General features: G+C 44.0%; 1 protein-coding gene, 1 long non-coding RNA gene and 1 pseudogene across 3 annotated transcripts; 1 reads left to right on the top strand and 2 right to left on the bottom strand.

Moving 5' to 3' along the window:
- Positions 1-768: 768 nt before the first annotated feature.
- On the bottom strand, positions 769-842 carry LOC114210386 (U4 spliceosomal RNA; annotated as a pseudogene).
- Positions 843-28,704: 27,862 nt separating this feature from the next.
- LOC114210227 (uncharacterized) lies at positions 28,705-39,627 on the top strand. Of its 2 annotated transcripts, XR_003609492.2 has the most exons (5): positions 28,705-29,182; positions 30,745-30,920; positions 31,763-31,915; positions 36,385-36,521; positions 37,569-39,627. It is a non-coding gene; the product is annotated as an uncharacterized LOC114210227 (long non-coding RNA). The 2 variants fall into 2 exon arrangements; XR_003609491.2 differs by lacking the exon at positions 28,705-29,182 and having other exon boundaries at positions 30,429-30,920.
- An 18,943-nt stretch (positions 39,628-58,570) lies between these two features.
- Positions 58,571-59,472, bottom strand: LOC114201632 (homeobox protein NANOG-like). Its single transcript, XM_088019964.1, has one exon. It carries the CDS (start codon positions 59,470-59,472, stop codon positions 58,615-58,617), a length of 858 nt encoding a protein of 285 aa, XP_087876090.1. The 3' UTR covers positions 58,571-58,614.
- Between the last annotated feature and the right edge of the window lie 84,707 nt (positions 59,473-144,179).

Here is a 144,179-nt window from a genome sequence, read left to right on the forward strand (position 1 = left end):
TGAGTAGCACATTTTAAAATATATTTTTTCAGGTGCAGAGTATTTCTAGAATACAGATCAGAATACCTGTGAACTTGAAGAATCATACTGGCATAATCCACTTATTTGAGGGCAGAAGGCTCATTTTTCAATGTTGGAATGTTGAATTTAAAGACAATTAGACTGGTTTTCCCCTTAGAGTCTCAAGAGAGAGAAGTTCCAAATGAAAAGAAGGCATATTTCTGAAGAAAAAAAATATATCATTTGCAAGCAGTTCATAAGACCTGAGCTCTGGCTCAGCCACTAAAAAACCATGTGACTTTGGCAAGTCATTAAAACATCTGGGTTTCAGATGGTTCAGTTATGTATGAGTGGGTTAAATCCTCACATTTTCCTAAGGATCATATAATTATGGGTTGTGCGCTCACGTTTGGTGGAGTTTTATCTGCTGGAGTCCTGTAGGCTTGACTAAAGGTGTGTCCCTCTAGATAGTTCTTTCTTTCAGGCATACCAGGGGTATTATCAGCCTGAGATGGCTTTTTTTGTGTGAATCTTTCAGTGTAGAAATCCCTACACAAAGGTAGTACAAATGTGAACTGCAAACACAGGAGATAAAAGGTCCATGGATAAAACTCACAGAGTAGTTTTGATTTTAAAGACAATTAGACTCAAAGCACAGGATGAAACCAGAAAGCTGTCTTGTTAAATCACTTTGCTGATGGGTGATATTCTTAATTCACAGTTTTACTGAGGATGGCAGTCTTGAGGGTCCTGACTCTTGTTGAGAACTTCTTTTTTTCAATTAGCAATAATCGCGCCTCGGATAAACCTCATTGGCTACGATACTGCCACTGTGCAAAGCTGAGAACTTCTTTTTTCTATTTAAGATTTTTAAAATTTATTTGAGAGAGAGAGAGAGAGAGAGCATGAGCAGGGGGAGGGGGAGGGAGAGGCAGACTCCCCACTGAGCAGGGACCCTGACGTGGGGCTTGATCTCAGGGCTCCAGGATCATGACCTGAGCTGAAGGCAGATGCTTAACCAACTGAGCCACCCAGGTGCCCCTTGTTAAGAACTTCTGCTCCATTTTCCTACCATGGGTCCAAGGCTATTTTTTTGGTCTTTACATGGCTATTAAAATGATAGCTTCTTGGCCATAGAGGAGCCAAGGATAGGCCTCCCAGCACACCTGGGAACTTTTGGCATATTGATGATATTAAATTAAGAGTTATGTAAGAAACAATGCAAAAAAGGATTCTGAACCCCTTTTTCTCCAGAAAGCAGGAAATAAATCTCCCATGTAAAAAGTACTTTTCCCTCATACCAGAAGGTATGAAGATATCCTTATTACTAGAGATAGGGAATTCAGAGTGGAGATGGCTGTATAAACAACTCTTGTTACTTTACTTTCTACCCCAGCCCTGTTTAAAATGTCTTACTAATTAAATCCCCTGAATGTAAGTTTGTCTTGTCAATTCTTCACAGATTTATTGTCTGTCTAAAAGGTATAAAAACTGTCTGCCTCAGCCATTTCTTTAGGTGTCAGTTTCTTCATTGGGTTGCCATGCACACTTAATTAAACAGGGCTTTTTTCCCCTGTTAATAGGTCTCATGCCAATTTATTTTTTTTAAGATTTTATTTATTTGAGAGAGAGAGCATGAAACGAAGGAGGGTCAGAGGGAGAAGCAGACTCCCCGCTGAGCTGGGAGCCCAATGCCGGCCTTGATCCTGGGACTCTAGGATCACGACCTGAGCTGAAGGCAGTCGCTTAACCAACTGAGCCACCCAGGTGCCCTCTCATGCCAATTTAATCCTTAGACCAGTTGGAACAATTTTGAAGAGTAGAGAAAAAGCTTTCCTCCCCAACAGTTGTTAAGTCCAGCAAAATTCATGAGGGCTATCTGAACTTCTGCTTTTTTTAATTTTGTTTCTGGATTTGCCCTTAGGGATTTCCCTTACTTTCTTGCATGTTTTGTTATGTATTTAAAAAGATGTTTACTATATTTTGTGCGTCATTTCCAGATGGTAAGTTTCTCAGTTATCATGATCTACCATATTGCCAGAAATGGAAGTCAGCTGTCTAAACTCTATGTGGGTATTAACCACTCTCTCCCATTTTGCTAATTTGGATATTTATCTTATTTCATCTTCATGAATTGGGTCTTCTGAATCCATGATATGTTGGAACTGTCCTGACTCAGTTCTCTTGGAAGCATCTTGGTAAGAGATGGCATAAATGAACTAAAAGAGCTGAGAGCGAAGGACTTGAACTTTGGTACCTAAGTGCAGTGGCTGAACCTATCATGAAGAGATGCAGTTGTCTTCCCTCAAACATTTCAGTGTGTGCCATGATATAGGCCGTCAAGGTCACTTTTATTTGCTGTGCTAAGCAAGCAAGTATGCTATATTGTGAAGGAACAAATAGCAGCATTGTGCGTCAGCAAAGTCCAGTCAGTGCTGAACTAAGAGGACTCTAGTTCTCTCTTTGCCTGGCACTGGAGGAGGTCTCACTGCAGTTTGGATTGGATATACCCTTGGTTTTCTTAGATACTGGGAATGGACGCACCTCAAGAATGTAAAAGGTGACCTGCTAGTAGGCCTACAGATTATCAAGCCAGTAATTGGAAAAATAAAAGATAAGTGATTAGGTTTCTACCTAGATTAGGTGGAATAGTTCACACTAGCTAAACTTTATTTTTCTCTTCCACTGATTTTCTCATTTAAAAAAAATGTTAAAACTTTCTATTATGGAAAATTTCAATCTTAAACAAAAGTAGAGTGAACAGTATAATGAACACATTGTCATGACTGCCCAGTGTTACAGGCTGATTTGCGTCCCCTCCAAATTCATATGTTGAAGACCTAACCCTCAGTACCTCAGAATGTGAATGTATTTGGAGAAAGGCCTTTAAAGAGGTAATTAAACGAAAATGAAATCATATATGTGGGCTTTAATCCAGCATGACTGGTGTCCTTGTAAGAAGAGGAGATTAGGATATATATGCTCACAGTGGGGAGACCATGTGAGGGCATGGTGGGAAGGCAGCCATCTGCAAGCCAAGGAGAGAGGCCTCAGAAGAAACAAAACATGCCAATACCTCGATCTCAGACTTCCAGCCTCCAGAACTGTGAAGAAATAAATTTCTGTTGTTTAGTCACTCAGTCTGTGTTATTTCATTATGGCAGCGCTAGCAAACAGTTATGCTCAACTTTAGCAACTGTTAAAACATGGCCGATCGTTCTTCATCTAAATCCCTCTGACTCCCTGTTGTAGCAAATCCCAGACATTATTTCGTCTGTAATTTTTTTAGTATGTACCTCTAAAAGGACTTTTTTCCCCATAAAAACATGACTACAATACCACTTTGACACCTAAATTTTTTTAAAATTTTTTTATTGTTATGTTAATCACCATACATTACATCATTAGTTCTTGATATAGTGTTCCATGATTCATTGTTTGTGCATAATACCCAGTGCTCCACGCAGAACGTGCCCTCCTTAATACCCATCACCAGGCTAACCCATCCCCCCCCCAGAACCCTCAGTTTGTTTTTCAGAGTCCATCGTCTCTCATGGTTCCTCTCCCCGTCCGACGTACTCCCCTTCATTCTTCCCCTCCTGCTATCTTGTTCTTTTTCTTTTTTCTTAACATATGTTGCATTATTTGTTTCAGAAGTACAGATCTTTGATTCAACAGTCTTGCACAATTCACAGCACTCACCATAGCACATACCCTCCCCAATGTCTATCACCCAGCCACCCCATCCCTCCCACCCCCCACCACTCAGCAACACTCAAGTTTGTTTCCTGAGATTAAGAATTCCTCATATCAGTGAGGTCATATGATACATGTCTTTCTCTGATTGACTTGTTTCACTCAGCATAACACCCTCCAGTTCCATCCACGTCGTTGCAAATGGCAAGATCTCATTCCTTTTGATGGCTGCATAATATTCCATTGTGTATATATACCACCTCTTCTTTATCCATTCATCTGTCGATGGACATCTTGGCTCTTTCCACAGTTTGGCTATTGTGGACATTGCTGCTATAAACATTGGGGTGCACGTACCCCTTCGGATCCCTACATTTGTATCTTTGTGGTAAATACCCGGTAGTGCAATTGCTGGATCGTATGGTAGCTCTATTTCCAACTGTTTGAGGAACCTCCATACTGTTTTCCAGAGTGGCTGCACCAGCTTGCATTCCCACCAACAGTGTAGGAGGGTTCCCCTTTCGCCGCATCCCTGCCAACATCTGTCGTCTCCTGACTTGTTAATTTTAGCCATTCTGACGGGTGTGAGGTGGTATCTCATTGAGGTTTTGATTTGGATTTCCCTGATGCTGAGCGATGTGGAGCACTTTTTCATGTGTCTGTTGGCCATTTGGATGTCTTCTTTGGAAAAATGTCTGTTCATGTCTTCTGCCCATTTCTTGAATGGATTATTTGTTCTTTGGGTGTTGAGTTTGATAAGTTCTTTATAGATTTTGGATACTAGCCCTTTATCTGATGTGTCATTTGCAAATATTTTCTCCCATTCTGTCGGTTGTCTTTTGGTTTTGCGGACTGTTTCTTTTGCTGTGCAAAAGCTTTTTATCTTGATGAAATCCCAGTAGTTCATTTTTGCCCTTACTTCCCTTGCCTTTGGCGATGCTTCTAGGAAGAAGTTGCTGCGGCTGAGGTCGAAGAGGGTGCTGCCTGTGTTCTCCTTTAGGATTTTGATGGACTCCTGTCTCACGTTTAGGTCTTTCAACCATTTGGAGTCTATTTTTGTGTGTGGTGTAAGGAAACGGTCCAGTTCCATTCTTCTGCATGTGGCTGTCCAATTTTCCCAACACCATTTGTTGAAGAGACTGTCTTTTTTCCATTGGACATTCTTTCCTGCTTTGTCAAAGATGAGTTGACCATAGAGTGGAGGGTCCATTTCTGGGCTCTCGATTCTGTTCCATTGATCTATGTGTCTGTTTTTGTGCCAGTACCATACTGTCTTGATGATGACAGCTTTGTAATAGAGCTGGAAGTCCGGAATTGTGATGTCGCCAGCTTTGCTTTTCTTTTTCAAGATTCCTCTGGCTATTCGGGGTCTCTTCTGGTTCCATACAAATTTTAGGATTATTTGTTCCATTTCTTTGAAAAAAGTGGATGGTATTTTGATGGGGATGACACCTAAAATTTAACAGTACTTTAATATCTAGTCAGTGTTTACATTTTCCCGATTATGTCTTGCTATTTATTTTCTTATGGTTTGTTTGTTGAATTGGGATGCAGATAAGGCCCGTATATTGCGATTGACTTATGACTCTTAAATCTCTTTAAGTCTATAGGTTCTTCCATTTCTTGTGTGTGTTTATGTGTTTGATTGTAATTTTCTTTGAAGAAAGTAAGTTGTTTGTCTTGTAGATTTTCCTTGGTCTAGATTTGGTCTGGGTCCCCATACTGCTGTTTAATGTGTTCCTCTGTCCCTTATGTTTTGTGTAAATTGGCAGAATTCCTGTGTATTCAAAGTTTTTGTTTGTTGTTTTAGTTTTGCCCAACTACTGCATAGGTGGTGTTGGGAATGTCCATCAGGAGGGATATCATATCTGGAATCTCTTTTTGTGATGTTACCTGCCATTGATGATCATTGCCTGGATCTGTTAATTCATTAGGAGCTGCAAAATGGTAATATTCTTATTCTGCCAGCCCTTCATTTTTTAGCTCAAGTACTTACGTAAATAGAAACTTGTTCTCTTCAATTATTTGGTTACAGTGCAGATAATACAGCAAAAATTGATGCTTGATTCTTTTCCCTATTTATATTCAAAATAATGTTTCCATCCTCCAAAGTTGACCGGTGAGGCTTATTTGATGACACTTTGAGCTAACTCATAGATATTAACATATTTGAGTGTTTACCTCCACTTCATTTATTGTTTTATTTTGATGCTCAAATTTTCCTACCTTTGACTAGTGTGGTATTACTCAGATTCACTCCTGAGTCCCTGTGCTGTTAGTGATCTTTAATAGTGTCCTTGCTCTTGGTGTGATCCAGACTTATCTTTTACATTTCCTTTCCCTTAGAATCAGCCATTTCTGTAAAATTCCTTGTCCTTTTAATGAGAAATAGTATTTCAAAACTACAGTCTTAGCTCAGGGGTGCTGATTACTACTGTGTTGATACATTGGTTCTTGTTTTATTCAGTGGAAAGAGCAGGGAAATGTGATTTTTTAAAAGTTTTTCCATTGAAATACAACTATATACAGAAAAATGCACAAATCACCAGTGAGCAGCTTAGAGAATTTTTACAAATGTCAACCCCAGTGTACCCATCATTCAAATCAAGACACAGTACATTGCCAGCATCTGAGGAGCCTCCCTTTTGTTCCTTCCCAGTTACTATCACTCTCAGATGTAAACAGTCTAAGTTCTATCACCACAGATTGGTTTTTGTACATTATGTAAACAGAATCCTATTATATGGATTCTTGGGTCTTGCATTTTTTACTTAGCATTATATTTCTGAGATTATAGCATGTTGTGTATCATAGTAGTCTTTAATTTTTCATTGATGTATTCTGTTGTTTGAATATACTACAATTTATTTTTTCTACTATTGGTAGACATTTGGGTTTCCAGTTTTTACTGTTACAGTGAAGCATCTGTGAACATCCTTGTGCCTGTCTTTTGGCGTGCATGCACACTCATTTACATTGGGTATATTCCCAAGAGTAGTTATAGGGTGTTTTCAGCTTTAGCAGATGGTTCCAAAAACATTTTTCAAAGTAGTTGTACCAGTTTATACCCCCACTAGTAGTTTATGAGTTCCAGTTACTCCCTTTAGTAGTCATTTTGGGTTATTGAGTATACCCCCTGCCAAGATCTGCATCTTTCTTTGCCCAGGGGCTTTCTCTGAAGGCTGGAGCCTACTCTGCCCATGCAGATGGCATACTGGAAAATACTCTAAGGTTACTGCCTACAGGAGGCGCTCTCAACCAATAATTGACAGGAGTTGGTATATAAACCCTTAGTTCCTCACTCCCAAAGTAGGATAACTCTTAAGGCAAGTGTTCTACAGCATCTCTCAGAGTTCCCGTGGGATTAAGCTTCAATTACCCCCGCTGCTAATTTGCTTGATAAAGCATAATTTATTTTCTGCCTTTCATTCCCTATCTCCCTTCTGCACTTCTCTACTTTGGGATCACATCCCAAATAAATTACCTGCACTTGAAAATTTGTCTCAGCATCAGCCTTTGGGAGAACTCAAACCTTTTTTTTTTTTTTTTTGAGAACTCAAATCTTAATCTTTGTTTTTTTTTTAAGATTTTATTTATTTATTTGACAGAGAGAGAGAGAAAGTGCGAGAGAGGGAACACAAGCGGGGGGGGGGGTGGGAGAGGGAGAAGCAGGCTTCCCGCTGAACAGAGAGCCCGATATGGGGCTCGATCCCAGGACCCTGGGATCATGACCTGAGCCAAAGGCAGATGCTTAATGACTGAGCCACCCAGGTGCCCTGGGGGAACTCAAATCTGATGTCCCACATTCTTGCCACACTTATGCTGCCAGGCTGTTAACATTTTAGCCATTTCGTGTAGGATAATAAGTCACACTGTGACTTCAATTTGCTTTTCCCTTATGACCATTGCTGTTGAGAACCTTTTCGTATTTATTTAATGATTTTCTTTAAGATCATGTCCTCAACACGCATAAGTAAAATTGTTCTTTAGCTTTCTTCTTACAACAGTCTTTATCAGAATGTTGTACCACTGTTATTTTTGCTTCATAAAGCAAATTTGGTTTTTGTTCCATAATTGTCTAATTGGAAATATCTGACCTTTGAAGCCTTGGTGGAAGTCCCCTGAGAAACCACCTAAGTTTGGTTTGTTTGTTTACTTTGTGCATTCGCATGTGTGTGTATGCTAATAACCATTTTATTTTTTCGTGTGGCAAGTAGTCTGTTAAGACTTTCTGTATCTACTGGGATCAGTTTTTTCAAACTGTACCTTAAAAAATTATTCTTTTCATCTAGGTTTTAAAATTATTTGTAGAGAGTTGTGCAAAGCAGTCTCATAGGTTTTTCCTCACCTTTCTCTGTTGGTTATTCCCATTTGTCATAGATATTTCTGTATATTTCTGCTTTATTACTTTTTGTCTTGATTAGGCTGGCTATTGTTTTGCCTCTTTTGTTGAATCAGCTTTTCGATTTTTTTTTCTGTTATTTCTGTTGCATTTCTGTTTTCTGAATCATTACTTTTTTGTTTGTAGATTTCTTCTGTCCTCTGCTTTGCTTTTCTTCCTCTTTTACTTGGGTGTTTAATTCATCTCATTTTAAAATATTTATTGGTGTGACATTTAATGCTCTGATAACTGCCTTAGTTTTATCGCACAGTTTCTGATATATACTGTTCTCATTAGTGTTATTTTTAAAAGAATTTGCAATTTAATTTTGTTTTACCTTTTACCCAAAAGTTAATAGCATTTTTTGCTTGTGACCTAAACTCTGATTAGTGTTCTTGACTATTCCATGAACACTTGAAATGGATGTGTGTCCTTTATTATTAGAGTTCAGAGTTTGATATAGTTCTATAAAATCTATCTTATTGATTGTATTGTTTATGGCTTCTATAGTTTTACTAGTTTTTTGATCCATTTTATTGGTCTTGGACTGATAGAAGTAATTAAATTCTATTACTGTATTTTTGTCATTTTCTACTTGCACCTCCTTTCTGAAAATTGTTGTTAGATATTTTGTGCATTAAACTAATAGTTATTATATCTTACTATTAATCAGTAGTTTTCAAGATAATATGGTACTGTCATAACTATAAACACACAAATCAAAGGAATAGAATTGAGAGTTCAGAAATAAACCCTAACACTTACAGTCAGTTGATTTCCAACAAGGGTGCCGAGACAATTCAGTGGGGGGGAAGAATAGTTTCTTTAAGACCTGATACTGGGACAACTGGATATCCCCAAGCAAAGGAATGAAGTTGAACCCCTACCTCACTCCATATACAAAAATTAAGTCAAGATGTATCAAAAGACTATTTTTTTAAAGACCATGTGAAAGTGTTAGAAGAAAACAGGCATAAATTCTGTTAATGATTTATGTCTAATGGATTAGACAATGGTTACTTAGACATGACATCAAAGAACAAGCACAAAAGAAAAAAAAAAACAAATGAATTCAACAAAAAAAGCATTTACAACTTTTCTGCCTTAAAGGAGGTATCTTTCAAGAGAATGAAAAGACAATTCACAGAATGGGAATTTTTTTTTTTCCAGTCATAGATCTGATAAGTGACTTGCATGTACAATATGGAAAGACAATTACAACTCAGTAATAAAAAAAACCCCAATTTAAAAGTTGGCAAAATATTTGAATAGACAGTTCTCCAAAGAAGATATACAAATGGACAATAAGTACATAAAAAGATGCTCAACATCATTAGCCATCAGAGAAATGCAAATCAAAAGCATAATGAAATGCTACTTCATGGGGCCCCTGGGTGGCTTTGTCGGTTAAGCATCTGACTCTTGATTTTGGCTCAGGTCATGATCTCAGGGTCATGAGATCAAGCCCCATGTCGGGCTCTGAGCTCTGTGAAGTATCTGCTCTGGGATTCTCCCTCTCCCTCGTCCCCCCACCCCCACCCACTCACTCTCGTGCTCGCTCTCTCAAATCTTAAAAAAAAAAAAAAAAAGAAATGCTACTTCATATCTACTGGGATGGCTATGCTCAAAAAGACAGATAAAATGAGACTGAAACTATAAAATTCCTAGAAGAAAGCATGGAAGAAAATCGTGACATTGGTCTTGCTAATGATTTCTTGGAAATGACACCAAAAACGGGCAACAAAAGCAAAACTAGATAAGTGGGACTATATCAAACTAAAAAGCTTCTGCACAGCAAAGGAAACAATCAACAAAATGAAAAGGCAACCTACAGAATGGGAGAAAATATTTGCAAACCATGTATCTGATAAAGGGTTAATTTCCAAAATGTATAAGAAACACCTAAAACTCAATAGCAAAAAAACAACAACAACAACCTTTTTTTAAAAATGGGCAAAGGACTTGAGTAAACATTTCTCCAAGGAAACTGAAGCATGCTATTATAAGCTTTCTGTGTTATTTGTGAAGTGATATACTATCACTTGAAGGTAGACTGTGATAAAATAAGATGTGTACTATAAACCCTAAAATCAACACTAAACACAACAAAGAATTATAGTTAATAAGATAACAGAGGAGATAACATTGAATAATAAAAAACCCTCAGTCAAAAAAAGGCATAAAAAGAGTAAAAAGAACAAAGAGCAGATGGAACATAGAGAAAACAAGAGCTATATGAAGATTTAAATGAAACTGTAACAGTAATCACATTATATGTAAATTGTCTAAATATCCAGTTCTAATGTAGAGATTATCAAATTTGATAAAACAGCAATACCCAACTACATGCTGCCGACAAGAAACCCACTGTAAATGTAAAGAAGTAATTTAGTTAAAAAAAAAAAGACAACTCAGTTAAACAAAACAAAACAAACCTACGCAACCACCATTGTCATGTTTTAAGAATCTCCTCATAATCTTATTTTAAAATCTCGTACTGTATGCCTCTTTACAAATCTTTTCTCAAATGAGGCAAGATATAAATGTTAAAATATTTATGACTGATACTTAGGTTGAAATATATAGCCTTAAACGCTTACTTTAAGGAGGAAGAAAGGGATGCCTGTGTAGCTCAGTCAGTTAGGCAGCTGACTTTTGGTTTCGGCTCGGCTTGTGATCCTCAGGGTCATGAGATTGAGCCCAGTGTCAGGCTCCATGCTTAGCACAGAGTCTGCTTGGGACTCCCTCTCCCTCTGCCCCTCCCCCTTTCCCCTGCACACACACACACTCTCTCTCTCTCAAACAAATAAATCTTTAAATGCTGAAGTTCTTCCTGCCTTAGAAAAAAATAAAAAGAAAGGTTGTCAATATAAAGATATTGAGGAAAATAAAACAATAGAATACATCCAAAGAATGTGGAGAGAGAACATTAAAGATAAGAGCAGAAATCAATAGTAATTTTAAAAAATACCCTAGAAATCATCAATAAAGCCAAACTTTTGTCGTCAAAAGACTCTAATAAAATAGTTTCATCTCTGGTGAGATTAATGGAGTAAAAATAGTAATATTGAGAGTGGCAAAAATGATATAAACACAGATCCAAGCAAAATTCAAAACAAAATAAGGAATATTACAAACAGGTTTATGCTGATAAATTTGGAAGTTTAGACAGACCAGACAAGTTCATAGAAAAATATGACATACTGAATTCACCTTTCAACAGAGACAGAAAGCCGAATGGCCCAATATCTGCAAGGGAAGGAAATCGAAATAGTAGTTTAAAATTTCCACACAAAGAAAACTCCAAAACCAGAGAATTTCTACAGGGAAATTCCAACAAATTTTCAAAGGACAAATAATTCTAATCTTAGAGATACTCTTCTAGAGAATAATAAAACATCAAATACTCCCCAGTTGTTTCTGTGAGCCTAGCTTAGTCTTGATGGCAAAAGCGGACATTCTGTTGAGCAGAAGAACCCAGGCATAGAAGAACACATAGTTTGATGATTCCATTTATATGACATTCAAGAATAAGCTGAAGCAATCTTCGGTGATAGGCTTGAGAGCAGTGGTGTCTGGGGGGGGGCACTGGGATTGACTGGAAGAGGGCACAAGGGCAATTTCTTGGATAATACAAGTGTTCTTTATGTCTTGGTTGGAGCAGTGATTCTTTATATCCTGGTTGGAGTATGGGTTTATCAAACCTCAGTGAATTGTACATCTAAGACATCTGCGTTGCACTTCATGCAAATTTTACCCCAAGGGGCGATAAATTTAACAAATATTGAACTCTACTTAGTAGGCTTGCTTTTTGCAGTGGTCTGGGCTAATAATTCCTTTTCTTTTTAAAGATTTTATGTATTTATTTGAGAGAGAGAAGGGGCAGAAGGAGGGGGAGAAGCAGACTCCCCACTGAGCAGGGAGCCTAACATCAGGCTTGATCCCAGGACTCTGGGGTCATGACCTGAGCAGAAGGCAGACGTTTTACCAACTGAGCCACCCAGGTGCCCTGGGCTAACAATTCTAAAACTACTTCTATTCAGACCAAAGGAAGCCAACAAAATGAAAAGGCAACCAACAGAATGGGAAAAAGTATTTGCAAGCCACCTATTTGATTAAGGGGTAATATCCAAAATATACAAGGAATTCATACACCTCACTAGCAAAAAACCAAATAACCCAATTTTTAAAAATGGGCACCAGATCTGAATAGACAAATTTCCAAAGAAAACATACAGATATTCAAGAGTACATGAAAAACTGGTCAGTAACACTAACCATCAGGGAAATGCAGATCAAAGCCACAGTGAGGTATCGCCTCAGACCTGTTAGGATATCTATTAGCAAAAAGATAAGAGATTGTAAACGGTGAGATTGCTAGGTGAAATAAGCCAGACAGAGAAAGACAGATTCTGCATGGTATCACTTATATGTGGAACCTTAAAAAAAAAAAAGTCAAACTCAGAGAAACACAGATACAAACTCTCAGTTACAACACAAATAAGGTCTGAGGATTTAATCTACAACATGGTGACTATAGTTGATAATAGTGTATTATGTAATTGAAATTTGCTAAGAGAGTAGAACTTAACAGTTCTCACCAAAAAAAAAGCAACTATGTGAGGTGACAGATCTGTTAATTAACACGATTGTGGGACTTTTTTGACAGTGTATATGTCTATCAAATGATCATGTGTGCACTTTTAATGTATCACAGCTTTATTATACCCCAATAAAGCTGAAAGAAAACTACTTTTATTAATAAAAGGCATGTTTCTCCCTGCTGGAGAAAGCAGTCACAAATATGGAAAGGAAAGTCCATTGCCAAAGCCAGCACTCAGGTATCTCTTTTCTAATCTGAATTTTAAAAAATATCCTAGGAGTGCCTGGGTGGCCCAGTTGGTTAAGCATCTGCCTTCTGCCTTCGGCTCAGGTCATGATCCCGGCCCCAGGTCAGGCTTCTTGTTCAGCGGGGAGCCTGCTTCTCCCTGACCCCCTGCTCATGCTCACTCGCTCTCTCTCAAATAAATAAATAAAATCTTAAAAAATAAAAATAAAAAATATCCTAGAATGTAACTTGATAGTTACAAGTTTTTGATATGTATTGATTAGAGTTTAGGATTATTCTAAGACCACATCTCAGATATCTAATAGATTTTGCTTTGCTTTGGAGTTTCCAAAGGAAATTCCTTTTAAAAATGATTTCCTGTAAAAAAAAATTCTTTCTTGCAAAAAGATACAGTGGTTTTTAAAAATGCAATTGACCCTTGAACAACGGGTTTGAACTGCACGGGTCCACTTTAGTACCTAGATTTTTCAATAAATACAGTACAATCCTATAAATGTATTTCCTCTTCCTTATGATTTTCTTAATAACATTTTCTTTTCTCTAGCTCACTTTATGTAAGAATACAGTGTATAGTACATACACAAAATATGTGTTCATTGACTGTGTATGTTAATCAGTAAGGCTTCTGGTCGAGAGTAGGCTATTGATAAAGTTTTTCGGGAGTCACAAGTTCTATGCACAGGCGCAGGAGTCCTGCACCCCTAACCTCTGCATTGTCCAAGGGTTGACTATATATGTGCAGGACACGAGGAATTTCCTCTCAAAAATCAGCATCATTCTTGGTGAAGCCTGAATTGTCTGGTGTTTCTACTTTAAGCCTCTTAGCTGCATTTCTGTTCCTGTAGAGCAAAAGCAGCGTCCAGAAAAGTAATTTATCCTTTTGTAGGAACTTATTTATCTGGCAGAAAATGGTCACTTTTCAAACCTGCATCAGAAGGCTACTTCTCAACTCTCGGTCAATATGATCAACATTAAGTATCCATCAAATGAAGGATTGCGAGCAATAACCTTAAAAAATCTGGCTAGGCAACTAGTTATTGATTCTGTGTTCATCCTGACGAATGAATGTGTGAAGGCAACAGGTGATTGCAGAAAGCACAGATCTGGCTGCCTGCCAACTTCTGGCAGCCCCTCTGGCCAGAAAAGCACCGTTTTTGGCTTTACCAGAAACATGGTGCCCTCATCAAGGTGGATCAGGATTCGATCCTAGCCAGAGGTCTGCTGTTCCTTGCCTTTCCTTGGGATTTGCAGAAAAGCCCAGAGAACGATTTACAATCGAACTTAATTACCTTTTAGCCTGGCTGGTTGCATGATTGAGACTATCTGGGGGATGAAATCTGTGATTTATACCAAGAAGAAAAAAAATTGGTGTGTTACTGGTATGAAGGCACTTGTAGGAAGGGCTTAATTTATTTTGGAGATTAAATTCATTTCAGGAGCTTTAGAAGCATTGATTCATATTAAGGTAATAAATGTGCTAATTACAGTTTAATCGTTTCACCTCATTAAGCCACGACCACAAGACCTCTCATTAGTTACCCCACCCTAGTAGGTAAGAATGATTTTAGGTGATGTCCAAGGACTCCCGGAGTCAGCTGGCATATGGCTGAGCTGCCGTTGAACAGAATCAGAAAATAAATGATCTTTCTGGCAGCATCCTTCTCCCAAAGCCCACTCCTACAGGCGTTCAATGCGCTTAAGTTTTCTGCCTTAACACCTCTGAAAGCTTTCCCTGACCAATTACCTTGAGAAGGATCAATTGTGAAAACTGTGCTTTATTAAGGCACTTGTAACTTGTGCGTGGTACTTGCCATAATTTACTTAGGACTCTCTGCCTACTAGACTGTAACTTCTAGTCAATGCATTTTTATTGAATAAATTGATGTATATTTGATGAAACTTACAAAAAAGACGAATTCTATTTTGCCAACTTGGAAGTAATTAAAACTTAACTAGATGGTCAGCTCCTGGGGGACAAAGAGTAGGTTTTATTTAAGTTGCATCCTGAAGGACCACACAATATCTGGCACAGAATTGTTGCTTAATAAATAATAATGGGAAATAATGGTGATGATGATCTCTTAAACTCAGAGGTGCAAGCGCTAGCGGGAGAATTCTGACCTTGGATGAGAGTCTACTCGGATGGACATCTTTCCAGGTGCCCCTTGGGGTCACATGTCTCCTTCTGGGACCCCCAAAGGGGAAAATACCTGTGGGAACAACTCCCTTTGACTCATACCCACCAGAACCCCAGCAAACATCTGCCTGGCACTGGTGAGTTGGCTGTCACTGGATGTGTTCAGGGAGAATCTGGGATGTGTCAAAGTTGGGGGGCTGGAGTCCCTTCATTGGGAGGATTGCATGATCCCCAAGGTTCTGTGGACCATGAACTTACTCCAGCATTCACAGAGTGACAACAGTGAACTGTCATTACTCTCTAACCAGGGCTCAGCATTACCAAGGAAGCAAAGAGAATGTTTTCCGACACCAGTGTGAAATGCTTGTTGCACCTAGCTGGGATGCTCAAGCACATAAATCAATTCCTGTCTTAATTAGTCAGTGTCTCCTGAACACCTTGAAAAGTGGAAAGAGCCATATAACAGAAGTTATATAACAAACCTCCACCTGTAGCCCATCCCTTGAAAATCCTTGTAGTAACTCTGTTCTGATGATCCATCATCCCTGTCTCAGAAATTGTGAACAAACGGGTTAAGGTGAACAATTAACAAGAGAACATTTCAGAACCTCTCCTCCTGCTAGAGGATGTAATTTGGCTGAGTGTTGTATATTTACTTGAGTTGATTGAAAGAGGGAAAAAGAAAATCATCTGGCATCATGCAGATCAGCCACTGAAGTGTCGAGAGGGTGTGATATTTTTACAAAACAGTCCAGCTGGTTTACACTGTTGGTTTAGGGGGAAAAAAAAAATCCTTTCATCTTCATTCCTAAGTTAAAGGTTTGTTTTGGAAGTGGAAGGAAGCTTCATGACTCGCTCTTGTTTCCGGCTAACGCTGACATGAGTGATAATGGTAAGTCGAGAGACTTGTGTCTTGTGGGTGGGGGAAGGAGAGTTTGATGACGAATAGTCCCACTTCTTTCCCCACGGCCCCCAAGTTCTGTGCTAGTGAAGCATTTTGTGCATATGTTGTAGGATGTAAACCCACAAAATGACTTGGTACCATGAGGAAAAATACAACATCCATCCCAGTTAAAAAATTTAGTCTGATCTGATCATTTCGTTGTGCCCAGCTGCTATTGACTAAAAATGCTCAGTCTCTCAGACGGTTTCTCTCACTTTTCCTCTCTGAGATGGTATATGGAGTGGAGTGAGGCTTCCACATGTCTTGCGTGATGGGGAGTTGTTGGGATGCTTAGCAGGGCTCTGTTCTTTGGAGGTGATGTCTCTTGTCCGTCGGAAGCTACTCACCTTGCTGGGGCTTCAGCTGAAGCCTCTGTCTGCCTAGGGCCCAGACTGCACCCTATCCTTTCTGAAGCTCAGCTGTGACTCCCACTGGGCTGGGCCCCCACGGTAGTCCTTCAGAGCTACCACATCCCTATTCCTGTGACCTCCTCTGGTCAGCTCCCATCCTGCAGACTTGGTCAATCACTGGGGGTCTTGTATATCGAAGGGGAGCAAAACATAAACCCCAAAATATGCCTCTTTGGCATAAGGACTGTCTTGAGTTGTTGGTTATTATTTTTAAGAAACAGCAGACATAGGAAAAATCTCTGAAAAATGGAGTAGAAGTTACTGTTTTGTGAGGGACATTTGTAACATTTATAAGGGAAATCTCCACTTGTAAGGTTGTCTTTCTCTATCGGGAGGAAGAAAAGAACTAAGTCTCTGGACACTCTTACCAATGGAGAAGGTACTTAAATCTGTGTAACAACCATACCCTTGTTCCCCGTGCTTTTCCTGGTCGCCTCCCATAACTGGCCTTCCTCTGCCCTAACACCTTCTTTTGTCTCCAACTGGAGATGGTATTAAGGTGGCGGCTTGGGCCATTTTGGGGAGTTACTCAGGAGTTACTCAGGTATACATGTTATTAAACTTCTGTTTGTTTTTCTCCTGTAATCTGCCTTTTTATTTGGGGAGCTGAGGGAGTGATGATGTCATAGCCTAGACTCTAGAAAGGGTAGAGGGGAAATTCTTTTTCCCTCCCGACAGTATACCACACTTGAACTGAGGAAAGCCCAGTCAAGATGTGACCAAAGCCTGCTCACCTGACTATCCTCTGTGGCCATGTTTACCTTTCCATGGCAGGATCCTGGTTTGGTACAGGGAAGCCTGTTACTGTGGTCTTCTTCCAGACCCCCAAATGGGAGGGGAAGACACACCTTTCCTCTTCTTCCTACAGCCCCTCAGAGTGGACAAGGGGGGTTTTCTTCTCACCTTCCCTTGGTCACTATATTAGTTTGCCTGGGCTGCCATAACAAAGTACCAGAAACTGGTGGCCTAAAGAACAGAAATGTCTTGTCTCTCAGTTTTGGGGGCGGGAGTCTGAAATCAAGGTGTCAGCAGGCTTGGTTCCTTCTGAGGGCAGTGAGGGAAGACTGTCCCAGACCTCTCTTCTTGGGCTGTCAATGGCCATCTTTATGTCCATACGGCATTCTGCCTGTATAGCTCTCTGTGTCCAAGTTTCCCCTTTTTATAAGGATGCCAGTCATGTTGAATTAGGGTCCATCCTAATGACTTCATTTTAACTTAATCACCACTGCAAAGCCCTTATCTTCAAATAAGGTCACATTCTGAGGAACTAGGGGTTTAGGACTTCAGCATATGTATTTGAGAGGGGAGGCAATTCAACTCATACAGTCACATTCTGCTTCTACCGTAGAGGAACTCAGGTCATGGAATTATCTCTACGATGTGGTTGTCATGGGCCAGTGGGTTACCTCTTCTTCATTATATGGATGACTGTATAACGCGCATCATCCAGGCTTGATAGTCAATATGCGAACAGAGGAGAGAAAAATGTTTAATCTTTTATTAAAGCTGCAGCCTTATTGCAAGACTATTATTGCCTTTGTAGTTAATCCTACTTTACATGTCAAAAGCTGAATATTAATTGTATTTATCTTTATACTTTTTCTGTGACATGTTTAATCTTCTGCATAAACATCGCCTCCTCCCAATTTGTGCCTGCCCCTAGGAAAATGGATGCTCTGGACCAACTAGGAAGAAGGTCACGCAATGAGAAAGGTAAAAAATCAAATATTCCTAGGTTTTAAAATATTATCCCCATTACAGTAAATTGATGGATGAAGCCAGTAACCTTTGGAAGGAAGACACCTTCTTGCTCTCTTTTGCCAAGCTGATTTTTAATCAAGTATTTATTGAAACCCATCGATCTTGATTTACCATAATACTGACTGAAGAGAGAATCTGGTGTCAGTTTGGAGAGAAATAGATATGAAATCAGAAAACAAAAAAATGTAATTTGGGAGGAATTGATTCTGGAAGCTAAAGAAGTAAGTTCAACTTAAGACAAAATGTTTAACACAGATTAAAGATGAGGTGGTTGTAAGTCTTGATCCATTTTCTCTTCTGCCTCCCCCTCCTTCTTTGAGTCTCTTCTCCCCGCCCGCCCCTTCTCTCTAATTTTCCTTCTGCAGAGCCTGTCTGTAGGCCCTACGACTGAGGGTGGAACAATTGGTACTTAGATTAACAGCGTGTGAGCTGAAGGGGCTTTTATGCATTGGAGTTAACTAAAATTTGTGTTGTCTTTCCTTTCCATTTTTATTTAAAATATATTATTACAACAAAAGGGGGCGCCTGGCTGGCTCAATCAGAGGAGCTGATCTCAGGGTTGTAATTTCAAGCCCTTTGCTGGGTGTGGAGATCACTTAAAAATAAAATCTGAAAAAAATATTGCACCATCAAAAGAAAACTTTGGCTCCTACTATTACCTCTTTTTATTCTCACTTTACTACAACGAATTTCATTTTTCTCTACCATGCTCTTGGCAGACCCATATACATAAATATTTCTGTGAAATTGTAAGCTCGGGCCACATACCAGATATATCTTCTGAATCATTATGTCACAAATATTTCCCATGTGACAACATAATGGACATCATAATCACTTTTAGTATTTGCATACTGTCAACAACACACTGATTTCTCCTAATTTACTTAACCATTTTTCTTTGTGGTGCAATTTGATAGTATCTAGTTCTGCATTGTAATGACAAGAACAATCCTTGAACATCTTGGCTTTTCCCACCCAGGCTGAATTGGTGGCGTAGGGCACGTTCCTTGCAGTGGGATTCCGGGGTCAGTCGTTCTAAACACTTCCATGGCTTCCGATAATTAATTTAATTGGAAAATGAATGCTGAGCTTTCCTAAGAAACTGTCATACAGATAAAATTGTGCCATGTTGCTGGTTTTGAAATTGAAGACGAGCTATTCTGAATTATACTCGTACTATATAAATCTACGTATGCTTCTGAGTACGCGTATGCCAGATTTGTCAGTCTTCTGATGAATAGTGTGTTCTTAGCTTCGGAGAGCTACAGGATTGTGCCTGAGGGCAGGATTTCTGCGCCATCTCCGCTCCCTCTCGCCCCGGGGACATTCTCAGCCTGCCGGGAACACTGACAGATGCATCTAGCTGGATTCTGCCTGCGTGAGGTGGAGCATGGGAGGAAAGGTGGTGTTGCTAGTGTACTAATGTCTTTTTCCAGAATATTTCTGTAGGCGGAAGGAGTAGGTAGTGTTGTCAAGGCCTGAGAAACAGGACCCAGCTGCTTCTCAGAGCTCTCTGAGGAGACGGGAGGTTTCCTTTAGGCTGCTGCCTTTGCTCTTTCAGACGAAGCCACAGTTTAAATACCTCACTAATGGAGTTCTCTGGAGGAGCAGAGGTTTGGTTTTTCTCGCTACAGCCTGCTGCCAACTCCCAGATACTTTCAGTAGCTGGCAGGGCTGCCAATAGACGTGTCCAGAGATGGATTTGAAAGAGAAGGAAGGTAGAAGTGGCTCTTCCTTGCCTTCCTCCCTCCCTCCCTCCCTTCCTTCCTTCACTTTCTCTTTTATCTTTCTCTTTTTTTTTAAGCATTTGAAAACCCAGAACAGTTTTCTTTACGGGAAGAGTCAACTCTATGCTGCACACTTTAGAGTAAGACATGTTGTTCTGCAAGGGGCAGTGGGAAAGTTCCACCTTCCAGGCCCCTCCCCAGAGCTGGATGCCGGCAGCTCCCCTCTCTCTCCCTGCCTTTACCAGCTAAGATTAACCTGACCTGGAAGCCAGCGTGGAGCCAGCGAATGATGAAGGCAGGACCTTGGACTCACGGTATGATACCTGCTTTCTAATTAGCTGTGGAAGGAGGATGCTGTTGTTCATCTTGAAGTGATAGGTAACGAGGCTGGGCTTGGCTCTGTTAAAGAAGCAACACTCTCTTATTCTGGAAGTGGTTCCAGGTTGGTTGGGGATGGCCATATCCCCTGTGTAGGCTATAAGCCATATTGAAGTAGGCTTAGAACAGTGCACATAGGAAGTGCTTGATAACAATGAGGTGCAATGGGATTCCATTCGACAATAGGAATAACAAACTAGTAAGACATGCTGCCACGTGGAGAAACCTCCAAAACATTATGCTAAGAGAGAAAAAAAAAAAAAAGAAGCCAGACAGGAAAGACCAGATTTCCAAAAAAAGGAAAAAGTAGAGATAAAAAGCCTATCAGTGATGACCTCAGGCTGGGATGGGAAGATTGAATACAAATGGTCACAACAATGCTTTTTCAGGTGATGGAAGTGTTCTAGAACTGGATGGTGGTGATGTTGCACAACTCTGAACATTTATTAAAAATAATGGTAGTAGTATCTGAAAAGATATATGCATCCTGATGTTTACTGCAGCATTATCAACAATAGCCAAGATATGGAAGCAGCCCAAGTGCCCACTGACTGATGAATGGATAAAGAAGATGTGGTATATATGCACAATGGAATATTACTCAGCCATGAAAAAGAATGAAGTCTTGCCATTTGCAATGACATGGATGGATCTAGAGCATGTAATGCTAAGTGAAATAAGCCAGACAGAGAAAGGCAGATGCTGTATGTGGAATCTAAAAGCCAAAACAAATGAACAAGCAAACAGAGCAAAACAGACTCTGGAATACAAAGAACAAATGGGTGGTGGCCAGAGGAGAGGTGGAGAGGGAACTGGGAGAAAACAAACTTCCAGTTATAAAATAATTAAGTAACAGAGGTTAAAAGTACAGCATACAGAAAATAGTCAATAATAGTATAACGTTGTATGGTGACAGATGGTCACTACGCTTACCGTGTTGAGCACTGCATAACGTATAGGCTTGTTGAATCACCGTAGCGTACACCTCAAACTAATACCTAACACTGTATGTCAACTACACTTCAATAATAAATTTTTAAAAAATTTTTTTAAATTGCAGCCTACCATTATGATGAGTGTATTTTTATGGAATCTAAATTATACATCAATAAAGCTATCACAAAAACTTAAAAAAAAAAAGCAAACTTAAATTCTCGAACGAAGGAAGTGTCACATCCATAAAGCTGTGGATCCTGAAGTGAGAACACGTGACTTTGAAGAAAGGCTATTTAGATACCTTGAAAACAGAAGGCACACGTTTGCAAAAGCAACATCTTTTCCTTCGGCAACACTGGAAGTCAGAACACGAGGGAGGAGTATCTACAAAGTGCCCACGGGAAGAATGTGAACCGTAATTCTTTATCTGGCCAAATAATTACCTAAGAGTGGGAGTGAAATAAAGACATTTTAAGTCATCTAAGGTCTTTGGAAGGTTATCACCCATAGATTTTGCCTGGAAAATGACCAGAGGTTGTATTCCAGTTAGCAGCTGTGAGAGTCTGGCAGCAAGAAGTATTATACAAAGTGTAGTAGTGAGGAAAAGTAAGTAAAATGTACTTTTGTTTAAAAAACATCCTTCTGTCGGAAATATCGGCCTCCATCTGCAGATAATATCCACGTAGTGTGTAGAGATGAAGGACGTGTACACGTCTGCGTGAGGGAGATAAAAAGTGTGTTAAGGATCCTGGGAGATCCTTATGCTGGGGGAGCCGGTTGAACCACATGAAATTACCATCTTCTGTAAATAAGAAATGACCTCATATTGGCAATATTCACATAATATTCACATGGTTCAACCAAATCCGTACTTATTTACTCTGTAAAAGTATCCACGAAAAGAGGAGAAATGGAATAGATATTCAAATCACTAGAGGGAGAAAGGGGGTGTGTCACAGATAAGGAAGCAGGGATGTTGAGGCTGCTTTGGGTTGGAGCCCTGGCCTGAGAGATCAGGCGCCTGGTGCCCACCCTAGTGGTCCAGGCAGGATGCTGCAAGTTCCTTCCTTCCCACCAGAAATGTGTGCAGAGTCCGGATTGAGAAGCCGATACACGTTCTAGCCTCTAGAAGTATCTGGGTGCCGTGGCCTGGCCAAGTCCATATATAAAATGAACACTCACCTCATGGCTGGGGCCTGCTCGACTGGGGAGAGAACAGCGGGACACTCCGTAAAATCCTTGTGTTTCCAGGCCTGCAGCCAGTGGGAGGAAGAGATTCCACGCTTCCGAGTCCCGCGGGGGCGGGCCCGGACGTGAATACCCAGGGTACCTGCCTCTGCCCCCCACCCCCTCCCTCCCTGCCTTTTCTGAAATAACACCGTAAATGTCCTCTAACCCTGTCAGCCGTAGGAGGTAGTTTGGTGGTGTGTAAAGTCCGTAGGATTTGGAGGCAGGCAGACCTGGCTTTCAATCCAGTCTCCACTAGTTAGCAATCATTAAATGGCCTTAAGCAACCAAGCCTCTCAAAGAATCAGGTTCTTGAAAGTAAATCGAGAGGGTCTAGTGAGGTGACAGGGGTGGGCCCTGGCACATGATAGCAATCAGCAAATACTGGTTCCTCTACTCATGTGTAAGGCAAGAATAGGGGCACTCTCGGGGCCCAAGGGGAGGGTACATGAACATTATTTGGCTGTTTCAAAGCAAAAGATAACAAGTGGAATTGTTAACTCAGGTGACAAAAAATACTGGTCTTCGGGGATGAATACAGTTTCTTTGGATGCTTTGCAATGGTCTGTGTTTCCATGGGGTGTGTATACGGGACAGCAGAGAGAATGAATGGAGACCACCAGGTTTATATGCGAGCTTTGCCCATAACTGGCAGTGTGGCCCCAGCTAAGCCACTCTTTGGGGGGGACCTCTGTCAAGAGAGGGGGTTGGGCCTCGGTCTTAACTTCCAGGTTGGGACAGGCTGTCTGAGAGAAGGGTGTGCCCATGGTTCGAGGGGGCCTCTCTTTCCCTACGTTACTTCTGCTCACGTGCTATGCTTCAGAGAGACAATCCCCAGACCACAGAGTGATGAGCGTGGACGCTTACATCCATGGGCAGATGAGGTGTAGACTCACGGTTGCATTCTTTCTTCTTCCCTTCCATCTCCATTCTCTCTAGAAAAAAGAAACAAAAAACATTGAACTAGTATTCAGGACATCCGACTTCTAGTTTGTACCCTGCTTTCTAACTGAGTGGCCTTGAGGATGCCACTCAACGTCTTTAGACATTGGTTTCCTTATGTGTGAATGAGAGCAAGGGACTGATTTGAGAACAGCAAATATACTACCCGCATGTGCCCAGTCACCCAACGCATGCGAGGAGCAGGCATCGCTAATGAATGATAGCACTGCTGTAGCTACATGGTGATGAATTGATCAGCTCAGAAAAGGGCATCTATTTGTCGTCCTTGCGTGGGATGATGTGTAAGGTCTGTGAAGGCAGTTGTTTGAAATGTCAAAGTGGAATTGGTTGTCAGTGGGCCAGACCTTCATCTACCTAGATTTAGGAAAGTCCCACTGGAAGGAAGGGGGGTGGCTAAAATGACCTTAAAATTCCCCAACGTATCTATGATCCTGTAGCCACCGAACTCAACTAAGCCAACATCTAATAAACATCTGTTGTGATCAAAACTCTCTGCTAGGTGACAGTGAAATGCAAAGATAAATGACAGTCCCTGGCCTCGAGAGACTAAAAATCGACTAGAGGAAGCAGATAGAATGGAAAGGCAGGACCGTCTGACCAACCAGGTATCCCTTCTAGAAGGTGCAGACCCTTGCCTCTGATCCCAGAGTTGTTGACCTCAAACAACTCATTTCCAGAGCGTTTGGGGAAAGATTCTGTCTGAACACAGTCGAGGCTAAGAAGCAGTGACACGGTGCAGGGATAAAGGCGAAGTGAGAAACGGTCAGAATCTACATCAGGAGCAGAGAAAAACTATGGGCTCAGCAGCCCCAGCCGAGTCACCACGCTGAAGTCTGGGTGCTTGTCATGGGAAACCGCAACCAGGGCCCAGGATCAGGTTCATCACTGGGACTGGCTTCCTCTGAATGCCAGCCTGCCGAGGTGGTCAGATGGGTGTGACATGGACAGGAAGTTCCTGCGCCCTTACTTCCCAGCGCTGTGGTTCTGGCATCATTCAAGCCCTGCAAACCTCAATTTCTTCATCTGTAACACAGGGATATGTTAAGGATCATTCCTCAGAGGTGGCGCAGTTAGCACATAGTTAGTGCTCAGTAAACATGAGCTATGGTCATCTTACTGTTAGACTCATTCGCAAGTCTGTGTCCACTGAGATTGTGTGCTTTAGATCTCAGACAATTTCAGGTAGAATCTTTATCCGTTAGATTTTGGTTTCTTTGCAGTAGCTTCTGGCAGGAATCTTAGAAATCATTTACTCTCACCTCCAGAAAGAATTCAGAGTATATGTGTTTCCATTTGTATTTCTTACACAAAGCGAAAGCCTCCACACTAGGAGTCGGTGCGTGACACATGGAGAAATCAAACAAACAGCAAGTCCCAACCAAGCAGCAGGTGGACGGTTTTCCAAGCGGCTGCTCATGCCCAGGTGGGTGGTTGTGGTAAGCATGGGAGGCTCGGTGGGGCAGCCTTTCCAGTAACATTCAGGCGACTTTTTATTACCAGGGAGATCTAGGGCAGGAGAGGGAGAGAGAGGGTGGGAGCGGGGGAGAGAAGGAGAGATCTTTTGCTCCCCTAGCAGAAACAGGTTTGCAGTACAAACATTGAAGATGAGCCATGCCTTCTTCCATTCTAGGATTTTGACAAAAATGTGCTGCTGTACAGCGGCAGAGCAGAGCATCCATCTAGCCAGAGCTATGGAGATCCTGGTGAGGAAGAGTCTAGATTTAGCTTGAAGACCTTCCCCTGGTAGCGAGGCTCTGTTTGCTGGGCTTTCCCTGCTGCTAGCCGTTCTAATGTAGCTCTCTGAGCAGGTTCGGCTCCTTCGCCCCTGGGAGCCCGAAGGGACAAGGGGAGGGGAGGGCCTCGCTCAGCAGATGCGTCCGGGCCACAGGGAGGGAGAACAGCGGCTTCCCTCCTCCCTCCTTTCCTTCCTTCGTATCTGCTGGAATAGCTGCGGCTGCCGGTTTCCAGCCCATTTCCCAGCTAGGCGGGGATCCAGCCCCTCAGCCCAGCCTGGGGGGATTGGGTCCCTGAACTCCTAGGCCAGGTTTTGCCCGTTGCTTCTCTACAGGGTCTGCGCCCCGCTCCCAGCGGTCCTTGCAGCAGTTTGCACAGAACTTTCTGGCTTCTGACCCTTGTTCTTCCGTGGCACCGAGACTTCCTTGGCCGCTCACCATTCCTCTTCCCGAACCCGTGGTAGGGCAGGTCTGGGTGTCATCAGCGGCCCCCGGGTGTGATTTTAGGTTAGCTACTGCCCTTGGATTCGGTGACGGCAGCTGGCTGCCCCGCTTGACAAAGGGGCCCCCTGTGTTCAGGTTAGTGCCTTTCACTCCATTTTGAAGGATCTTTGGAATAAGTCCTTGTATGTGTCTTGGATTAATCCAGACCTGGCTTTTGCAAAAAATAAAGTGGAGTCATATTGGTTCAATCAGCAGATGTTCTGCTCCTAGATAAGTCTTCTCCCTCAGGTGTGGCGAGGGCTTCAGAGGGGGCCAAGACACAGTTCTGGCCCCAAAGGGAGTCTCAGTTGTGGGAGAGGTTGCAGTGGAAAACTGGGGGGTTAGGAGTGGTTTGGCCCTTTGTTCCTGGGGAAGTCCAGCTCGCACTGGCCAGAGGAAGCTGCATAGTGGCGGAGAGAGTGACGTGCACAGGGTTGACCACAGCAAACTTGGGAAGCCAGAGACATCGTCTTTAGTGCGTCTCAATGGAATCGGGTTTGAGTCTAGGCTCTGTAGGTGACCTTGAGCAATTGACCCATCTTTTCTGAGATTCAGAAATGGAGAATGTATCTCCCTTACACAGTCATCAGGATAAAATGTGGAATGTGAAAGCACTTTGGAACCATATAATCCTACATAAGTAGCAGATATAAGTGGTATAACGACCTTCCTCCTTCCCGTTCCCGAGCTCTTCCTCCCAATCCATCACACCATTCTTCCCATGTGCTCGGCTCCCATAATTCTTCGGGAATTTTCTCCAGACCTTTCCCTTCTTGGGAAGAACCTATTCCTCATTTCTATTCCAAACCTCCACTAATTGACAAAGAGCAGAGGATTGGATAAACTAATTTACATTAAGGTGTGTATGAGTCTGCTAGAGTTGCCATAACAAAATACTGTAGACCGGATAGATTAAACAACAGCACCTTATTTTTTCTCAGTTCTGGAGGCCGGAATTCCAAGATCAAGGTGCTGGCAGGGTTGGTTTCCTCTGAGGCCCCTCCCTCTCCTTGGTGTGCAGATGGCGGCCTTCCCAAAGTCTTTTCTCTGTGCTTACACACCCCTGACATCTCTTTATGTGTCCAAATGTCCTCTTCTCATGAGGATGCCAGTCGGATTGGATTAGGACCCACCATGAGATGTCATTGAACTTTAATTACTTCTTTCTTTCTTTCTTTCTTTCTTTTTTTAAAGATTTTATTTATTTATCAGAGAAAGAGAGACAGAGGCAGGCAGAGGGAGAAGCAGGCTCCTTGCTCAGCAAGGAGCCCGATGTGGGGCTCGATCCCAGGACCCTGGGATCATGACCTGAGCCGAAGGCAGACGCTTAACCGACTGAGCCACCCAGGCGTCCCTTTAATTACTTCTTTAAAGGTCCATTCCCTAAACATGGCCACATTTTGGGCCTCTATGGGTTAGAGCTTCAACGTAAGACTTTCGGAAAACACAATGCAGCCCATAGCAAAGAGTTAAGAATCAACGATCTCCTCCTTCTAAAGTTGCTTGCATTGGTGGCGAGGATGCTGAAGGAGGAATCATAGAGGAAAGGAGGACTGGATACAGGATGGTAGATTCTAGCATCTCATGACCAGTTGGGTGTGGGGGGGGTGGATTTTTGGCTGGGGATTTTCTTGGCACCCTTCACAGACCAACATAGAGGCAGCCACCTGCTCTGCCCATGAAACACGGCTGGCGCTGGGTAGATGGACTGCATTTCATTTTCTTCCCGGATTCCAAAGAAATAAGCCACTCTCACCTCCCTGCCTCTAAGGAACACCAGTATTTTTTAAATAGTTCCTTGGACAGCAGCTGTTTCAGCCCTGCCTGGAGAATTGAGCCGCCAGCCTTGCCAACTGTTGAGTACTACAGGGAGAAGCATTATGTGAGTCTGAGAAAGGAAGAACTCCAAAGTGTTCAGCAGAAGGGCACAGCCCTGAACCGGCCGCCACTTCTCCGAGTCGGGGAGCCAGCCCTGCTCCAGCTGCAGCCAGCAGTGGAGATAAATTACCTGCTGTGGTTTGTGGGGGAAGCAAGAGAGAAAGGGGATTTTTTTTTTTTTTTTTTTTTTTTTTTAGCTTTTTGTAAAAAGAACCTGGCTCTTGCCTTGGGTCACTCAGAGACTCAGTGCTAGAATCTGGCTACGTTGTTGGCAGAAAACAGCCAACTGAGCCCAGCAGCGGCCAGTGTCCTTCAGAGAGGGCGTCAGGACTCCACCTGTCCCCTGGAGAGACGGGGTTCCTCCAAATGATATTTCCGACTCATCCTTCTGTGCCTGGGAGGGACAGAAACTTTCATCATCACTCTGCTTGAAGAAAATTGTGTGTGTGTGTGTGTGTGTGTGTGTCCATCCGCACGCGTGCACACGCATGCACAAACACCTTCACCACTGCAGCCTTTGAATTCAGAGATCTGTCGGAGCTTTTAGAAACAAAATACTCAACAAATGAAAAATAATTTTAGCTTGCGAATCAGGAGGGATTTCCTTATCTCTTGCTAATCTGAGAGGAAGGACCTTTCATATCTAAACACGCACACACACACACTCGCAGCTGATTTTGTGCATTAAAAACAATAGAGGAAATATTTTGCTCCAGCCTCTCTGTCCTTGTTCGCAGGAAATGAGGCTCACCACATCCAGGCCATCATCATAAGCACTGCTTTCTTCTTAGTTTTTATACAGCTCTCGAGCTATAATCCAAAGCCTGTTGTTTACATTTGCAGCCTGCAAACAGCCTGCTAGGGAATGGCCCAGAATCCATAAGGAACTGCAGGCTTTGCCAGTGGGAGTCACCTCCTGAATTCCGCGGTCAGACAAGACCTGGGGAAGCTTCTCCATCTGTCTGCAGCGGGAATCGTTGCTGCCGGGGCAGAATGACGGAAGTTCAGAGAAGACTGCGGGCCTCAGGCCGTCAGAGAGGTGAGGGAGGTAGCTCCTTCCCTAGGACGTGATTTGTAGTCGTTTGCTGAGAAACTTCCCTTGCTGTGTTGAGCTGCAGCTGTCGGGATAAAAGGTGCTTTCTCAGAGATAAAGAAGGCCACCACCTTCAGCCAAGAGAAAGAGGGAAGAAGAATAGATACAGAGAAGCTAAGGGGAAACTAAGATTCTGTTGCCCGAGAGAAAGAAAGGAAGCAAAGGTCTCCCGGTGCCGGGATTGAAATAGGAAGTAGATGGTGAAAAGCAGACCTTGTGCGGGGACACATGGGCGGAGTTACATGCTGGTGACAAAGAGCCCCACTGTTTCCGCAGCTTCAAACAACACAGGTTCATTTCTCAGGCACGTTGATTGTTCTTCGCAGACCAGCCGGAAGCTCTGTCTCTTGTGAACATACAGGAACTGGGCCCGTGGAGGCTCCATCTTGACTTTGAGGCAAGAAGATAAGAACATGCACGAAGTTTTGATTGAGCACCAGGTCTTCAAGCTCCCACACAAAATAGATGCGGCTGTCACGTGTCTCTACCATGGCAACACTGGCTCACAGCTAACTTCCAATCCTAATGACTACCCCAGCAAGCATCACCAAATGAGAGAAGAATGGAGGAAGACACGGGGAGTGGTAACCAGGGTCACACACATCAGAGGAGCTGGGAGGGGGGCAGGAGTGGGGGATTGGGTGGGGATCCCTGCACATATCCAGGAGGGTGTAAATCTGGCAGGGACGTAATGTCACCATGTTCCTACATATAAAATCTTGAGGTCAGTACAACCTTGCTCCTAAAGATGCTGAACTGTGATGTGGACATGCGTGCGCACGCACACACGAAGCCATCGATTCTCGTCAGTAAGGTGGTATCAATTTGGGCCCATTCTCCGACACCGGTTGGACAATGTCGGAACTTTTCACAATGTCTTTTGTCTCTTGTTTTCTTTCTTCATCTTTGGGTCTCTCCTTCATCTATTTTTTTCTGGCCTAGCTTCCAGTTTGCATATTTTCTTTTGTGCTCTATCTAATCTGATATTAAACCCATCCAGTGTGGTCTTCATTTCAATGATGATATTTTTCCACACTAGAATTTCCATTTGGTTCATCTTTTATAATTTTTAACAGAAATTTCCAGTTATCCATCAAAATCCTTCACCCTTTTATTTCTTAAACATGTTTGTCATGGTTATTTTGAAGTTTGGGTCTGCTTTATGATCTGGACCTGCTGTGGGTCTGTTTCTATTGTCTATTTTTGTCTTCATTTTTGGTCATGTTTTATCTTCTCCACGCCTAATTATGTCTTAATGAGTGCCGGATATTGTATATGAACATCTGCAGAGATCATTTGAGGCTTTTGATGCTGTGATATTCTTCCAGAGAGGATACACTTTTGCTTCTGGCAGTCATCTAGGCTACAAACACTCACAATTCCAGATTGCCTTAATTCAATCAAGGATTTAGATTATTTGAAATTGAGCTTCAGACCCTGACAGGGCTGGTCTGTTGGTTCGCACTTATTTCCAAGGCAAATGATATAGCCTTGGATATTTTCCTGGGCTTCCCTCCTCTGCTGTTTCTGAAACCCATGGTGTCTCTGTCTCTCTCTGTCTCTCTCTTTTTATTTGAAGTATAATTGACACACAGTTTGAAGTATAGCACACACAGTTCAGGTATAGAACATAGTGATCTGACAATTCTATAGGTTATGCTCTGCTCATTACAAGCGAAGCTACCATCTGTCCCCATACCATGCCATTACAATATCATCGACCATATTCTTTATGCTTGTACCTTTTATTCCCATGACTTATTCATTCCATAACTGGAAGCCTGTATCTCCCACTCCTCTTCACCCATTTCACCCAGCCCCCACCCCGACCCCCACCCCCTGCCTCTCTTCCCTCAGGCAACCATCAGCTGCTTCTCTGTATTTCTAGGTCTGATTCTGCTTTTTGTTTGTTTTTCATTTGGTTTGTTTTTTAGATTTCACATATAAATGGCATGATGAAACCCATAGTCTCTTGCTGTGTGGAGAACTCCGCTCAGTTTTTCAGGCCTTAGGCCTCCATGTTCAGAATTTGCGTACGCCTCTGAGGACAAGTTCTCCCAGGCACCAGGCTCACCCCTTGGCCTCCTTTCTTTCTTAGAACTGCAATTCCTTGCTGCTTTCATAGCTCTCTGGTCCCTCCAAACAGATGTTGTTACAGCTACACCAGTCTTCCTAGCTGTTCTTGGGGGGAGAACCACTTCCAGAAGTGGAAAATTCGGGAAGTGACATTAGGACGGAGACCTGAGTGCAGAAGAGCTGGCATCGTCAGGATCTGGGGAAGAGTGCCAAGGCCGGGAGGTATATCAAGAACAATCATTTGCGGTGAGTGAAAAACGTGGCTGTGTTCAAGGAGCAGATAGGCGGTGGGTGGGGATCGGTGAGCGAGGAGAACGGTATGGCAAGAGGCCAGCCAGGTAGCAGGGGCCAGATCGTGTGGGTGCTGGAGGCCACAGAAAGCAACGTAGGTCTTCCCCTAAGGAAGATTCAGAGGGATGTGGACACAGTGCTCCATATGTTTGTGGCATCAGCTGCTGCCATCATGGCACTTGTCGTTACCATAGGGTGGTTCATGGAGGGTGTTCAGTTCACAGGAGCTTGAAATAAATGACCTGAAGGTCCTACTTGTAGACCTGAAAACTAACGAAAAGTCCTAAGTTTTTGGTTTATCCATAAACCAGGCAGTTTCCCTACATGAGAGCATGTGGCTATGGAGAGCAAATAGGAGCAAACTTGGCAATGCCATTCATTGGCACTGGGGCTCTGCCGGGGCTCCAGGAAAATGGCCGGTTGACTGGATGCTTTCCCCCTTCCCTGTTTTCTTTTCCTTCTTCCTCCTTCCTTCTCTCCATTACTGTTGCTTTCAGGCCATCCAGTGAGCCAGCCAAAGTCCCCACAATGTCTAGGCCTTCCAGAAAGCTCAAGCCAAGCCTCCTGTTCCCTGAGCTTTATGACTCCATTTACTTATGGATCGCTGCCTTGGAGGGTAATAAATACGCATTGAATAAATGTGTGACTGAGTGTCTGGGCAAAGTAATTCACAAAAAGGTCTACTATACTTGACTCTCTCCGGAGAGAAATGTGTTTACCTAACTGAATGTATTATCCCTAGGTGACGTCTCAGAGCTAATTTTGAGCAGAATTTCAAAGTAGTTTTCTTTTCTCAGGAAGCGTTCCAGGGACTAGAAGGCCTGATCTCAGCACAAAACCCTGATAATTGAGCTCAAGTCCTCTCTCACCATTTGGAAGTGGCTCAGCACAGTCAAGAAGCTCAAGGAACAGAGGTTACTGCTTCTGGGGACGCGCTTTGGCGTGGGAAGGTAGGTACTAAGACATTCAAAACTGGAGATCACGTCTCCATGAATGCAAGGGACTCACACATCACGTTCCATTCATAGGAACTTGAAATCAATGATTCCAAGTCCTACTTGTAGATCGAAGACCTTATCCAGGGCCGATCTTCTTCTCTGTGCTTGAGGATCTTAATTTCATACAGTCATATGACTGGTCTGAATCCAGGAATGAATAGCTGCAGGGTTATTCCCCCAAGAGATATCTCTGAAAGAGTGAGAAGAAAAAGGAGAAGGAAAATATCTTTCTCTATATTAACATTTTCTCTAATGGCATCTTCTCATACTGTGTCCTTCAGGCACATGTCATCCGTAGTGAAGATTTTCTGGGCTTGTGAATGTGTCTTGGGCAGGAAATCAATCCGTTCCATTTAAGGGGTACAGCAGGCCTGGTCATGCTCAGCTTGGTGTTTCTTACCTCCTCTCTCTGGCTGATGATGTGCCCTTGATACAGCTGTGTGTGCAATCTACTGTCTTTTCTGGAAGTACTGGTTCATTCACAATCCGGAGCCCTTCGTAGAAGACACGTCCCCTTGTTTTGTTGTGTCCTGTGACACGTTCGATGAGCTGAGCAGCATTCTGATTGTGTCATACCAGGAAGGTGGCTCAATACTGAGCTCTTTGTCAAGAGAATTTAGTGGCAGAAATCTTCAAGAACAACAGCTCTGGGACCCAGAAATGGTGCTGTTTTCCTGCCCCATAGCTTCAACTCAGGCAGTTAGGATCACCGATGGCAGTGGAACAGAGGGCCCTCCTGGGAGCATTCTTAAATCTGATTCTAGAATAAATAGAGTCATTGCACAGGAAGTGCCTGCAAACAAACGTCTTGCATCCATGAGGATGAGGCTCTGTTTCCCGCCTGACCTGCTTCATTGGCACGGGGCCCATCCATCTGAGCAGAGTTAGGTAAGAAGCATCTCATGGGAAAGAAGTGAGCAATGAGAGAAGTGAAGTGATTTACTCGAGATCACAAATCAGTGCCAGATTTTCCTGAGAGAACCTAACTTCCTATTCCCCAAACTCAAGATATGGAAGCCTGCTGTCAGCCAGGCTGAAGGGTCCAAGGGGCCGAGTATTGATTCATCGATGCACTCAGTGATTTTTGGGGGAAGGGGTACGGGCATTTCTCATAGCTCCCGACAAGCTGATGTGGCCCCACTGTCACAGAACCTTCATTCGAGAGGGAGAGACAGACAATACATAACAGACAAACAACATTGTGATCAATACTATGATGGATCCACACAGGCTGAGGCTCGGGAGTTTCTGAGAGTGGTCAGGGAGGCACCTCTGAGGAGGGGGGGCATTCAGGATGCCAAGACCAAAGGGAGAGCTGGAGCCCGCCAAGCCCAGGTGGCAGGACGTGGGGGTGCAAAGTGGGGGAACAGTTTGACATGTTTCCGAAATTATCACGGTATCACTAGCCTGGCAGTGTGATGAGCAAAGGGCAGAGTAGCAAAAGATGAGGCACAAGGGAGCTGCCGGGCTGGGCTGGACTCTCTCATAGGTTAGGGACTTGAACTTTTCTCTGAGCACCAAGGGCAGCTAGCAAAGCTTCCCAAGCAGGAATGGCCACAGTTTGATTGTACTTTTAAAGGATCCGTCTGGATATATATGGAAAACTTAGACTTTGAGGGACCAGAGTGGCAACAGGAACTTACTGCATCACCAGGAGATGATGGGGGCGTGGACCAGGTGGTGGCCATGGGGTGGCGGGAGTGGGCTGAGTCTCGTTATATTTTGGGTGTAGAATTGGCAGGACATACAAATGGTGGGATGTTGGGGTGGGCAGAATGAGAGGACGGAGGAGCCCAGGATGTTACCTAGATTCTTGGCTTCAGCAAGTAGCTGAGTTGAGAGAGAGAGCAGAGCCCACCCTCAGCAAGGTGCCTCTCTCGTGGCGAGGAAGACAAGGGGAGAAACAGGTTTGCAGGATAGGAAATCAGAGTTCTGCTTTGCACATTCTCTCCAAGTGCAGAGGTAAAGCAAGCTGTCGAATATATACATCTGGTACTGAGAGGCGTTGTTGGGGTTGAAGAGAAGAATTTGCCAGTCACCAAGATGTAGACGGTATTTAAGGAAATTGGAATAAACTAGACTGCCAGGGAAGAAAATGTAGCTAGAAAGCAGATGTGAAACTCTTCTGAGTTTAACTGTCTTATGGGGAAGAGAAGCCCACGGGGTGACTATGCAGGTATATTTGTTTGCTGTCGCACCACAACCAACACCACAGATGTGGTGGAAAGGCATCTATGCAATGGGAGAAAATATTTGCAAACCGCAAATCCAGTCAGGGGTTAATGTTCAAAATATACAAGGATTCGTACAACTCAATAGCAAAAAACCCAAACAATCCAATCAAAAAAAGAGCAGAGGAACTGAATAGACATTTTTTCCAAAGAAAACATACTACAAATGGCCAACAGGTCTGGGCAAAGATGTTCAACATTAGTAATCACCAGGGAAACATAGATCAAAACCGCAATGAGGTGATCGTCTTATACCTGTGGGCCTGATTGTCATAAAAAGGCAGGAGGTAGGGGCGCCTGGGTGGCTCAGTTGGTTAGGTGTCTGACTCTCGATTTTGGCTCAGGTCGTGATCTCGGAGTCACGAGATCAAGCCCCTGTCGGGCTTTACACTGGGCATGGAGTCTGCTTGAGATTCTCTCTCTCTCTCTCTCTCTGCCCGTTCTCTCTCTGCTCACTCTCTCTCTCTCTCTCTCTCTCAAAAGAAAGAAAGAAAAAAGAAAAACAAAAGACAGGCGATAATGTGTTGGCGAGGGTGCGGACTAAAGGGAACCCTGTGCACTGTTGGGTGGGAATGTGAATTGGTGCAGCCATTGTGGAAAACAGTATGGAGGATCCTCAAAAAATTAAAAATAGAACGTCCCTAGGATCCAGCCCTGGGACAAGCCGTGTGCAGATGTGACTGTGCCAGATGGAGGGAGCCTGCAGGACAGAGGCTCTGAGGTTTGAGGAACAGTAAGAAGGCCAGTAGAAACAAGAAGAGTTAGAAAGAGGGAGAGAACATCAAAAACTAATGATGTAATGTATGGTGATTAACATAACAATAAAAATTTAAAAAAAAAAGAAAGAGGGAGAGAACAAGGAGATAAGATCAAAAAGAGAGGTGGACCAGACCATACAGGACCCAGGAGGCCATGATAAGGATTTACCCAGGGTGCGATGTGAATCCCATGGGGGTTTTGAGCAGTAAAATAACGACTTTTGATTTTTAAATGAAATTTTGAAATAATTTCAGATTAATAGAGGAGTTGTGAGGGCAGTAGGGAGAATTCCCGTATACTCTCTGCTGGTGTCCAGGCCAGCCTTCCCCTCCCGTTGGGGTAATTAGGAGGCACACAGGCGATGCCGTGGGATTGGGACGCGGTGACCCAAGGGATAGTTTGGTGGAGGACCCCAGTATGTACAGGTCCGGATTTGTAGGTAGAGAACCAAACTACCTGTCTCCCACTGATTTTCAGTTTGCCCAAATTTCCAACAGGAAGGGGCACATCCCTCAGCAGCATCTACCCCACCTGCTGTACTCAGGGACTTTGTTGCCAGGACTCTCTTCCTACAGCCCCAAGATGCCAAGGTTTCAGAAAAGGAAAAGTTTCTTATCATGAATCGTCAGGATTCTCTGGTTCATGGCCCTTTGTAAGAGGTGTTATTCTGCTGTGCACTTTTTCTCTTCTGTGTCCAGTGCCTCCCTGAGATGCTGAATACCCTTCCTTCCTTCCTTCCTTCCTTCCTTCCTTCCTTCCTTCCTTCCTTCCTTCCTTCCATCCATCCATCCTTCCTTCCCTCCCTCCTTCCTTCCTTCCTGGGATTCACACACTCAGTGGGATTCTCTCTGCCGTCTGCCACTGTGGGTGAGCAGGAGCGAGTGCCCAGCCACTCAGTTGTGAGCCTAGCTGCCTCACCTTGCTGGCCAACAGGGCCCACCACAGCACACTGGTGGGGAGAGGTCACGCTGATGGTCACAGTGACGATAGAAAGAATTTCATTTTCTGATATCATCCCCCATCTCACTGCTAAGATCAGTGGCCTAGTTTGCTTTCCTGGCTTTTGTCAATCACAAACATTTAGGGCTCTCTCCTCCCTCTTTCTGGTAGAAGAGGGGGAGGCCATGAAAGCTGGGGGAAGGACACCCTGTGTGCCACAAATGTAAAAACATGGGCTAAGGGAGGCTAAGGGAGCTGCAAGACGTTTGAAAGTCTCTGAGCAAAGGTTTCAGGAAGCTGGTGGGAGGGAGATAGGGGGTGTCTGGGGAGAGAGAAGGGGCCGAGAACCATGCCAGAATCCTGGCACCAGCGGAGAAGGGGCCACTCAGGAAGGGACAGCTGAGGAACTCCAAAGGACAGGGATGTCTAACACTCCACTCTAAATTATCTGCTGACCTGGCTTACAATGTAAACCCTTGCCCTAACCCCCAGAATCCTCCGCGAAATCTACCATGTCAACGTGTCAGTGGTGTTGGTTGCAAACCAAGGAAAGGCGGTGCTTTTGCTCTCTGCTTCCTCTGTAAAGTCCTCCACCTTCAATTTTCCTGGTCTCGAGAAAGAGAAGGAAGGTGGGTGCCTTGATATGTATCATGCCCTCCATTCTCTCACTCCCATGGAAATTCATCCCATATTAATTTTAAGAGCTTTACGCTTATAGAAGGAAAGCATTGCAGTTCAGGTTGTCATTATTTTTTATATTACTTGGTAAGGGAAGAATTAAAGCTTTCTCAGTGAGTATAAAATCAGCAAGTTTTTTGTTCTCAGAGTAGGATCTACTGAAGAGCCCCAGGAAGGGAGAAGGGCTTTGACGTTAGTGATGATTTTCTGTCGTGAAAAAGCCAGTCAGATGGGAGAAGTATGGGGGAGGAGGCAGCCCCTTGGTTCAAAAGAATGAAAGTGAGAAAGGGATTTTGAGCTGAGTTTAATGATGCTGCTGCAAAAGTTGGCTTTACGTCTAGGCTAACTTGACATTTTAAGAAAAAATATATGAGACGAGATTCAGCAGCCCAGTAGGTGTAGGTGGTACTAGCTTCAGTGGGGGCCCCGCTACTAGGGGGATCCAAGACAGACAGCAGAAAAGTGGGATGTTTGGGGGTCAGTGACCAGTAAAAACTAAGAGAGGAGGAAACCACAAAAGCGAATCTGATTGTAAATTCTGTGTGGAGTGCATCAATGCTTAAAATGTCACCGGGGAGGGGTGTGGGCCCCTGTGGTGGTGATAAATTAGTAAGTTAGGAAGGTTTGCACACACTTTGCGTCACAGCTCAAGCACCTGAACTCCTAGAACTTTCTCTAGACCATATTGGATTAGAGAGAAAAGTGCTAGTGGGATTATTTTGAAACTTTGGAGCTCAGATGAGATGAAGGTGCCCTCCTGCTGTGTATGCCCCCAGTGGCTCAGCAGAAAAGCCTTACTTACCTACCCTGGGGTGCCGGGGTGGCACAGTCGGTTAAGCATCCGTCTGACTCTTGATTTCTGATTTTCAGTCTGCTTTTGTATTGAAATGCAACACTGCCCCAGAGCATATAGTTCTTTCCAAAGCTAGGGCACAGAGGCCTCTCAAGGAGGCTCCTGACTTGGTGTTCAGTACCCTGTTATCTCCGATCTCTTGCAGGTGAGAACACTCCACTCCGTTCCCGCACTTGGTCTCAAAGACCTTTCTGCAGACCCTAGATATGTTCATTGCAAGCCCCGTCTCCGTCCTCCACCCAGTTTACTCCCCTGAAAGAACAGACTCCCAAACAGATTAACTGTTGTCTGGCCACAGAGGCACAACCTAGAGCCCTTGTGGGGGTTACTGGTGTCAACCAAGAAAGATGTGAGCTAGGAAGTGACAGAAAAGCGTGGGTTATGGAAAGACTAAAAGACATAGCAATGGTATACTGGCCTGTGGGTCCTTGAAGGTGTGGAAAACAAGCCAGCATGGATAGCAATTGCTTAGGATGGATGGATGGATGGATGGATGGATGGATGGGAATGATGTCAGGAAGCTCATAAGGATCATAATAATCATAATTACAGCACTCACCACGTGTGGACTTTTAATTATTACTCTGCACTATGCTAAGCGCTTTACAAGCGTGTTCTCAGTTCATCATCACAACTTCCCTTTTACAGAAGAGAAAACTAAGACTCAGCAAGACTGGGTAATTTAGTCAAGGTCCCCCAGTTAATAAGGCAGAACCAGGCTTGCCGCTTAGGTCTGTGTAATTCCATAGACTATGCTTCTTGGCTCAGGATAAAGAAGACTGCTTTCCTGTGAAAGCTATTGATCTGTTGAGAACATATAACTGACCAATCCAGAGCTTATTGTCTTGATGGACTCTAAGAACCTAGGAAGACCTGTAATGATGTGATACGGACACAGTTCATCCACTATCCCCACCGAAGCTCTGAACTTACTGCTTTTACATCCTCAGAGTTCAAGCTCCTGTGGGCAAACCATCAAATATCCCAAATCACCGAGGAAAGAAGAAACCCATGCCTACAGAGCTTCTGGAAAATGCTGTTGGCTCTGCAAGCATCCCTTTCCCTATCAGTAAGAGAGTATGAAAATCCTCTTATGGAAGAATAAAATAATACTGCTAAGACTAATGCTAATAGAGAAATACATTTATTGGGACATTACTAGTGTCCTATGGCTGAGGTTCTGGAATATACCAGAACATTCTGTGGTTTTGTCTCTAACTCTGCCTCTGACCTGTTCCTGTAAAAGACCATGTGTTAGAGCTGAGCTTTGAGCTCCTATTTTAGCTTTAGTTGTTAGAAAATGCTTCTATTAAAGAGGAATGGGAGGAGTGAGGCTTTAAAAATGGAAATCAAGGGGCGCCAGGGTGGCTCAGTCGGTTAGGCGTCCGACTCTTGATTTCTGCTCAGGTCATGATCTCAGGGTCATGAGATCAAGCCCCACTTCGGGCTCTCTGCTGGGCATGGAGCCTGCTTAAAATTCTCTCTCTTCAATGGGCAGAAGACACGAACGGACATTTCTGCAAAGAAGACATCCAAATGGCCAACAGACACATGAAAAGGTGCTCCACATCACTCGGCATCAGGGAAATGCAAATCAAAACCTCAGTGAGATACCACCTCACACCCATCAGAAGGGCTAAAATTAACAAGTCAGGAAACGACAGATGTTGGTGAGGATGTGGAGAAAGGGGAACCCTCCTACACTGTTGGTGGGAATGCAAGCTGGTGCAGCCACTCTGGAAAACAGTATGGAGGTTCCTCAAACAGTTGAAAATAAAGCTACTCTATGATCAGCAATTGCACTACTGGGTATTTACCCCAAAGATACAATTGTAGTGATCCGAAGGGGCACATGCACCCCAGTGTTTATAGCAGCAATGTCCACAATAGCCAAACTGTGGAAAGAGCCTAGATGTCCATCAACAGATGAATAGATAAAGAAGATGTGGAATAGATGTGCAATGGAATATTGTGCAGCCATCAAAAAATGAAATCTTGCCATTTGCAACAACGTGGATGGAACTAGAGGGTATTATGCTAAGCGAAATAAGTCAATCAGAGAAAGACAAGTATCATATAATCTCACTTATATAAGGAATTTGAGAAACAAGACAGAAGTTTATAGGGGAAGGGAGGGAAAAATGAAACAAGACGAAACCAGAGAGGGAGACAAACCATAAGAGACTCTTAATCTTAGGAAACAAACTGAGGGTTGCTGGAATGGTGGGGCGTGGGAGGGATGGGTGGCTGGGTGATGGACATTGGGGAGGGTGCGTGCTATGGTGAGCGCTGTGAATTGTGTAAGACTGATGAATCACAGACCTGTACCCCTGAAACAAATAATACATTATATGTTAATAAAAAAACATTAAGAAAATAAAACACAACGTTTATGTGAATTAAAGTGCACGCATAAAAGACAAAAAAAAAAGATTCTCTCTTTTCCTCTCCCTCTGCTCCTACCACCCGCACTCTAAAAAAAAAAAAAAAAGATATTAAAAATGGAAATCAAGACATTTCAGTCTCTTGCTCAAAGGCCTCCAGAAGTCCCCCCAAGACCTACAAGGCCCCACATGGTCCTGTTGGCCCCCGCATCCACTCTGACTTGATTGCCTCCTCACTCCGTCCTTTGACCCCCACTCTGGCTTCCTTGCTGTTCCTCAGAAACCCCAGGGGTGCTCCTGTGTTTGCGCTTGTCTTTTTCTACCTAGAAGCATTTGCCTTCAGGTACCTACATGGTGCCCCTTCTTTCTTCCTGTGGGTCTGTGTGTGCTCCAAGGTCACCTTGTAAGAGGAGCTCTCTCTGACCACCCCATATGAAACTGACCATCCAAGCTCTGTCTCCCTTCTTTGCTCTATATTTCTTCGGAGCACGCCTCTCTTCTGGGCCTAGAACAGAGGCTGGCACGCTGTGCTCAATAAAATCTTGTTGACTAAATAAATGAATGAATGAATAATTAACATATTCACTCTTAATGCTAAACTGGATCCAGGTTGTGCTTATGTTTTCTTCGGAGAAATACCAGTGTGTAATCATCCTACCACAGAAAACAGAGAAATGAAGCAATTACTGATTTTCCACTCCCAGGGACAACTTTTACTTAAATGACCTAGAAAATTGAGATCAAACTATATTTTGACCCAAATAGAAGAAGAACTGCTTCAAATTACTTCCTCATTTTATCAGTGATGGCCACGCCCTAGTTTGCTAAGATAAATTAGATTTTCACCCAATGCAGTCCTGGATCACTGGCCTAACTAATGATAAGCAAATTAAGTTTCCACTTTATTTCTTTTTAAAATGAGTCCAACTTAACCAATTTTTAGATTTGACTATGATTTACATTTATAGTTCTTCAGGTACTCCAAACAGACAACGGTTTATGTGCACCAGATTCTTTCAACAGAGAGCTTTTGTTTTAGGGCTGAAATAATCCTATTTATGCCCTCTACACTTGGTCTAAATATCAAAAGAGCTCCCAGTCATTGCTTATTTGTTGTACATGTGACCCAAGGTCTGCCTCTTCCCTAATTTGAAGGTATTTTTCTCAATTGTAGTTAAAAAGAAGAGGTTTGTCTCGTCCCACCTGAGTCACCTCCTTAGTGGCTATTTTTTAAAAAAAGATTTTATTTATTTATTTGAGAGAGAGAGAGAGAGAGAGAGCGAGAGAGCGAGAGCACATGAGCAGGGGGAGGGGCAGAGGGAGAGAGAATCCTGAGCTGACTCTGCACTGAGCGCGGGGCCTGACGTGAGGCTTGGTCTCAGGACCCTGAAATTAGGACCTGAGGTGAAACGAAGAGTCAGATACTCAACTGACCGAGCCACCCAGGCACCCCCTTAGTGGCTATTTCTTTCCACTTCATGCTCTGTTCCTTTAATTCAAGATAAAAATAAAATATGAAATATTTTTAAAAAATGAACTGGAGGGATATTTGATGTTCACGGATAGGAAGACAGTATTGTTAAGATGTCACTTCTTCTCCCTTGATTTCATGCAATTTAATCAAAATCTCAGCAAATTCTTTTGCGGATATTGACAAATTGATTCTACCATTTATGTGAAAAGGCAAAAGACCCAGAACAACCAACACACTCCTGAAAATGGAGACAAAACAGAAGGCTGACTTCTGGACATCAAGATATACTATAAAGCCACAGTAATTCAGATAGTGTGGTACTGGTGAAGGAATAGACCATTCGATTAGTGGAACAGAAGAGAGAGCCCAGAAATAGACCCACACAAATGTAGTCAACTTATCTTTGACATAGGAGCAAGGGCAAACAATGGAGAAAAGATATTCTTTCCAATAAGCAGTGCTGGAACAAATGCATGACCATATGCCGAAATACACACACACACAGACACACACCAAAGAACAAAAGTCTAGACACAGACCGTACAACTTCCATACACATTAACTCAGAATACATCTTGGACCTAAATACAAAATGCAAAACTAACGAAGTTCAAGAAGAAAACACAGGAAAAAAAATCTAGTGACCTGGGGTTTGGTGATGAGTTTTTGGATACACAAAAACATGATGCACAGAAGAAAAAAGTTGATAAGCTGGCCTTTATTCAAATTTAAAAGAATTTTCTGTAAAAGCTACTGCTAAGGGAATGAAAAGAGAAGACCCAGGGTGGGAGAAAATACTTGCAAAAATGACTAGTATCCAAAATATACAGAGAAATCTTAAAACTCAATAATAAGAAAACAAAGAACCCAACTGAAAAAAACTGGGCAAAATATCTGGACACCTCACCAAAGAAGATCCACAGATGGCAAATAAGCATATGAAAAGCTGCTCAACATTATTCGTCATTATGGAATTGCAAATTAAAACAAGATACTATCACACACTTACTAAAGTGGCCAAATTCCAAAAAGCTGACAATACCAAATACTGAAGTCTTTCTTAATGTGTATTTAGAATATATTGTTTCTGAGAATAATTGTATTCTATCCTTGCAAGAGATGAGAGAGAGGATATTTGCACCACAAAAAATAACCAGTAAGATTACTCAAGGGTAAGAGAGAATTCCTACATATCAATAGGAAAAAGAAAACAACCCAATATAGAAAAATGAGCAAAAAACATAAAAAAATGTATTTTATCTAAGACAAAGCACATATGGCCGATAAACACATAAAAAGATGGTAAAAGCCTCAGGGGATTTTACAGCATGTGCATAAGTAGACCCTATTTTATACCCACGTGATTACAAAAGTTAAGTCTGACAATGCTAAATATAGTGATAAAAGGGTGATTGGGATCTCCTCTATCTTGCCAGTAGGAAAATAATGTAGCGACCATTTTGTAAAATAATTTGGCATTATCATGTCTCTTGCAATACCTACATATTTGCAATTCCACTACGAGGTAAATACCCAAGAGAATCTATAGCACTTGTGCATTAAGACACGTGCAAGACTTTTCATGAAGACATTGAAAACAGCCCGATGTCCTTCGACAAGAAAATAGATAAATTGTGGCATATCCACACAATGGACTACCACACCACAGTGAAAATAGATTAGCGCCAGCCACATGAGACAACTTGGATGAATCTTCACGGCACTTAAGCTGCTACATGTCTGGAGGATGTTGTTTATCGAGGGGACATGCTTGTGGAAAAGATACAAAGTGCACTTGCTGATATTGCACAGTCCTAATTGCAGACAAGGAGTGGTACCCATAGCCAGTCTCTTCCAGACTCATAGTACTGGTATATACCATGTGGCTGAGAAAACTATTTCAGTGCCATTAAGAATTCTGCATCAAATTTAGATGTAAGCCTTACCAACAGTTACAGAAACATTAAGCACTGTGACACATGTTACCTTTTTAGCTATTTTTTAATAGTCTTCTATTTTCACTCTTGATAAGTAAGCCTCTAAAATTGCAATTGAACCAGCTTTAAACCATCATTATACCATCATTTTTTATTATTGAAATGAAATTATTGAGGCAGATGTTGCATTAATGGTTATAATATAATTAAACAGATGTACTTTAAAATTCAAAAAAAAAATATATGGGGTAAAACACACACAAAGAGGAAAAAGGATAAGAATGATAAACACAAAATCCAAGGTGTTAACTTGCTGCAGGAAGCAGGCGGGGAAGTAGATGAGCACATAGGTGGGTGCATGTCATTGGGAAATTTTTAAGTCTCGGGTGAGGTTGGCTTAGCTGTGTTTGTTATGTAATAAAAATAAATCATGAAAGGAAGAGGGGTTATGTAAGGACCAGTGATGATTATGCGTCATGAGCCACGGATTGCACTTGGTAAAGTTCCGTGCACTTAAGGTGAAAAACTAGGGGCGCCTGCATGGCTCAGCTGGTTAAGTGCCAGGCTCTTGATCTTGGCTCAGGCCTTGATCTCAGGGCTGTGAGTTCAAGCCCTGAGTTGGGCTCCACACTGGGTGTGGAGCCTAATTAGAAACAAACAAACAAACAGAACCTAAACAAAAAGCTAAGTTGATAACTTTTATGGTAATAAGGCAAACTATCCAGCCTAATCATGGGAGTAAGAGCCGCATTTGGGGGAAGGCAGATAGAGGGTAGGCGGCAGTATTCCGGGGGGAGGTCTATCTCCTCCTCACAGTTTCTCCTCAAGCCCCAGAATCCCCATATTTACCCCGCACCCAGGGCCATGCCCACACCGCCCCGTTCTCTGTCCTAGCCTCCCTGTGTTCGGGGGGTGGGGGTAGGCCTGCCAGCCCACTGCCAGTCCCCAGTGCCCACCGTTCCCCTCGTCACATAGTTTTCATATTTTATTTCCACTCCTAAATTCATATATGGTTTTGCTTTTGCCTCAGAGATGTACTCATTACTGTAATTTTAAGAGTGAACCACAATAAAGCAGAGTGGAAGCAGAGGACGAGGAATCAGGCCTGCCCACCGCGATGTGCTCAATCTGACCACTGCATCACCCCCAGGTGCGTCCCCTTTGTCCCTTTCAGAGAATAACTGGTTTTCGTAGCAAATCGCACAAAACAAGGAATCTGGAGATTGGCGGTTCCAGAAGGTGTCGATGCACTGGTTCAACCAAGTCGGGACCCTGGCTCAGCACCCGAGCTGCTTTTGGCTTTCCCTTGCTGGGTGCCAGAGAGCAGCTGTCGTGCCCCGCGCCAGTGGCACCAAGCACCAGCACTCATGTGGCAACACCAAGCAGGGAGAAAGGGGAGGGTTTCTCCTCACGTGGCTTTCTCCTTATGTCAGGGAGGGCTGTCTTTCCCGCAGGGCCAGCCACCCGTCACTGCTTTGCTTTCCTGCAGGGGTCATGAGTCTGCATCAGATCACATGCTTACTTCAAAGCAGCAAAGAGGGCATGGGATTTCCACGACCCCTGGAGATCAATCATGACCTGTGCCTGTGCACCAGCCACAGAGCTACCTGCCACCTGAGCACAACGGGCTCAGCGAGTAAGGACCGAGTAGGAAGGTAAACAAGGGCGTCTGCCACCCCACTGGTCTCTCGTGTACCTCATAGTCGGTACTGCAGGGTAACACCAATGCTCTACCTTGCGTAACACTTCACAGTTTGCAAAGTGTTCACGTGCATTGTTTCAGTGATTCTCACCAGGAGCAGGAGAAACAGGAGAGCTGTTATTTCCTCTCTTTCACAGAGAAGGGGACCAAGGATTGTAGGTGGTTAAGTGATTCACCCATGATCTTGCAGCTTCTAGAAATAGAACAAGGGCTTCCACCACTAGCGTCCAGAGTCTTCTACTGTCCCCTCAACGGGCACGTGGCAGGGTAACTGGCAGTGCCTGGTCGTGGCTCGACTGTAAGTTCTGTGTGAATTTCCTCTAGGAGCCGATGCCCCATGTGCTCCCAGCAGATGTAGCGCACTGGGTGCTGTCTGGGCACGGGGCAACTCTAGAGAAGGAGTGGGTGGGGAAACAAAATTTTTACACAGACACATCTTGTGCAAAGTAAGCGATGCTGGAGCAGAGGAAGAGGTCCCACAACCGAGGAGCAGATGTGTGAAGGCTGCCTTCAACCCACGTGGTAGCCAAGAGCTCCAAGAGGCGTCCCTGCACTCCAACTTGCTGTCAGCGTCAGCTCCTAGATGGGATCCAGCTCCTAGCCTCCTCTTAGTGAGTTAAACCAAAGATAGAGGTGATGGCTTTCAGGAAGTGCTTGGGAACGTGCACAGAGGACAAGAAAAGCGTCTGGTTACTCTTTAAAACCGAGGACGGAAAGCAGCGAGATCTCCCAGGGTTCTGGCTCTGCCCCTAGGAGGCAGCTGGAAGTTTCTCTGACAAAGCACGCTTAGCCATGGCGAGAGACTATCTCTGCTGGAAGAGTAATTTGGAAATACATATCAAGAAGTATAAGAGGGCGCCTGGGTGGCTCAGTCGTTAAGCGTCTGCCTTCGGCTCAGGTCGTGGTCCCAGGGTCCTGGGATCAAGCCCCGCATCGGGCTCCCTGCTCCGCGGGAAGCCTGCTTCTCCCTCTCCTACTCCCCCTGCTTGTGTTCCCTCTCTCGCTGTGTCTCTCTCTCTCTCTCTCTGTGTCAAATAATTAAATAAAATCTTTAAAAAAAAGAAGTATAAGAACGTTAAGGCCACTTAAGCCACGGACAACCCACATGAGACCTTCATATTTAGGAAATAAGTGAAGGGGAGGGAAAAAGCCATAGATATGATGATGGCTGGTATTTTGTTATACATATATTTTTATACATAGGGGAGTGGAAAGTTGGAAGCAACTTGACGGCAGGAAATAACCATATGATCTACTCAATGGAACCCAGGTAGCCTTTAAAAAGTACAATTGTAAAGACTAGATTTATTCAAAAAATGGGTACTGGATGCCTCCAGAATGCCAGACGCTGAAACAGTGAGCCAAGCCCGCTGAGTTCCTGCTGGTGCTAGTTTGTACTCTGGTGTGCATGGCCCGGACGGACAGATACAGTAGGGAAAGAATGAAGGTTCAGAATTCAGGGAAAAATGCGGAAAAGGCAGACTGTAAATACAATCCCTTTCTGCGCAATGCATGTACCAATCCCATAAACAAGGACCGGAAGGCAACAAGGAAAAATACACAGCTGATGGGATGATGTGATGATGAACAAGTTCTTTCCTTTATTGTTCCCATGCTTTTAATGCAGCGTTGCAAAAAAACAAAAAACAACAACAACAAAAAAAAAAACAGGGACAAAAATGATCTGCTATTTTTAGCAATTACTCCCAAAAGAAGTGTGTTTATCCAATTGTGTAGAAGTCAAAGGCAAACTATAATAAAAACATTTGAGGGAGGAAGGAAGGAAGGAAAGGAGGGCAGGAGGAATAAGGAGGAGGAACAGGGCAGAGGAGAGGGAGGGAGAAGGACAGAGGGAGTGTTTGTGTTTGTTTTCGGCTTTAGGAAGACCCCCTTTTGTTCATGCTTGTCTCTCGAGGTCCCAGGCCCATGACAATGAGGTGAAAGATCTAAGATGTCCTTCTGACTTAAATTCTAATTTGTTTGGGCAAATAAGAACCTTTATACTGTCCCCCCTGGAGTGGACTAGTGAAATCCAATAAAGGTACATTCTCTGAACAACGGCAAAACCAGCAAGTATTTGGTGACTACCTGTAGTCAAATTTGGTCACTACCTTGAAGTTGCAAGTCTGATTCTAAATATTGGAATCTGGACTTTCTTGAATGTCGGTTGCCTATGTCCCAGCCACCCAGCCCTCTAGACACAGAGGACTTCGGGTGGACTTTGCTGTTGGTATTGGATGACTGTGATGTGTATTTTTTTCCCAATATCTTTTCTTTTTCTTGTTTTCTAGATCCAACAGGCATGTGTTCCAGGTTTCAGGCATTTGGGGTCATGAAGGAATCCAGAGCACTTTGCGTACAGAAGCCCTTTTTGGCTGCTCAGTTTCTCCCATCTGCTCCTTGTGTTCTGGCTACCTAGAATCCCACCTGCTGCTCCACTTGCTAAGTCATTTGTCTTCGGGTCCTGCCCTGAGCTCCTCCATGCCATTGCCCTGCACTGGAGAACAGATGCTGGTTCAGAGCAGGCTGCATTTCCGTGAGCTGCAAGATGGTCCTCGCAGGTGTCTGGTGCATGAATTTTCAGCTTGCCAAGTGCTTCGAGACAGCTAAAAATATATGTGTGCGTGCGTAGATGCGATTCTTCTTTGTGATTATGAGCAGCGAGGAAAAAGGGACAAGGGAATATATGCTGTGGATGGTTCCTGCGCCTTACCATCATCAAATAACATTTAGTAAGCTTCTTCTGATGGCTGATGTTAAGGGCAACCACTGTCATTGCTGGATAAATGCTGTCATCCACTAACATCCCAGTTGACACGCTGCGGCAAGAATCATCACGAGAAAGAAAGGAAAGGGATGTTCTACTAGATTTACCAAATCAATGACAAATGAACAAGCATCTGCTTTTGCAACTGGAAGACCACTACAGAACAGGCTGAGCAGATTTCCCACAGGATAGGCTAAGGAGCAGATTTTTCTAGGCATTGCGTTTCTACTGCTTACGCTTTCCACTTCCTAAAGAGCATTGGAGGTTATTTCACAAAGGTGAGTGGTATTTTGGGGGGAAACAGATGGCAGTAAAGAAGACAGAGATCCTTAGTTATAGAACTGGCTCTTCCAACCCAAAGAATATCCTTGGGAAAATTAATTTAGCCCAAATGTGGAAAATTTGGATTTGCGTCGTCTAGAAATTGAGAGGGCTGGACCACTTGGCACCTAGCCTGCTTTAACAATGCCGTGCCATACCAATTTATGAAATTCCAGAGAGCCTTTTGGTCTGACAGTGGCTTTCAGGCTGGAATATTCATGCCTGGTGTGCTCTATTCTGTGGTGAAAAGTCACACTATAAGACTGTGTTGAGCATTATTTGCCAGAAAGGGCTCTCTGGCTGTGTTCTTACGAGAGGTCAAGAGCAGTGAATTGTATTCTGTGGTCCCGGCACTAAGCTTTCTCAGACTTTGATCATGGAGAGGACTCTGGATCTCACTTGCACTCGCACTCTTTCTAGAGAACTGTTCCTTCAGGATTCCTGCAGATCTCATAATATTCAAGAGCCTTAGAGTAGTTATCATCCCTATGGGAACCTGTTATACCATCACACCCCTTTTTGTCCATGAAGCTCTCCCATCCTGTGGCTTTCTGAGGCTTTTCCCCTCCTATTATGCTACTTATTCTGGGCCACTCTTTGGCTGTCTCTATGGGTCCCTTTGTGATCTCCTATCTCCAGAAGCAGACATATCTCAGACTTGTACCCTTGGCCACCTTCTCTCCTTTCTCTGTTGTCTCTGTTCGTGAGATTATCCACGCCTACAACTTCAGCTGTTACTCTGTGTATCTCCTTTCCACAACCCATCTGTACCTCTGAGTGCTTTATGGAATTCTCAACTTCTAGCCACTTGCTAACCATTTCACCCCGATGTCCTGCCAAAGTGTTGAAGTCAACATATTGAAAATGGACCTCATCAATGTCCCCAAATCAATCTTGCTTCCATACCAGTATTGCCCGGGTTTTTAAGTTTCCAAATTCGAGAGGCATTTATCAGTTACCCTTGATGCCTCCCTTCCCCTTAGGCCCCCATCCAGTTGAGCCTCTACAGTGTCTTGGCAAGCCTCTCAACTTCTGGACCTTCTACATACCCACTTAGCTGTGTACCTTCAGCCGTCATCCTTTTTTTCTCATGCCCCTAAATGGAAAGCTTTATTCTTCCTGTGGCTGGTTTCTGTAAAGCTGCTCTAGATTCTATCCCATCAGCTTCTTCAGGGACCCCTCTCCATCCCTTCCTCCATCTGTTTTCTTCTCTCCTCTGTCTTCAAACTTTGCCTTTTATCAGTATTGTAGCATCCTTCAAGTTTATGAAAAAATAGTTGTCTATACTCTCTCTCTATCAACATCTCCCTCCCATTAATTTTTTTCTTAATTGAAATATAATTCACATACCATAAAATTCGCCTGTTGAAAGTGTGCAATTCAGTGGTTTTTAGTACATTCACAAGGTTGTGCAACCATCATCGCTGTCTAATTCCAAAACATTTTCATCAACCCAAAAAGAAACCAGGAACCCTCCAGTTGTCACTCCCTTCTTTCTTTTCCCCAGCTCCTGGTAAACACTCAGCTGCTTTCTGTCTCTATCAATTTGCCTATTCTAGACATTTCATATAAATGTGTTGATACAATCTGTGGTCTTTGTGAGTGGCTTCTTCTACTTAACATAATGTTGCCAAGGTTCATCTCTATTGTAGCATCCCTCTACGTAGCAGTAGAATGAAGTTCAGGACTTCATTTCTATTTTATGGATGAATAATATTCCATTGCATGGATATACCACATCTTGTTTATCCATGTGTTTGTTGATGGACATTTGGGTTGTTTCCCTCTTTTCATTAATATGAATGATGCTACTGTAAATATTTTTCTGAACACTTGTTTCCAATTCTTTTATATATATATATATACCTAAAATAGGAGTAGAATTGCTGAGTCTGTGTTCAACTTTCTGAGAAACTTCCAACTGTTTACCAAACTGGCTGTACCATTTTACATTCCTGCCATCAATCCTGAGAGCTCCAATTTCTCTACGTTCTGCCAAAACTTGTTAGTGTCTTTTTAAGTCTAGCCATCCTAGGGGGTGTGAAGCGGTATCTTATTGGGGTTTTGATTTGCATTTGCATTTCCCTAATGACTAATGATGTTCACTATGTTTTCATGTGATTATTGGCTTTTTAAATATCTTCTTCGGGGTAATGTCTATTCAAATTGTTTATCCATTTTTCCCATTAACTTTTTTTTAAAGTAAAATCTGTTTTATTTTTCTGTTGGTTTTTCTTTTTTATGGAGACATAATTGACATTTAACATTACATTAACTTCAAGTATACAATGAAATGATTTTGTTATTTGCATATATAATGAAATGATTACCATGATAAGTCTAGTTAACATCCATTACCACACATAGTTACAGTTTTTTGTCTTATGATGAGAACTTTTAAGATCTACTGTCTTAGCAACTCTCAAATATACAACACATTATTAACCATGCATTATATCCCTAATATTTTTACCTGTTTTATTCTGGATCATTTTTAAAAATATAAATTCAGGTTTACTGATTTTCCTCCCTCTGCTCTGTCTAATAAACCCATCAAAAATTATTCATATCTGATATTGTGCTTTCCATTTCTGGCATTTCTGTTTGACTTTTTAAAAATAGTGTCTGTCTCTCTGCTTAAATTAAGTTCACGCATTGGTCCATCCTTTTTACTAGATTCTGTAACATATAATTCACAGTTATTTTCCAGTCCTTGTCTAAGAGTTACAACATCTGGATCATCTCTGAATCTGATTCCATTTATTGCTTTGTCTCTTGACCACATGGGTTGTATTTCCTTTTGCTTTTCTATGTGTCTCGTAATTTGTTACTGAATGATGGGCATCATTCATGGAACAGTAGAGACTTAGGTAAGCAGTATTTACATCTGGAAATAGAAACTCTATTTCATTTGTTACGGTGTATGTGTGTGTGTGTGTGTGGTGGTGGTGGTGGTGGTGGTGGTGGTGGTGGTGGTGGTAATGAGTCAATCTAGTTGAGCAAAGTTCGAGTTTTCTTGCTATTTGTTATCCTCAGTGCACCCTGGCTTCATATTCCTTCAGGGTTAGGCTGCCAGTGGGTTTTTCTCAGTGTTCTCACTCCACTTTCAGCTTTCAGCCATCTTTGTACATCTAAGCAGCCAGGGGTTCTCCATACCCTTTCCTCTTCTCCATTGGTAAATGGCTTTGTTGATTCCTCAGTGCTGAATTTATTAGGAAGGTATAGGGAGGTTCTCATGGTCCTATTGGTCCGGTCTCAGTTTTAGGCAGGACTTGTGTGCCTCAGGTGTGAGCTTTCCTAGAATTCCTATCTCTGTTTCCATCACAGGCAAACTTTGCCTTGCATCTGTAGAAAGTCTTGGGCAGGAGAGAGCTTCCTGCCTCTCTCCCACAATAGCAAGATGCCTGCTATATATTGGTGCAGGATCCCAGGGTCAGTGAAGTTTTCCTGCCTCTCCTCTAGGGACAGATGATTGATGCGTCTATCCTTCCTCCAGACAGTAAATCTTTGGCTCATTCCTGGGGCAAGAAGGAGAATTTCTACCTCTCCCCTAGAAGCAGACAGGTTTCATTCATCTTCCTCAGCAGCCTTAGGGAAAGAAAGATTTGCTGCTGCTTCCCATGGCTTAAGGTTTTTGATTCATGTGCAAAGAACATCTGGGGAAGCAGATGATGTTTTGTGCCTGGCCCCAAAGGCAGCATTCACCTCCCACACATCTGTGTCAATGAGAGGAGCTCTTTCAGGTCCCCTGCTCTGCTACCTCCAATCTTTCTTGTGAGCACCAAGTAGAGGTTCATGGAAAAGTCTTGGGGTGAGTGAAAAATTTCTGTGTGACTGGGGCTCCCAGTTCTAAATTGATGGGCTAGCCACACGTGGCCTCTAGGAATTGGTTCACTTTTTAGCTGATTTCATCTTACTTCTGCCACAGCCTTTTTTTCCTCCCATGTTCTTCCAGTGGTGAAAGAGTTACTATATCCCCTTGTCCTTGTCACTCTTTGGAATTCAGCTCCCTTGATTGCCCTGAAACCACAGCTTTCTGTTGGATTCAAGACATGTTAGGATTCTGTGGACTATCCTGCTTTTTCTCATTGTTAGGACAGGAGCAACATTCTCCTGGAGCTCTGCACAATATAGGTGAGAGAAGGACTCCCAGACTCATCTCCTTTTGCTTTTTCCTCTTTGCATCTCTTTGCCTCTTCTCCAAGCCTTATTTAAACAGAACATTCTGTGATGTTGACCCAAGGCCTTGCCATTTCCTCTGCCAAGAATGTCTTGCTCTATCATTACCTTTTGCTTTTATTTTTGTTGTTGCTTTATTCCATTTTTTTTTTACAATACAGTTTAAAAGCAAATATTTTAAAAGGCTTGCTAATGAAGGCAACACTTCCTGCTCCTTCTCTCCTTTGAGCCCCTTTCCCAGAAGACAACATGTTAAACACGCTAAACTTTTGGATGGTTATTTCTAGATTTTTTAGCTTTAGATAATTTCAACTTATAGTCCATTATAGAAAATGAGTATTTGTCTCTCTTTCATCTTTTCCCCCATTGTGAACATCCACCTATTTGGCCCCCCTCCACCAGCTTCCAAAAATATTTGCTTATATCATAATTTTGGTAAGATCAATATTTAGAGTTTTACTTTAATATGACCTTTTAAACACTGTTCAGAGCTAAGCCACGAAGTAAACTACAATTATTTTAACTTTCCTGAAAAATATTTTGCTTCCTCTAAAGCAGGGTGTTCTTTGCTTATTTGCTTAGTTTCTATCACTAATCCAATACTCATCATTAATTCAACCCCAAACTCTGTGTTAGTGTCTCAATTTCTTCTCAATACACTTAGATGCAGCAGGTATTCTATTAATTTCATCTTCCTGATGTGCTTCAGTCTGGACTGACTGGCTGTGTTGTATGCCTGGTACCTTGGTGGTCTTGCTTGAATCTTGCCTATCAGTTAACCTGTTGAGTTCCCTGTTTCCTGTGCCTTTTTTTTTTTTTTTTTTGGTTGTTGTTATTTCATTGTTTTGATGGAGAATATACTCCAATAGCTTCTGCAGGTAATTATAATTCCTAAGGTTTTTGTCATGTACATTTATAAGGCTTTGCACATCTAAATCTGCCTTTCTCTTGTTATCAGAGTGATCATTTGATTGGATGTAGTGTTCTACATTGGGAGTAATGCTCCGTTCAAAACTTTAAAACATTTTGACATTGTCCTTTGTTTCTGGTGCCATTTTGACTTCTGATTTATTGTTTGTCTTTGGTATTCTGAAATTTTATGACATTATTCTGGGCACTTCCTGGGCCCTTTCAAATGGAAACTCATGCCATTTGGTTCTAAGAAATTATATTATTTTGTTGATAATTTTTTCCTTGTCTATCTTCTCTCTGAATTACTATTTGGGTGTTAGACCTCCTACATTGGTACTTCAAATTTCTTATCATTTCTCTCCTATAATTCATCTCTCTGTTTCATTTTCCAAGAGAATGCCTCAATTTTATTTTTCATTGCTTCTGCTTAATTTCTCATTTTTACTCTCATGTTTTTCTTTTTTTTTTAAATCCAATTAATTAACATACAATGTATTATTAGTTTAGAGGTAGAGGTCAGTGATTCATCAGTCTTATATAACACCCAGTGCCCATTATATCATGTGCCCTTAATTTCCATCACCCAGTTACCCCATCCTACCACGCCCCTCCCTTCCAGCAACCCTTAGTTTGTTTCCTAAGATTAAGAGTCTCTTATGGTTTGTCTTCTTCTCTGATTTCATCTTGGTTTATGTTTTCCTCTCTTCCCCTACGATTCTCTGTTTTGTTTCTTAAATTCCACATATGAGTGAGATCATATGATAATTGTCTTTCTCTGATTGAAATAAGTTTCTCTTAGCACAATACCCTCTAGTTCCATCCACGTCATTGCCAATGGCAAGATTTCATGTTTTTGATGGCTGAGTAGTATTCCATTCCAGTGTGTGTGTGTGTGTGTGTGTGTGTGTGTGTGTGTACCACATCTTCTTTATCCATTCATCTCTTGATGGACATCTGGGTTCTTGTGGACATTGCTGCTATAAGCATTGGGTGCAGGTGCCCCTTCAGATTACTACATTTGTATCTTTGGGGTAGATACCTAATAGTGCAATTGCTGGGTCCTGGGGTAGCTCTATTTTCAACTTTTTGAGGAACCTCCATACTGTTTTCCAGAGTGACTGCACCAGCTTGCATTCCCACCAACAGTGTAGGAGGGTTCCCCTTTCTCTGCATCCTCACCAACATCTGTCATTACCTGACTTCTAAAGTTAGCCGTTCTGACTGGTGTGGGGTGGTATCTCATTGTGGTCTTGATTTGTATTTTCCTGATGCCCAGTGATGTTGAGCATTTTTTCATGTGTCTGTCGACTGTTTGTATGTCTTCTTTGGAGAAATGTCTGTTCATGTCTTCTGCCCATTTCTTGACTGGATTATTGTTCTTTGGGTGTTGAGTTTGATAAGGTCTTTATAGATTTTGGGTACTAGCCCTTTATCTGATAAGACATTTGCAAATATCTTTTCCCATTCTGTTGGTTGTCTTTTGGTTTTGTCGACTCTTTCCTTTGCTGTGTAGAAGCTTTTTATCATGATGAAGTCCCAATAGTTAATTTTTGCCTTTGTTCCCCTTGCCTTTGGAGGCGTGTCTAGCAAGAAGTTGCTGCGGCCAAGGTCATAGAGGTTGCTGACTGTGTTCTCCTCTAGGATTTTGATGGATTCCACTTTCACACTTAGGTCTTTCATCCATTTTGAGTCTGTTTTTGTGTATGGTGTAAGGAAATGGTCCAGTTTTATTCTTCTGCATGTGGCTGTCCAATTTTCCCAGCACCATTTGTTTAAGGGACTGTCCTTTTTACATTGGATCTTCTTTCCTGCTTTGTCGAAGATTAGTTGACCATAGAGTTAAGGGTCCATTTCTGGGCTCTCTATTCAGTTCCATTGATTTATGTGTCTGTTTTTGTGCCAGTACCATACTGTCTTGATGATTACAGCTTTATAATAGAGCTTGAAGTCTGGAAATGTGATGCCACCAGTTTTGGTTTTCTTTTTCAACATTCCTTTGGCTATTCGGGGTCTTTTCTGGTTCCATATAAATTTTAGGATTATTCATTCCAGCTCTGTGAAAAAAGTTGATGGTATTTAGGCAGGGATTGCCTTGAATGTATAGATTGCTCTAGGTAGCATAGATATCTTAACAAAATTTGTTCTTCTAATCCCTGAGCAGAAAATGTTTTTCCATTTCTTTGTGCCTTTGTTCTCCTGATGTTTTAAAATTCTTTCATTTCCTGGTTGACCCATTCATTCTTCAGTAGGATGCTCTTTAGCCTCCATGTATTTGAGTTCTTTCCAACTTTCTTCTTGTGATTGAGTTCAAGTTTCAAAGCACTGTGGTCTGAAAATATGCAGGCAATGATCTTAATCTTTTGGTACTGTTTGAGACCTGATCTGTGACCCAGAATGTGATCTCTTCTGGAGAATGTTCCATGTGGACTCAAGAAGAATGTGTATTCTCTTGCTTTGGGATGGAATGCTCTGAATATATCGGTGAAGTTCATCTGGTCCAGTGTGTCATTCAAAGCCCTTGTTTCCTTGTTGATCTTCTGCTTAGATGATCTGTCCATTGCAGCGAGTGGGGTGTTAAAGTCCCCTACTATTATTGTATTATTATCAATGTGTTTCTTTAATTTTGTTACTAATTGGTGTATACGATTGGCTGCTCCCATGTTAGAGGCATAAACATTTACACTTGTTAGATCTTGTTGGTTAGACCCTTTAATTATGATATAGTGTCCTTCCTCATCTTTTATTACTGTTTTTGGTTTAAAATCTAATTTGTCTGACATAAGGATTGCTACCCCAGCTTTCTTTTGATGTCCATTAGCATGATAAATGGTTTTCTACCTCCTCACTTTCAATCTGGAGGTGTCTTTGGGTCTAAAATGAGTCTCTTGCAGGCAGTATATCGATGGGTCTTGCTTTTTTATCCAATCTGATAACCCTTGTGTCTTTATTGAGGCACTTAGCCCATTTACATTCAGAGTAACTATTGAAAGATACGAATTTAGTGCCATTGTTTTACCTGTAAAGTCACTGTTTCTGTATATTGTCTCTGTTCCCCTATGGGCTATGTTACCTTTGGGCTCTCTCTTCACTTAAAGGATCCCCTTTAATATTTCTTGCAGGCTGGTTTAGTAATCACAAATTCTTTTAGTTTCTGTTTGCCCTGGAAGCTTTTTATCACTCCTTCTATTTTGAATGACACCTTAGCTGGATAAAGTATTCTTGGCTGCGTATTTTTCTCATTTAGCACCCTGAATGTATCATGCCAGTCTCTTCTGGCCTGCCAGGTCTCTGTGGATAGGTCTGCTGCCAGTCTAATGTTTCTACCCTTGTGGGTTATGGACCACCTCCCCCGAGCTGCTTTCAGGATTTTCTCTTTGTCTCTGACATTTGCAAGTTTCATTATTATATGTCAAGGTGTTGACCTATTTTTATTGATTTTGAGGGGGTCATGTTTTTAATTTCCAAGAGTTTTTTTAATTCTCTGCACATTCTTTTTTGAAAAAGCGTCTTGTTTTTGTTTTGTGGAAGTAATATCTTCTCTCTCTGGTGATATTAAAGAAAATTGTTGAATTTTCTTTTTATATAGACTTTGTTTCTTTCAAGTCTTTTTTTACTATTTTAAAAAACATTTTTGGATTCTTTCACCGATTTTAGGGGCTTTTCTCAAATGTTTGGTGATGCTTAGTTGTCTGCTCATATTTTGGAGTACTATCTTAAGAGGACATTGGAAGCTCTGAGTTTTTGATGGGGCTTGTGAGACTGTAGGGAATGGAGCTGGGTGTTGTATTGGAAAACTCTAGCAGTAGTGTTAATTCTTCTTTCAGAGCTACTCAGATTCCCCAAGTGTCTTCCAATATCACACCTCCCAGCATGCTGGGAGCTGAGTTGGGGAAGGAGGCTAGGGATCTGGGCATCTGTAAAATAAATGTTCACTTAATCCCCTTGCTTTCAGTATGGCACTCTCACCCCCAGCTGGCCTGCAATCACGAGAGTAGAGACCCTGTTCAGAATAAGCCTCTAGTCATCCCTCACTGGGATGGGAAGGGGCATCCACCCATTTGTATGGCAGGAGTTAAGGAGCGGATGGGTCTTCTTTGGAAACAATTTAGCACCATTCTACTTGGTCTTGCTTCTCTATCAGTCAACCTGTTGTAATCCCTGTGTCCCGTGCCGGTCTTTTTCTTTTTTGGTTTATTTCATTGTTTTGATGGAGAATAGAGTCATAATATTTATGCCTCCCCCCACTCCCACCACCACACATACTTGTCTTCCAAGAGGCAACCAGTTCCACCAGTCCCTGAGCCTTTGGCCATTCTCTGATGTAAAGTAGATTGAGTTTTGGCTTTCCCCAATACTGGTTTAGGATTCAATTTTCTTGGGTCTTCCAGTTAGTTATCACTTCCAATAGCTTGCCAGCCACCTGTTCTTTCCTGTTGTCTTATTTTTATGAGAATTTTTGCCTTTAAACATTTTTCTTTACTATCATTTTAGATGGGAACTAAAGTAAGTGTATAGGTCCAGGCTGCCATCTTTACGCAGAAGGCTCCAGCCACCTGTTTTCACTTGGGCAACTTCCATTAGTCCTCCCCTTGAGCCTTCTCTGATTCTTCTCTCTTGTCCCTTCTCTGCCATTCCGGGTCACGTGCTTCCAGAATTCTTCCTGTGTGCTTCCATGACATCACAGCGCGCTCTGCAGATAGCTTCTTCATTCATCCACTCGGTACATGTTTATGGAGCACCTGCTACGGGCCCGTGAAGACACTAGGGCTACAGCAATGAATAAAGTGCACAGCTGTCATGGAGCTTGCATTCTAGGGGATGAAACAAACAAGTAGGCAGGTAAACATACAAACAACCATGACAATTTCGAGTAATGATTTAAGTGTTATGAAGAAAATAAAACAAGGTAACGAATAAAGAGACTGGGGTGGGAATGTTAGGACCCTTTTTTTTTTTTTTTTTTTTTAAAGTGGGTACTTTATTTATTTGTACTTAAACCTATAAACCAATCAGCCAAACGGGTACTATTATCATGATACATTAAAATACAAAACATCTTTCTACAAATCCTAGAATAATGAACAAATTAACAGTGCTAGTAAAACATCACAAGGGACAGAGGAAATCAATGAAGAATACGATAGCTTAACCCCTCTCCGGTAGTAATTGAGGTTATTAACAAAAAAAGCCTCACAATCTCAGAAAATACAAATTATCCTTCATCACACGTCTTTGTATCTTCACTTCCTATTCTTGAGGTTAGATTCTAGAGCCTAAAGAGATCCACATTAGGATTGTATCTAGTCACCTATAGCCAGAAACACCTTTTCTCATGTTGTCCAGAGCAGCCACCGCTCCTGAAACCTCTTTGACTCCAATCGTACCCCCTCAGTGGACACAATAAGAACAATGGGAAACAGAATATCGAGGCCGAGATCTATAGAGGACCCTAGAAGACAAAGCCTAGAAGTAATACAGCCACCACCCAAATTGAGATCGAATAATATACTCATCGTCACACATCTTCAGGCTCTATGTTCACAGAGTAATTTGGGAACAAATCCATTATTTGCTGGGTACTAAAATACTTAGCGGATTGTTGTATTACACTATGGCTTTCCCCAGAAGTTGCTAAGATGGACTCCAAATCGCTGATGGAATTTTGCTGGAACTGGATCTGGGGCTGCAGGGATTCCTCTCCACAGTTCTGGAGCTGATTGTTCCAGGCTTGGGGGCACCAGGTCTGACTGGCCCAGGAATGGTTGCCCCAAGACTGGCCGTTCCAGGAGTGGTTGCTCCAAGACTGGCTGTTCCAGGTCTGGTTGCTCCATAGTGGAAGGTTTCCAGAAGTGTTCCTCAGGTATCCCATCACCTGAGTCACACTCTTGCTCTCCTTTGGCCAATGGTTTTTCTGCCACCTCTTACATTTCATTCTCTGGTTCTGGAACCAGGTCTTCACCTGCTTATAGCTAAGGTTCAGAATGTTGGAAAGTTCTTGCATCTGCTGGAGACTGAGGTATTTCTGTCTCTGAAATCGATCATTGAGGACGTAGAGTTGGGCCTGAGAGAACACGGTCCTGATCTTCTGTTTCTTGCCCTGGGCCGTATCTTCCTTCCTCACTGTTCTCTCCTCCCCAGAAGTGGGTGGTACTTTTACCCTGGGACTGGTGGAGGAGTCGGGGCTGTCCTGAACACGCAGATCCATGGATGCAGGAAGAGGAGAGACGGTCTCCGCGTGGGGTGTCTCAGCAGATGACATTTGCAGGGACGCATAATTTTCTTCAGGCCCATAAATCTCAGGCATTGAAGAGTCCCTAGAACTGGGTGCTTCGGGGCCAGGCAGGCATTGGGGCAGAGGTGAATCGGCACTCATGTTGGTGAGTTGAGGGTAGATGGAAAAAAAAAAAAAAAAAAAGAGCGAGATTGCAAGAAAGGCCCAGGCTTATGGATCTAGGTGGAAGAGCTGAGGAGAGTAGGAAGCCCTCCAGATGTTAGGAGTCTGAGAAAGACAGGATGAAGTGCGTCACCACTGCAACAGTAAGAGCCAACCAGCCCAATGGAGCCAGAGCGTTAGGACCCTTTTATAATGGGTCTAAGACATCTTTTCTGAGGTGGTTAACTCACTCTCAATTTGAGAGAATGCAAAGTAATCAGGGTCTTCAGAGCCGAGAGGCGCACACATACTGGAGAGAAGGGTTTGAAGATATGGAGGAATGTTTTGATGACAGAACACAATTTCCTTCCAAAGTCCCAGTGGGAGGGTTTGGGTGGGGGAGAAGAACTGAGGACCAGCTTATGTGAGGGAGGTATGAGTAATGCAGCAACAGGAGTTGGGCGATGCTGAACTGGAGGTTTGAGCTTCTTGTGGGGTCTGAAGTAAGCAGGGGGAAGGGCCTGAAGGTGAGGCAGACATCCGCACTACACCCCAGTGTATTTGGCCATTATAAGTTCTTTCTTGTAAGAGGAGCAAGCTCCCCAGGGCCCCAGAGCAGACAGGTGTTCTGGGGTCACCAACTCCACTGGAGTCCTCAGTGGGGACTCTCAGGGAGCAGAGATGTCTCCGGAGTGAGCATATGGAGCCACACCAGCTTCCTTGAGGTGTCTGATGAATGTGTGTGTGGGAGCACAGAGCGGGGAGGTGGGTACTCATTATTCATTATGATTGGTGATAAGGTCTTTGCTAGGCAGAGGTTTGGGTAGAATATTATAAAAATTCCAGACGCTGAGAAAGCAATCTGTGACCGTGGTGTCCTTCTGTCCTCTGTGATTGTCTTTCTGGCCTGGTCAAGTCGGTCACGCTGGTGAGATGTTCTCTTGCCCAACTTCCTTGAATGGAGGCAGAGAGCTGTTGGTGTCAGGCGCACCCGGCCAGCCGCTCCTGTGGATGTCACCCTGCTCTATGTCCCTTGTCACCCTTCCCCTCCCCTGCTGCTTGCTGACAGGACTGTGCTCACAAGGTTTGGCAAAGCCAACCATGACAGAATAGCTTCTTGTCACTCTGCTGTTGAGGTAACACGTATGCAGGGTGGCCTTTTGTCTCCTTCTTGGCTGTGGCCCTTTTGATAGATCCGTGTCCTCATTTCCCCCACGAATCTGAGGGTCACTGACATTCTGTGTCACTCAGTGATTTCACATGCCACAAGAAGGGGGATGTGGCCAGGCGTGCTATATTTTCTCTTATGTTGGGGTTGCCCTTTTACCCCCAGAGGACTTTGTGGAAGGATGGGCTTTTCCCCAGACTCACAGCTGGGGAAGAAAGGAAGAAAACACTACCAGTTAAATAAAAAGGCTCAAAAAGCTCCACCAATACAACACCAAGAGTGAACCCTAAGGTAAACTGTGGATTCTGGGCAATAATGATGTGTCAGTGTAGGTTCATTAATTGTAACACGTACCACTCCAGTGGGCTTATTCCTAATGGGAGAGGCTGTGTGTATGTGGGGACAGGGAGTGTATAGGAACACTCTGTCCTTCCCTTTCCATTGTTTTGTGAACCTAAACTGCTCTAAAAAGGTAAAGTCTTAAAAAAATAAAAGCACTGTAAATTCCCAATGCAGGATTTTAAGAAAAATGGTTTAAACTATAGTACTAAATAAGGTTATCTGACTCTGTGCCTAGAAAATGAGACTGGCTCCGAAGAGCTTTGTTATTATTACCTCATTTGCCAGCCAAGTAGCCTGGGCAGGTCTTGGACGTGTCTTGCTGCCCAGAATGCGTAGGGACTGTTGGTTTGGTGCAGGCTGAGGCTCACTGGCTCTGGTTCCTCCCAGGCTCGCCCCAGTTCTTGTCTGAGCAGGATTCCAGTTCTTGCCATGTGTGTCGCTACTCCCAAGGCATAGAGGAAACCAGTGTGCCCAGGGGTCCAGGCAGGGTGAGAGCAGTGGGTGAATCTGGGTGTGCTTCTCTCTCTCTCTCCATTCCCACTTGGGGGGGGTTCCTTTTGAGACCAAGGAAGTTGGGGTTCCTCTGCAACATGTCGCCCCTTGACCTGTCTCCCCATGACTTTGTGAGGCCAGTGGGATTCCTGACTGTGACTTGTGTCAGCAAAGCCTGTTCAGAGACGGGTCTGAACCAAGACCCTGCCACCAAAATTTGGCTAAATCTCCAAAATTCTGGGCATCCGTTTTCCTCTCTGTCCAGTTGCGGGGAGCTTCCAGGGCCTTGCAGCTCCGAATATTCTATAGTTCTGCTGGCTCTCTGGCTGTCCGTGGGTAATGCACACTTCTGTTTTGCCCTTTGCTGGCAGGAGCTGGGACTTGTATTGATTTGGTTTGGCCTGAGGAGAGAGGAAGCCCGGGCCACTCATGTTCTCCTCATTAATATTTCATGTTCCATGAGCAGCTATGCCTCTCCCACTAGGAGAGGCTGAGCTGCGGACCCTCGGATGCTTTTTAGCATCAGATATAAGCAAAGCTCCCTCACCTACTGGTCACTGAATCCCAGTGGTGTCGGGGGCGGGGTGGTGGCGGGGAACACAACGCCGTCCCTTCTGTCTTCTCAGAGATACTGTGGCTGAGAGGAACCAGGGAAGGAGACAGAGAGACAGGGGAGAGGCAGGGTGGGGTGGGTGGGGGGGCAAGAGCAGGAGAGTGGGGGCGGGGTACGGCTTGAATAATTAGATTGAAGCTGCCTTCCCCAGGATGAAGCCACTCCTGCCCTCCCTGGGCCCAGAGGGTGGTGGTCATTTCCCAGCTGAGAGTCGCTGGAGCCCAGCGTGGCCCAGTGGCTTCCTCCAAGTAATAAATGGCACCGTTGCAACATGAATTTCTATCGGTTCCCTTCCCTGAGGCAGAGCTGACTTCTGTCACAAGGGCATGTTTTGACCTTTCCAAATTGTCAGTGAAGACAGTAATGTGTGTCACCGTTTGCTGCCAGAGCACCCTCTTCACATTTTCTTAAAGCGTACATCACAGTGGTGGGGATTGTTCATGCTGAATTCCCCCTACCCCCTGGATTCTGAAAGCTCTAAAGAGAGGAAGTCTGCCTTCTTTGTTTGGTCCCTGGGATCTCATCCTGAGCCAGGCAAACAGGAGATGTCCATCAAATAGTTGTCCAGTGGGTGGGAAATAAATATGACGCTGGCTTGTAGCTTCCCTGGGAGTCCCAGGCTCTGGCATGTACACTGAATGGTTACAGTTTATGGTAGCTGATTCTGTAAACTGTGGCATCTGAGGGCAGGAAGAGGGGATCAGCCTCAGTGTATTAAACGCCCTGGCTTCATTTGCAGGCTTTTTGATGTAGCTGGGAAAATCCACGTTGAATTTCAGAATGATCTCTTTAGAAAGCCTCTAGTACAGTTCCCTTATTTTCTCGAACAAGGAGGTTTGGAGAAAATAAATTTACCAAGCTCTCCATTGGTAAGCACCCCTACTAACTGCCCATTAGGAATCCTGCTTTGTCTTCCTATACTGTTTTGACCATATCACCCCGACTCCCTGTTTATTCACTTCTTCTAAGAATAGAAATTGCGTGGAATTTTAAAGAACAGAAATTGGAAAACTGGCGTAGTAAATGAGTAGTAAGGAGAATGTTTAGGTGGCTTGCTTCAGAATGCAGATACTCATCTTTGTGTCACTCATTGGCTATCCACCAGGGACTTGTAGATGTATTTGTCTGGATAGGACAAAGGAGACTTAGGTCTAGATCCTGGTATCTCCTCCTTTCTTTCTCTTATGCTTAAGGTTTCCTGATGAGTTTTTGTTCATTTGCTTTATTAGGTTTGCTGTGTCCATTTTGAAACATAGAACGTAAACTGATCCTCTCTCTCTTTTCTCCATTCATGCCCTGGCTATGCCTCCACCCCCAGGTGAGGGAAGACTGGCTCTGGAGCTACCTTCTTTTTTATTTTATTTTATTTTATTTTATTTTATTTTATTTTATTTTATTTTATTTTATTTTATTTATTTGAAAGAGCACAAGCAGGGGGAAGGGGCAGAGGGAGAGGGAGAAGCAGACGCCCTGCTGAGCAAGGAGCCCAATGTGGGGCTCGATCCCGGGACCCTGGGCTCACGACCTGAGCCGAAGGCAGACGCTTAACCGACTGAGCCACCCGGGTGCCCCTGGACCTACATTCTTGGTGGCTTCCCTGCTTCCTGTGACTGTTGGTGAGGACACTGAGGAAGAGGAAGAGGAGAGTAGATGAGGAAGCAGAGAAGGAGAAGAAAGACAAGAAAACCGACGACCATCCATGTCAGCAAATGAGCAGGCCAGGCTGTCATTGTGGTGACCGTGGACGGAGCCCTCTGGAGGTGCGTGCACAGTGACAGCCACATTCTGTGGGCAGCCCTGAAGTGAATAATCCTGCAACATAGGACATTCTGTCCCAATAAAGGACAGGAGAGTGGCTTACCTTCCACAGAGACCCACCAACGTGCCCCCCTTTTCCTCCTTCTGTGAAGGACTGGGGAAGCTTCGGCCTGGCGCCCTGTCTGGAGACAGCACCCTCAAAGGAGCTACACAGCTCCTTTTGTTTCGGGCATTCAGAATCCACGAGAACTTGACCGATGAGCCCTCCGGGGGGGGTTTTGGGGATCCAGCTCCGCCATGATGACTGAGGCCAGGATGAAAGCTGACACTTACTGAATCCTTTCCCTTCTTAATGCTTTAATCCCCAGCACACCCCTCCTTCACAAACAAGGAAACTGAGGCAATGTGCACACAGCTGGCAAATCTGATGGGGTGCTCTTCCTATCACAGCCATTTGCTGGGGCACAGGCCTGGCCCCCACATGGAAAAGGGGTTCTTGTAGCTGCTGTCTGGCGGACCTCACACCCCCATTCTTTCCCTCGCCAACTAGACGTGGCCTGATCACTAGCACCTCTCATGATTCCTCCTCAAAGCCTTGCTCTTTCCGCCGGCCACATCATTTCAACAACCCGGGGATATGGGTAGGAGGTTGGAGGCGTTTCCTGTGGTAAGGGACTGAGCTCCTTAGTCTCATAGAGCCATAGTGCTGTGTTGGCCTATTGACAGGGGTGCTATCCTCTAGGAACGCCTGGGCCGATGTTACTCATAGCGAGTCCCCGCAGACATGCCCCGACCAGGGCCGATGTGGGGGCTGGACCAGCCCTGTGGTTCTTATTTTGGTTGCAGGATGCACTTCAGCAAGAACTATCAGGAAACTTTGAGGAACAAGATGTATTCCTCACAGGTCCTACAGGGTATGTGGTACAGCAAGGTCTAAGCAGAGAGAGGATGGACCTGGAGTTCTGCCTTTATTAAGGTCTGAGGGTAGGGTGTCTAGTAGAGTTTCTTGAGTTCACTCTTTACTGGTTCATTTAAGGCATAAGAGTGGGAATTGGGGCAACTGGCGGGAGAAGCGGCGTCACTCAAACTGTCATTATGTCATTTACCCAGGACTTTCTGAGAGGGAATTTCCTGGGTTGGGGTGGCCTGGTTCCTTCTCTGGCTGAACGTTTTGCCAGGAGCTGTATCTTATGGCTGGCGATGTGCTTATTGGAGATGGATGTCTTCCCAGGGAACATCTTGGCAATCAGAAGCCTAATGTCAGGGACCCTACATTACAATCATAAAGCTTAATGTCACGTGCTTACACTCTGTGTATTTTCATCAAATATAAAAATATTCGGAGCTGTGTTCCACAAGAGTCCCAACACGCAGGCAGCACGTAAGGTGGATTTTTTTTTTTTGCCGATGGAGAAAGTAGAAGCGAGAGAGGGGCTTGGGTGGGGAAGGTGGGGGCTGGGTGGTCTCCTGCCCGTCCTTCTCTACTGCTCTCTCTCCCAGGGACAGCCTGAGCTCCAGAGGGGAACCTCCCACTCACCTCCAGGCAGAACTGCATAGAAGAGCCTCCCGCCTACCATGGACCCTTGAGTTGGAGGAGGAAACTCGTTTTTTAGCCAAACTGGATGATCGGTCTTAGTTTCTACTTCATCTAATCTCTCGATAGTTTCTAAATGTTCCTTTCTCTCTTGCAGCCCTGAAATGACATGCCATTCTTTAAGGAATGTCAAATCGAACTGGTGCACAATGGACTATTTCTTGCCATTCTGATACACATAAGCTCTTAGGTGTAATTTTACGGGTGTGCTTTCTGACCAGATATTACTAATAGTCTGAAGTGAAAAGCGTTAAAGAGAGTTGTTGCCATTGAGATGCTAAATATGCATAAGCACATTTTTAGTGTCTAGTGATTTTTTTCAGGCTTTTGGGAAGTCTGGCTTCTTGTTTTCTAATTGCAACATAGCTGAAGAATAGGTCTGAAATTATGGAAGCATGCCTCAAATAACGCTGTATTTATTTCATCCTCATTTTTAATGCCGTTAGTACGACTTATAGAGATTCTAATTTATGTTACAATTGAGTTTCCAGCAACTGAACACAATCTCTAGTCTTCTTTTTAGTTCAGATCTTTGTTTCATGTCTTCTTTAATATAAATACCAGTGCTAGAAAAGAAAACACAATGCACAGTATTTCTCACACAGGATGCTGGTTAGCTTAGCTCTGAAGAGCCAGTAAATGGCATGTCGTCCAAGCACAGTTCTGTCCCAGCTCTATTTTTATTTTTTTTTCAAGACTTATTTGAGAAAGGGAGAGAAGGAAAGGGTGTGCATGCCAGTGCATGCATGAGTGAGGGAGGGGCAGAGGAAGAGGGAGGGAGAGAATCTTAAGCCGACACCTCACTGATCAGGGAGCCCCACTTGGGGCTCGATCACAGGACCCTGAGATCATGACCTGAGCTAAGATCAGAACCTGAGCCAAAATCAAGAGTGGGCCTCTCCACTGACTGAGCCACCCAGGTACCCCCCCCCAGTTCTATTTTTTTAAATGCCTTTTTATTTAAGAATAAAAAGATATTCAGTGAATATTTGCTGAGTGATTAAATAAATGAATAAGTGGATTAATTCAGTGATGCTGATATATAATATTGGGTAAATGACTTAATTATGAAGCATATTTTTAAGCATCTGTCCATCCCCCCTCACTAGGATGAGGCCAGACTTTTGTCTGCTATGTTCATAGGTATATCCCAAGCACCGAGGACCGTGTCTGGCACACAGAAGGCACTCAGTAAATATTTCTTGAACAATTAGTGCATCTGAGACTATAGCCACAGGCTACACTCCCTCATCTCAGCCAGATGGTTTATCTTTGGTCACAAAGGGAAATGGGAGAACTATTTCAGATGTGTTCAAGGATCAGAGCTGGTTGCTCTGCTGTTCCTGGTCCTGTTACACAAATGTCATCTGCCCACAGGACCTCGCTCCAAATGCCTAGAAGGCAGCTGCAGACATCAGTCTGTGTTTATTTCTTTTTAGGAACTCTTCTTTGCTTTACAGTTTCTCACCTGTGATTTTTCACTTTTTGAGCCCTCAACATAATCACTTCTGGTGACTGCAGGGACTCCAACAGATACTTGTACACCCATGTTCATAACAGTGTTATTCCCAGACGTCCATCGATGGATGAACGGATAAGCAGCAGGATCCAGGGTGGTACACATCTGTACAATGAATACTATTCAGCCTTGAAAAGGAAGGGAGGGGTGCCTGGGTGGCTCATTCTGTTAAGCGTCTGCCTTCGGCATGGGACCTGGGATCGAGCCCCGAGTCAGGCTCCCTGCTCAGCAGAGACTGCTTCTCTCTCTGCCTCTCCCCCTGCTCGTGCTCGCTCTCTCACTCTCTCAAATAAATAAAATCTTAAACAACAACAACAACAACACAAAGGAAGGGAATTCTGACAATGCTACAATATGGATGAACCCTGAAAACATAATGCAGAGCGAAATAAGCCAGTCACAAAAGCATAAAATGTTGTATGAATCTACTTTTATGAGGTACCCGGAGTTGTCAAATTCATACAGAAGAAAGCAGCATGGTGGTTTCCCATGTACTGGGAGTTTGGTCCATGATCCCAGAGGAGCCCAGTTTTCCAGCCGTCCCCACCAAAGGATGGAAGCCATCCTGGGCTCCCTGCCAAGTGAGTTCCGCTGAGAGACCACGTGGACCAGGAGAATTGCCTGGCGAGCCCTTCCTGAATTCCTGACCCACATGACTGTGAGATACTGTAGGAAAATGGTGGTTGTATGAAGCCACGAGGTGTGGGCAATTATATTGCAGTAGATAACAGCTTTGCCACTCAGAACGGAGATGATCTTTTGGAGATTATCTGCTGTTGTTTTAGCTAATGAGGGGCACCGAATGAGGGACATTGTCCTGCAAAGCTGCCTGGAGTCTTTAAAAATGTCTGTGTGTCTACATTTCGTCCAGCCAAGCCAAGTGAGCACCATTGCTGTTACCCGGATGATTCGGAAAACCCCACCCTTCCTGCTGCTACTGTCCATGCATTTGAGGTGATCACAGCCTACCGATGCCGGACTGCACCTTTGCTGGTGGAGACCTGAGCAAGAAAATGAATGGAACTGAAAAAACAAAATAAACGGAATAAAATTCCTATTGTATCTTAAAAAAAAAAAATTAAGCCCTTGAACTGTTCTTTTGTTGTTCCTGTTGTTTTGTTTTTGTTTTCAATCAGAGTAGGAGTGGTGAGAGTGGGCACCCTTGTCTCGTTCCTGATCTTAGAGGGGAAGCTTTTAATCCTCCTCCATTGAATATGATGTTAACGGTAGCTTTGTCATATATGCCTTTATCATATTGAGATATGCTCCTTCTATGCCCAAATGGTTGAGAGTTTTTATCGTGAAAGGATATTGAATTTTGTCAAATGATTTTTCTGCATCCTTTGAGTTGATCATATGATTTTTGTCTTTCATTTTATTAATCACCTTTGTTGATTTCCCTGTGTCCGATCATCGCTGCTTCCCAGGGAGAAATCCCACTTGATCATAGCAAGTGATGCTTTTAATGTGTTGTTGAATTCGGTTTGCTAGTATTTTGTTGAGAATATTCTCATTTATGATATTGGCCCATAGTATTCTTTCTTGAAGTGTCCTTGTCTAGCTTTGGTATCAAGGTAATGCTGACCTCATAAGGTGAGTTGAGGAGTGTTCCCTCCTTTCCAATTTTTGGGAAGAGTTTGAGAAGAATTGGTGTTAATTCTTCTTTAAATGTTTGGTAGGATTCATCTGTGAAGCCATCTGATCCCGGACTTTTCTTTGTTGGGAAGTTCTTGATAACTGACTCAATCTCCTACTTGTTATTGGTCTGTTCAGATTTTGTATTTCTTCATGATTCAGTCTTGATAGGTTCTATGTTTCTAGATATTAATCCATTTTTTCTAGATTCTCCAGTCTGTTGGCATATAATTTTCCTAAGTCTTTACTTTGTACTTTTGTGGTATCAGTTGTAATGTCTTTTCTTTCATTTGTAACTTTGAGTCCCCCTTTTTTTTCTTAGTAAGTCTAGCTAAAGGTTCATAAATTTTGTTTTAAAAAAACCATCGCTTGGTTTTGTTGATCTTGTCAATTGTTTTTCTGTTCTCTATTTCGTTAATTTCTGCTCTAACCTCCTCCCTTCTAACTTTGCACTTAGTTTGTTCTTGTTTTTCTAGTTCCTTGAGTTGTAAAGTTAGGGGGTTTATTTGATTTTTTTTCTTAATATAAACATTTATTGCTATATACCTCCTTCTTAGCATCTCATAAGTTTTGGTATGCTATGTTTCCATTTTTGTTTCAGTATCTTTTTTTCTCTCACCTCTGACCCGTTACTTATTCAGAAGTGTGTTGTTTAATCTCCACGTATTTGTGAACTTTCCAGTCTTCCTCCTATTATTGATTTCTACTGTCATACCATTGTGGTCAGAAAAGGTACTTGGTATGATTTCAATATTTTTAAATTTGCTGACTGTTTGTAACATAACATATGAATGTATGTATGAATGTAGTCTATGAATGAATGTAACCTAATTTTCTTCTATCCCGGAGAATGTTCCATGTGTCCTTAAGATGAATGTGTATTCTGTTACTGTTAATGGGACGTTCTATATATGTCTGTTTGGTCCATTTAGTCTAAAGTGTAGTTCAAGTCCAGTGTTTCCTTATTGGTTTTCTGTCTGGATAATCTATATATTGTTAAAAGTGGGGGATATCAAAGCCCCTGCTATTGTCGTATTGTTTTCTATTTTTCTCTTCAGATCTGTTAGTATTTGTTTAATATAAGTAGGTGCTCCAATGTTGGTTTCACATATCTTTATAATTTTTATAGCCTCTTGATGAATTGACCCCTTTATCATCACAATTACCTTGTCTCTTATTACAGTTTTTGACTTAAAGTCAATTTTGTTTGATAGAAGGCTAGCTACCTCTCTTCTCTTTTGGTTTCCATTTGCATGGACTGTCTCTTTCCATCTTATCTCTTTGAGCCTATGTGTGTCCTTGAAGTGTGCCTCTTGTAGGCAGCATATAGTTGGGTCTTGTGTGTGTTTGTGTGTGTGTGTTTTCTCTTTGTTGTTTTCTTAAAATTCTACTCAGCGACTCTGTGCCTTTTTTTTAAATAAACTTTTTAAAAGATTTTTATTTGTTTATCTGAGAGAGAGACAGAGAGAGCATGATCAGGGAGGAGAGGGAGAAGCAGGCTCCCCACTTATCGGGGAGCCCGACGTGGGGCTTGATCCCAGGACCCCCAGGATCATGACCTGAGCCAAAGGCAGACACTTAATAGACTGAGTCACCCAAGCACCCCTCACTCTGTGCCTTTTGATTAGAGAATTTCATCCATGTATACTTAAAGTAATTATTGATAGGTAAAGACTTACTATTGCCTTCTGGTTAATTGTTTTGTGGTTCTTTTGTTCCTTTCTTCCTCTTTTTCTGTCTTCCTCTGTGAATTGATGATTTTCCTGTAGTGGTAGACTTTGATTCCTCTCTCTATCTTGTGTGTATCTACTACAGGTTTTTGTTTTGTGGTTACCCTGTGGTTGACTTGAAACATAGATATAACAGTCTGTTTTAAGCTGATAACATCTTAACTTTGATCACATACAAAAACTCTATCTTTTTACTCCCTCACCTCCACACTCTGTTTTTCATATCAAAATTCATATCTTTTTGTATTGTGTATCCATTAGCAAGTCATTGTAGTTATAGTTTTTGTTTCAGATGCACAATGTAATGATTTGATATTTGTAAATATTGCAAAATGATTACCACAATAACTCTAGTCAACACCCATCACCATACATAGTTAATTTTTTCCCCCTTGTAATGAAAGGTCCCCTTTCCTAGCTATTTTGGAATATGCAATATGGTATTATTATTAACTGTAGTCACTCTGCTGTATATTAATTTGTACTTTTTCCCCCTCTTTACCCATTTTGCCCACCTGGGGGGTCAGGGCAAACAGCAAGGGCTGAGGCCAACTGTGGGCACCCTGGCAACTTTGGGGACCCTCGATGTTGGTGTGAACTACGCTGTGTGCTTGTTCTCACCATGGGTGCAAGGCAATGGAAGCCAGTGTCAGGAGTCAGGCTGGGGGCATGCAGGTGCACAGCTGGAGGGACTATCTGCAGGTAAGTCTACTGGTACAGGCCAGCGACAGGAGATAGGACCAGATCCAGGCCCACAAACAGCTGCAGGGGCCCTGGCTGTTGTGGGACTGAAGGCTCTCCCCATGGGTGTACACATGGCAGTGGAGGCCAGGGTTGGGTGTCACTGGGATCTCCATCACTTCCATTGTGTGGCTGCTATTACTAGTCCCTGCTTTTCTTCCTTGTTCCTAGCCAACTGTCTACATCTGAGCTTTGCTTGTCTGGGTGAGGTGAAATCAAAGCAGGACTTTTGAGCTGTGACTCGAAAAGCTGGGGAAGCTGGTCAGTCACCCCATCTCCCTTTGCTGGTGAGGGAAATTCTTCCCAGCTAGAGAATGCCATCTTGGTGTCCAGCAATGCTGGCTTTGGGGAACGGATGATGCAGGCAAAAGGAGGCTGTTTTCTCTTCCTGTATGGTTAATCTTGTGTGGTTATTCTTTTTGTTCCGTTGTGTTGCTGAAGTTTCCTAAGTGGACTCCAGAGCTGTCTCAGAATTGTTTTCACTCATGGATGCCTGTCTAATTGTTTATCCTGGCTAGGGGCCAGAGGCTGGGGACTCCAATTCCATCATCTTGGTGACATCACTGTCCCCCATCCACTCTTGAAGTTTGGAGTCTCGACGGAAGGAGCTCGCCTACTGGCATCCCCATTGCATTTCCCTAATGCAAGTTCTGGATGGTAGATTCCTCCACTCTGGTTTTTCTTTTAACTATTAAATATTCCATACATGTACCATATTCTAGATTTGTCAAAAATTCCGCTTCCTTGATAGCTAACTTTTCCCATTTTTGTTCCATTTTGGGTTTTATTCCATGTGTATCTTTTATTCCCCCTTAAGTGAATTGAATCTCGAAAGAAAAGAGCAGTAGTCATGTATGAACCCAGAGCAAGGAGTTCACTTTTGAATGTTGTCTTAGTTTATTTTTATTTTTATTTTTTTTAAAGATTTTATTTATTTATTCGACAGAGAGCGACACAGAGAGAGAGGGAACACAAGCAGGGGGAGTGGGAGAGGGAGAGGCAGAGGCAGGCTTCCCACCAAGCAGGGAGCCCGATGCGGGGCTCGATCCCAGGACCCTGGGATCATGACCTGAGCCGAAGGCAGACACGCTTAACGACTGAGCCACCCAGGTGCCCGAATGTTGTCTTAGTTTAACTCAGGGATCAGCGTATTAGAACTGTTTATTCTGGGTTTCGGGTATCCAGTCAGCATTATTCAGGTCCCCACCGAGGAGAAGTTGAAAAGGTTCGTGGAAGCAGAAAACAATCAGTAACTATAGATTATAATTATTGTACTATTAAGGTAGTGTTGCAGATAGGAAGGAAATAAATATTTTAATAGAATACATGTACCTACGTACACCACACACCTTTGAGTCTATATATAAATAAGCAGGTGATATGTACATTTGCTTATTGCTAGCTTCTAGCATGTCAGTTTATGGAGGGAGGGATTTTTGTCTGCTTTGTTCATTATTCTATCCCCAGTGCCGGTTACGAATTAGGTGCTCAGTCAACACCGATCAAATGAACGAATGAGTAAACTTCACACATACACACACGGCCATTGCTCCTTCTGGCTTGTTGCCAAAAATTATTAAATGTATAGAAACTCAAATCTGTTAGACCATTTAGCTCTTGATAGGCTTTCCTTCTTCTGGCCAAACCATTACTGTGTACTGTTGTAAATGGTATTTCTGCTCATTCTTTGGAAGGTTGTCTTCATTTCGAGACTATTTTATCATCCAAGTTAATTCTCCTTTTCTACACTGTGAGCCTACTTTTAAGTTTATGAGCAGGTTTGGAAGGTAAATTTTAAGGATGTTAATGACTATGTTTTGAGTATATAAAGTAGAAAAGCACTGAAATTTCCTTGTACAGTCTTTAATGCTTTAGAATCCTCACGGCAATTTAACAATTATTATTTAAGCGAAATAGAGAAAGTTATGTAGATGTTTTGGATGTATTGTAATGCAATAATTACGGGTGTTGGTAATACCAGTTTGTGTGCCGCACCCATTATTTGTTAAACATTTTATAATTAATTACGTTCGTTCCCTTTAGGTCATTCCTCTAAGGCGTGTATGTGAATAATCCTTGTAACATTCTTGGGAGCTAAGTATTGTGGCTTGAAGGCCACAAATGTCTCAGATATTAACCGATTTGCCACTAAAGAGAAAGGCTAAACATTCAGGAAGATGGGAGATTATGGTACAAATATTATGAGTTGCTCTGAAAATGCCTGAAATTCTGCCCAGTCCATTTTGTCCAGCAACCATGCTGCATCTTTTCTATGACTTTAGCTTTTCTTTCAAGACAAGGTGGAGCTAGGTTTTTTTTCCCCCCTCAGGCTGTGAGTCCCAGCCTCCTTGAGGACAGGGCGCCCATACTCGGTTTTAAACTCCACGGAGGCTGGGCACTTCCTTAATGCCAAGAGAAAAGAGGGAAAGGTGGAAGTGAGCTCCATCCTTAAATTCCTACTTTAATGCCAAAGGGGCTTCTAAGGGCTTAAGCAAAGAGCAAAAAGTAAAACTTAATTGGAAATGATATGGGGGGGGCAAGAGTTGGATGAGCAGGAAGGAGTTGGGGGTGCCACTGACCTCTTTAGTTTCCTTATAGCTTTATAGCATCTTACCTCTACCTCTTCTTACTCCTTCCCCCCATCACCTCCCTCTTTACAGCCTCCACATCAGCAACAGGAAAGGGAAAGCTGGGCGAGACTGCTGGTCAGGGTTGAGACACCAAAATAGGGGAGGTAGGAGGGGAGGGCTTGCTTCTTACTCCCACTTTTCAGTTTCTTCTCTCTCTGCTCCCTTTACTGGTCCATTTCGTTTTTCCACACTGCTAGTCTTTGCAAGTACAGCCGCAGAGGCTCTTTCAAGTTTATTTATTTTTTAGTAATCCCTACACCCAACATGGGGCACGAACTCGACCCCAAGATCAAGAGTCACCTGCTCTACTGACGGAGCCAGCCAGGCATCCCACCACAGAGACTCATTAATAAGGCATTAAAAAACTAGTTACTAAAAAAAAATGTTACTGAACATCAATTTGTCTGTGCAAACCAGGTATATAAGATAGAGGGGCTGCTCAGTCTCTAACCACCTGAGGACAACGAGCAAAAAAAGTGGAAATGCCCCAGGGCTGCACTGACGTCCAGTATCCGTCACGTGGCAATCCTGGTCCTGCTGGTAAACAGCAGAATTCTACAGAACAACTTGACCTAGCCATTCGGGGCGAGAGAAGCCCTTTTGAAATTAGGAACCCAAGGCAAAGAGAGAAAACTGCAACTAGAACCTGCTCTACGCACAGTAACTGTGGCCTTTGCATGTAAGCGGTGGGGATGTGGCTTACATGTTGGCATTTATTGTTAATATTTCTAAAAATGGTATAACCTAGAGTCAGAAAACAACCGTGTGCATCTGAAATGAATAATAAAGAAATGAGATCACTACCAACTGGATGGCAGCCCACTGATCAGCAGCACACTAAGTCAAGCATTTTCTAATTCTTTGTGAGATATAGATTTTAAATGATTTTTAAAACAATTTCTCACTCTTAACAGCAATCCCATAAAGTAGGAAGGAAATTATTCACACCCTCATTTGACCAGTGGATCAGCTAAGGGCCCTGCCCTGGTCACCTGACAGCTGGTTCTATCTTTGGGACCAGCAATCACCGGCTCACCCAGTGATTCTGAATCATTTAAAGTTTGTGTCTCCCATTCCTGGGCAATATCTCCCACTTCTTTCAAGATACTCTCTTTTCTTCTCCATTCTCTCTGGATCCTCACCAGTGTAGTCCGGAATCCCCTAGCGGAGGCCTCTCGCTTCCTACTGGCTTCCCCCCAGCCCCACCTCAATGGCACACTGCCATCATGCCTCCTGATATCAGTGTCATTTCCCGGTGTCCCTGCAGTGTCTGGCACGTGGCAGGTGCTCAACAGACTCCTTTCACACTGTATCGAAACTCCCCAGTCTGGCTAACCAGTTCCCTGTGCATGGTCCATTCCCAGGGTCTCCCAGAGCCCAGGCAGTCTCCCACCCCTCTCGGACTCCAACCCCGTGCTGGCTCCCACCCATGCTCCCTTGCAGGGCTCCTTATCCCGAAGACGCTCTGCTCTTCCCTTTCCCTACCTGCAGCTTCTCTAACGGTGCAGGGCCAGCCTGTCTTCTGCCTCCAGATCCCACGGGCTCCCCTTCTCCCTCATTCCTCCGGACGGTGCATCACTGTGGAACCTCCTCACAAACTCTCTTTCTGGTAGCACTGTACCTTTGGTTTCAATTTTGTGACACCAACTAGATGCAAAATCCCTTGAGGTAAAGGACCAACCGTCTCTTCTCCCAGAACTCTTATTTATTCCAAACTATGCTGCTCAACTTCTTGTTGAGTGACTTGTCCAGGGCAGGGGACTGGGACTTGGGTCTTCAATTCTCTGTCCACAAGCCCATTGTTCTGGAAGTTATAGCACTGATGTCCTAACTCTGTGATATTTTATATGTTTTGCCAGACAATGTGGAAGACAGTTCTACTAGTCAAGGCAAGTCAGAATTATATCATCTCCCTGGAAACTAAATAAAACTACCTGCCTTTTGTGGTTCTTTATAACCAATTTGACCGTATTTGCAGAAAGTCATTATTTATATTCAAAATCACGTCATATACTTACAGAGATTGGAGTTTTGGTTTTTGTTTTTAAGAAATTGACAAATGGAAATATTTTTATCTCCTTCTATGATTAAAAAAACATTTGAATGTTAATATTGTCTACTTTCTAGATATGATAATCTGAGAGTTTAGGTAATCTGGTCTGGCTTTATTTTATAATTCATATTTTCATTGTAGCGCATGTGGAATATTTTTGAATACTCGTGGATTCACACCATTCCATACTTAGCTCTTCGGTATATAAATAGAACACTATCTTAAAAATAATTTTAATTTGGTGACTAATCTAACAGGGGGTGGAACAACTTCTTGTTCATCCAAGTTGATTTCTCTGAGTTATAGGGATGACGGCCAAGGGCAGCTTCCTCGCCACATTGTTGCTGGCCACCCCACTTTTCTTTTGCCCAGCTTCCCACATCAGGGCCCTGGACAGTTCTTTTGAAGACCCAACCTAGCTTCTGTTTCCAAACTAACTCACATGAGTGGTTTTGCCCTTCCTCTATCAGGATTCATAATGAAGACTGTGAGGTGGGTTCCTGAGTGACACCAGAGCCCCTAGAAGAGACCAGCCACTTCCATGCATGGCAACTCCTCCTGCACTCATCACTTTTTCTCCCAGCGTTGGAACATTCTATGGAGTAGGTTTTGGCTGATCCCACCCAGGCTGTGTTCTCTTGATACCTCTGACAAGGTATCTAGTGTAGTAGTAGAAACCCAATAAATTCCAGGTTAAGTGGCTGGAGCCAGGGACCCTCCTGAATAGGTCCCAGCTGATGACTGAGTGTTTAAGTTGTCCCTGATCTTGATGATCAGATCATTGTGCATTCTCTGTTCCAGAAGGCTGGGTCTTAGAAGTTAGCTTCCATGGTCTCTCGGTGTTCCCAGCTCCCGGTTATCCCTGCCAGCGCCGTATTGCTGGCAGTAAGACATGGCATGTCTATGCACATGTCCCAAGTTATGACAAGGGTGGCACTGAACCTATGAATGATTAGTTGTGACGATGTATTGAGTATCAGTGATAGGCCAAGAAATTATATTAGTGCTCGTCAAACATTTTCTCGCTTGACCCTCACAACAAGCCCATGAGGTAAGAATTTCCCCCTTCTTTTTGCGATTGAGGAAACAGAATCAGTAAATATAGGTAACTTGCCAGGATATATAATGAGTAAGTGAAAGTTGGAATTCGAATCCAGGGCCACATGAAGTCAAACTCTTATGCTTAACTAAGTGTAGACTTTCAACAGGGTTTTGGATATTTTTTTCCTTCCCGCAACTATTTTCTTTTTAAAAAGACTTACAAGGTAAAGTGTGTGAGTCTCACAAGCATGAATTCATTGTCTCACTTGTATTTTATCTTTGACCAGAGTAACGTAGGTCTTTTCTTTTTCTTTTTTTAATATTTCCGAAGTCCTTGGTTCAGTGCTGTGCAGGTACTTGGTGCACAGTGGCTAGAAACTGACTAATTTAATGGTAGAGCCATATTTCCTAAATGTAGAGATAGTAGGACCCAGCTCAGGCTTTGTCTCAGGATCTGATACCATTGGTAAAATCAAGTCCTTGACAGTGCCTTAGCCGCTGTGGACTTGGCAATGCATGTATCTGTTGTCTGCAAGTAGTGGTGCAACCCATGACTGTCCTTCATGTGCTGACGTCTAGCCCTGTATAAACATTTCTTTTTTAGAACGAGTTCTTAATTCCTACACCCCTCAGTTTATCACTCATTTCTTGAGAATGTAATCTGTCCAGTCACAGGATGGTGATTCAGGCCAGAGATCTGGGCCATTCTCTGGGCAGTAAGTAGCCGGACTCCTGGCCTTGTCCTGTTAGGACCTGAGCCAGCACATTACAGAGAGGTGCTCCTTCCACCCTCTGCTACTGATTCCAGCCCTTCGGCTCCTTTCCTCCTGCCCACTCTTGCCTCGTGGTTGCCAGAGTAACCATAAAAATATTACTCCACATGCTCTAGGAACAAAATGTCAGTGCACTTTACTATTGTTTTAATTTAAAAATGACCGTGTGAAGATAACTCCAGCCTGGAAGAAATTCTCTTTCTGGCAGACAACTCCCTTTGGAAAGAAGAGATGCAAAATCAGTATGAAGAACTCAGGAGTAGCAACAATACTTAGGCTTATTAAAAGAAGCCAAACTCCTATGTCGAGCACAGTGGTCAGTGTGCAATAAATGCGGATTCAGTGAGTGAATGAATGAGTGAAAAATGTGACAAACTTTGCTGAAAAATTTAGGGAAAAAATACTGGGTTTTAAAGTTAATCCCTGGGTGCTATTATAAATTTCAGGATAGTAGGTAATAGTGGGTTGAGTAGCATCCCCCCCAAAATTAATGTCCACCCAGAATCTCATAATTGACTTTATTTGGACATAGAATCTTTGCGGTTGTAATTAGAGATCTCACCATAGAATCACTCAGGATTTAAGGTGGACCCTAAATCCCAATGACTAACGCCCTTATAAGAAGAGGAGAAGACACAGAGATAACTATACACAGAGAGGAAGGCAGTGTGAACACCATGTAAAGAGAGGCAGAGATCTGAGGTTTGCTGCCGTGAGCCAAGGAACACCAGAAATCAGCAGGAATTGGAAAACGAAAGGATGGATCCTCTTCTAGAGTCTTTGGCAGGAGCATGGCCCTGCCGACAGCTTGACTTCACACTTCTGGCCCCCAGAACTGTGAGAGAATAAATTTCTGTTGTTTAACACATCCAGTTTGTGATAGTTTGCTGGCAGCCCTTAGAAACTAAGACAGTGGGGACAGTTGAGGTTAATACTGATGATTCCTTATTGACTTAGTCATCAGAGAGCATATCATGACCTCCCAAGGTATGTGGAAAAGTGAACTTATTATAATGATCATGGTAAAGGAAGATAATCTCTTCTCTGCCCATTTTCTGTTCTTTGGCACATCTTTTTTTCCATATCTTTAGAGTTGCTCAGTGATACAGATGTTATAGGAAGAAAAACAGTGGGAATTTTGGGCTGACTAGCTAAGGAGGAAGGTGTGATAGTAAGGGAGAGGATCGTATGGGTCACGAAGGTGAGGCCTTTGGAAGCCAGTCTAGATTGTCACTTTTTTTTTGAAAGAAGAGTTACACTGCTTGGCACGAGAAAGTGAGAAGAACTTAGAGTTCTTTTAGTTGGCCTCAAAGGAAAGGGGAGGGGACCTTGAAAAAACAGAGAAAAGTGACATATAAAGATGTCGAGAGAGAGAGTGGGAAAAAAGGTGAGGGGGAGACAGAGAAGAGGTGACCGCAGAGAAATGGAGGGGAGGAACAGAGAGGGGGAGGTGAGAGAAGGGAGGAGGGAGGAGAAAATCTCGGGGGGGGGCAAGGAATATGGGGGTGGGGGGGAAGAGAGAAAGGAGGCAGGGTAGGAAAAAGAAAGAGGGAGAGACGGTAGAGAGAGAGGTTATTTTATCCAATCTGCCTTTTCATCAAAAGGTTTAGACCATTTACATTTAACATAATCAGGAACAAGCTTCTCTTAAATCACCATCTTGCTATTTGTATTGTTGGTCCCATTTGTTCTTTGTTTCCGCTTTCCTCTTTTTTGCCTTCCTTTGGATCAATCAAGGATTTTTATTATTGTATTTTATGTCCTTTTTTTTTTTTGGCATATTAGCTATACCCTTGTTTTACTGATTTTCTGTGGTTGCTTTAGGATTGAAAAGACACACCTTTCTTTAACTTTCACAGTTCAGACTGCAAATAATACCACACCACTTCATATCTAGGGTAAGAACCTTGTAACTGTATACTTCCATTTCTCCCTCCCATCCATTGTGCTATTATTATCAGACAGTTTACAAAACATTATAACATGTGTTATAAACTTCATAACACATGGTTATTAGTTTTGCTTTAAATAGTCAACTACCACTTAAAGAAATTTAACAATGAGAAAAAGAAGAAAAAAATTGTTTCTTATTACACACAAAAAATCAGATCATGTTACTTCCTTGCTTAAAACCTTTCAACAGTTTCCTATCATACCTTGAATTAAATCTAAACTCAACATGGCCCACAGCTTAAATCTAGTTGGGGGGGAACATGTTTTCAGCATCTAGTTCCATGCTCATTTCATGGGAAGTTCCCAAGAAATGATAGCTAGTTTCAGTATTAACTTAATTTCTATCTCAGTGTAATTTACATACCCCCAAAGAGGAGTCAATTAGTCTAAATGAGTGCCTAGCTATAAAAGCTCCCCCTTCCCTCTTTCCTTTCTTTTTTCTTCCCCACTTCCCCTCCCCACCTCATTTGCTGTTCTTTCAGAAACAAACACTCTGTCACCTAATCACAGAGGATTTTTGCTGGAGAATATGACCTTTTGGATTTGTCATGTACCTCCTACATTTACCTTCTGTTTTTAATAAGGTTGTTTTGAAAATATGGGATTTTCTGCAAGTTATTTGCTCTTTTATCAAAGACTGCTTTCTTCATTGTCAAAGCTCTATATTCTGGTGGGAGGGGTTGGCTTGTTCTCTTCTCCAGAACACTGAATTTAATTGTACTGTGATTTCTGTTACGCCGAGCTACTCAGCACCCATTTCTCTTAACAGTTCAGTGAACAGCCCAATATATTTCCATTCCTTGTGCCCTCTAAAATGACTGGTTCTTATCCAAAACCTCATCTACATCTGCTCCAGAAGAGGCATTCCACCAATCTGTGCATGGGTTATTGAAGTTCTCCATTAACACTAACTGATCCGATCTGACGTTTCCCCAGGGCTGCTAGCTTTCCCGGCTCAGTCTGGAGGCTCGGCTCCTGGCATGGTGTTACTCCTCCTGGTTCTGCTTTGTCCCTGACCCCTACCCTTCTCTGTCTTTCCAGCCCTTCTGTGTCTCTTGCTGAACAGAAGAACACAAATATTGACACACAAGACCTCCTCTTTCCAAACGGCCTCCCCATCTTACCACTCCAGGAGAGTTCTTTGTTCACTCAGTAGTTCATTCATTCCTTCTTTCAGTCAGTGTCTACTGACTGCCTCCTCCGGGCCAGGCACTGGGAATGGAGAGGGGGTGATTCGAGTACACTGAATTAGGTGGCTCCCAGCAACCTATGGGCTACTCAGGGATTGTAAGTGTTCTAATTATGAGAACCGGGTAAGGAAGTTTGGGCTAAGTCCTCTCCTCTGACTGTGTTGATGATGCTATATGGGAAGGATGCCACTGCTTCCAGGTTTTACAGGTCTCACCTCAATCTGCCCATTGGTCCTTGTTGTCCCCAGGACTGTGGGGGAGGGGGGTGTCTACTGCAACTTAATGGGCACCTTGTTACCAAACAGAAGACACTCCCTTCTTTCAGATAGAGCTCAAAGACAGTGCAGCAAACATTCCTTGTGCCACCTCAGACTCTCTACTTGGACACTTCACTTCTGTATTATTGTTTGATAATTTGCTCCCTTTATTTTCTCCATTTTTTTTTTCTATTACCATGAGCCTGATGCCGTACCGCCTAGATTGAGACCGCAGGCTTTCACCTTCCTCTCCTATTCCGTCTGTCTTTGGATTCCACTTATTGGAAAGCTCCTCAGTTTCAACTTACAACACTCAATTGAAATTTTTATTTTGGTTAACATTTGGAATTCCTAAGAACTCTTACTTGTTTGTTTTTTTTTATTTTAAATATATCTTGTAACAAATTGCACTTTTAATGTTTTCTGCTTAAGCAGTATGTCATAATAAGATTGTTCATGTTCTCCCAAAATTCACTGCTGAAATCCTACCCCCCCCCCCCCATGTGATGGTATTAGGAGAAGGGACCTTTGGGAGGTGATTAGGTCCAGAGGGTGGAGCCCTCATGAATGGGATTAGTGTCCTTATATAAGAGAACTCAGATTGCTCCCTCATTCCTTCTGCCCCGGGAGGACTCAGCAAGAAGATGGCCATCAGCAAACCAGGTAGAGGGTGCTCAGAGATTGGCCAGTGCCTTGACCTTGGACTTACCAGCCTCCAGAACTGTGAGAGATCAATGTTTGTGGCTAAAGCCACTCTACCTATGGTATTTTGGTTATAGTGTAGCAGCCCAAATGGACTAAGACAGGCTCAGACTGATTTAGGGATGCAGGGAAGGGACCCAGCATATGTATGGGATCAAATGACTCCTCCTGTCGTTTCCTAAATAATAGGCTTTTGTTGTTGTTGCTCTGGGTTGACTTTCAGTGTAAGAAGGATCTTAAAAAAACCAAACTAAAAAGTTAAAAAAAAAAAACCTGTGTTTTTTTTCCTCTCTATTTTATGCTGAACGGATTAAGACTGATGGGCACATAATTAATATGCATTTTAAAGATATGCAAATCAAATTAGTAGAAACTGAAAACGAAATATAAAATGAAGCCAGAGCAAAAAGACTGGACATTTTTGCCTCTACTTTATTAAGAGCAATATAGTAATTTCCATATATGGAGAAAGAGAAACATGTAAAAGGAACACTAATTGACTAAGCAAAATACTTTCTGGGACATGGAATATAAATGAGAATATTATAGGAATGAAACTAGGACAGTTTACTAGAACCATGAGCAATGCTGACAGTAGGTAAAATGAGAAAACCAAAGCAACGTTCAAAGAGGAAAGTTTGAGAAGACTAAATGTTTTACTAATGAAATATATAAACAAAAGTATTTTTGTTCACTAGACAGACACAGAAATCTGATTTTAAGTGATACCTCCATGTTGGAGACATTTTTAAAAAATCGCCTATCTCCCCATCCAGGTATACATCTCTATTAGAATAGCACCACATGATTTTACTTTGGAGGTATAAATTGAGTCCAAAGTAAGGAGAAAAATCTGAGGTGTATATGTCCAGGAGTTTTGGTTATTTACAGTTTTACCTATAGAGAAGCATTGGTTCCATTTTAGAGGATGTGCAGAGGAGAAGTTTGGACACTAACAAAAACATTAAGTTGCATATTTACAAAAAGAAGAATCTAGATGTCTTTAGACTGACAAACACAACCTCCATGTCAGGAAAGAAGCTGGAAGAAAATAATTGTGAAACCATGTGATAAATATTTGAATAAGAATGGTAGTAAACAGCATGGCTTTAGAAAGAACAAGTGCTGACAGACTAAATTAACCTCCTCCTATGACAGAATGACAAGTCTCTGCATTGAGGGGCAGGTAATAGATATTAGCTAACATGACTTCAGGAAGGATTTTGATTTCTGTTTGGGGAGCAAGTAAATAGGTTAATTTCAGGTAGTGGTAACTAGTTGAGAAGGAAATAGAGTAGAATATTGTGAAGGAAATGGTGGATGAAGGCCGGTGCCTTGGACCTGGTGGTTGGGGAGGTTTCTTGGAGAGGCTGCTTGAGCAACAACAAGGAGCCCATCATGCAACAGTCCAAGGAGGGGGCAGCTAGTGGGTGACCTTTCTTTGCTTGATGGGTAGAGAGAAGGCCAATGGGGTTGAAAGGTAGTGAGCAAAGGTGGAACATGGATGACAGGAGGGGTCAGAAAAGACAGGAGATGCTGGACCTGGAGGGTGTGTGATGAAGGGTACGGATTTTATTTAAGGCCAATGGGAAGGGGTTTGAGGATTGTAAGCAAGGGAATGACGTGATCCACTTTATGTTTGTAAAAGGTCCCCCCCGGCTGCTGTGCAGGGTGGACGAAGGTGGGTAACAGGGGCGGTGGAGAGAGGCCCTGGAAGTAAAGCAGAGAGCAAAGCCTTAGACTAGGATGCTGGCTGTGGGCAGAGTTCAGAGGACCAGGTCTGGAATATCATTAGAGGTGGGATTTGCCAATGGATTACACGTGGGGGGTGAGAAAAGAGAGATGACCCAAGGACGATGCTTGGGTCTTTGGCTTGATCCACTGTGCGCCATTGGCTGAGATGGGAGAAGACTCAAGACGGAGGGATTTGGGGAAGAAATTTGGGAGTTGTCAGTTATGTTTGGGATATGTCGTGTCTGACTGCCTGCCCTCCATCCACATGGAGGAGTTGAGTAGGTAGTGGGACACTTTCACCAACTACTCCGGAGGTCAGGCAGAAAGGTTAGAGTTGGAGAGAGACCATTTATAAGTCGCAGCATGGAGATGATATTGAGATGACCTCATTTGGATCCTCACGGGTTCTCTGTGTGGTAGTTACAAACAACAGTAGGTGAGTAGCAGGTACGTAGAGGTCCAGATGTGACCAGGGGTGTCCGTAGAACCCCAAATCCAGGAAGAACAAGAGCAACGAGGAGGACAGACTACATGAGTAAGAGGGATTCCAGGGCCAACCTCTGTCCCACGAGTATAGCTTTACCAGATTTAGCAAATCAAAGCATCGCATGGGGCAGTCTTACACTGAACAGATTTATTCATTATTTATCTGAAATTAAGGTATAAGTGGATGTCGTGCATTTTTATTTGGCAACCCTCGTTGAACGTTCCATATGTCTTCCTCTTCTCCACCCCATACATCCCACAATTGTGGTTCTATTTTTTAGTACATTGGGTTATAGTGGCTGTAAACCTCTTTTCCCTCTTAGAATTTGTACGCTTCCTTCTACAACCTTGTACAACCGTTACATTGAAAGACCAGAGCTGAGTAGAGACATTCAGAAAACAACTTTATTCTTTCCTGTCACTGGCCCTTTAAAACCACTTAAAGGCCTCTTTTGTTTGTTTTTCCCTGTTCCACAAATGAAATCTCAGGCCCCTCATTTAGAGGGGCCTTTTAGTCACAAGCATGGTCTTGGTTCGGTGCTAGAATATTTAGTCCAGTTTCATAGTCCTGGCTTGAACCTTCATATAGAAACTTTCTCCTCTCCTGGAGCCTGGAAGCATCTGGCAGGGAATCCTAAAGCTGGGGGACCACGTGGTCCGCTTCTCTCTTATTTCCTACTTTGATCCTCACCTCCTCCCCGCCCAACCCTCCAGACTTGGTCAGGGTCACTGAGAGGGAGGAAGAACTGGAAGGAAGAGCGAGTGAGGTTACTCCCATTTGGCAGATCCTTAAAGGTGATTCTTTCTCTCCGGGCAGTCTTCACGGGTTTTTCAGGGGACCCACCCCTCCCTACCTCTGCTCCCTATAATCAACGATGCATCTCCCTACTGCCCCCTCTCCTCCCAACTTCTTCATCCATCTCCAGCCTCTGTGTTGAGGTTGTCCTGCCCCAGCAGGAAGCCCTCTTGGAATAGGGTGCCTTAAAAAAACAAACAAAAAAACAATCCTAAATTGTAGGAAAATGCCTCTACTTGTGCTAAACGCGGCTGGCTGCTGGTGAGGCCGTGTCTCTTTCCCAGTGTCTCTCACTATTTGCCTTTCTCAGGCATGAATCAGATTGAATTTCCAGGGGACCCACCTCACGCTTTCTGGGTCCCCTCACTGACTTTGAGTGGGGGGCACACACTCTCCTCTCCTCCCCCAGATGGAGTGGTAGCTCCAGGAATTTGGCAGCACTCCAACCTTCTCCAGAGAGATCGGCTCTCTCAGCCACTGCAAACGCTACCCTTTTATATCCCCAAGGACTAAGGGCTTCAAAGTCAGTTTCGAGCACCTTCTCTGCAAGTCCTACATGGGTGTTCTGGAACTTCTCTTTAGAATGTGGGAGTCTTTGCCACTTATTTTGTCGATTTTGGCTTTGGTGCCTTAGCTGCAGCTGAGACAATCTTTTGTTATATTTGTATTTTTAGCCCCTAGCTGAGTGCCTGGTGTATAGTGGACACCCAATACCTGTTTTTGGAACCAATTAATTATTAACAAGAAAGTACAGTTAGGAAAGGAGGTTGGCAGTTCCCAATCCAGACAATCCATTAGTCTAGCACACACAAAATATTTCCCTGAACCCTGAGATTTCACAACTGAAGTGAGATAGGACTTGAGGGAATTTAGTGTCTGCTCAATTCCTGACTCCCCTAAGCACAGTATGAAAGAACATCAGGAACAGGCTCTTAGGTAATGTGTTGTCCCATTTCAGTTCAAGTGGAGGCTCTTGGGAGGGTGCTGCCATGTTTCAGCTTCTGAGGTTCAACCCTGCGATCTCTTCTCTGCCTTGGTCCTTCTTGTGCTCCTCAATCATGAGGACCATTGCTCTTCCTGTGTCTACCCATCCCCAGAATCTGACACCTCCTTACCATTCAGCTTACAAATCACTTTCTCTTTATCGTCCTCATCAGCCTGTCCCCTGACACTCCTCATCCTAAATACCTGTCACAGCACTTACCTTTCTGCATTGTATACCCCTGGAAGCTCCAGGAAGGCCAGCATTGGATCATTCACTCTGCATTCCAAGAAGAGAGCACAGACCCAGGGAGTAAGTAAGAATGAATGAATGAATGAATGAATGAATGAATGAATTGCTGCCAGAGTATCAGTTGTAAAGGCTCATAGGTTGGGTTTCAGGGGTAGGTCTGTCCTGGCCTATGGCCTTCAGCTCTCATTAGAGCCCAACATATATCAAAGGGAGGGTGCTGGTTTGGGCAACCTCATCCTTTATGGCTCTCATTGGCGGCTCAGTACACCTGCTAACTAAAGTGTAAGTATAGAACTGTGCCCAGGAATTGTATCAGAGAGCTTGATCAATTACTTTCCTCTTGAGGTTTATAGCTCCTTTTCTCAAACTCACATTCTTTAGTCCATCATCTTTAGAAATGTCACTGTGATCATGACATCCAATGGCAAATTAAAAAAAAACATATTTCTGTTCATATCATAACACTGTTATTCAGTTCATATGCAGGTGAGAGTTGTAGAAATCAGTGTCAGAATTCTTCTGGACTGGGGTGTCTGGGTGGCTCAATTGCTTAACGGCCAACTCTTGATTTTGGCTCAGGTCATGATCTCAGGGTCCTGGGATTGAGCCCTGTGTCAGGCTCCGTGCTCAGCAGGAAGCCTGCTTAAGGATTCTCTCTCCCTCTCCCTCTGCTCCTTCCCCCACTGACACGTGTGCGCGTGCGCTCTCTCTCTCTAATAAATAAATAAATAAATAAATAAATAAATATTTAAAAAAATTCTCCTGGACTTTCCACTCTTGTTCCAAAAGTATTACAGTGTTGGATGAGTGTGTCACCTTGTCTTTTCCCAGCACCAGACAAATGGATCTCTTATTGTCAAATCAAGTTAAAGCTAGAATATGGTTAAGAACTTGTGGTTAAAATAAAATTCAATATATGGAGAAGAAAATTAGTATGTGTGACAGGAGCATCTGATCAAACTGAAGATGAAACAGGCAGGAAGCTATTTTAGTAAATTACATAATTAATTTTCTTAGGTTTTGGGGAATGCCTAAAGTATTTCCATTTGGGAATTAAGCAAATGGATGTCCTGATTTGATGACATAAAATATATTTCTTTTCTTAAGGGATTGCAGATGTTCTTGAGACCACCCTCTTAACCATAAACTTGTAAAATTATGTACATACCGCCTATGAAAAGACAACTGTAAGAAGGTTGAGGTGAAATCTGCTGGTTGTCTACCCAATGTTCACGTTCATTTTCTTTCTTACCAACAGAGTCCTGATTTTCTTGAGGCTTTAATGTAACCAACTAAAACCTGTATTTTGTAGCCTCTCCTATGAAGAGATAATGACTAAATTCCGGCCAATGAGATAGAAGTTAAGGTTATTGGGGAATTCTAGGAAAGCTCCTTACATGATGGGTTAGCTCATACGGCAGGTGCCTTTTTGTCCCACCATACATCCCTTATTCCCGTCTGGAACTTGGACCTGACATCTGGTGCTGCAGCAGCCATTTGCAGCAATGAGGCTTGATTCCATGACCTAAGGATGATGGAGCTGAAAGATACAAGGACAATGGCACATTGGTAACACTATAGAGCCGCTGTGCCAGTTTTGGATTGCCTAGTTTTAGATTTGTTAGTTTCAGGCATGTTATATGAGAGAAATGATTGCCTATGTTATTTAGGCCCCTGTCTTTGTTGCCTATAACCAAAAAAATTCTAAAAGACAATGGTGTGTTTATGGGAAAGTAGTTTATGTGTGTTCTGCTTGAGAACTTACCAGAGAAACTCTTCTCATATTAATCATCATGAAAAAATTAGAAACGTTTTTATTTTTGAAGTTGTTGCACTGAACATACCATCTGATTGATTTTATTTTAGAGAATATAAATACTTTTGGTTCTAAATTTAAATTACACACACACACACACACACACACAATTCAGTGAGTGTGTCCATATTCCATATTCTGCAAGTTATGTTCATTTATATCATTTAATGTTCATGGTAAGCCTGCGAGGTCTTGTCTTATGCTTGTCTTATATGTGGGGACATAGAGGTTGAGACAAATAAGTAACTTCATATTAAGTGGCAAAGAAAGGCCTGGAACTGAGTTTGCTTAGCCTCAAAACCTGCATTGATGATTACTACCTTGTCCTAGTTCCTGGATCATGAACAGATGAGCATGAGCCCCTGTGTTTTAATCATTTGTCAATTCAACAGCAAGAATGGTATAATGCAGGGTGCTTCGGTATAACAGTAAATACACATAATCCATCAACTTGTACCTCCTAGCAAAATTCAACAGATAAAGAGAATTTGTACTCAGATGGATGATTCCTAATACCCAGGAATCTGACACGCATAGAGCATGGAGATTCTGGTTAGATGTTAAAGTATGTAGTCAACTGGGTCTAGTTTAAACCAGACTGAGCATACCAGGGCCTTTTCCTGGAAAAACAAAACAAAACACAAAAACAAAAAACAAAACAACCACAACCAACCACAAAACAAAATGGTGGGTGTTCCCACTCGGAATGGGACAGAATATGTACCGTGTTCTCTGCCTTCCTGGCCTCATTGCCCACCACCCTCTCACTCCCTTGCTCGGTGCACTACACTGCTCTCCTTGCTGTCCTACAAACATGCCAGCTCACCTCAAAGCTTTTACACACACCAGTCCCTCTGCCTGGAATGCTCTTCCTCCAGATAACCTTGAGGCGCACTCCTTTACTTGATTCAAGTCACTGCTATGTGACTGCTTCAGCCTTCCCTGACCATGTTATCTGCAAAATGGTCCCTTCTGTTGCTCCCTATCTCCTTGTCTTGCTTTATATTTCTTCACAGCATTGAATGCATCTGATATCTAGAAACAGCAAAAGAAAAGGCAGGGTTGGCTAATGCCCACATTTTGTCTGAGGAACAGTATAGCTTGGTTTGGAACCAACACGAGAGAGTACTTGAAAGTAAATATTGAAAGGAACGTGAAAGGCTTTATTGCGGAGGGTCTCAAACACCAGACTGAGGGGTTTGAATGTAATGTGGTAGGTGTCTGGGAGTCATTCTTCAGTGGCTCCAATTCTTACTGCACAAGGAAGTAACTCGTTGGAAATATTGTTGTAGGAGGTCATTTTGGTGGAGTCTGGAAGATGGCTCACGGTAGAAAAGAGAAAAGCCCAGGAAGACTAGTTATGAAGTTAGTGAAATAATTGGGCACATAAAGACAAAAATCAGGGTGATGTCTTTTTACCCATAAAAGGACACTGATGTTGGGTGGTGAAGGTCAGGGATGTCTTAGTCTGCTCCAGCTGCGTTAACAAAATCCCACTAACTGGGCAGGCAGCTTAAGCAAGAGAACTTTATTTCTTGAGGTTCTGGAGGTTCTCCCAAGGTGGGTTTCATTCTGGGGCCTGTTTTGGCTTGTAGGCAGCTGCCATCTCACTGTGTGCTCACAGAACGTCCTTTTTGTCTCTTCCTCTTCTTATAAGGGCATTAATCTCATCATGGGGGCCCCACTCTCTTGACCTGATCCAAATGTAATCACCTCCCAAAGGCCCCACCTCCGATACCATCACATGGGAGGCCAGGCTTCAAAGTATGAATTTGGGGGGGCACAAATGTTCAGTCTATAATAGGGAAGAATCAAAGAGGGTGATCAGCTTTTGGATCCTAGTTGTGGTACAATAGGTGTGGGCAAAACCAGGAGGAAGAACTACCTTGGGGAGTGTGTGGCAGCCATAATTATCAACTTGTGAAGGCACTGAAGCAATTTGGGGTGGCAATGTGTTTGGGGAGCCCATACCTCCTCAGGAACACCTTTCTCAGTAGAGAAGGTGATTACTTAGCAAACTTTTAGTCATGTAGGGTCAGCCCTCATTGTGATGTCAAGGGCTCTGCTGACCCCAAGAGATAGATCATGTTCATTTTTATCATCTATATGCAGTTCCGTTCTACTAATTATAGTTTGGGGTTTCACAATTTTTAGCTCAATTTATGGAACTGATAAGATAGTGATGAATAACTTTCGAATCCTGAAAAGCTGATTTCCCCTAAGAACCCAAGCTACAGAGGAAGGCATAAGTTAGATTGTGTTTCTGATCATATAATAATCCCCGCTTCCTTCTCCAGAACTCACTCACTTGGCATTCTATGAGCTAGCAGGACCCCTAGGGTTGGCTTTAAATCAGGAATAAATCTCCTGGGGCTGCCAGAGCCTTTTTTCAGTTTGTTAGTCCAGACTCTTCTTGTGCTTTCCATGCTGGGATGGGGGAGGGCCAATTGCATGAAACAGTGACAGATTGCTCCAGCCTGGAAACCTCTGATCCCGGCCCCACCACTCAGCAGCTGTGTAATCTCAGTCTTCACTTAGCTTCTCTAAGCCCTGGTCTCCTTTTCTCTAAAATGGCAGTGCTGTATAGACAGAAAAAGCAATAAAAATTAAGTGCCTGGAGCACAGTAAACGCTCAGTAAATGAACCTTTATCATCACCATCACCATCACCATCAACACCATCATCACCACCATCAGCAGCAGCAGCACCATCATCACCATCAACACCATCATCACCATCACCATCAACACCATCATCATCACCATCAACACCATTATCATCACCATCATCATCAGCATCACCATCATCACCATCATCACCACCATCATCATCAGCAGCACCATCATCACCATCAACACCATCATCACCACCATCATCAGCAGCAGCACCATCATCACCATCAACACCATCATCACCATCACCATCACCATCAACACCATCATCATCACCATCAACACCATTATCATCACCATCATCAGCAGCATCACCATCATCACATCATCACCACCCTCATCACCATCATCATCCTCATCACCACCATCATTCTGACACCATTCCTGACCATCTTGCATTAATGAAGACCCAGAGATTCAGGCTATGCTTTCCAGGGATCTACTGGAGTTTATTTTTAGTTCAGGTCCACATCAGAATTGTACTATTTTAGGACACACATAATAAAGATGGAAATACCAATGGACATTTTCTAAAATATTGGTTTGTTAACTTCTGAAACAGGATCAGAAGAAATGCTGTGAAAACTTCCTTAGGTATTGAAATTGGAAATCTGAGTTGATAAGCATTAGGCTCAATCTCTAGATATTGGGGCCTATCCAACCCTAATTTTATAATGTTGTAGTGACAATTCCAGATGCTTTCACCTCAGCATTAGGGTCTTTAATTTACATGATCTTAACTGGAAGAAGCTGAATTAAAATGATAACACTGAGTATTTTAGCTCATTTTCTGTAGAGATCTTCAGCAAGAAGTTATTTTTTCTAATGCCCATGTACATCATTGGTGAGATCAGTAAGTTGTAAGCGTAAATGAAAAATCTTGTATCTGTCTTAATTTTTTCTTCTTTAAGGATGTCTAGAGTCCTGCCAAGTGAACAATGGGCCACATTGCCTCACTTTGAATTAGATGGCTGTAGAAAAATTCTAATTAAAAACAAAAAAGGAAATTTTTTTTTCCTATCACTTGCAGGATTTAACATTGGTCATAAAGTAAAACACTTTCCAGGTTTAGACTAAAACGTATGGAAATATCATCCTCTAAATTATTTTATAATTAATGAAGTCCTAAAATGGAGTGTTATAGGAAACACATATATTTCTGTAAGTACAAAGATTCCAATAAAGCAATATTAAGATGACAAATTTCAGTAACAAAAAGCAAAATAAACTATTTTTTTAAAGATTTTTATTTATTTATTGAGAGGGAGAGAATGATAGAGAGCATGAGAGGGTGGAGGGTCAGAGGGAGAAGCAGGCTCCCCGCTGAGCAAGGAGCCCGATGCGGGACTCGATCCCGGGACTCCAGGATCATGACCTGAGCCGAAGGCAGCCGCTTAACCAACTGAGCCACCCAGGCGCCCGCAAAATAAACTATTATATGTAATATGCATATAGGTAAAAGGAAACATTTTTATAAGAACTACAAAAACCAGAGATATTAAGATTGGATGCTTATGAAAATTCTAAATAAAATCTTTTTTTCTATTTCATGAACTGTAGTTTTGTACCTGTGAAAATATGTACTTGCCAACTCCTTATAGCTTAAGTCTACAATAAGAATGAAAGACATTGAGGGGTGCTTGCGTGGCTCAGTCAGTTAAGTGTCAGACTCTTGATTTTGGCTCAAGTCATGATCTCAGGGTCGTTAGGCTGAGCCCTGCATCGGGCTCCGAGCTGAGCATGGAGCCTGCTTAAAGATCCTCCTTCTTTCTCTGCCCCTCCCCATGCTCCCCCCTCACATGTGCTTACTCTCTCTCTAAGAAAAATACGCTGAATATAAACTTTGAGCTATAACCAAAATTATTTTTTTCTCAATTAAAATTATATTTTAAATGGAGATTAGTTTCATCCTCTCATTCTATGATATTTCCAGTCAAAACCAGTTTTTCTTACTGTGGTAGTTCACCAGAAGAAACTAGGAAATCATACGTGAACTAAACAAACGAAACAGTCAGATTTTTTTTTGTTTTTATTTAAATTCCGGTTAGTTAACATAGTGTAATATTAGTTTCAGGTGTACAATATAGTGATTCAACACTTCCATAGTTTAGCCAGTGCTCATCATGACAAGTGCCCTCCTTAAGCCCTGTCACCTATTTCCCCCACCCCCACCCAACCTCCCCTGTGGGAACCATCCGTTTGTTCTCTGCAGCTAAGAGTCTGTTTCTTGGTTTGCCTCATTCTCTTTTTCCCTATGATCATTTGTTTGGGTTCTTAAATTCCACATATGAGTGAAATTATATGGTATTTGTCTTTCTCTGACTGACTTATTTCGCTTAGCGTAACACCCTCTAGCTCCATCCGCGTTGTTGCAGAGGCAAGATGCCATTCTTTTTTATGGCTGAGCAATATTCCAGTGTGTGTGTGTGTGTGTGTGTGTGTGTGTGTGTGTGTGTGTGTGTACATACCACATTTTCTTTGGACTGTTTCCATAATTTGGCTATTGTAGATAATGCTGCTATAAACATTAGGAAGTATGCATTCCTTTGAATTAGTATTTTTGTATTCTTTGGGTAAATACCTAGTAGTGCAATTGCTGGATCATAGGGTAGTTCTATTTTCAACTTTTTGAGGAACCTCCATACTGTTTTCCAGAGTGGCTGTACCAGTTTGCATTCCCACCAACAGTGCATGAGGGTTCCCCTTTCTCCACCTGCTCCCCAACACCTGCTGTTTCTTATGTTGTTTATTTTAGCCATTCTGACAGGTTTGAGGTGATATCTCATTGTAGTTTTGATTTGTATTTCCCTGATGATGAGTGATGTTGAGCAACTTTTCATGTGTTGAAACAGCCGATTTTTAAAAATAGTGTAAGGAAAAAATTCCTATAGCTTTTAGTAACTTTAGTAGTTTTCTTATAAAAACTATCTCAAGTTTTATAATTATAAAATATAGAAAACATATCAGAGTACCAAAAATAATATTACACCCATATACTCACCACCAATATTAAACCACTTGCTGTATTTCCTGCAGTTCTTTTAAAAATAAATATGATGTGTCATTCTTGAACATGTTTTTATACTTTTAGTACAGATTAGAGATCTATAAACCTCATAGTATTGTATTTTTGTGTTAAAGTCCACATAAATGGTTTTACAAAAATCCTCTGCTCTGTTTGCTGTTGAAGACTTACTATATGGTAAATATTGAGTACTCAGGCCATTTAGCATTGTATCACTTATGTTGAAAGAATTAAAGAAATCATAAATATAGTGCTTGTTAGAAAAATGTGTAGCTTAGCTAATATGCCAAAAAGAAAAACTAGTGAGTTAGAGTTTTTATATTTTACCTACTGTATGGGTAGAATGGAGTAATTCCCAAACATACAGTATCTATGTTTGCTTTAGCAGCAATGTCCACAATAGCCAAACTATGGAAGAAGACCAGATGTCCATCGACAGATGAATGGATAAAGAAGATGTTTTATATATATATATATATATGCAACCATCAAAAAATGAAATTTTGCCATTTGCAACGACATGGATGGTACTAGAGGGTATTATGCTAAGCGAGATAAGTCAATTATCATATGATGTCACTGATATGTGCAATTTAAGAAACAAGGCAGAGGATCATAGGGGAAGAGAGGAAAAAATAAAACAAGATGAAATCAAAGAGGGAGACGAACCATAAGAGACTCTTAATCTTAGGAAACAAACTGAGGGTTGCTGGAGGGGAGGGGGTGGGGGGATTGTGGAATGGGCTGATAGACATTGGGGAGAGTATGTGTTGTTATGGAGCATTGGTGATATAAAAAAGAAACTATGTGTGCATAGTTCTGCATAAAATACAGAAAAGCTCAATTTGATATGTCATAAATTTGGAAGATCAGATTACTTAACATAAAATTATGAGCTAATTTCAGAATATAGTCATCCCTCATGGAGGACTTCTATCTTTTGTGAGAACTCTGATTGCTCATTTAGAGGCTCCTAGGAGTAAAAATTCACCTAAATTGTAATGGTTTAAGAATTAGTGGGTCATGGATCACTATCCAAGAATATGTCAAGTACTTAGGTAAGATGACTAGTATCATTAAATAGAACAGAACATTACTAGCCTTACCAGGGAGGGAAGTATTTATATACATATTCTTTTTGGTATTAATTTTACTGGAAATATGCAAAACTAACTCAGCAAGTATAAAGTAGATGAAAGCTGCAAATAAAGGAAAGATAGAACTTACTGGTAGATTTTAGAAACTAAATGAGACAAACTGTGTAAGGTAGGTAGGTACACTGAGGCTAAACCTTCACTTTACAGTTTCTTCATCTTTGTAGGATTGACATTTGGAAACTGCATATATTTATTTTTGAGTATCTTGTTTTTTTTTTTAAAGATCTTATTTATTTGAGAGATCACGAGCGGATGGGGGGGAGGGGTAGAGGGAGAAGCAGACTCCCCCCTCAGTGGGGAGCCTGATGCAGGACTTAGTCCCAGGTCCTGGGATCATGACCTGAGCCAAAGGCAGATGCTTAACCGACCGAGCCACCCGGGTGCCCTATTGCTGAGTATCTTAAGTGCAAGAGCTGTGGACCAGGAACAAGAGATTAGTGCTTTCTTGTCCAAATTGTGTTAGACCCTGCATTTTGTTAGTCACAGCCCTTTGTCAAATGCGATGTGGTGAGCTACTGCATGGATTTGCGCGAGGTAAATATTCTTATTTATGCTCGAATTTCTTCAGAAATAAATGACTTCCTGGTGAAGATAATGGCTACCAAAGTCTGTTTAGCTCATCAGTGATTCAAATTTATTTTATCCCCTCCTGTATTGCAATTCGTCGTTGATTTAAATTTTACACTTCCAATCTAACTCCTGTCTTGTACCACAGGTGTTTGGCATAGGCACTCGCCATATACTTGCTGAAAGAATTTGTTAAAGTTCTGTGCACCGTGCACTTTGTATAGATGACCAGCGAAAAGCACGGTACACGGAGACTAGATACTGCAGAATTTTCTTGTTGGTCAGGAATAGAGGAAATCCAAGTTTAAAATACCCTGTGTTGGGTAACTTAATTTTAGATTACCCACTCCGTGCATCCGGGTGACAGATGATTCCTGCGTGCCATCCGAAGTGCTGCGGCACTTAGCTCCGAAGCCCCCTCCGGGAGGAAGGAACGCTGAGCCCTGGGTTTCGCCCAAGGTCGGAGGGGCTGGTGTAAGAGCCGCGGGGCTCCAGACCCGCGCAGGTGCACGGCTGTGCGCTCGTCGGTGCTCTAGGGCTCCGATACCCAGCGCAGCCAGTAAGCGGCGCTGGGCCTCGGGTTTGGCGGGCCCGAGCGGCGGGCTGCGGATTACCTGCAGCAGAGGGGAGCCGGCGAGCTCCTCCCCGCCCGCCGCCCCCACTCCCCGCCCCCACCGCGGCAGCAGCCCGGGCTCGGCGGGCTCGGCGCATTTGCTCGCGGGAGCCGGGGCCGAGCAGTCCGCCGCGGCAGGCAGGGAGCGCGGGGCCGGCGCGGCTGGGCTGCGGGGTCGCCCTCCTCCCGCACAGTGCGGCGCAGGGAGGCTCCCGCCTCGGCCGCCCCCGCCCGCGCCTCCTCCCCCAGCTCTGCAGGCGGGGACCGCCCGGCGCTCGCACCCGGCCGCCGCGGCCCCTTCCGCCCCCGGCTCCGGGCAGCGCAGCGGCAGCAGCGGCAGCAGCAGCAGCGGCAGGAGGCAGCGCGAGGGGCCGCCGCCACCGCCGCCGGGCTCCGCGGGGCTCGGGGGCCAGCCCCGGCGAGAAGGCGCGGAGCCATGGCCGATGGGGGCGAGGGCGAGGACGAGATCCAGTTCCTGCGAACTGTAAGCGGCGCGTATCCCGTGTTTCCCCCCGGGGACGGGGGCGCCGGCGCATCCACCGGCCGGGGCCCGGCGGAGCGACGGCGGCAGCGGGGGCGCGCGGGCGGGGCGGGGTGCCCCGGGGGCTCCAGAGGAGCCGTGTGGGGGCGACGGGAGGGAAGGGTGCGTGCCGGTGCGCGCGTGGGGGAAGCCGGGGCCGGAGCGCGGCGGGAGCGCTGCGAGCGGGCGGGAGGCGCGCAGCCTGGGTCCCGGGGCGCCTCGGAGCGGCGCCTCGGAGCCGCGGGAGTCAGGGAGGAGGGGGCCGTCCTGCCTGACCTGTGGCGGGGCTGGCGCCTTCCGGCTCGCCGCGGGGGAGGGTGCGGACCGGGTGGCCCGCGGGGCTCGGGGCCGGCGGGGACGCTGGCTGTCGCCGGGAATTCCGCCTCGGCGCGGTTTCTCTGGCTTGCGGGCTAGACCCGCGCGCTGTCGCGCAACCCGGGGACTCTCCTACTTGGCGTAGAGCGCGCCGCGGCCGGCTGGTCCCGGTGGGGGTGGGGAGGGGGTGCGGGACGCGGCCCCCGGAGCTCCCCCAAGTCCGGGTGCTGCGGAGGGGAGGGGGAGTCGCCCCGGTGGTCAGCGCGGTTCCCCGGCGCTGGGGCCGTGGTGCTTCGACCGCTTGCAGAACGTGGAAGGGATGGGAGACGGGAGAGAGAGAGAGAGAGAGAGAGAGAGAGAGAGAATGTGCGCGCGCGCGCGGGGGTGGCGGGGACATTGTGAACGTGTCGTTCTCGAAATGCTGGCTTATTGAATGCCTAGGGCAGCAAAGTGTGTGTGCGTGTATGTATGCGTGTGTATGTGTGTGTGTAAGGGCAGGGTGGCTGCCCGGAATTTCCACGCTGGGTGGCAGCAGGGAAAGGTTGGCTCCACACTAATACAATTTTTTCTCCTTAAGTACCTCTTGGCACTGCTCCTTCCTCTCGCTGATTTGTTCGAACGCTGCAGATACTTCCCAGGCTGAGGCATTGCTCACCTCAAAGCTGGGACTGGAGAGCCTCTTGGCAAAAGAAAATGCCGTAACTTCACTTTAAGAATAACCTAGTTAGCATTTGCAGCATCCTTTCCATCCTTTCCTGCACTTGTCTCGGAAAGATACTCCCTTCCAGGATTCCCCCACCCCCGCCCGAGGACTGCAGCTTCTGCTGTCACTTCTTTCCTCAACAGTGCAAAAGAGATCACTTCCCCATTACCTCCATAGTTACGCAAATCATCGAGATGCTGAAATTTTGAAATATTAACCAGACAGTAACTTTTAGGTGTGAAAATAGTGTAGGTGATGTATCTGGGAGCTGAACAAGTGAAAGGGTAAATTTGTCGGAGAACATTGTAAGTGACCGTTTTTTTTTTTTTCCTTTTGCTCTTCTTATTGTTTTAAGGCGTTCATTTTCCCTTAATATTTAGGGTGGGGGCGGTAAGCCTCTGGAAAGGACAAAATCCAGGGTCTGCATAAGATGGAGAATGATCTGAAGGAATGGCTGCATGTTATGCACCATTACATATGCTGTTAGAAGTACTATTGGCCCAAAATCCGGCTCTGAAGAGCCTGTATGCTAAAACCTTGCTCATGAGGAATGTTTTAAGCCTACTAGTCATACAAGTTATTATTTTATTTAAGTGAAAAACTGTAAGGTTTTAAAAAAATAAGAGGCACATGGAAATATTTTTTCTCCAAACCACGAGATCTTTTTTGTTCAGATGGACAAAATATTTAGTTGCTGGGTAATTTTTAAATTCAGTTTTTTTTCCTTCAAACTCTATAGGGTTAAAACCAGCTAGAAAATTTTGGAAGGCTTCAGGCACTCAAGGGCTTCCTGCAGGCTTAAATGTTAAGCCAAGCTGGTTGGAGGTGGTGTTATCAGAATACTTAATAGAGACGGGGGTAATGTGCTTGCTGATGGGGTTCTGCACATATAAAGTAATGTTAACTCTACGCCACTCAACAGTGCCTGTCAGCCTGAGCAACACCTTTGATAAGTGGGTCCTGTGTAGAGATCTGGCAGTCCTAGGCTGGGATTTTTCTTTTAATAAAACATCCGTAGGTTGTGCTGATGATAAATGACCTTGAAAGAGGTGGCACAGTGGAGCAGGGGAATTTTTTTTTTTTTTTTTTTGGTGTAGCTTAACATCTAAAAAGAAAACATGTCTTTTCCTCTAAGTTTTACAATTTCATATGGAAATCCTTTACCAGCTCCTCTGCCTTCTGCCCTGGCTCCTTTCCATTTTATTCTCTTAACCTGAGTATGTGAATGGCTCAGAAATGGTAAATGGAGTTAGTAACGGAGAGAATGTCATTCTTATAGTAAATTCATCTCTTTTTTATTTTTTCTGGGGCATTTCTTTGTAGTGTGCAATCTTGCCATCTTGTCATTAGGTTTTTTCTTTCTCTTTCTTTCTTTCTTTTCTCTCTTTCTTTCAAGCTAATGATCCAGGGAGTATTAACAATTTATATATTGGATAAAATAGTTAGGAATTACGGACAAAACTATTGTGTTTTAAAAAAAAGAAAACAATCATTAGGAGTCCTAATTAAGGACTAGTGAAGCTGACTGATCGTTTCCTGTACCTGATTAGAGCACCTTAAGTATTATCTTGTATTTTTATTCAAGCACTGTAGCTCATTGACGCATCCTTGGCATCCTTCTGTCCATGAAGCTTTTCTCTTCTTTTTCTAGAAGAGGTTTGTGATCACTGTTAAGGGAACCGGAGGTGAAATCTTTAATGAACTGTGTCCATGAGTTATGGCCACTGCTGTGAATTAATTCCTCATCTGTGAAGGGGAGTTTTGTCACTGGTTAGTCTGTGCCAGGCCCTCTCCCATCTCTTTTCCATTATGCGATTGGGAGTTTGCTAACATTCCTTTCAAGTGCTTACGTAGATGGAAGATCAGCTTTGATTCAGTGGCTGCCCCACTAGCTGGAAGCATGCCCATTCTGATGTGTTTATCTTTGAGAGAAATTGAGAATGTGGACGCGTAAACTCTGGATGTGCTGGAACAGAATCCAGTCATAAAATGAGCCCTCAGCCCGTAATGGATTTATTCACTGTCATATCCCAACATGCCCGTGATTTGGAATGTGTGGTTTATTTTATTGTAAAATTTTCATTAACTTCCTTGTGTGTCAGTGAGCTGTAATTTGGTATGTAAAACCATAGATCTTCGTAGTGATGCCCCTCTCTCTTTTTCAAGCAATGTTACAAAATTTTAGAGGGGGAATCCTTGACTTGGAGAAAATCCGTGATGTAAAATGACCTTGGTCAAGGGTTGATTTTTCCAAGTACTTCACCTTTCTTTCATTTGCATAGACAAGTTGAGTGACCCTCGGTATGCACCGTGGCATCTACTTTTGTACTTAGGCATAGACTGAGATTGAAAACTGAATTGGGGCTGCAAAAATTACTCCGATGGGAATGCGCGAGCTCTCCTCCCGCCTTCCTTTGCAGAATGAACACTGTGGATTTCTTCACAGTGCGTGTCCATCTTGTGGATAATGATAAGAAGCATTTTAGAAAGTACTCAGCAATTAATAGTAAGAATCATAAAGTATAAGCACCAGTGCCCGACGGTGTAATAGAGATTGGGCTGGAATGTTTAGCCCCGTTTGGAGAGGTACAGGAAGGTTAACGGCACAGAGTCAGGGACTCAACAGTGCAGAACTAAGACTAAAACTCAGATCTTAGGCTTGTGTCCTTTCCAGCAGAGAAGGGCTGCTTATCTGCAGTTCAAGTCTGTTTTAGCTTTGCAGCAAACAGGATACCCAGTCGCTTTTGTCAGCTGTAGGAATGTCGCAGAGTACAAAGAAAAAGACTCTGAGTGAGCGGTGGGAATTTGCACCTTTTTCCTCCCTTGATAATGAAGGCATGAGGAGCTTTAGATAGATATGCACTGTGGTTTTTTTTTTTTTTTTTAAGGATCTGCTGGAAAGCACACCCAGGCTTGCATAATTGGACTTTTTTTTTTTTTTTTTACTCAAAAATTGGTGTGTACACATTCCCAGGAAGGGCAGACTCTGAAACAATTAGGGCACTAATTTATTTGACATTCAGTCTTATTTGTACTTGGGCTTCAGATAAGTGTTTTTATAAAGGCTGAATTCACTGAGAAAAGATTGCAACTTCTGGGGACCGTGCTCCTGTAGATACAGCCCTTGGGGAGAGTGAGAGGCACTGAAGCACACATTGGTCTCCTGAAACTGTGACATTTTGGACATTTTGTTAATTCAGAGAAACATTTGTCGAACACCTTCTGTATGCACGGTGTGACATTCGGTGTGAAGGAAGCATCCAAAATAAGGAGAGATGTGGTTTGCAATTATAATCGCAAAGAAAAGATTTAGGGGCTGGCATGGAACAATCAGGAGGAAAAAAACACATGCAAAAAATTCTAGGATATTACGGTAGGAGGAGACCTTTAGAAAACATCACCCGGTCTACCTCTGCCCCTGCCCTCCCCCCCATTTTGCAGATAAGGAAGCTAAGATGCTTTGGCCCAGTGTCATCCTCCAAATCAGGGGCTCTCTTGGTCACGCTGCTATAACAGTACCATAGACTCGGTGGCTTCAACAGCAAACATTTATTTTGTCACCGTTCTAGAGGTCGGGGTATCCAAGATCAGGGTGCTGGCAGGTGCAACGTATGACCTCTTCCTGGCTTGCACATGGTCATCTTGTTGTATCCTCATATGGCTGAGAGAGAAAAATCATCTCTTCTGTGTTTCTTCTTCTAAGGGCGTGAATTCCATTCATAAGGGTCCCAGCCTCCTGACCTGCTGACCTCCTACAGGACCCACATCCTACTAGCTTCCCACTGGGAGTTAGCAGTTTGGTGTACGTATGACTTTTAGGGGGATGCAGACGTTCAGTGGCATGGAGTAACACAGAAGGTGTGAAAATCTCTGAAGAATGTCAGAAAGGTCATTTATAGAACACCACACTTCCTTACAGAGCAGCTTTAAACCCTACAGAGCACTGTTCTTCCTTACAGAGCAGCTTTAAACCCACTGTCCCATTCTATCCTTCTCTTCCTCTTCCCAGAGTTCACTGTCCAAATTTGGCCCCGCCTTTCTAGCCACTGACAAGGAAGCTTCTTTCCTTCTCTAAAGTTGCAGGTTCTCTAGACCCCAGTGCTTGCCCCCTGGTCCAGGACGGGACTCTCGTACACATTTTCCATCCTTTCTTTGCCTCCCTCATCACTGTTCCTTCTGGTGGATCTTGAAGCACAGTCATTTCTTTTCTTTCTTTCTTTCTTTTTTTTTTTTCGGTCATTTCTCCCACCTCACAATGTCTGGGTTTGACCCCCCCTGCCTCATATTGCTGCTCAGCTCTTCCCAATATGGTCTCCACCCACTACTTGTCTCTTCCCCTGCTTGTAATTGCTATCTAGCTTCTTTTACCCGTCAGAACCACTCTGCTGGATGTTTCCAGTAACCTCCTCCATGCCAAATAGAAATGCTCCCCTCCACCCCTGTTCCTTTAGAACGCCTCACAGTCTGCTAACTCGCCCTCCCTCTGGAAGCTCCTCTGTTTGCCTTTGGACACACGGCACATTTGGAGTCATTATACATTTCAGTTCATGCTTTTTGGGGCTCTTTTTGCTTCTTGAACTCCAAGTCTGTGATTATCCCCAAAGATTCTCTCCCATTTCCTGTTCTGTCTCTTCTGCCTTCATGATCTTATCTGTGCCACAAAGTCTGGGTTCCTGGGAGTAAGAGTTTGAAAAGACTTAACAATAACCTCATCCAACTCTGAGAGCCAGAGAAATTATAGGAACTTTCTCAAGGTCATTCCTTCCTGTAGGAGACCCCCCTCCCCCCAGATCTGAGAGTCCTCAGCCCCTTATTTCCAGCTCTTGTGGCCTCTGTTTTGACTCCCCTCCCACCTCTGGATATACCATCCTGAGCTCATGTGTATTCGGTCCCCTGAGTGGCTCTTCTTCCTGGTGGCTCTGTTGGCCAATGTCGCTGCCATTTTAAGTTCTGGCTCCGAAACACCAGTGTGGTCCTAACCTTCAGACGACCTGGGTCTGAGGCCTTTCTCCACCAACACCTAGCTTAGGTACCTGGGAAAAATTTAAGAAATTTTTCTCACACCATAAAGATCATATTAAGCATCTTAGAGGGATTTTTAAAGATCACGTGATAGGATTCTTGGGAAAACCTATTGCAGTGCCTGGCTTATGGTAGGCGCCGCATGCAGTGGTTGAGCTCTTGTCTCCTCCCCTCGTATCTCATTTGACATCATCCCCTGTGGTGTTTTCCTTGGCATCTAGCTCAGATTTAGATTTCTCTCATGTCCCAATACTTGTTCTGACCTTCATCGGCCCTCCGCCCCCACCAGCCGTTAGCAGCCCACCTTGAAGTCTCCTGCGATCTGAATCCTCCTGAAACCCTGTGTTCATGCCACCCCTGCCCAGTTCCAGATTCCTGTCACATCCAGTGTAACTGCTCTGCTTGGCTCATGACCCTTCATGATCTGACTTTTGACCCCTTACATGTTCCCCATCCTGCTGGAGCTTTTGGATTGCTCCAGCCAGTTCTGACTTTACCTTTCTTGGACCATCTCTTGAGTGTCCCAGTTCCACACATTTTACCATTTATTCGTGGCCCTAATTTTGGTCCCCTGGTGCTCTGTGGGAGGGTTGCAACTGTTTTGGTGAGTGGCGGAGGTGGGGGGGGGGGGCATTCATTTCCCATGATGCTTAGCACGGCGTTCCCTACAAGGACAGGTTTGAGAGGAATCGTATAGCAATGGATGGTCAGGACAAGAGAGGAGTTCCACCCTCTCTCCTCCCCCGATTAAATGGGCAAATCACGTGAATGTGTTCAAGTGCAGAAAGAAGGAATCTGTGATGAGGGGAGTAGGCAAACAGTGGGGGCGGGAGAGTGTTAGTAAGATCCCTCCTAGAGGCAGAAGAGTAGGAGGGTAGGCAGTTAGGTTTTGAGAGGAGGCGAGAGGAGGTGTGTGGGTGAGACAGGCATGATGGTCGGCTTGGTCGGCTGTGGGAGGGCTGCAGGGGCTCCTGGGCCAGGTGGGGAGGGCATCTGGCGCCAGGCGTGGGAGGAGCATTTGAGAGAGGGAAGTTACGGAGACAGGTGACCTAAGGAGCGAGAATAAATGAAGACTTAAGTAGGTCTGAGTGATGGAGGCTGCTCAAGAGAGACCCTGGGGGACCCTGTCAGGATTTGTATTTCAAGTGAGAAGTTTCTAGATGGTGAAATGACTTCCAGGGCACTGCAGGGGCATCAAGTGGAGCAGCTTCATTCACTTATTTTCATCTCTGTTAATCACGGGAAGAACATTGGAAGATGAGGGGTTGTGGAACTTTGGGGTCGGAGGTGTCCTATAAAAATTCTTCTGGGGAAGATCAAACAGAGACTTAGCTCTGAGGGGCCCTCTGAGGTTGTTTCTTGTTGCCGTGTTGATTTCCTGGGGTCAGCCAAACTCAAATCATTTACAAGGAGGGCTATAATAAAACCACCAACTGTGCCCTTGTGCTGGAAATGCGTACTTTCAGTGATTTGGGGATCCCTGGAAATTCTCATCCTGGTAGATCACAGGGTTGGTCAGTCACTGAACTCCTAATGAACTTTTTTGCTCATCTCCTCTACTGCCTCAGCTTCGAAGGGCTTCTCTGGCTTGCTGGTACTTGGGTTGTGAACAAGTGGCCCGTATTTCTGGGGTTTCCTAAAACATGACAGTTGACCTCAAAGCCCAGATGGAAGGTGTATTTCCTGGTTCCTGTGGCCCAGCAGAAGTTCTATAGTGATGTTTTTTTTGCAGTGAAACAGAAATTGGAAAGTTTTCCCTGCCACTAACTTGGAGTGTCCAGGGCACCTGCCTGTCATTGCCTCCGTGCTCCCTAACCAAGCAGGGTTCTTGCCAGAGTAAGGGACCGAGAGAGCCAGAGCCATTGGCTGCCCAGGTGAGACCTCCTCTAGGTGGCTGTGCACAGTGACCAACTGATGATGAGTATTTGCCAACTTACTGGAAGAAAACCTTAATCTATCTGGGGAGCTATGCAGATGCAGGGCAAAGTGACCAAAACAGCAGAACGTGCTGTAGGAACTCGCAGGGTGATGGGGCCTTGCTGGTCTGAGGAGGGCCGAGGTAGGAGTTACCCAGGGGGTGCTTTGAGCACACGCTCGTTCACGAGGACACACACTTCTTAATGTGCACGTGGGAAATTTGCGTGTGATTGGTGAGTGAGGGACACAGGTTCATACACCCCCATCAACACAGCCAGAGTCACAACTCATTGTGGCCAATTTATTTTGTCCACTACAGCAAGCACTTTTTTTTCCCCTTACAAAAGTTTAAGATTTAATCAAAAACTAATGATGTAATGTATGGTGATTAACATAACAATAAAAAATATTAAAAAAAGTTTAAGATTTAAAAAACTTTGCACACTCATTCCACTTCTAATGAAACTTTAAAATATTTTATTTCCCTCTGAATTTAGAATCTGACTCCTAATGTTCACGTGAGCCCATGAATTTCATTCGTATTTTAATACATAACCAAAGATACAAAGTAAATGATATGTTTTTGGAGGACAAAAAAAAAAAGAGACAAGAAAACAAAAATTACAGGAAAAATCAAATCCCTGAGTGTTGAAGGAGTTGGGACCTTGTTGAAGTCGGTCACACTGACTTTCTAGCCATTAAAAGTTGTGCTCACTTGTTTTCCACAGTGGGTTTCTGGTTATCACACTAAAAGGAATTATGATTTAACTTCTTTGAGATTTCACTGGAGTTTGTATTTGTTTCACATTCAAAGAAATATTCATTAAGAAATTTTGGTCTCTCACACACACAAAACACATTCTCCTGAGAGAAAGATAGCACTCCATATTTCTTTTCCCTCCTTCCTTCCTTCCTTCCTTCCTTCCCTCCCTCCCTCCCTCCTTCCTTCCTTCCTTCCTTCCTTCCTTCCTTCCTTCCTTCCTTCCTCCCTCCCTCCCTCCCTCCCTCCCTCCCTCCCTTCCTTCCCTCCTTCCTTCCTTCCTTCCCTCCCTCCCTCCCTCCTTCCTTCCTTCCTTCCTTCCTTCCTTCCTTCCTTCCCTCCTTCCCTCCCTCCCTCCCTCCTTCCCTCCCTCCCTCCCTCCCTCCCTCCCTTCCTTCCCTCCTTCCTTCCTTCCTTCCCTCCCTCCCTCCCTCCTTCCTTCCTTCCTTCCTTCCTTCCTTCCTTCCTTCCTTCCTTCCTTCCCTCCTTCCTTCCTTCCTTCCCTCCCTCCCTCCCTCCTTCCTTCCTTCCTTCCTTCCTTCCTTCCTTCCTTCCTTCCCTCCCTCCCTCCCTCCCTCCCTCCTTCCCTCCCTCCCTCCCTCCCTCCCTTCCTTCCCTCCTTCCTTCCTTCCTTCCCTCCCTCCCTCCCTCCTTCCTTCCTTCCTTCCTTCCTTCCTTCCTTCCTTCCTTCCCTCCTTCCTTCCCTCCTTCCCTCCCTCCCTCCCTCCTTCCCTCCCTCTCTTCCTTCCTTCCTTCCTTCATTCCTTCATCCAAATTTTGACCCTAAAGTGAAATTCAATTAGATTAGTTCATGGGTGGCAAGGAGATGTTGGTCTCTGGTGCTGCTTCTAGTACTTTGAAGCTCTTGTTTCTGTTTTTTGAAGGGAGTAAGAGACAGGGTCCGTGGGGGTGCTGGCTGTGAGAGATGCCATTTTGATGGTGTCAGGGCCAGAGACACACCAGCACTATCCCACATGTCTTTTTGAGGTTGTCTGGGGAAATTCTTAGATACCCGAACAGTTCTAGAGGCTGACAGAAATCATCTGAAGTATGGTGGCAGCCCTGAAGGGGTAACCTTCTCTCTGGGGTGGTAGGGGGGCCGAAGCTATTTTATATAGTTACCCACCTATACTGTTGGTGACTTTATTTCTGGCAGGTTCATTTTTTTATTATTATGTTCAGTTAGCCAGCGTACAGTACATCATTAGTTTTTGATGTACTGTTCAACGATTCATTAGTTTCATCTAACACCTAGTGCTCATCACCACCCGTACCCATCACCCTGTTACCCCCTCCCCCACCCCCCTTCCCTTTTGTAACCCCCAGTTTGTTTCCTGAAGTCCAGAGTCTCTCATGATTTGTCTCCCTCTCTGATTTCTTCCCATTCAGTTTCCCCTCCATTTCCCTGATGTCCTCTGTGCTATTCCTTGTTCCACATAGGAGTGAAACCGTAGGATAATTGTCTTTCTCTGCTTATTTCACTTAGCATAATCCCCTCCAGTTCCATCCATGTCGATGCAAATGGTGGGTATTCATCCTTTCTGATGGCTGAGTCATATTCCATTGTATATATGGACCACATCTTCTTTATCCATTCATCTGTTGAAGGGCTTCTCGGCTCCTTCCACAGTTTGGCTGTTGTGGACATTGCTGCTATGGACACTGGGGTGCATGTGCCCCTTCTTTTCACTACGTCTGTATCTTTGAGGTAAATACCCAGTGGTGCAATTGCTGGGTCATAGGGTAGCTCTATTTTCAACTGTTTGAGGAGCCTCCATACTGTTTTCCAGAGTGGCTGCACCAGCTTGCATTCCCACCAACAGTGTAGGAGGGTTCCCCTTTCTCCACATCCTCGCCAACATTTGTTGTTTCCTGACTTGTTAATTTTCGGCAGGTTCACTTATATGCCCTTTCTAGAATGTCTGCTGTAAGTATCTTACATGTATTCTCTCATGAAATCCTTACAAAAGTCCCTCAGAAGCAGGGACGAAGAAAGTCAGTCACCTGTCCCCTGTTGGCAGGTCCAGGCCAGGGGCTGTAGAACCCATACACTCAAAGACTCTCTGGGGTCCCTTTCTGCTGTAGATTAATGTGTTTTCACACAGGAGGGAAGCTTGATGCCATGCTTTTCTCTGTGGGAGTGTACTTTATAATATCGAGTGTGAATTTCTTAAACTGCCCAGCGCCTCACAGGATCCGTGCCACATGACAGGCTCTCATTAAATGTTTGTGGAATTGAATGGGACGGATTCGGGGAGCCAGTACTTTGATAATAAATACAGAATAGAGTAATTGTATGCACAGTTGACTAGGTTATCCTAATTCAGGATGCACACATTGGGAACTATGTTTGTTCATGGCGTAATACCAGGTATGTGGGAGCTACTTGGGAAGAAGACAGTCCTGTACGGCTGAGGTGTCAGAACAGCGGAGCCTTGTACACGTCAGCTCGGGAGCAGTCAGCTCATGGTCCCGGAGGCCTGTGGTCTGTGTAAATTCAGAGAGGACAAAAGGTGAAGAGATGGGGACCGTGGCCGTAATGGGGGAGGGGGGCTCCAAGACTCCACCTCCATGAGGTGTGGGCTAAGCGGCCATAAAAACAGATGAGATTTTACATAAGATGTGAAAATAACCTAAAAGGCCGCATCTAGAATGTAGGACAACACTTAAGATGGGAATTCAAACTTAAAGAAAATGCCTCAAGAGATCTCTGAAAACGCCCCCCAAATTCCACTTGTAGAGTTTCTGAAAACGTTGATTGTACTTTTGGAACAAGTTGAAATTTGGGGGGATAAGCTAAGGGGTGAAAATACACATCAAAGTGCCTTTTGGGGTTATTTATTTTTAAAGATTTTACTTATTTATTTGAGAGAGAGAACAAGTGAGAGGGAGAGGGAGAAGCAGGCTCCCCGCTGAGCTGGGAGCCCGATGCGGGACTCAATCCCAGGACCCTGGGATCACGACCTGAGCCGAAGGCAGACGCTTAACCGACTGAGCCACCCAGGCACCCCTCAAAGTGCCCTTTTGAAAAAGGAAAGACAGTATTTTAAAGAATTGTGCTTCAGGGACATGTATAGTTAGGAGCCTATAGAGCAGAACATAATTTTTCTTCTTTTACAGAATAGCAGCCTATTGAAGGATGAGGGAGGCACTTGAAAAATTCAGCAGATACGCGCACACACGGACACATTCATGCACACACACGCACGTACACATTTACTGGGTTTAAGCCTCGATGCCATTCTGCTGCCTTCCTTATTCTCTTTTAGAACATCCCTCCCACCTCCTCCGGTCCTGGACACATCTGACATGATTTGTCTTCAGGGACAGTGCCCGTGGCTGGGAGTCTTGATCAGCTTACAAGTTCTGACTTGTAGGTTCAGTGAAATATCAGGAGAACATTTCTTCCCGAGTCACAGACAAATGAAAAGCTGAGATGAATACTTTTCTGACGGATGGCTGTCGGGGCAGCTGAAAGCATCCCGTTCTGCTGGTGTCCTCTTTGTGACAGTAAAGGGGACCACCATCTGGAGAAGAGGTGGTCCCGCTGCTGCTGATGTAGAGAACGGCGTCCCTCAGGGAAGCCTGCGGAATCGGCCTAACTTAAGTCCTACTTATGCAAAAGAGGAGACAGAAATTGGTAAAGGACAAGAGCGAATGGCGGTTTTACCCCTTCTGGCTCCCGTGCTCTGTCTTGTCTTTTCTTCCCACCACAGGACTGCTTTAGTATGCATGTATGTGTGTTTGTATATTTTATTTATTTGAGATATAGTTGACATAGAGCATTACATTAATTTCAGGCATACAACATAATGATTTGATAGCTGTGCATATTGCGCAGATGATCATTAACAGGTAACAGGTCTCATTAACGTCCATCACCATGCAGAGCTACAAAATATTTTTTTCTTGAGACGAGGAAATTTTTTTTTTTGAGATTTTATTTATCTGTTTGGCAGAGAGAGACACAGCGAGAGGGAACACAAGCAGGGGGAGTGGGAGAGGGAGAAGCAGGCTTCCCGCCGAGCAGGGAGCCTGGTGTGGGACTCGATCCCAAGACCCTGGGATCATGACCTGAGCCGAAGGCAGACGCTTAACGACTGAGCCTCCCAGGCGCCCCTCGAGATGAGGAAATTTTTAAGATCTACTGTCTTAGCAACTTTCAAATAGACAATACAGTATTATTATCTGTAATCACCATTCTGTACATTACATTCCCAGGTCTTAACTTGTTTTATAACTGGAAGTTTGTCCCTTTTGATGCCCTTCACCCATTTCACCCACCCACCCATCCCCCACCCCTGGCCACCAGCTGTTCCCTGTATCTGTGAGTTTGGTTTTTTGGTTTTGCTTTTGTTTTTAGATTCCACATATAACTGAGACCGTACTGTTACTTGTTTTTGTCTGACTTATTTCACTTGGTATAATGCCCTTGAGGTCCACCTGTATTGCCACAAATGGCAAGATTTCATTCTTTTTCTATGGCTGAGTAATATTCCATTGTATGTATATATACCCCACCTCTTTATCCATTCATCCATCCGTGGACACTTAGGTTGCGTCCACGTCTTGGCTGTTGTAAATATCTGCAGTGAACATGGGGTGCATATACCTTTTTTAGTTAGTGTTTTCATTTCATTCAATTAAATACCTAGAAGTGGTATTGCTGGGTCTCACGGTAGTTCCGTTTTTAATTTCTTGAAGAACCTCCATACTGTCTTCTGCAGTGGTCGCACCGATTTCCATTCCTATCAGCAGTGCACGAGGGTTCCTTTTTTCCTGAACACCTGTTACTTCTTGCCTTTTTGAGCACAGCCATTCTAACAGATGTGAGGTGATAGCTCATTGTGGTTTGACCGGTCTTTTCTTTAGTTCATTTTGAAATGTCTGTTGACTACCTACTGTGTGCCAGGCACCATGCTGGGGGCTGGGACTCAAATCGATCCGAGCCTCTTCTGCTTGATGGAGTTTATGCTGTCTCTGGTGGGCGGGATGGGCAATAAGGAAAAAGCAAATGTCCTACTACAGATAACTGCTGTGGGAGAGGATTTTGAGGTGGGAGGGATCTGTGTCTGATAATTACGGCTGTCCAAGGCTTCCTGGAGGAGGCAGCATTTATAGTCACAGAATTTTTGGACTCACGAGGAACGTCAGGTCTAATTCCAGGATTGCACAGTGGAGGGACGTGAAAAGTTCCTCAGGTGTTCTGGTTACCATTTATTTAGCTCAGACGGGATAGCCGCCATTCATTTGACTCCTGTAGCAATTCGTTTAGTCCCTAGGGCATTTGATTGCTTTTGTGCACATCAGGAAGTGGTGACAGAGATGTGACATGACTTGCTCAGGGGCATCGAGGGACTATGCGATGTTGGTGGTGAACCCAGGTCCTTCCGGTGCCACAGCCCTTTCTTATTGTTCCCTCTTTCCTTCCTTCTTTCCTTCCAAGGGTCAGGAAAAGTTGTGGAAGACCGTGAACATGGCCAATAAAAAGAGAACTGTGGGTGGCCCGTCGGCCCCGCTCACCCATTGGGGGTCATCTCTGCCTTTCATTTGTCTTTGAGCTATTTTACAGTTCTGGAAGTTGTGGGAAACATGTAGCCATGATTCTGGAGTGTGTGGTTCTTGATCACAGAAAATACACAGGTGTCTGGTGGAACGTGCTTGTGGACGCTCAGTGGTTTTGCACGCAGCAAGCAAATTCGTGTCAGTTTTCCTGGTGGACTTTGATATGTGCACATTCTTTGGATTCTCTTTTGAACTTTTTTTTGAGAGAGGGTGCGAGAGCACGCAAGGGGGAGCGGGAGGGGGAGAGGATCCCCGGCAGGCTTCCCACTCAGCTCAGAGCCTGAAGCAGGGCTCGATCTCACAACCCCGAGATCATGACCTGAGACAAAAATCAAGAGTCCGACGCTCAACCGACTGAGTCACCCAGGTGCCCCTGGATGTTCTTTTGAACCTGCTGTAACATAATATTGGTTCTTTCATTACTTAGGAATTCAGTAAAATCTCAGACACGTGCTCATTTTATATTCATTTAAGTCGTGTTTTTACCTTTTTAAAAGCAATGTTCAATGTCACCGACCTGCCTTTTAAAGAAGGGTAGGTTTTGATGAACTGGGTGAGGAGGGTGGGCAGACAGGCTCCCCGGTGAAAGGGAATGTGAGTGGAGGCGGGGTGTGGGTGTTCTCTGTTTTCCCATCCCTCACGCATTTCCCCCTCATTTCTGCCCTGCTCTGTGTCCAGGACGCACCTGTTCTCCCTGAGCCCTGGGAACACTTGACTCCCCTTGCTGCCCCAGACACAGGGCTGGTAACAGCTCCCCACTGTTGCTGCTCCCTCTCTGTTGGACCCTGTCACCCTCCCTACCCACTCCTTGCTCCCTTCATTAAACACCTTGCAGTGAAGAGCTCTTTGCAAGTGTCTCTTTTCTTGGCAGGACCCCAACTGAGACAGCCAGGAGACACCCGGGGCCATGGTTGGGAACGAGGCTGTATGAGGGTGTGAGCTGTGGTAGTCCTGGGAGGATGGGGAGCCTTGAGACCACCAGGGGCAGAGATTTATTCTGAATTCGTAAGGTAAGAAGGGCCTTTGAAGTTATTCTTCTGTTTTCATTTTCTTTTTTCCCCCTCTCTGGGGAGGGAACTGGGTCAGAGCTGTCTGTTAGGAAGATTAACGTGGCAGCAATTTATAAGATGAATTGGTATAGAGAGAGATCAGACAGACACTGCAGGTCGGAAGCCTATTAGGGGACAGTCTCCATGCAGTTGGTGCAAGATACTTTGGCCTAAATTTGTGTGGTGGTTGTGGGAATGAAGAGGAGGGGAGAAGTTTAGGAGATGCTGTAGAAGAAGGGTAACTGATAAGGAGAAGAATAAGACAAAAATGAGTTTAGGAGACTCCAGGAAACGTGGTCCAAGTGAAGGTTTCCGGGGAGGGCGGCGGGGTTAGTTTTGGACATACTGAATTTGAGGTACGTTATGGACTGACTTGTGTCCTCCCTGCAACAATACATTGGAGTCCTAACCCTCAGTACCTCCGAATGTGATCTTATTTGGAGACAGGGTCTTTAAGGAGGTGATCACGTTAAAATAAGCTCATTAGGGTTCGTCCTAACCCGAGATGATTGGCGTCCTTATACAAGGGACGTTTGGACTCAGACATGTGCAGAGGGAAGATGATGTGAAGACACACAAGGAAGAACGCCATATGCAGACAGGATTGGGGCCATGCACCTGGGCACCAAGGAATGCCTGGGGCCGCCAGAACCAGGAGAGAGACCTCACGGCCCTCTGAGGGACCCAGCCCTGCTGACCCTTTGATCTCGGACATCTGGTGTCTGGAGCGGGGAGACGACAAATTTCTGAACCACCCAGTTGTGGTTCTTTGTGCTGGCAGCCCTAGGAAGCGAACAGGGGTGCAATATTGGAAATGTGCGTTTAGTGTTTTGGAGAGGTTGGGCCTAAGGAGATACCGTTAGTTTGATAGTGAAGCCATGAAAATGGCGGTGTCAGATCAGGAGCATGTAGAGCACTTTGTCGCCAAGGCTGAGCGGAAGGTGACCGGAAGTACCTTTGACGTGGTCTCCAAGAGGAAGGTGAAGGCAGACGCCAGGCTGCAGGAAAGAGGTGAGGGTGGCAGGAAGCCGAGGTGGATGACAGAGATGACCTTTTCATCCCAGCCACTGATGAGGACGGGGAGGGGGAGGGATGGAGAGGTGTTAGCTTCAGGGGGAAGCAAGCTTGACAGAGTTATTGATTACTTTGTTCCTATGAGAGAGATCATCATCTAAGTCATGGAGGAGGAAGGGTAATTTATGGAGCAAGGGTGTAGGTACAGGACGGGAGAGAGACAGAGACAGCCCCTCCACCTGCTTCCGTAGCTGGGCACACAAAGACACTGACGCACCCCCTTTGTTACAGAGACGTCATTGGTACTTTTTCCAGTTCGAGAGCACACGCTTATTTTCATTTGGCTTTCGGTTAGCTTGGCATAATTTCACTTTCTGCTGGGGACCTTTTGGGAAGCAATTAAAGGTAGAGCTTCGTTGGTTCTACACTGGGCATGTTTTGTTTGGTTGTTGCATGGTGTTGGTGTCCGAATAATCCACCTAGGCTTGAAGCAAGCGTATCTCATGAGGAGGTGTGGAAGTTTATATTGGTGGTGTTCTAAAAAAGTTTTTCCTTTAGCTACTGACTCAGAAAGATGACAGGGTTTGTATAATAGGTATTTACAAATAATTTTTGGCCAACGGACAGCCTAGGAATATGTTAGAACAACTCTCTGACAGTTCGGATTGGGGAACACGTCGAAATATCTTAGGAAACAAAGTGATTGTGTTGATAGCAGCTGCCGTGGGCTCTCCTATGATATATAGCTTAGCTGGCGAAAGCAGTAATTTTTCAGAAAATTAAGCAATTTACATTTTCTGAGGTATTTTAATTTCCATAAAAATTACATTTTCATGTAATTGGCACTATACTGCAGATATAATTTATAGCTTGCAAAGCTGTTTTTTTAAAAAATCTAAGTAGTAAATGCATATGGTATTTAAGTGTGCACATCCCAATTTGTCTTACAGTGAACAGCAGTGATGTAAAAGTAAAAGCTTTCAGCCAGTGTCTGTGGTTAACAACAAAAGAATGTATCTTAATCTCTTTATTGCCCTCAATCACTGCCTACAGTACTTTCTTCAAAAGAAACTCCTTTTGAGATGATGATGGTTATAGGATCTACCCAAACCTAGCCAAACCGCATGCTCACCATGCAGCCATACAACATTAAGATAAAAGTCTGTCACATTGTGCCCCTGTTAAATTAGATACGTCTTACCTTGTCTAATGTATAAAGATAGGTCCTGTATGTGTATGCCAAATGTCAAATTTATATACTCTGTAACATTTTATTTATGTGAGAGAGAGAGAGAGAGAGAGGGAGCAGGGGAAGGGACAGAGGGGGAGGGATAAGAAGGGGAAAGAATCTCAAGCTGGCTCTGTGCTGAGCGTGGAGCCTGATGAGGGGCTCGATCTCACAACCTTGACATCATGACCTGGGCTGAACTTAAGAGTCGGATGCTTAACCGACTGAGCCACGCCGGTGCCCCTACTCTATAACTTTTTAAGAACTTTCTTCGATCAGTAACCTCCTAGAAGTAGTCAGACACATCGTCTGTCCTTTGGGTCTTGCAGGGATGTACCTGGGGATGCCAGCATTACCTACATAAACCGAGGTCCTCACAGTTCAAAGGTCAAAGACTCTACTTTTTCATGTGCCAGAATTAAATTTTAGAATGAGCCTCAGACTCCAACTTACCAAACCACACATATCCAGTTCTCACTTCTTTCTTAGAAAATGAAAATCACTCTTTGTGCAAATGTAAAAAGGGTTTGGGCATGCCGCAGAGGGAAAAAGAGAGGCTGGACCAGATGATCTAGAGGCTTCTTCCTGCCGATCCCTGGGACTCTGACATCTTTTCATCTGGTCACAATGCTTATGGATGCTGATCCAGAGAAGGGGGATGAGGAGGACGGTAACACTCCAGCACAAATTAGAAGGTGCGAGATCGCAACCCAACATTTTCATTATAGGGTGAAAAGAAACTGCCGTATCTACTGTTAGTAGAACATTTTCTCATTCCGGTCCTGCCAAGGACATTTTCTACAGAACAAAATTTTGAGTATTTCACAGGATTGGCTGAGCTCGAAACATGGTATAAGTTGTATCAAACAAAAATACTGCTCTGGAAAGGCCTAAAGCAAGGACCCGAATGTCCGTGGAGAGTGGTACCAGTGATCCCATAAATCACACCAGTGTCCTGCAGTCATATGGTAGGGTTGGGCCAGAGAGACCCCTTCTCCATTGCCTCAACAGGTGGGCAGCCTGCAGCCCAGACTCCTGTAAGAAGGGCCATGTCCATAGATAACCCGATGACTCAGGGTATGGAAATGGGCTTTAAAATCTCAGCGTTAACAATGATGCTTCTATTGCCTTCTGCTATGAGTAATGGAGCAAACTAAAATCTGACCCAAAGGGAGTCTGGTAAATAAATCATGGAGAAGGACTTGCAGATCTTTGCATCAGAGAGAAAATGAGTAATGGCACCCTCTTTTGCTTGTGCAGACCATCAGGAGTCAATGTAATTTAATGGTACAACTTCCAAGATGGGGCCAATATTGTGGATAAATGGAGTCTGTTTTTTGTTTTTTTTTTTTTAAGATTTTATTTATTTATTTGACAGAGAGAGACACAGCGAGAGAGGGAACACAAGCAGGGGGAGTGGGAGAGGGAGAAGCAGGCTTCCCACCGAGCAGGGATCCTGACGTGGGGCTCGATCCCAGGACCCTGGGATCATGACCTGAGCCGAAGGCAGACGCTTAACGACTGAGCCACCCAGGTGCCCCTAAATGGAGTCTATTTTTAAGGTTAGATAAATTCATCCTATTTTTATGGGCAGAGGAAAATTATCGCTGACGTGTTTTTGGTAAGATTCTTTGATGCCGTAAACTGAACTACTGAGAGCATAACAGTTTTTCACATGAGTGACGGAGAGGGAAGAAAAATTATAACATATAGGAGACTAAGGGTCTGTTTATATTTGGGCACTGAATCAATACGTTTTTGGGCATTCATTTTTATTTAACTACATGACTGGCTTTGTGGTGGCTTCGGTTCATTATGAATGCCATAAATATTGGATTGGCCATTTTTTAGGCTGATGTTCTCTCACTGAATGGTGATATTATGGATATACTGAATGGTAGGGACCGTGGTTATCTAGGTTTGTGTGTTTCTGCGTTCAGCAAGAATGTATTCACTACCTCCCACCTGGCAGGTGTTTGTGGGGTGCCGTGGGCTTATCCTCAGGCTTCCCTCTTCATTGGTATTTTAAAATAATATTTCCATAGAATCGCTAATGAGTCTCCTAAATAGGAAAGGGCTGAGGCTAGAATCCAGTGGCCAACCTAAGATTTCCTTGTAAGTCGGTGTCAAATCAGTTCAACATTACCATCAAACAGTCCTCATTTTTTCCATTTTGTCCAAGGAGAAATTAACGAGGATAATCAAATGCTGGCTGGAAGCCTTCGTATTTGTATCCATAGAAATAGAAATTACACGTAAATTTATATATTATTATTATTTTTAGTTATTATAGTCTTAGCATTTCTAAATACCTGTTATATGCAAGACATTCCACTTGACTCCATGGACATAATGAGATATATAAGACATAGTTCTTGCCTGTAGGTGACTATTCCTAAGCCTGATTTATTTGCCTCTCATAGACTTTTTTCCTGTTGAATTTTTCTTAAGTAAATTAAAAAAATGTTTTTAAAAATCCAAGTGTAATTAGAACATACTTATAGTAAAGCATGTAAATCTTTTTTTTTTAAGTTGGTTTAGTGCATTTTTTATTTGTTTTTAAAATTTTTTTTTAGTATAGTTGACACGCAATGTTACATTAGTTTCAGGTGTACCACTTAGAGGTTTGCCAAGTTTACATGTTATGCTATGTTTACCACAAGCACAACTACGTCTGTCCCATTACATTGCTATTACAATATCATTGACCATAAATCTTAAGTGTATAGCTTGATGAATTTTTGTAACATGAACACACCCGTGTAACTACCACACAGATCAATGTGTAGAATGTTATGTGCACTTGGAAGCCTCCCTTTTACCCCCTCCCAGTGGTTACCTGCCTCTCCAAAGGTAACCACCATTCTGACTTCTAGCAAAATAGACTAGTTCTGCCTGTTTCTGCATTTTATATAAAATGGAATAATACAATAGATGCTCTTTGGTGTTTGGTTTCTTTAATATTATGTCTGTGGGATGTGTTCATCTTCTTGTATCAAGCGGTGGATCATTATTGTCATTGTTTTATGACACAATTTGATGAGTCATGTGGTTGATAGACATTGGGTTGTTTCCAGTTTTTACCTGTTATGAATAGAGCTGGTGTTATGAATAATGCTAGCGTTCTCAAATATTAAATATTGACTGATGCCCTGAAATACGGGTACGTGTACGTTTCTCTTGGATGTGCAACTATGATTGGAATTACTGACCGGGGGATACTTAGGCTCAGCCTCTAAACTCGTTTCTAAGTGGTTGCGCCAGTCAGTGCTCCCACCTACAGGACTTAGTTAGTATCTAAAAAAAAATTAATCACCATGGTGTATTTCATTGCGATTTTATTTTGCACTTCATCATAACTCATCATATTGAACTCCTTTTTGTATCTTTAAGGACCATTTGGACATTCTCTTGTGAAGTACCTGTTCAAGTTTTGACCCATTTTTAAGTAAATTATCTTTTTTCTCATTAATTTGTTGAGAGTTTTTATCTATTCTACAGATGAGCCTTTTGTCAAATATGTCTATTGCAAATCTGTTCTCCAACACGGTTGCTGTCCGCTCTTACTGGCACTTTATCCTTGTGGTGGGTGGTTAAGCAGCAGTTTCTCGTGCCAGCGAATTTCAAGTGATTGGGCCTTTCATGCATGATTTGTGCATTTTGTACCCCGTTTAAGAAGTCTTTGCTTACCCAAAGGCCATGATGATTTTTGCCCATGTTTTCTTCTAGAGCTTATATTATTTTAACGTTGACCTTGATGTCTCTAATCCATCTAGAGGTGATTTTCCATTATAGTCTGAGTTAGAGTTCAGTATCCTACCTGCACTCCCATGGATGTCCCGATCCAGCACCAGTTATTACAGAGACCACTTCCCCCCAGGTTTTGCTCTAATCCTGTGACTGTTAAATCGCTCTGGTTTTACATTGGCTTGTTATATGTTGGTGTCAGTCCTCTGACTCTGCTCTCATTCTTCAAAATTTTCATCGGTACTCTTGGCTCCTTTCATTTCAGCTTAAATTTTGGAATTGGCTTGTAAATCCCAACAAAATAAACTGCCGGGATTTTTTTTTTTGAAGATTTTATTTATTTATTTGAGAGAGACCATGAGAGGGGAGAGGGTCAGAGGGTGAAGCATACTCCCCGCTGAGCGGGGAGCCCGATGAGGGACTCGATCCTGGGACTCCAGGATCATGACCTGAGCTGAAGGCAGTTGCTTAACCAGCTGAGCCACCCACGCGCCCAAACTGCTGGGATTTTTAATGAGATGGCACTGAATCTATAGACTAATTTGGGAAGACTGGCATCTTCACAGTATTAAGTCTCCCAGTCCTAAGACCACGAATTTTTCTGCTTAAATTTAGCTATTCTTAAATTTCTCTCAGGAATTACACGTAGTTTACTATGGAGTGTTTTGCATATTTTTTGGATCAGATTTATTCCACGGTACTTGATACTTACTGATATTAATGTAAATGTTATCATTTAAATATTATTTTCTAGTGGGGCACTTGGGTGGCTCAGTGGGTTAAATATTTGACTCTTATTATCGGCTTGGTTCACAATCTCAGGGTCATGAGATTGAGCCCTGCATTGGGTTCCGCCCTCAGTGGGGGAGTCAGCTTGGGATTCTCTCTCTCCCTCTTCCTCTGCCCCTCCCCCCACTCATGTGGGTGCCCGCTCTCCCATTCTCTAGTAAAAAAATAAATAAAATCTTTTAAAAAATAAAAATTATTATCTAGAATGTAAAAATATAGTTGGCTTTACCTAATGATCTTGTATCCAGCAACCTTACCAAGTTCACATATTAATTCTAATAGATTATCTGTTGATTCTTTTGGATTTTCTGTGTACCCAGTTATGTCCTCTATGCATAATGATCTTTTTATTTTTTGCCTCTACCCGGCATTCCTGGGTATGGCAATTTCTTTAAGAAAGTTCTACTCTGTTGTGATGGAAGGGAATATTGAAATGAATTCTTATTTACCAAAATCCGTTTTTACTTTGAGCTTAAGTAGTTTCATGGACTCTCTTTTCTGGCTTTTGATGTATACTATGAACTTTCTGTTACTATTTTCAGAATCTCCCTCTACTGTGGCTTTTAACTGACATTGTCTTCCAACCTGCTCCTGGGTGAGCCAGTTGAGAAAAGATACCTGCAGTGGAGACATTGTACTGGGGCAAAAATCTCTTGTATCTCTTAAAGTTTGGCATGATTGTAGTAACTCCAGGTAACTGCCTTTTTCTGAAAAGAGCTTGTTATAGTATGGAGAGTTTAATGATGGATGGGGGGAAAACGGCTCTTCAGGACGTTATGATCTTGAGCTGCTGATATATATGTATATTTTAAATATTTTATTTATTTATTTAATTGACCCAGAGAGAGAGACAGCGAGAGAGGGAACATGAGCAGGGGGCATGGGAGAGGAAGACGCAGACTCCCTGCTGAGCAGGGAGCCCGATGCGGGGCTCGACCCTGGGATCATGACCTGAGCCGAAGGCAGTCGCCTAACCAGCTGAGCCACCCAGGCGCCCCTTGAGCTGCTGATATTTTTTAAATGGAATTAAGGTCTTCTCTTTAGTAGTTGCTCTGGACGAATGTTGGTGGATGTATTGTAGGCCCACGGAACATTGACGTGATATATTTGCAGCTTATCCTGGTTACGCATTGTTTACTGATAAAATGGCTGTCTTGCAATAAGAGAGAGTGAGGGAGATATCGAGGAAACCCCTCAGATGTTTAACACTAGAATTTAAAGGGAGTGATGTTAAAGATTTTATCTGTTTGCGAGAGAGAGAATGAGAGAGAGCACATGAGAGGGGGGAGGGTCAGAGGGAGAAGCAGACTCCCCGCTGAGCAGGGAGCCCGATGCGGAACTCGATCCCGGGACTCCAGGATCATGACCTGAGCCGAAGGCAGTCGCTTAACTGACTGAGCCACCCAGGTGCCCTAAAAGGAGTGATTTTTAAAAGGGTAATTTTCTCTTGTGTATTGATACACAAACTTTTTATGGGATTTAATAGTTTAAAAATTATTTGTATCTAGTATAAGTAATGCATTTCAGAGTGGGTATGGCAAGTTGGACATTTATAGCTTGTATGATGGGTACAGAGCGGACTTTAGTACTGAACTTAATTATTAATGTCTGTCATCTGGATGGCCAAAAGTAGTCCAAAGAAATCAGGAATGTTTATATTTAACTATATTTAACTATATTTACATTTAACTCAGGAGAGAGATATTTCCCGAGGAAAATCCTTGATGATGCTTTTTATCAGCCAATGTTGTTGCTTTTCACAGTTTGTTTTTTTTTTTTAAACCTAAGAGAAGTCCTGAATTATCAGGAGTGAATAATTTTCTTCAGTATTTTGAGAGTCCATTTTTTTGTTTTGTAAATAGTGTTAGCTGAGTTTGGACATTTTTTTTAGAGGTTTTATATTCAAAGTTATTTACTTCAGCTCATTTTATGAGGCCATCTCTCAAGGAATATGTTTTGCTTGATTATTTTTCACTTCAATACTGGTTTCTCCCTAAGCATTGCTTTTATCAGGAAGTTTCTTTATTTAAAAAAAAAATTCTATTTGAAATGGAAATCCACATGGAGTATGGCCTGGTGTGAACAAACATTTTCCTTTATTTTCCTCACCCTAAATTTTTAATTGTTTTCCAGGCTTCATCATATTATCCTAAACTCATCACCCACTGTTAAGAAGGACGTGTTTGCCAGGGAAGCCGTTGCAGGGTGGTTTGACATGCTTACGTGTGTGTCCAACTTTTTCCTTTTCCTTTTTTTTTTTTAATGTTGCATGCTGACCTGAAGCAGAATTGGCTGCACATTCTGTTCATCCACTTAGTCAAAAGCAAGTCGCTCCAGGGAATTAGAAGCAGCAGGATGTAGAGGCTCTGCACTCAGGGATTCTCCAGTGTAGGAGCGGGGAAAGCTGGTTACCTAACCTTGTGTGTATAATTGATGCCAAGAGAATTGTGCAGCTTTTGAGCTCAGGTGGAGTTTGGGAAGTTCTCCTTCCCACCAGTCAGGACGGGCTTCCTGGCATCGTAGATGAGCAGATCGGGTGAGGGAGGGAGTGAAGGGGGTACTACCAGCCGTGAGTCGTGACCAGCTGCCACCCGGCAGCCAGGGCTGCCCGGGGTACTTTCATCTGTGTGCCAGCCAGTGAGATGGGAGCACATGCTGACCAGAGTAGCTGGAGGTTTGCTCGTGTCCATTTTAATGCTCCTTGCTGTAAGCACAGAATATATTTGGAGACTCGTATTTAATCTTAAAAACTGGTTGGGGTTTTCGGTTTCTCTTTCAGGATGTATCAGAGCATTTTAATATAAAGATATTTTAAAAACTCAGCAGGTGGTGTAACTGGTGCTCCGGGAAGATGTAGCATGTTCACTCTGTGACCTTTTACGATCTTCACCCCCTTGCACGCTGGAATAGACATCTGGGGCCTCGAGTAGAGGCTTTACAGATAGGAATATGGGGGAATTAAAGGCAAAACCTGAATGTCATTTTAAGGAATTTGAATTTCATCTTGGAGTACTTTAATTCACTGACTGTTTAACAAACATTTACTGGATGTCTAATTTGTGGTAGGTGTTGACAGTACCAGTATGGCTCCTGCTTTAGGTGGGCCCCTGCCTTGAGCAAGTGAGTCAGATCATGTTAGGTGGATTAATCCAGCGGCAACATGGAACACGGGTAGTGAGAGTGGGCCCGGGCCAGAGTGAGAGAACTTGCAGTCACAGGACCACGTAGCAAGTTAGTGGCACGGTCTGTATTCAAAATAATCATTAGTGTGTTTGGTGTCCAGTATGGTAGCCACTTGCCACGTGTGGCTCTTGAGCACTTGAAACGTGACTAGTGGGAACTGAGATGTGCTGTAATGTGTAAAACACACACCAGTTCTCAAAGATTTAGTGTGGCAGGGCGCCTGGGTGGCTCAGTCGTTAAGCATCTGCCTTCGGCTCAGGTCATGGTCCCAGGGTCCTGGGATCGAGCCCCGCATTGGGCTCCCTGCTCGGCGGGAAGCCTGCTTCTCCCTCTCCCCCGCTCCCCCTGCTTGTGTTCCCTCTCTCGCTGTGTCTCTCTCTGTCAAATAAATAAATATAAAACCTTTAAAAAAAAAAAGACTTAGTGTGGCAAAAAAATGTAGTATATCTCATTAATACTTTTTCAATAGGGATTGCATGTTGAAATGATGCTTTGGACATATTAGATTATATAAAGTCTATGGTTAAAATTAACTTCACCTTTTTCTTTTCATCTTTTTTTTTAAAGATTTTATTTATTTATTTAAGAGAGAGAGAATGGGAGAGAGAGAGCACATGAGAGGGGGAAGGGTCAGAGGGAGAAGCAGACTCCCCGCTGAGCAGGGAGCCCGATGCGGGACTTGATCCCGGGACTCCAGGATCATGACCCGAGCCGAAGGCAGTTGCTTAACTAACTGAGCCACTTAGGCGCCCTTCATCTTTTTTTTTTAGCATGGCTGTGAGAAAACTTAAAATTATACATGTGGCTTGCAATATATATACATACATATATATATATATATTTTTTTTTTTTTTTGAGAGAGAGAGCACACAAGTTGGGGGAAAAGGGCAGAAGGAGAGGGAGAGAGAGAATCTCAAGCAGGCTCCACACCCAGTGCAGAGCCCAGTGCAGGGCTTGGTCTCACGACCCTGAGATCATGACCTGAGCTGAAATCAAGAGTTGGACGCTTAACTTACTGAACCACCCAGGTGCCACTTGCATTATATTTGATCAGACAGTGCTCCCTAAGCCGTGTGACAGCCCTGGGCACAGGAAGAATGGATGGATCCTTGGGGAGGAAGATATGGCAGTGATAGGAGACAGATGAGTCTTCTTTAAACTGTAGGAGCCTCGAGCAGAATTCACCATGAGGTCATTTGCATGGATCCAGAGTCACCTGCTTCTTTTTACATAACCTGTTTCAAATGGTCTGCCATTGCCCCAACTTCTCCCAGCTCAGACGTATTTATGCTGTTATTTTATGAGTAGCATTCACTGTGGGTATAATGGATATTCAAATGCAGCATCACCTATGACCAGTGTTGAGCCAAGGTGGCCACCTTCTTTGTCCTGTGTGGAGTCTCGCCCATGCCTGGTCACTGAGGGTTGGGGAAAGCCATCTATCAGCAATGACTCAAGAGGTTTTATGCTTGTGTGATTGGAGCTATGCTTGTCTTAATAATAGAGGTTGCAGGTGAGGGTGATGAGTCAGTGACGTTTAGGCTGGAATGTGTCTTCAGTAGCAATACTGTAGTGTATGTGGCTGGAATTTTGTGTCTGGGCCTTGAGGGAGGCGTCAGGGCTGACACCACGTGTTTGGGAGCCCTATCCATAGAGACAGTGGCATGTGGGAGTCACCCTGTTGTTAGGAGAAGAGAGATTCAAGAACTGAACCCACCCTGATTTAGATGCCAGTGCTGTGATTTTAAAATCTGAGGCTCTAAAACAAAATTTTGGGAAGCCTGTTTCATAATTCTGCTTCTTCAGGGTTTTCCACCTTTTCTGCCCTTGTATTTTTTTCTACCTTCAGAAGAGGGTAAAATGTGGGAAGCAGGGGCACCTGGGTGGCTCAGTCGTTAAGCGTCTGCCTTCGGCTCAGGTCATGATCCCAGGGTCCAGGGGTCGAGGCCCGCGTCGGGCTCCCTGCTCAGCGGGGAGTCTGCTTCTCCCTCTGACCCTCCCCCCTCTCATGCTCTCTCTCTTTCTCATTCTTTCTCTCTCAAATAAATAAAATCTTTAAAAAAAAATGTGGGAAGCAAGTTTGTGGGAAAGGATGTCAACAAAAGTTCTGAGCCACAGAGGTGATGTATCTACATTTGCTCTGGTTCAGGGTGCTCAGGTTTGCTCCTTAGTCCCCGTGTGTGGACACCCAGCACCCACATTTCAAAGAGGGACTGTAAGTTACAAAGGGACAACCTGCACCTGTGAGAGGTCTCTCCCTTTGTACATATACACATACACACACATATGCATCTCCCTATGTATACACACCTGTATACATACATACATACACGTCTGTGTTTGTATATATGTGCTTGAAGTTAGTTACCAAATAAAATTCCTCATGACAATTTAGAAGTTTCTTGATGAGTTTATGCATAAGATAGGTTACCTGTGCCACACATCTCTTGCCATAGTATCGTACCCCCCAGTGACCCATCCAGATTGAAAGATGGTTTTATTGGTGATTACCTGGAAACTTGCTTTTGTCGGTAGGAGACAGCCGCCCAAGGGCTAACCCAGACCTTCACTCCTGAGAAATCCTTGGTTTCTTCTCACAGCTGCTCCTCTCCTGGCTGCCATCACTGGACTCCTTTTTTTTTTTTTTTTTTCTTTTAAATACTCCCTGGAGGGTAGGCATTATCAGGACCTTCATGAAGGGAAAAACTTAACGGCTCCAAAAATCACTGTGAATGTTTGATGGGGAGAGGAAGAGGTGAGGGCAAAAACTTCTTCAGAGGTGAAGCTTTCTGGCCCCGTCACACATGGGTTGTGTCTCTGAGGTCATCCCCTGGCATCCTGGCTTGCTCCGATGAGGTTCTCATATGCATTAACAGATTAAAATGCCGGCTGACATCACAGAGCAGCATATTATTAACTCCGTTTTAACTGAGGCACGGGGAGGTTAAACCACACAGTTCATCATTTCCGGGCCAGTACTCAAGACCGGTGCCAAAGTCTGCATGCGGACAACTATCCTAGACAGCTTTCAAGCAAAGGTATTTTGTAGGAGCCATCAGTGAGCTAAGGTGCTGACTCTTTCTAGTGGTCTGGAGGTGACATATTAAAAATGTTATTGTCAGGGCACTTTTCTATTAATTCCTTGGTGCCGCTTTTATGCATTGCCCCGTTATCTTGTGGGATGAAAACCCTGGTATTATGTTTCTTCAACTAGGAAGAAAATTATGTATGTGTTGTACCAAAGAGATGATTGCCTCTCCCAGCTGCCCCTGCAGCGATTCCGTACCAGGTTCTTAGTACCATAAGGTTAACCATCAGGTGCTTGGATAAGCAGATGTGTGTGGGCTTCTCTGTGAGTTTCTTCTGTATGTAAAAAGTGTCAAATTGGACACTGCTATGGCTATAGTTCATCATTTGAGGCATTTAATAATCAGGGAAATAAAGGGAAAGTTTGTAATTTGCACAATTTACCCGTGAAATGAATGTTTCCATCCACACCTGGAGTGTCAGGTGACCTTAATTCTCGTGTCTCTTTGCTGTTCTTGTAAAATCCTAGAGAAATCACAGAAGCGTGAATAAGGTCTAGTTGTTTATGAAACGAAGGCTGGATGTTTCAGCAGGTTGCCACATGACTTACCTTCTGTAACTGCTTGCCTGTTCTGTTTTCTCTGTGAGTGTCTATAATGTTCCGTGGGGATGAGAACGTGAATTTGGGAGACAGCAGGTCTGTGTCTTGCTGGGAAGAAAGGCGGCTGGCATGCTGTTTATAAACATTCACAGGTCTTCCTTTTCATACACAACACAACAAAATGTCCCTTACCTGCACTTCGCTGTTTCCCTGCCAGAAATGTCTAGATACGGCAAGGCTTTATTTACTCACTGTGCCTGATGTAGTGCGGCTCACCACTCTCCAGAAAGGCTGTCTAAAAAATTACCTGTGGGCAATCAAACGCTTTCCCTCGGCATTAGTCAACTTGAACTTTTCCTAGTGGAGATGGGGCTGTCCATTTGGGCCGCAAGATCCAGTGTGAATTTTATACTTAGGGCACATCTCAGTGTGGACCGGCCACACTTCAGGTGCCCAGTGGCCACACATGACGAGCCCTTCTGGATAGCGCGGCTCTAAACCATGATCATTTCCCTACCCAGCCTGGTTTCTTTTGGCTTCCCATGGTTCTTTGATGGCCCAATGTGGATGCCTCGAGAGTCTGGCCCTGGGTCGTCCCTCATCTGCACACACTTTCTCCCCTTTGACACTCTCATTCCCTGCCAGCCACCAGCACCGTGGGGCAAGGACACCACGCCAGGGCCTTGTCTCCATTTTACCAGGTGTCCCATTGTTACCTCCAGTCCAGCTTGTCCAAAGTCAAATGCATCCGTACAAAGCTGGCCCCTCTGCTTACATCCATGCTTCTTGTATTTTCCTGGCTTCTAATGTTGCCTCTAATTTTATAAAACAGTAAGAGAACCATCAGGCCATGTAAGCAAAAAGCTGTGACTACTGAGAACCCAAGAGCTGACGGCATTGTGGAAATTGAATGGCACTTCTAAGAAAGCCCAACATACTTAATGATGTGCATAATTCCTACAGGCAGGAAGGTGACTAGGTATATAGAGCTATTCATGAACATTAAGGTGGTGATTGCTTTTATTCATGGGCAGAGCAAGCATTTTTGGGGAGCAGCTGGTAAAGCAGGGGAGGGAGTGGCTTTATGACCCTCCTTCCCCTCCTTGCTGCCAGGAGGGGGTTGATGCTCTGCTTTCATCAGTTCGAGTCCCAGGAGGGAGCTGACCTTGCAGTTTTTGGTGCCTTCTCTCTTCCCAGTTTTACTGCTTAGGGACTGCTGCTTTGCTTTTAGTCCAGTATTTCCTGGACGTGCTTGTCCCTCTTCAGTTCTCAGGAAAGAAAATTAAATTAAGAGCTGATCTGGGGCTCATTAAAAGGTGAAGTTAACTGCTGATTTCACCTGCTGTACCCATGCAGGAGGTGGGGGTTGGCTCTGTCACGGACCCTGGCCTCTGAGAGCCCTTGTCCTCTGAGCTGTAGCCCCCAAGGCTGAATAATGATACACAGGGTTCACGTTGCCTTCTTATTATTCCATCTTTTGTTGAGTTATCTCTCAGTGAAAACTATTCAAGGACGCTATCATAATTTTTAGCATGATTTATAAAATTTGAGGTGAACATTTAATTTCTCTACAAGCTTACATAGTAGAGAGCATCTAGTTAATACTAACTTAACATTGATCTGCAGGGATATTAGAAGAGCATTTATGGTGGCTCCCCCCCCCCCCCCAAGAGAACTGTTTTATAAGCATTGGGCCATCTCAACTTCAGGAAGGAAACTGTGACGTTGCTGGGGGGGCAGGTGGAAACAAGGACTTTGCAGTTGGAAATATCTGGGTTCAATTCCTGGTTCCATTCCACCCATTTGGAAAAGTTACTTTAATCTCTCCGAGTTCCTTTCCTTTTGCATAAAATAAAATCTACCTCATAAGATGAAAATCTTCACTTGCTCAGTAAATGTCAATGTCCTCTCTGCTGTTCTGGAAGAAGCTGGAGGGGACGGAAAGAAGCCACTGGGTTTTCAGCAGCTGTACTTTGGAAACACTGTAAGTGTGTGTGTGTGTGTGTGTGTGTGTGTGTGTGTGTGTGTGTGTGTTGTTTGTTTTTTGTTGTTTTTTTCTTGGATTTTTTAAAATTGAAATATAGTTGACAATGTTCCCTTAGTTTCAGGTGTACAACATAGTGATTCAGCAATTCTATACATTATACATGTGTGTGTGTTTAATCAGATTGCTTTTCTTTTTTTTTTTTAAAGATTTTATTTATTTATATGAGAGAGAGAGAGCACACACAAGTAGGGGGAGTGGCAGAAGGAGACTCCCCGCTGAGCAGGGAGCCCACCGAGCGGCTTGATCCCAGGACCCTGGGATCATGACCTGAGCCGAAGGCAGATGCTTAACCATCTGAGCCACCCAGGTGCCCCAATCAGCTTGCTTTTCTAATATCAAGAGCCAGGAGCATTTGGAGGGAAATGTTCCGTTACCTGATTTCAGGAGTGGGGGGGGCAGTATGAAGACCCAGGTTCCGGGGGACTCGAGGGAGCATCAGGGGGCAGACTGCTGTGTAGACAGGGCAGGAAGAACACCAGGCAACTTCGGACACTAATCCAGGCACGGCCCATTCCTTCCAGTGGTCGTTGGCTGGGGTGGCCATAACGAAGCACCACAGGCTGGGGGCCTAAACGGGATGTTTGATTTTCTCACGGTTCTGGAAGCTGGAAGGCCAGGAGCAAGGCGTCGGGAGGTTTGGCTTCCCCGGAGGCTCCTCTTCCCAGCTTGTGGAGGGCTGTCTGCCCCCTGGGGCTCTACACCGTCTCTCCTCGGTGTGTGTCTGTGGCCTCATTTTGTCTTCTTCTCAGGACACCAGTCAGATTGGATTAGGGCCACCCTCATGGCCTCATTTTCCCTTAATTACCTCTTCGTAGAGTCGATTTCCAAATATGGTCACATTCTGAGCTACGGGTAGTTAGGTCTTCAGCATATACATGTTGGGAGAGCACAGTTCAGTCCCTAACACTTCTAGGGACCAAGATTTTTTTTTTTAAGATTTAATTAATTATTTATCAGAGAGAGAGATTACAAGCAGGGGGAGGGACAGGCAGAGGGAGAAGCAGACTCTCCAACTGAGCAGGGAGCCCCATAGGGACTCGATCCCAGGACCCTGAGATCATGACCTGAGCCAAAGGCAGACGCTTCACCGACTGAGCCACCCAGGCGCCCCGCGACCAAGATTTTTTTTTTTAAAACTCTTCCGTGTTCTGGATTCACCCTTTCCTCCGTCCCCTTCTCTTACTAAGATAAATCTGTGGGAAAGAAAGGAGGGGAGCTGACCTCCATGGGGAGTTTAAAAGCAGGTTGATTAATTCCAAGCCAGGGCTCGCTCAGGGCACTCTGATTCCTCCAATATCATTGGTATTTGGCGGGGGGTGGGGGGGGGCGGGGTGGCAGGGAGCCCTGATCGGGGGCCCATCTCCTTGCTCTGGGAGGCTGGGAGCAGCGGGGCCCTGGGAAGACAGGCCCCCGGCAGTGTTAAGGGCTTCATTGTGCAAAGATACAAGACCTTCATCCTCTAGCTGCGGCGGACCCCCTGGCAGTAAAAACTACGCTTTTCTGTGAGATGGACCTGATGACGGTGGGCAGGTGCATGCTAAGCCTGAAGGAGTAAGAAGTGGTTGTGTTTGCGTGTCGGCATACCTGCACCTCTCACGTCACAGTGCTACGGCCGGCCGTGGCGTGGATTCTCTCTGCAGACGGCACAGTGTATCTTCACGGCCCGTGGCCACGAGGAAACGTCTCCACGTGGACGTGTGAAACAGAGGAGGGCGGCTTTCACAGGGGAGCTTGAATCCCCCCCACAGGATGGACTGCTTTAGGGAGAACTTGCAAATCGCCAAGTAGTTGCTGTAACTTTTTCCAGCAACACCTGAACTAGCATCCGGGCCGAGAGAAGAATGTACTTAAACCTGTCTTCCTTCACCGGGCCTGGTTTTTATAGTGTATTCCTAGCGGGGTGTACTCTGTTAAGTACTGTTTTGCTTTCAGGCACGATCCTAGGCTTAAGATACACTGCTTTTTGGGCTTTTCTCCTCTCCCACCTCCCCCACTTTTTTTTTTTTTTTTTTAATTTTACTAACCTGGTTACCTGCCTGTGATGAATCATCTGGTTTTATAGTCTAGCAAAGTCAGGATGAAAAATGTAAATGTTTTTGTTTAAATGGAGATGCAAAGTGTGAGAACTGTAATGAGTAGTGATTCACTCTTCCAGTACCATGTGTGGATGTAGATTTATTCCTAATACCAGGACACATTTTTTTTTTTTTTCTCTTCAGCCCACAGAGATGTCAAGAAGCAGAAAATGGCGTTCGCGCATTTTCTTTCAGACGCCGAGTGTACAGGACTGAAACCGACTGGATCTCACCACATTCTTGGACCTGAGATGTTGACAGAATTGATGTCCCTCTTTGCGTCTGGGTGGCCATCTTCAGTTTCTTTTGTCACATTCCTCCTACCACAGTGGACTTGGGTGTGTTTCTAAAATGTGCCTTAATAAAAACTTGAGATCTCTGTTCAGCTTTCTGTGGTTTACATCTCAGAAACCCTTCTCATTATTGAGAATAGAGAGAACATTCTGGACCACTTTTATTATTATTTTTTTAAAGATTTTATTTATTTATTGGACAGAGAGACACAGCGAGGAGAGGGAACACAAGCAGGGGGAGTGGGAGAGGGAGAAGCAGGCTTCCCGCCAAGCTGGGAGCCCGATGCGGGGCTCGATCCCAGGACCCTGGGATCATGACCTGAGCCGAAGGCAGACGCTTAACGACTGAGCCACCCAGGCGCCCCTGGACCACTTTTAAAAGACAGTAGTCACTGCCATTATTTCTCTGTGAATGTTGGCCGGACTCCCTGGTGGAGGTGCCACCCGTTTGGTATCTGCCAGCATCAGCCGAGACCCGTGTCCAGTAACACCTTCAAATCTAGATGTGGAATGATGGCTACGTGTGCTATTGCTGTCTTTCAGAGAATGCTGGAAATTGACATAAATAGATGGAAGAAATGATACTCACTGAATCCCCCCCCCCCGCCAATTCCAAGTCGCTTGGGAGTAGCTACCTACACAAAGATGTGCCTGGCATACGTGCATTCGTGGATTGGCAGCCTTTGGTGTTTGGACAAAATGCAGGTTAAGGTTAGTGAGGTCCTCCTGGCCGCTACCACACTCTATGACCGTGACCCCTGAGTCTCAGTGGCTGGTCAGGAGCAATGGGAAGCAAGTTCTTGTCCTCTGCTTTCCTGCTTGCCCATTCCTTGCAAGAGTGGACCCCGTTCAAGAAATGTGCAAATGTATATTGGGTGTCTGTTCTGTGTTGGGCAACAGGGTAAATGCTTTTCATGACTTGTCAGCCCAGACACCTACGATGTACGGAGACAAAACCAAAGCCAAAACTAAGCCAGGGGCGTTGGTGTTGTCCCTGACTTCCCTCAGGTGGTTCATCTGTGGTTTATCATCCCGTGTTTTTGGGTTCTGTTACTGTGTAAGAGATTAAACTAGGGACTCACAAATTAGCCTGTATTGGTTTTATGTTTTTGAAGAAAATATTCAAGGGGTAAAGTAAGTTTTCTGTCCATCAGGTTAATTCTTTCCCTCCTTGTTTCTGTGGTGGGTAGTATTTTTTCTGTAGGACTTAACATGTTTAGATGAAGTTCTCACGTGAAGGATACAAACTATGGCTTATAATATGTTGCCTTCAAAAGAGGTGACGGGTCAGTATTCTGAGACATAGCATTTTATTGAATTTCAGTTAAGTGTTTGTATTATTTATAAGGCCAAAATAACCCTTTCTTGACCAAGTTTTTACTCTTAACAGAAAAAAGGCTCTTGTTCCTAAACAGCAACCAAACCTGTGTGGATCACTCGAAGCTGAACCTCGCATCCTTGGGTTCAAAAGTGCTCCAAACTCACAGAGAGGCACCCTGTAGCTTCTTGACCTTTTTGCTGCTGACTGCTACCTTTTAAGTATTTCAGATCTCTCAGGAGATGTCTGCTCATCCCATCCTTTTCATCTGCCTCCATATTAATCTGTTCCTAATGGAGTGGCTTTATTCCCTCATTGATCTCGGACCGGTTTTTCAGAGGTGTAAACGAAGAAAGCTGACATTTTGGTAGGCGCGTCTGAGAGTAAGCAGAACCCATTCTTCCCATTCCTTTGTCGGATTTTTAGATGCATTTCCAAATAAGATAGTGGTGTTCAAAAGAATAACCATCCCTTTATCTCAAAGACTTTTATTATTGGAAATCGTTTTTTTGTTCAGCCTAGGACTAGTTCAGATTTGTCACTATGAGGTAGTGAATCAATAAGAAGTAACCAAAAGCCACGTGATTTTTTTTTTTTTAATTTTTTAAAAAAGATTTTTTTGTCAGAGAGGAAGAGAGAGACAGCGCAGAGGCAGGGGGAGCGTCAGGCAGAGGGAGAAGCAGGCTCCCTGCTGAGCAGGGAGCCCGATGTGGGACTCGATCCCAGGACCCTGGGATCATGACCTGAGCCAAAGTCAGATGCTTAGCCGACTAAGCCACCCAGGCATCCCAAAAGCCACATGATTTTAAAGAAGTAAGCTACTACACTGTATCATGTTGGGTTTATGTGTGACCTCACGTTTTATCACCAAAATCCCTCAAAGGATTCGGTGGAATCCCCACTAGTTTTGACAAATGAAAATTACAGGTTAGTTTAAGAAATATGAAAAGGTAAATAGTCTATAGTTTAGAAAAATAATTCACATTGTTTAACTATTCCCAGTGTGTCCTGTGTGATAGTGAAGTGCATAATGCAGGTATAAAACTTCAGTTGGTGAGACTACATATAATGAATTTTTAATGAATCCCTGGTACTTTAGAAGATTATTCTTAATCAGGTAGTTCACGGAGATAAGTTTATAAGGCTGGTGTGCTAGACAGAATAATGCCCCCTCCCCCCTCCAAAAAAAAAAAATCCATGTCTTAATCTATGGAACCTGTGAATGTTACCTTACAAGGCCACAGGGATTTTGCAGTTGTGATTAAATTAAGGATGTTGAGATGGGAAGATTATCCTGGATTAGTTGGGTGGATCCAACAGAATTACAGGGTTCTGAGAAGAGGGGGGCAGGAAGGAGGGCCAGAGGTAGAGAAGATGCGATGGAGGGGGCAGAGGTCAGACAGAGAGATTGGAAGATGCCACACTGCAGACTTTGAAGCTAGAGGAGGGGGTGACAAGACAACAGATTGGCTCTCAGAGTCTTGAGAAGGAATGCATCCTTGCCAACCCATTTTAGACCTCCAGCCTCCAGAACCATAAGAGGATAAATTTGCGCTGTTTTAAGCAACTCTGTTTGTGGTAATTGGTTACATCAGCCACGGGAAACTAACACAGTCGGGTGCAGACGTAGGGTTTCATAACAGGCACCCTTGGTGCAGTCTGCTTGAATGGTGTGAGGCTTTGTGTACCTTTGGTTATAAATGACCTACTGTCCTCTCTGATCTCTAAGGGAAGTGTAGTCTGTGATTTGATTTCTAAATGTGAAATTTTTTTTCAGTTTCAGAAAGCTCACCACAAGGTCTTTCGACTTGGCCAAGTGTTTTAGGAGGGAGGTCCAGTTTTAAGAAGAAAGTTTGGTGATGGAACCCAAAGGGTCAGTGTATAGCATGGTGTTACGGGTACAGTGCAGGGACTTGAGAACTGTGCCACACGTGCATTACAACTTTGAGCTAAGCAGAGTATGTACTCGCGTTTGGTCTTAGACATTTATTCTTGAAAAAAATCTTCGTGTGTTTTTATAGCCTAAGAGTTTTGGTTGGTGAAGGAGTGTTCTTGTTCTGGAGGAAGGTATTAATATTGAGTTTGAAAATGTGGCTTGGCAAATGGATGGACCAGAAAGAAATCTGAGACCAACCACCCGTGGTAACTCTCGGGGGGGTTGGTGGCTCTAGGAACATCTGGAAAAAGTGGGTAGCTGCTGTAGGATGATATGATATGCTGTTCTTCTAAGACCTGTTCTTCAAATCCTAAACCATGGCCGAACCTGAGCTCCTACTTTTGCTTCCTCTGAGTCCCACCCTTGCCCTTGAAATTCTAGACCCGTGCCAGAGCACTGTTACGTGAACGGCAGAGAGTCAACGGGGGGGATGGGTTATAAAGGGAGGTATGTTTTTGATATGGCACATTCTTTGATCCTTTATTTGGTCCTTTTTTCCCCCAGCCCTCTCTGGTCTTGATTTGACATTGAGTACAGCTGAAAGGACAGTTGCCCGATCCACATGTCCCGGAGCATCTTTCCAATACCGCTCTCAGAAGACAGGAGTCTTCACAGAGACCTTGTTGTAGAATAGGATGTAGTCTGTTCGCATCTGCGTTAGTAATGGATCAGTGTTACCTGGTAGCAGTGTAGAGAGTTGTTAAGGTAAAGAAAGGAATATAAAAACAGGTCCGAATATGCTTGGACAGCATCTACGGGGCTTTTTTGATACTTTTTAAAAGCCCCTCAAATTAAAGAATGTTTGTTTCCTTGAGAGAGAATGTCCTCTGACTTACCAGGCTTTGTATTTTCTCCTGTGTGTCTTTGCATATGCCGTTCTGTCCCGTGAAATGTTACCCCTTTCGACGGTGTTATTTAAAATATACGTAATGTCTATTTTCCACTCCTTGTACATGCAAAATACTGTACAGTATGAGGTAGTGTCATCATGATTCCAAAACCTCGTTCGAAACTGGCTTCCTTCATGACGCTGCTTGGATAAATTCCCTCTGCATGCCCAACTTTGCTGACCTGTGGCCAGAGCAGCAGATATTGGGTATAAATCAGTGCCCTGTAAGAGCACTGTCCCAGAGAACGCTCCATGATGATGGGCATGTTTATCTTCACGATCCAATACTGTAGCCGCTAGGTGCATGTGGCCATTAAGTCCTTGACATGTGGCTAGTGCCACCGAGGAGTGGAATTTATAATTTTATTTAATTTGAATTTATTTGAATGTAAAAAGCCACGTGAGGCTAAGGGCTGCCATATTGGACAGCACTGCTCGATATGATCATTTGAGTAGAGAGAGTGACCAGAAGCTGAGCACCTACGTGAGAGGCTCTTTGAGGGGTGTATAGGGACTTTGGACTGGACATTTGGCTGGAGCCCAGGATGATGGCACTTTGGGGGAAGAGCCAAGGAGAAACTGAGACTTTAAGGGAACCCTGAATATAAAAAGATGGAGGTTGATTCATTCATGACATGAGCTGCCCGGGCATTCAACTAGGAAGGAGATGAATGATACAGGAGATCAGGGCAGCCCACAGGGACAGTGGTAGGAGTGGCAACTCAGAGAGCTTCTGTAGGGGTCCAGGCTGACACCGACAGAGAGCAGTGTCAGCCCTGAGGACATGGGCTCATAGAGAAACCCCTCTGTTTTGCTAGGATCGTGGGCTCTGGGGAATTGCCCCGAGCCACGGAGGTGGGCATGAGTGTTGGGGTCCCAGCAGGAAGGAGGAGGGACGGAGTGACTCTTAGTGATCGGAGCTTCAAGGGCAGCCAGAGTATTACAAGGCGTGGAATCTCAGTGGCAAAGAAATGAATCGATTCTGCTGTCAGGTGCCATTGATGGTGGTGATTTCCCTGTAAGTGAGATAATTTGTGTATGTGCCATGTGCCATGTATGTGCCAGCTTCTCCGCACACTACAGCACAGTAGGTCCCATTAAACACCCGACTCAGCACTTTAGACCAGAGTAGGTGGGTGCAGGGTGTGGGCAGGGATGCAACAGGGGAAGCAGGAAGCCTGGATATTTGGAGGGTGGATATGTGAACTCCCAGCAGGGACAATGGAAGAGGTCTAGTAGGCTGTAGGGAGGGCAGGCTGGGGAGCCTCAGTATGGAGGGGCTGGTGGGGCAGGGAGCTGGGCCACCCTTCTACATTTCCACGTCTATGTTTTTGCATGGATACGTCTGGCTTTATAGATTAGGGGTATTCCTGAAATGCTGAGTTGAATGATAAAAGGAAGTCAATGTACAGCTTAAATGTACTTGGGGGAGGCTTGCTACGTGCCACAACTCTGAAAAATTCTTTTTGTCTTGCAAATAATTGCCACCTCATATTGTTTGTGCTCTACTCTTGTTGCTTTAACTTCCTCTCTATGCACAATCTCCAAATGCTCTCATGTGCTTTTTTCCCCCTCTTTATTCTCTCTCTCTCTCTCTTTTTTCTCTCATGTGCTGCTTAAGGGTATTCCATGCATCACCGACCTACTAGGGAATGAAATCCTTATGCGCAAGAAACATAGGTATCTTTTTTTTTTCTTTTTTGGGGGAGGGTTAGAGGGTACTGTTTCTTGATAGAATTCTTAAATGTGAGAGTCTTAGTCCATTCTGGCTGCAATAATAGGACACCACAGACTGGGTGGCTTACAAACAACACACATTTATTTCTCACCGTTCTGGAGCTGGGAAGTCCAAGATCAAGGCACCAGCAGGTTTGGTGTCTGGTGAGGACCTGCTCTCTGGTTCATAGATGGAACCTACTCACTTGCTGTGTTGTCGCGGGGTGAGGGAACGTTCTAGGGTCTCTGCTCATGACCTGGTCACCTCTCAAAGTCCCCACCTCACAACACTATCACCTTCGGGGTTGGGATGTCAACATCCAAACCTGGGGGGAGCACAGTCAGACCAGACCAGTGAAGGTGTTCAGTAAATATTGACAGAGTGACTTAATTTTACCGAGCATCCTGTAGTTTTGCAAATGCGAACATTTGTTTCGTCTTTCCAAACAGTAGTGGCAAATAACCTACATATGTTGTGTTTTGAGTACTTCTCAGGTGCCTTGTGCTGGGCTAAGCGCCTTATATGGCTTACGTCACAGAAACCTGGACAGGCTCATGAGGTAAGCATTATCCTCAATTTGTAGATGGGACTTCTGAGGCTCAGGGAGCTTAAGTACCGTCTTCAGGCTCTAGGGGCCGGTTAAGATATTGGAAATATTATTGGATTTCTCCGTTCGCTAATTCCCCCCCCCAAATTCTAGAGGAATAATACGACAGGTATAAAGTTGCAGGTTATTGAGTTGGGGTTCCCCCCTGCCTGCCTTACTCCACAGTCCTTATTTTTCCTGCCACCTTGTGGATTTGTGGACTGGAGGGGCAGTTTTTGTGGCTGGCCGGGCAGGAGGGAAAGGAAGCAGGGTGATGGTTCATCTCTCCTTAGGTTGGAGAGCAGCAGAATGGAGTGGGTTAGGGGCCCACCCACTGGGGGCCAGCTGACAGCACTGGGTAAGGGAAGATGTGGGGGGGTTGCAAGAGAGACCCCACCGTGAGCCTGGGGCTGTGCACACAGTGGACACTGCGAGTTAGCTAGGGTTGCCACTAGACCACACTCCTCTAGGAAATTGCAGTCTTAAAAATAACATCATACACATAGCAACCTTTTCTCCCTTCAGCAATTTTTCTTTAAATTTTTTCGAGACAGCAGTGGGCACAGGGCATGTCAAGGGTATCTGAGATACAATTTTCAAACTTAATCACTTTGCCCGGTAAAGGGAAGTCTTGGCTTCAACTTCAAAACTTGGATTACGTAAGCCAGAGTTAGCCACCGCATATTTCTAGAATTTGGTCTTTAACTAGAATACTATAAATACTCCCAAGTGTGTACCACATACTTCTTCTTCTGTGGGGCTGTGCAACACTCTTCCAACAACGATGATCCAGAAGTTACAGGATGACTGTCCTGCTGTGCGGGTAGGAAAAGTGTCACATTTTACCAGGACTTTGAAACCACTCTGTAGTCGAAATGTGCTACGCAAAAGAAGGAGGGTTATTTACTATCATTTTTGCTGACTGCAAGGCTGCTGACACCTTTTTCTCACTAAAGGGAAATGCCCTCTAGGCAAACTGTAGTGCATCCCCCTAGCCTGGTCACTGGAGATCAAGGAGCTAACTGTTTGTGTGCCATCTGTGAGGGGGATTTGCTTTGGGAAGCATTACCCACCAGCCATCGCCACGCAGTGCTCCCAGCTGGGGAGAAGTTATTTGCAAAGGAAATCAATGAGAAAACGAGATGGCCTGCAATAGGCATGGTATGAACTACTTATTGTCGGCTCAACCTGGCTCAGGCGATGACCCAGACAAGAGGAATCAGCAAGTGATTACTGATTACCAGGCTGTCGGCTGGTTATACAGGGAAGTAGACTTAGGGTTGACCTTGAACTCTGGACATGGGAGGCCGGAGGGACAGCATGAGCCCTGAGAAAACTAGGTTTCCCTTGAATTGTTCTACTAGAATAGTTTTCCTTTTTTCATGCAAAGGTCTGAGTCTTCCAATAAATTATTGTGGCAAGTTGGACTTATAAACTGTCACAGGAAAATGCTGAAGGTCATGGCCCCGGTGATCCTGAAAATTATTTTGTGTTTTCATAGACTTTCACAGCCTTGGATTTATGGGAAGGAGGAATAAAAACTGGATTTGACAGTCTCTTCCTTTAACAGGAGGGACATGCCTTTGGGTTTATGATATTAAACAATGCCCTATTTCAAATACCTTCCGTGGAAAAAAGAGTGCCCTGTGCTGTTCAACTACCAGTCTGGGAAATCTCTCCCTGGACTTGTTTTGTTAGGGATTAAATCACATGCAATTCCTCTCTCCATCTCTTGCCATTGTACTTGAGACACTCCTACCTCCTCCCTATGTGATTTTTTTTTTTTTTTAAATCAGAAATTAGCACTTCTAGTTCATGGTTCGTAGGAGAATCATTTCTATACAGCACCATGTGGAAGATAACAAGACTTAAAACTTAAAGTCCTTGGAACCACATGTTTTTCAGTTCTCGTTTCCCTGATCAGCTTTGCCTTTTGGCAAGGGAATAGACACTGGAATCTTAATTTTTCTAACCGCAGTAATGGTATCTGGGGATAGCGTTGACTTTTATGCTGGTTATTCCGTTATCGGTGACCTGCTTCAGAAAGAAAAATCCGAAGATCCTTCCCTGTAAAATTAAGTAACTGTAAAATTAACTCGGACAAGAGATGAAAAGTGCCAGAAGAGTACAAAATGAGCTCTCCGGTGTTTGGAACGTGTCTTCTGGGACCTAGCCGCTAGAGGGCAATAGCTCATGCCCACTTTCAGTCTGTGGGGGTGTGTTCCAGAAAGACTTTCTCCTAATTTGTATTGAATTAGGCACTGGGGTGGAAGTCCTTCCCCCGCCCTCTCCCCGGTGGGCTGTGGGAGTAGAGTCCCCAGTGAAAGCTGTTCAGTCGCACTTGTGATTTTAGTCTATTTTTGTCTAGCCTGTTTGTTCAAAACTTTACTAAAATTGGAATTGACTAATAGCCGCCTTTTAAAATCGGATTGAGTTTAGCTTGAGTATATATTTTCTTTTCTTTCTCAACTTCTGGATGGCTCATATTCCAACTGGTATGATTCAAGTATTCCAGTGCAGTAAAGGATCCAAACTATGTCCCTTAGGTAGATAAATAAAGAGTGGAATTCTTTAGAGCTGCCAGACTGACCTTTTCCATCAGCGCTACACTCTGAAAAACATTTTCAATGTACCATTGAAAATGGTACAGAGATTTAAAGCCTGGAGCTAAAGGGGGGAAGAGACCGAGCTATTTGAGTTAAGGAACCCAGAACGCTCTATCCTGTTGGGTTCTTCATGCTTACGTATTAATTGATTTTTCTTCTGCTCAGCGGGCACATTTATTGGCATTAAACGCAAGACCTGTTAGGACCCCGGGAAGCCACGCCCACAAGCTTGCAGGGTCCCTACCAGAGACCTCCACTTCCTGGACCAGCTGGTTTGTGAGCGTTTCTAGCTGCGGCAGGTTCCACTCATTGATGCTAACTGGCTGCTAATTTTTAATAAGGAAGTGAACCCCAGATGCCAGAACGGATTTTCTTTTATTGGGTGACTGTTGAGATCTATTCCGTTGCTTAAATCAGGTTAAGTAAGAAAGAATTATGTTTTAGTAAGCCTGGCTCTGGGTCCCTGGTATATGTACAAAGATTTCTACCTACAACCTATTTCTGTTTCTTAGGGATCCTTGTGACACCACACTCTAAGAGACTGAACGGATAAGACAAAAGGAAAATATCTTTTATAAGACAATGAAAGCAACTTTAATTTTTTTTTTTTTTTTTTGGCAGGGAGGATGTGGGGCTTATGTAAAAGACTTCATTTCACTCCTTCTGGGGATTTATTTTCTTTTAACCAAGTATGTACTCCATGTTCATCCATTAGCAGTAACGTCGGTGGTCATCATTTGGTCTGGAGACTTGGAGACACCAAACCCTGCATTCTGTGATGTCTCGGCAAGCAAATGCCCCCAGTCCTGTTGACTTGTGTTGCCGGGGTTTCATTGGTGCACGTTTGTATCTTAGATAAATATTTTGGGTCACGATTGGAATTTCCAATTGCATTTCATTTACCAGTTTCTTTCTTAAAATGTATGCATTAAAATGTTTGTACTTCAGATAAAAACCAAGATCAGCTCCGATGGTCTCTTTGGCTCCCTATTCATTTCCCATAGGAATGGTAAACATTTAATTATTCATGTAGGAAAATGGCATTTAAGACCTTGAAAGTGGAGACTAGTTGGAAAGGAAAGTGTCTTGTGCCGTAAGATTTCTGAACAGAGAAGAAAGGCCCGTGGTGCGTCCTTGACCTCAAGAGAGGGCCCGGAGGCCTGGAGCGGACCCTGCTATCAGGGAATGGAGGTGACAGCTTCCATCTCAGGGCCTGCCCCGGCCTGCCCCTCCCCCATGGCTCCCTCCTTGTCTCTGCTGCAGTCACATGCCCTGTCTCCACTATGTGTGATACGCAAGGAACCTGACAGCCACCCGGGTTCCTTGTGTGCACGGACTCCTTGTGTGCACGGACTCTTGAGTCCCACTACCCGTCTGACAAATGAATGGTTTTAACAGTCATCTTTTAACCATGAGAACATAGTGTGAACGTTAAGAAAAAAAAAGACAGCTCAGACAATGTAGAATCAATGTAAAGACAGTATTTAGGTCAATTCAGCCCAGCTGGTCAGCAGAGATGGCTGTTCTCCCCTCATTCCAGGACCACAGATGGCCAGCCAGCCTCAGTGGCTTCTTCTGCAAGTCTCTGCCATTGGTTACAGGATGCATCCAGGGACAGGGCACACAGGCGAGGACAAAATCTAAATTAATACTCCTACTCTGTTTCGCATACCCTGTGGTGGATCAGTAGAACTTTCAACATTGCATTTTGAAACAAATGTTTAGGTATTTGTTTTGGGGGGTAATGGAAGGAGGAAGAGGTGAGTATTTAGTGCCAGTCACTACTCTAAGTACTTATTTAATTTTTTCCAAAAATACGATCAAGTAAGCACTCTTTTTTTTTTTCTGTTTTACAAATATGGAAACTGAGGCAGAGAGGACTTTTTGTAAATTTCCCCAGGGTAAGTAGCCAGAAGAAGCAGAGCCGGCCATGGAGGCCTTCTCTCAAGCTCAAGTGCACTGTCCCCCAATTCCTGAGGAGAGGGGAGCTGTCACCTCCATTTCCTCCACCCCTCCCCGCCCCCGGGCCGTCCCACCTGCCCTCGGGAACAGCTTAGGTTAGAAATGGGGTGGTTTCCATTTCTCTTGGAATGTCCCCATCGGGGCCAGTTTGGAGCTTTTCAAGGAACACTTATGGAAAAAATGAGGGGCCGGGAGAGGATGTGACATGAGAGAGAGGACAATGGAAAAGCAGAGAAGTAGATGAGGAGAAAGAGAATGAACTTCTTTCCCTCCTCACATCCTGCACGTCTGGGCTTTCAAGGGGTTCCCTAGCTAGAACGTAAACGGGCAGCTGATCAGAGCAGCAGGGCGAGAAAGGTGTTGTGTACCTGGAATTCTTGGGGTTTTTGAGACAGCCACTGACACCTTTTTGTGCGGCCCCTTGGGGTCCCTCTTTCCCCATTTCCCCGGGCCCTGCGGATGGAAGATAACTTCCTCACATGGCACCGCCCCACCTCTTCCCTGCCTGCTGCTCTCACCTCCTGGTCACCCCTTCCGTCCTATCCGTCCAGACCCCGGAGTCTCCCTTCACCCCAGACCCATTCTCTGTCCTGCTTGGTCCATCCAAAGGGGATTGTTTGCATGGCCTGTGTTGGCCACCACCTCTTCTAAGCTGACAGAGGAGACCCATAGAGGCTGCTAACTCAGTGCTGCATGACAGTGCTTCCTTTCAGGGTCCAGAAGCTTCCCTGTTGGTGTCTGGCCTACTGCCTAATGGCCCTGTTCTGTCTGAGGGACAGCTCTCCCTTTGAGCTCACTGGCCCAGCCGGCCTGACTTCTAGGTCCAGGTCCGCGGCTCTGGCCATTTTGTTCTCTTAGACTCATTCATTTGTCGCCTCCAGGGCAGTTACCTCCCAGATTCAACTTCAGTAAAACCTCACTAACTCATTTTCTTTTGGGTAGAGGCAACCACGTGTGGTCTCACCATTAGTCAGGGAGGCAATCTCATTTCTGTTTTCTGTTCTTTTAGCTAATCAGTCAGTTACCTATTTATTGAGCACTCACTAGGTTCTGTAGAGGTCAAAAATACACAGAGCGAGAGAGCGGATTCCTGCTCTCGTAATGTTTTCAACCTTGTTTAAAGCACGTATTCACAGAAGAGGCTAATTAATAGTATAAGGTGAGTGCCAAATCGGTGTCCCGTACCACACAAACCTTTATTGGTACAAAAGCAAAAGCACGTGCCCCATTGTTAATAGGGGATTTATTGCCCCTTACAAGCCAGGAAGCCCTGAAAGAACTACACTTTTTTAAAATCTGTTTTTCACCTTTTATCGCTTTTTATCTTTTTCACTACATCTGGTTTTCCCATCTTAAGTAGACGGGGGCTGAGGCGAGCCCTCAGAGCTTGGGATGTCGGCAGGTAGATGAGGAACAGGAACGCAGGTGGGAAGAACACCCGAAGAAGACAAAGAATGGGAGCAGGGGTACATCAGTCGGCCCCGAGTCGAGGGTTCATTTAGGGGAGAGTTGGTGCTTTTTTGTCTGCAGAAACACGGTCAAGAACAGACTCCCGTCCGCAACCCCAACCCTGCGTGCAAGCGTGCACACACATATACCCATCAGTGACCCTTCCGCAGTCAGTGCCTCTTCCTTCCAAATCCAAAACCCATGTCCTGCTCATTTAGTAAATGCTCAACCAGCTGAGCCACCCAGGCGCCCCTGAGGTCTTTTTTTAAAGATTTTATTTATACATACCAGGGAGAGAGGCTTGCTGCCCAGGGCATGGACCTGGCCTCACGCCACCCTCCAAACTCTGGCCTGGGACTTGGAGCCTGAAGTCAGTGATGTGAGGAAACAGGGACGGGTAGAGCCCGCTCCGGTGTGGGTGCTGGGGGATCCTAACTGCTCCCATGTGGCTCTTGGCTGTGGGCCTTGGTCTGGGCACCAGCTTCCTTGGATTCCTTCTGCGCTACCTGTTCCATTGCCCCCATCAACGTGTGAGCGCCCCCCTCAGCATTCCAGCTCAGTGAACTGTTTTCTCATTTGCAACCAGGAGTTCTGGCTCTCTCTGGTCTGGTTGTCTGTCTGTGGTCACCCAGGCCTTTCTTGGTCCATATCACCCCAGGCTGAAGTGCCGCAGGGGGCGTTCCCCCCGCTCTTGTGGCTGTAACTCCATCTTTATGGCCCGCGCAGTAGGCCAGCCCTTCGTCATTTCTCACCTGGACCAGGATGAGGCTCCCCGTCTCCAGCCCATCTCGTACCCTTTTTGTGTATAGTAGGACCGGGAGGGGGCCACGGTAACCTCTCGTCCCCGGCAGGTGCCTGCTGGAGCCTTGGACTGTGGGGATTTGGGTCCCTCTTGCATTCCATTTGGTGCTCAGGAACTCCCCTCCGAGGTCACCAGCTGTCCCAGCTTTGCATCATGCTCTGGGCTGTTTTCTTCTCTTCCACCAAAGTGTGTGCCTTCTCCCACTTCCCTGAGTCTTCCTGGGTGGTTGGCTAGATAATTCCAGCTCATAAATCCCTCCTCGTTGCTCCTGCCTTGGTTCCGGCGTATCTGGTTTCTCCCTGGGACTCCCGTGACGGCCTTTTCATTCGGGCCCTGCTAGTGTGGTCTCTTCCCTCCAACACCCTCTCCTGCCTGCCCCTGGCTCCCCCCTCCCACCCCCAGTATCTGTAGAGGCCCTGTCAAAGGTCTCCCTGATATGCTAATTTCGGGCACTCTGGCCTACTATTGGGAGAGAAACTTTGGTACACAAGGGCCTTCTGGAACATTGCAAATAAGACCTCAGGTAAGGGGGCGCCTGGGTGGCTCAGATGGTTAAGCGTCTGCCTTCGGCTCAGGTCATGATCCCGGGGTCCTGGGATCGAGTCCCGCATCGGGCTCCCTGCTCCTTGGGAGCCTGCTTCTCCCTCTGCTTCTCTCTCTGTCTCTCATACATAAATAAATAAAGTCTTAAAAAAAAGACCTCAGGGGCGCCTGGGTGGCTCAGTTGGTTGAGCGACTGCCTTGGGCTCAGGTCATGATCCTGGAGTCCCGGGATCGAGTCCCGCATGGGGCTCCCTGCTCGGCAGGGAGTCTGCTTCTCCCTCTGACCCTCCCCCCTCTCATGTGCTCTCTCTATCTCTCATTCTCTCTTTCAAATAAATAAATAAAATTAAAAAAAAAATAAAAAAAAAGACCTCAGGGAAGGGTGGCTGCTTCCTGCATGTGGGTCATGCCTCCTCCTGAGAGGGGGCTCCCTCCATCCGGCAGACACGGTTGGGCCAAGTGGCGCAGAGCGCCGTGGTAGCTCAGCCCCTTCCTTCAGGTTGTGTTTGGGGAAGATGCTGGGCTTTAGGGAGCACCTGCTATATTCTAGGTGACTGAGATACACTGTTGAATAAACACTGTGTCCTCTTGGAGCTGAGATTCTGGTGGGGGACACAGAATAATAAACCTGCTAAGTGCATTGCGTGGTATGTTAGAAGGTACTGTGGGGAAAAAAAAATGAGAACAGGATAAGGGGGCTGAAGGAGGGTACGACTACATTTTTAAATACATGGTCGTGAGGATCGGTCTTCT

The sequence above is a fragment of the Eumetopias jubatus genome, unplaced genomic scaffold, assembly GCF_037043125.1.
Source record: "Eumetopias jubatus isolate StellerSeaLion01/CBP00866 unplaced genomic scaffold, mEumJub1_p1.0 scaffold_17, whole genome shotgun sequence".
Classification (NCBI taxonomy): domain Eukaryota; kingdom Metazoa; phylum Chordata; class Mammalia; order Carnivora; family Otariidae; genus Eumetopias; species Eumetopias jubatus.

Excerpts from the sequence above, each read along its gene's own strand:
- LOC114201632 (XM_088019964.1), bottom strand. The coding sequence starts at position 59,472 with ATGAGTGCCGATTCACCTCTGCCCCAATGCCTGCCTGGCCCCGAAGCA.